The sequence below is a fragment of the Lytechinus variegatus genome, chromosome 15 (genome assembly GCF_018143015.1).
Source record: "Lytechinus variegatus isolate NC3 chromosome 15, Lvar_3.0, whole genome shotgun sequence".
In the NCBI taxonomy this organism is placed as follows: Eukaryota; Metazoa; Echinodermata; class Echinoidea; order Temnopleuroida; family Toxopneustidae; genus Lytechinus; species Lytechinus variegatus.
The window spans coordinates 32108185-32246856 of NC_054754.1; the positions used below are offsets into that span (position 1 = coordinate 32108185).

Below are 138672 nucleotides of genomic sequence, written 5' to 3' on the forward strand. Positions count from 1 at the left end.
CAAGACTTAAGGAACACAAGTCCTGCCAACGACTGGGACAAGCCAGCCATCGTCAAGCATGCACAGCAAGAAGATCACTGCATTGACTGGGCAGACAGCATACTCATCACCAACATCAAGCATTGGCATACCAGGCAAGTGAGAGAAGCCATTGAGATACAATGACATGACACTGTACCCCAGGACTCGGGACTTCACCTTAACAGCACCTGGCACCCAATCCTTCACCCAGGCACCAATCCTTCATCTACTCATGTCACACTTCTGCCGACAACTACACCCGCCTCTCTGCCGACGACCAAGCCCACCACATCACTCACAACTCAAGCCACTGCATTCCCAACACCTGAGATCGCCGCACCGCTGACACAACGATGCCGTTATAATCTCCGCTCACGCCTACCCAACGTACACCAAGGAAGTTCGCAGCCGACCCAGCCTACCACCAATCCCTCCGACGTACGCACTCACACCCACGCAACTTCTCAAACTCACAGAGCCACCATCGACACCCCTGCCGTCAACCCGGCCCACCACGAATTCCTCCGACGTCCGCACTCATGCCCACACAACTCCCAGAGGTCACAGCGCCATCACTGACCACCCGCCACCGACCCAGCTCGCCACCGATTCCTCCGACGTCTGCATTCTCGCCATAAGTATCCCGTGCTTGTTTAGCATCGTTCACTCCAGAAGACGTATAGTCAACCTGCCCGAAAAGCCGAGTAACCTCTATTGACTTCAAACTGCTACTATTCAAATCATTGCTACTCAGGCCATATTCAGCTCATCTTATCTGGTTAACAGTCCATTTCAGGACTTCACTCACTTTAAAAAAGAATACCTTCAATCTCCCTTTTTTTATCTTTTCTCGTCTTTCCATTTCAATTTTCTGCCTGTATTTCCTTTCCCTTCTTCATACTTCACAAGGTGAACCGTAAACCTTCTCTACAATTTAAACTCCTCCATGCAAACCTACAACGATCATCTTGATTACTCTTATTTAGAAGTTTTGTGAACTACATCCATAAACTTATAAAGTTACAATGGAAATTCAACAAATACCCCTAACATGCCCAAAGTTCATTGACCCTAAATGACCTTTGACCTTCCTCAAGTGACCTGAACCTCGGACAGGATATTTAGTAATACTTCACTACCCTTATGTCTAAGTTTCATGAACTAGGTCCTTATACTTCCGAAGTTATGACATTTCAAAAATTTAATCTTAGGTTGAAAGATTTTGATATCGATTCCCCCAACATATATTAAAAGTTCATTGACCCTAAATGACCTTTGACATTAATCATGTGACCTAAAACCAAGGCAGGATATTCAGTAATACTTGATTAGTCTTATGTCCAAGTTTCATGAACTAGGTCCACATCCTTTCTAAGTTGTGATGACATTTCAAAAACTTAACCTTAGGTTGACACAATTCCTTCTAGAATTCTTTCGCATGTAATTTTCCCTTTATACATAAGGGGACGTCGAGGCTATGACTCTCATCTTTCAGAGGGCCAAAGTTTGATTCTAAGTCATGGTGTGTTTTCCTTCTGCAAGAAATTTACCCACATTGTGATGCACTCAACCCGGGTGAGGTGAATTGGTAACCGGTAGGAAGAAATTCCTTGAATGCTTGAGCGCCTTAAGATAGCCTAGTTAAAGCCGGGGTAATAATAATAGCAGGGCCTGCTGGGAGAACATTTTTCGAAACTTAAGTGGTTACCATGTGTAAATATATTGTTATTATTATTACTATTGTTATAGTCTTGTTTGTTATTTCACTGGACTCTTTACAAAATCATTTTGAAATTATCACTACACTGGCAGTTATCTTTAATCTGGATAAAATGTTAAATTCAGCAAAATCTTATTCATGGTTCAGCTAGTTATCCATCTACCCTTGGGCAAGAAGAGGCAAATATGGGATCAATACCTCCCAAACGCTTCTATACCCATTATGCGTAAACGTAATGTTGTCATCAGTCATGCATCATACTCAAAATGCTACGTCAATCGTGATTTCCCCCAAATGAATTAATTTCCCTTGAAAGTCATACATTGAATGTTATTGTTCTTTAGGATTGTAAGACCTGTACGCTCAATTATATGCAGTAAACAATATGAAAATTGAAATGTCAGTTCCCCAACTCTTGTCCCCCTCCCCTCCCTATTTCACCTGCTGGAATGGGGGGGGGTAGGGGAGGGGGATGGGGAAGGGGGAGGGAGAAGGGGGGAGGGGGGAAGCAGGGGGGAGGGGGATCCCAGAACAAAGCCACTGGAAATGAACAATTCACAAGTGAAATGATTAATGGAACGATAGAATTGATCTTTCATCCATGATATGATTTGAGGTAGTATTGTACTTGAATCAAGCTATTTACAAGTCATTCCAAATTTCCCTGTTCATACAAGGTTGCCTCAAGGTCATGAAGGAGTCTCTTTATCAGAGAGCAGGTCATCCAAACAATTCCTGGCTGATAAAAGTTCTGCATCCAGCCAATCAGGTCTCTTAAACATTCCCACATTCAATTCCTTTAATCTTGTGAGGGCGCCCTTTAACATCCCTACAACATCTCGGAGTTGGGCTTCAGCGTCTGAGCAGTGACGTTTAGATTGAGGCTAGAAAAATAAAGGGAAACATAAGTACATACAATATAAAAAATAGAGACAATTATATCAGAATAGAGGAGACATTGCACAGCGGATAAGGATGAATTAAATTTCATTTACATCATATTAAAATAAAGAAATGAGAAATGTGTAAAATTTTGTAGATAATTGAAGCATTTTTTTTGGTCAACAGTACCTGTTCTTGACTTCATTTGAGGAGAGTGATTTGTGACAATTTTTGTTTTTACTATTTTCATGATTTAGTAAATGAAACTGATTTCATCCCAATCAACTTGATATCAATAGAGTTAAAGAAACATTGAAAATCTTAAACATCGTAGAGCCATGTCACTTGGACCATCTCACAGGGTGTGAGGGAGGGGTTACGAGAGAGATCTTGGCCACAGATTGACCGTGCATCGCAAACATTTGCAAAGGGGTAGTGTGCAATGATATCTACATGGATGTATGGTGATTTTATTTTAAAAATATTCAAGATTTTTTTTACATGAATTATGGAAATTTATGCATAAAATAAAAAAAATTTGCTCTATTTAACTAAATACAGACCCAAGACCACTTATTTTCTATTGACAGACACTTTGTTGGATTCCAATCAAAAGTTTTTTTGAAAATTCTGCATCGCAATTTTTTTCTTACGCATTTCATTATTTGTTACAATTTCTTATGTATTTCTTTGTTTTTCAATTTTTTTTTTTTATTGTTTATTATTACTTGTAATTCTGATCATAAACAAGGCAAAATTAATTGATTTCAATCAGTTAAAGGAGGAATAAAGATAAATCTAAGAAATTAGGCTAAAAACACAATTTGCATTGGATTTCTACGTGAATTCACATTTTTGAGCAGTTTTTATCTGACATGCACGCGTACCCGAGCACCAGAAATTTGGTCTAAAATGTAGCGCGAGACTTGAAAATAAAAAAAAATGTCAAGGGGGGGGGGTGGATTCCGCTTACTCTGGGCGATGTGAAATGCAGTTCACAACACATTCTGCATGAACTATTCTTTGTTCTCTTTTAATCAGATCCAAGTTTTTACCATACTTTTTCCCTGTAAATAGGCTAGGTTGGAAAAAAAGGATGCTAAAATTGATCAATATATTTATAGCCCATGGTTATTTGCTTTAGGATCCTTAAACTGTACAACTATGTGAAAGAAAAAAAAACACGAATGTCATGTTGACACTAAAATATACCCAAATATTTATATTTAAAATTATCCCTTCTCCTTCCCTGTCTCATGCAAACACAATGTGGGTGAATTAAAATCCATAAATAATTCTTTATCGCCAATTCTTTTTACTTATTATCCTTCTGAAGTATGATCCATAGATAAGCCGAAGTTTAGATTTCATAAGGATAATTCTTTATGATCAGTGTAAGATAAGTTTTTGGCACATATATAAATTTCATCAAAATTTATCGGTAGAAAAAGGGGCAAAAATGAGCTTTATAAAAAACAAACAAATAGGGAGTAAAGTCCATTTTAACTCCAAAAGGGAGGTTTTTCTATCTGTTTGTCTCTCTCTCCCTCCATGGCAAAGACACCAAGAAATTGATAACTTCCTCACAGCAATATCATAGTGACACCAATACGTGTTATGAACAAACATTGAAACCTCAAGTTAGAGACCCTGAATAACAATGAGCTATCCCTTTATATTATTGGTGGGGAGAAGGAAGGGGAGGTAGGGGGCAGTTTGTAAATAAAAGTGCGGGTAAAGAAGTCTAGAATTTGAAACACAAATTATTGTTGGCTGTATTCTGTGTTAAAGTGTCTTGAATGATGATGTTGAAAATAAAGCTGATTACAGTGATAATGGTGTGGTGGTGGTGATGATAATGATGATGGTGGTAGTGGTGATGATGATGATGTGATGATGATGATGGCAGTGATGATGATGGTGGTAGTGGTCATGGTGATGATGATGTGATGATGATGATGTAATGATGATGAGGATGATGATGATTAGGATGATGATGATGTCTGATGATGATGAAGGTGATGATGATGAAAAAGATGAGGATGATGGTGGTGTTGATGATGATGAAAAAGATAATGAGGAGGAGGGGGATGATATGATGATGATGTTGATCGTGATGATGACAACGATCGATGATGATGACGAGATGATGATGATGGTGATGATGATGGCGGTGATGATTTAATGATGATGATGGTGGTGGTGATGATGTAATGATGATGATGGTGGTGGTGATGGTGATGATGATGAAGATGAAGGTGGTGGTGATGATGACAATGGTGATGATGATGATGACAGTAATGATGTCATGATGATGATGGTGGTGGTGATGATGATGAAGATGATGGTGGTGACAATCATGATGATATGATGATGATAATGGTGGTGGTGATAACGAAAAATGATATAATGGTGATGATGATGATGGTGATGATAATAGTGATGGTGGTAGTATATGGTGATGATTGTGATAAGAACTTTTTGATGACTATGATGACGCATAAGCAATACAACTTCACTAGCAATACATTAACTTGGCAATAAGAAAGCCCCCTCCCATACAAAAAAAAAACAAGAGGGGAAAAAACTACACAAGTATCATTAATTACTATAATGGAAATGACTTGATTATACACAAAAATTTGGGGGCAAACATCAAATGTGCAAATTTCTGTGATGGCTTTCACCAAATTGCCAGAGTAATCGAGTTATAGTTTCGCTTCCAGAACTCATAAACATATGTATGTCATAAAGCCTGACAAAATGCAATTAAGTCCCATAAAAGGCCATATTCATAAGGAAATGCATACACTATCTGTGATACTAACTAAGCATGTAAAATCGTTCAAATACCTAGAAATCATTGTGAATGTTTTCAAAATAGATCAATTCATGGATGAAATTGATGTAATTGAAAAAAATGCTATTCCCTCAACTTTGAAATGAACATTAAAAGCCTGTTTCTACAACAAAAAACAATAATAAAAATAATAATAAAAATAACAATAAGATAATAATAGTAATAGTAAAAATAATAAGTTTCAGGATCTTCAATGTTAGGGAATGAACAAGATCTTAATGAGTATTTTAAGTAAAACTATCCACCTGAATCAAGAATATACAAAACAAGCGTGGGGACATCTCCGAATGAAAGCTAAGTGTTTTAGAGACTAAAATAACATTTTATCTGTATTTTGTTCCCTCCAATAATAATTTATTTACTCTTTAGTGTGGGTTGATTTAGATTACTGTAGTCCATATATGGTTCTCTTTAATAATTCTGAATTGACTCTATAGAGTGGGTTTGGTCTGTGGTTTATGATGCACAATTATATTTTATCATTATTTAATTACATTTGATAGAACATTGAAAGTATTACCTAACACAGTACCACTAAGGGTGAAGGGGAAATCATCGAGTCTCATTTTTATCAGATATGCATATGTTGATACAGCATCCAATTCATTTTTCTTAATACTCCTGCTATGATCTTTAACAGGCCAGTCATACTGACATTCTATTTCTGTCGTATTGCAAAACTAAAAAAAAAAAAGGATGTGAAACTTCAGAGTTTTCCCTGTTAAGGGAAAAATACAAATTGCAAAAAATGAAACTCAATCAGGCATTCACCTTTTAAGGTCATAAAAAACAAGGAAATTCACTTAGAATAATCCATTAGGAAATGATAATTAATAGCTTATCATAAAGTCAATGAGGGGTTTGACTGTCAAAATTGAAAGATTTGATTTATTTCCCAGACAAGGAAATAGAGAATGAAATTGTAGATTTCTGATAATCATAAAAATGGAGTTTTAGCATAAGATACCAACATATCAATAAAGTAATACATGTACTTGTTTATAGGTAATAATAACGCATCTCAGAATAGAATATTTCTAGATAGATGGCGCTATATAAATGCCCATTAGGTGTAGTTCCAGGTACTCCATGATTTTACATCTTATTTTTTTTATTTTTTTACTAAAATATTAATTTCTTAAATCTCAACTAAACAATGACTTTTACTTGTAACAACAATCAGAACTTAAATGGTATCCAACAAAATGAACAGCCAGGTATGAACTTTTAGATGATAGATTAATGTAGAAAATGGGCAATAGCTTAATAATTATAGTAATAGTAATGATAAGGTCCAATTATACAGAACAGTTACTATATGCTTATACTCTACTGCACTTGATACTTGTTATCATATTATTACCCCAGCTGTAGCTGTGCAGCCATTATAGGCGCCGAAGTGTTCAAGGAAGGAATTCTTACCATGTACCCATTCACCTCTCCTGGGTTGAGTGCAGCACAATGTAGATCAATTTCTCAATGAAGGAAAACATGCAATGGCTGGAATTTGAACCCATGACCCTCTGTTTTAACGTCAAGAGAATAATCCACTGGGCCATAATGCTCCATGGCGAAATAAAAATAACTTTTTGTTCTACAGGTCTCTTTCCCAACAACGAGTTTTGTTTGAGAGTTAATACACATACCCACATGTGGTTATCGGTGTCTGATATTTTCGGCTTACTCAGTTTTCAGTTGATTTTCATTTCTTGATTTCTTAAGTTTTTGAGTACAGTAGTGGAAGTTTGATTGTTTGGTATTGTATAGATACCTTATAGAATTGCCCCTTTGTAAATTTCAGAATTAAGTACCCAGCTCAATTTCTTCAATTCATACACAGAAATTACCATATCATTTCAAGAAAACTAGTATTTTTTTCCTCCATAGAAGCAATTCTGGTAAATCATTGATGGTCTACAACCGCTTCATTTGCTTTGCTTTTGGTCTCATCCCACTTGGCCTTGTCCTATTTCATTAACTTCACATTTGGTCTAATTATTCAGCAAGTTAACCGTTTCGCCTAATTTCCAGTTAGGTTAGACCCATTTGTCCACTTCACTTGGTCTAACAACACTCAGTCTAAATGGTTGGATGAACTATTCATGAAACCAAATATTCATTTGAAAAAGTGGAAAATAGTAAGTATACAAAGCACAAATGAGACCAACTGTACATAAGACTACATGAGAATTAGATGAATTGGGAAATTAGACCAAGAAAATTGTAGACCAAATAGGAACTTTTCATACTTTGGCATTTCAGACCTGTATACATTTTCTGTAATTTCGAAAACATTGCAAATTTGATTTAAATATTGTTATTCAGAGCTGCCAACCTGAACAAGAACATTTCAGTATTTTCAAGGATGAAAATCAGTATTTTGGTGAGGAAATTAGTATTTTCACGGGAATACAATAGGACAACACGTAAACTGAAACTTTAGAAATCAGTATTTTGCATGAAACCATCAGTATTCTCTATTTTCAGTACTAAATATGGAAAATCAGTACTACTTGGCAACTCTGGTTATTGTACATGTATCTTTTTATACACCATTCTTAATTTAACGAGCTATGTTTCTCGCTCTTCAGTTTTGACCCTTGGTTTAAATCAGAATTATATCTGCTGTGTATTACTTCTCTTCTTCCCCCGGCTCTTTATCAAGATAGCAGAGACCAAATCAACTTTTGAGTCTCACCTGAAAACCTTTCCATTCCCCACTCCAACATTATCGCAAGAATAACTCAATTGTAGCATTACTGGGACAGTACTTGAACTGAATGATGATCCTAAGCACTGTTTGAAGACATTGAAATTTGTGAGATATTTCCTATTTTTGAGCAAGCGCCATGAGCGCGCAGCTGAGGCGGATACCGGCGCTTTCCAAGAGCCCATCATTTTCTGTCCTTCTTATCTCCACCCATCCCTACTTATCATCCTCATCTCCTACTCTGTTGGATCATCTTTTCTCCTTTCACTATACTCTGGTCATCTTTTCCTTAATCTGCCAGGTTACCAAATGGGTGATATCAAGTTCAGTGTTGACCTTTGGGTGTTGGTGTAAGGTCAATTTCTACACGATTATATCACCAAACATAAAACGAAGATGGTCCTGATAAGTCACACACTAGTACCTGAGATGTCAATAATGTGATCTGAATAAGTTTTGGAGCTAGGGGAAGCAATCCAAATTTTAACACAAACACCAAGGCCAATACCGGACTTGAAATCACCTAATGTGTTTGTCCTTTTATTTGTTAATAGAACATTTATGTTTGATTGCTATATCATTTCATCATTGTATTTCTGTATTTTGTAAATCCAATGCAATTCAACCTAATTGGCAGCAATGTGTGGATATTTTAATAAAACCATATAACTGTAAAATCCAAGACCATATCGATAGCAGACCAGGGGGTGTTTCACAAAGATTTAAGTACGACTTAGGTCGCACTTAAATGTCGACGCGTACATGATATGCAACGCGCAATCTTATTGATCAATACGCAGTAGTGCGCGTCTTCTTGGCATGATCTGACCAATGCTGTCATGCCTTTTATACTGCGCGCAACTAGACATTTAAGTGCGACTCTAAGTCATACTTAAATCTTTGTGAAACACACCCCAGATAGGTTTTGCCCTGGTGGTTAACGACTTTCTGTGTAGTAGACCTAATCTGTGTTAGCTCATGTGACATTACACTATCTGAGAAGTGGACCAAATTAATAGCAGCCCAAATAAGTTTAGCCAATGTGATATTAAGACTATTTGAGAATTAGACCAAGTTGATAATAAACCATATGGGCATAACCCATGTGGTATACGACTTTTGTGGAAATCCAACTGTTTTTAGACCAAATGGCTAAAGCCCAGGGGTAGATCTAGGATTTCCAAGGAGGAAATGAAAAAAATGTCTTCACTTTCAAAAGCGGTGGGGGGGTGCACATTTCAATTTTAACGGCATTTCTACATTATAAATTTTAATTATGTCTCTCAAGGAGGAAAGGGATGCACGGTTGGCTTTGTTCCCCCCCCTCCTGGATCTGCCATTGCCCATGTCATATTAGATTATCTGAGAAGTAAATCAAGGTCATCGAAGACAAGATCAATTTAATCCATGTTGTATTAGACCATCTTAGAACTAGACCAAATGCACATAGGGAAAATGGATATAGCCTGGACATGTTATCTTAGAACTAGACCAACTACATATAGGGAATATGGTTATAGCCTGGCCATTTTTAGAACTAGGCCAAGTAAAGTAGCAATTCTTACCTCCTCTGTTCTACTTGAGCTATTCTCTGCCATGTTTGCACTCTCTCCTCTTAGGCTGATCTCAGAATCTGATGGTAAACTCTGCATGGACACTCTCTCAGCCGCATCTCGCAGTCGTGTCCTTTGACCTTGAAGAAAAATGACCTCTGACCTCTTTGATAGAAGGTCGGCATGTGCTGGAATCTACAGTGAACAAAACAATTCATTGTAGGATATTATCATAATTTATGTCAGTCAGCATTTTTCCTCTTACAAATGGTTTCTGATCCTCTTGCTTCAACAATCCCTCTTTTAACCCTAACTAGGCCAGGCTTTTTTGGCTGTTACGTGGCCGGGGGGGGGGTTGATTCAACCCCCCTGAGATCTCGGCTGCCTATCTCGTGAGCACCGCAAAAATTTGCACGCTGGTAGTGTGCGATGTAATCTACTAGGCTGTATGGTAAAATTTTCCAAAAGAATGAGATTTTATTTCATAATTTGGACTCTAAAGATGCGCGAGACTTCAAAAGTATAAACTCTGTGAGTGGCGCGGTCAAAAAATTTCACGCGGTGGAATGATTGCAGAAAATGTTGAGGGGAGTTGATTCAACCCCCCTGGCCATTTTAGGGTTAATATTTTACGGTCTTGTGTATCCTTCCCATATCTTTCTTTCATATATTTTGCCATATCATGGGCAAATAAATATTGTTGTGACTTATGTTGTAACACTTCAACTTTTTCAAGTTTCTTTGGTCTGTTTGTGTCAATTTTATCCACAACTCTTAAAATATATATCAGGAAAATTTTCACAAAGCTGCTTGTATGATAAATATAACTTTAATCATGACTGGTGACCTGTTTTAGGGGCCAAATGAGACTCAATTATTACATTCCAATCAAGTAAATTTGTAAAACACTATCTTCATAGATCAAAATTCTAGTTTCAAAACAAGCATCTAAAGGCAAATTATATCTTAATTGTCAAAATTTGATTTGAATAATCGTAAATTTACCCTGGTATTTACTAAAAAATTTAGGGGATATTTCATATGGGTTAGAAGCTGGGATTACAAAATCATTTCACCTTTGACCTCTTGGTTATGACTCTCATCTTTCAATAAGAGAGATATGGGTTTGAATCCCAGCCATAGCATATTTCTCTTCAGCAAGAATTTACCCACATCGAGCTGCACTCAACCCAGGTGAGGTGAATGGATACCTGGTAGGAAGAAATTCCTTGACGCTTCAGCACCTATAATGGCAGCTCAGCTACGGCCAGGGTAATAATAGCAATGCTTTGTATCCTCAGGCAAAAAACGCTTAATAAATCCACCTCTTCTCACCTGATTGAGGTAATCTACAACATTCTTCTGGACATCATCCTCTCTGATGCATTCTGGGACTAATGATTCATGAGTAGTTTCCTGAGAACATAGAGAACAAACCTTATAAATCAATCCATTTATTTCATAATACACAGTCAGACTGCCAATGTTCATTATCATAGAGGAGCCTTCATGGGTGTAGCTCACTTCTGTGAGACAAATAAAATAATCTTAAAATTTAGGAATCAAAGAGATATTTTTCTGATATGAAGATCCTAAGTGCAGAGAAGGATTAAATAACTGTTTAACTGTAGCCTTTAAATGAGATTTGTAGTCAATTTGAAAGACTAACCTTAATATGAGCTTTGAAGCTTTGCATGGTGATAAAAGACTGGATGGTGAGGTTTGTGAAAACACTATGTCCTGAAATGAACTGTTCGTTATGCTGCTGTTAACAGTAAAAGAACTGTTATTCCTGACTTTTCAAGCACACAGGCTTTGCTCTTGGTCAGGTTTATATTTTTGGTGATTGCACTTTGTTTTTGTTTTAATTAATAAAAGATCTGATTTAATTATGATTCAAATTTCTATAAATCTGGGGGGTTTTTATCTAAAAACAAAAGGCCAACCCTACTCTAAGACATTGTTTTATCACACTTAATTTTGCATCGCATTCATCTGACATGAAATATTTTTGTTTCGCTTACCTCTGCAAATGAACTGAACGCTTCTAAAGCCTGTTGACGGATGATGAAGTTGGAATCTGACAGAACTTTGCCAAACAGGATAGGAATGTGCTCAAGGATATGTGATTGCTGGCAAACATAAAAAAAAGGGAAAAGAAAAATAAAATCGGGTATATTGGAACATTCCAATAGTAGTGACAACATTTTGCTTAAGCCTTATAGCACTTATATAAAAATGACCAATCCTAGCAATTCACAGATATATCGCTGGTCACACGACATTAGCTCCTGCGACAATTGCTTTGGGCTTTATTTCATCTAAGGGTTAGGGTTGTAATAGGGTGCTATGTTAGGTTTAGGGTAGGGTTTATTGTCACATCCAGGATTAACGTTAGCCATTTGATTAATGTGTGGAATTTATAGCAGAGCAACAAGCCTGTTCACGGTTGTATACTGCGCACGAGCAGAAAAAGGTCATTTGAGATAAACCATGAAGGTGGCTTTCAAATTCACTGACATAGGCATTAGTGATTTGATGATTATTCATGTATTCATTCATTTTATCACATCCAAGCTGAAGAGTAATAAATAGAGCATTCATAATCACTGGTATTTGACAGTAGCCTAAATAATAGTCAAATGTGCCAAAGGCAGACAATGAAACAGATTTCCAAACTTTATCCCTGATGAACTATTCTAGTCACCTGGTCTATACACTACCTTTTGTTCTTAGAATTTGAATACTCTACCGGTAAAGCTTATGTAATACCTACATTTGAAAATGATAGTGTTTATCCCAATAAAAAATCACAAAGGTCATTTGAGAAAAGTTGATCGTGAGCTAACCGTGAAAAATTGTCGCTAGAGCAATTATCGCTAGAGCAAATGTCATGGAACCATACCACTATGCTGGTCAGTGGATTCTGGCTTGCCTGTTTAAATTGCAAACACTATCTCTACTCGCTGGAAAGTATACTAGCAACGAGTACTCACTATCCTAAAACTGCTAAGAAATAAGTTTAAACCAAGATTTAAACTGATACATGTACTAACTCAGGGTTCCCACAGAAATTTTGAAAACAGAATTTCCCTGACTAAATTGCTGCTTTCCATGACTCCTGTGACGTCCCGGGAGTAACGTAGAATTTGGGATATCACAAAACTGGGAGAAATGGAAATCATGAATGCCAATTATAATAGCTGAGTATGATCAGAGTATGAGAGTTGCAAGACACGACAAACTGGAAAGCTGCCATAGCCATGAGGTAAATGCAATTCCATGACTTTTCACAAATTTCCGAAATTCCCTGACTTTCCATGACCAAAATTTTTTCCAGGATTTTCTATGACTGTGGGAACCCTGTCACTTATGGATCATCCACATAGCTAATACTGAATGTAAAGATGTAATGCACATATGCACGAATGATCTGGAGAGCAATTCTCCAGGCAATTGTATGGTTTGAATTGTTCGAGCAGCAAAAATTATGACAAATCAACTGATATCATCAACTTGTTTGGTTCTACATCACACTTGGATGCTAGTAAGGGAATACCTCAGATCTAAACCGTTATTCAAAATATGGTCCACTGATCTTGTTGATGGTGAGACAATATTTGAGCAACCTTTTGCACATATAGGCCCGTATTCTGAAATCAGGTTTAACTTAAACTCAGGTTTAAAGTTGTGGTTTAAGTATGGATAGCCAATTGTTACATACATCACTAACAGTAGAGATATCATATTTCAGCTCATTTGGCTCTTAAATCAGTCATAATTGTCTAGGAAGTATGAATAGATGATTGTCTTCACCATCAATGAATCAGGAAAGAGCACAGTAAATGTAAGAAACATAACTTCATAAAAATTTTGACACTTTTGGCTTTCCATAATTGTAGCACTGAGTTAGACCATGATCTAAGTTAAACCTGACTTCACAATATAGGGCCATAGGGTGTACTTCGCGGCGATTCAATATAGTTTTTATTCTTTACTCGAATTTTCGATGGTCCTCCGTCTTCTCAGGAGTATATACAATGTGTGGTATCAATCAGAGAGCGCATCCTCAGACAGATGTTATTATGATGACTGGCTGAGGATGCGCGCCCTTCACAGAAACATACATAGTAACGCTTGTTTGTAATTATCTAATTGTTACGTAACAGTAAATATTGCGCAATAACATTTCTTGTTACGTAACAATAAGAAATTTAAGAGATGAGATGATAGAACGAAGATCAAATTGGTTAGGAGAAAATGGTTCTCTCGAAAAGTATTAAGTACGAATAGGTATTATTGAGCAATAATAATAATATATTATACAGATATTGACTAATTGGGTGTGTAATATAAACATTCGTTGGAAGCGCGCAGCGCTGAGGGAAAATATGATCACGAGGGAAAATATTAATCCTTTAGGTGGTCCAAAGAATGTTTTTTTTACACATCCCATCAGTCAATATCTGTTATATTAGATAGCCTCTAATGATGAAGATAAAGTTAGGCCTAACGATGCATGCAGCATGTATATGATATTCACAGTGATTGATTGAACTGGTATAGATCTAACGTTAGATCTTGATCTATAGATATCTATAAGTAACGTTAGTCTAACCCTTTTCTATTCAAATCAACTTTGTTTAGGCCTAGCCCTAGATTTAAATCCAAGTTCGAGCCCAGGACCCAAGGCAGCCCGATAATGCATGGTAACATCTAATCCACAAGAGGGAGCCATACACGTAGAAAAATATATTCATGGACCGGTTGGTCAATATATTCATCGAAGGTGGACCGGCTGGGAAAATACATTGATTTTGATCATATCACGTGACGCGTAATGGACCAATCGCGCTCGGCTATCTGTCTTGGCTATCTAATATATATATATATATATATATATATATATATGAAAGTACCAATATATGTAATAAAATAAAGGGAATCAGTCCTGCAAACTATTTTAATACCTAGAGCTTCACATCAAACTTAATGAAGCAGTAAAGAAAAATATTTCTTCCTTATTCATAAATTGATGTTCACTTTAAACTTATTGCATGCTCTAAAATTTATGAAGGATAATAAGTTCCCTTCCTTTTGTTAAAGTCCTTTACCTCTGAACAGGTCGGTATAGTTCTCTTGGCTAATCTACGAAGGAAGTTAATACAAGATAACCGCAAGGTCAGAGGTGAACCTGATTCGATAGAGGAACTTGCCGTCTTCAGCACCTGCACAATAGAAAATATTGGATATTGTGATAGGATAATGAATCCCTACGCCATCACCTCATAATGAAGATATGTTTGAATTCCCCTCCCCCCCCAAAAAAAAAAACCTCCTAGGGCCCTGTCTTATAAGACTTGTTATCAAAACAAATTTGCAATAACAATTTAGAGCTACTGAAATCCTTTGATCTGATTGGCCGATTGTAAACAATGTTATAGAAATTATGCACTTGTAATTAAAGCATGAATTCATGAAACAGGTCCCTATGCTGGCAAATTGCACCCATTTTATCATATTCTTCTGATTTCATACCAAACTAATTTCTAGAACATTTTACCAATGATTAAAACAATTTGTTCTGATAAATGGGGTAGCAAATGGAACTCCAGGGCCCCATTTCAGAAAAGTTGATATGATAGCAAATCTTGCTGGAATGTCAACTACCATGAAAACAGTGAAAATTCTGCTTCCTAATTGGTATTTACAATGAAAGTTAACATTCCATCAAGTTGCCATCATAGCCACTGTTTATGAATTGGGGGCCAGAAAAGTGTGGTCTATGTTAGCCTTGGGTTAAATGTACCACTGCTGTCAGAATACCACCAAAAGAAATTATCTTAGAGTTAGTACTAACCTGTAGAATGTGTCCAGATGTTACATGCTCCAGGGTATGAGCTGATATATCTACAATGCAACCTAATACAGTACCAGTCAGCTTGTCCAATGAAAGACTAGAACACATACATACAAGAGCTTTACCCAGAGGTTTTGTAAGGTCGGCTGTGATTCGCTGGTTGATGTCATTTTGCCCAAACAACTGCTGCACTTGTAAGAGATGTTTTATCTAGAAGCGAAAAGATGATATGATTTGTTAACTTAGGACGTGCAATGATTTTCAATCCAAGGATAATCTTTTTCCTAAATTTGAAAAAGGGAGAAATACTATTTTTGTTTCAAGTGAGGAACAGTTCCTAGTTACTCTTCTTCAGAAATGGTGCCTGGTATGCCCATGGAAAATTGTGATAGTTGCCAGGCCTGGGCCTGTTTCAAAAAGACTTACAATTAAGATAACTTTGATATTATTGTAACTACCATGGAAACCTAGACTGTGATTGGCTGCTGAGCCCTGTTACTAAGGTATTATTACCACAATGGCAAAGTTTCAGTTGTAACTCTTGTATGAAAAAAGTCCCTGGAATAGATCAGAAAACACCAAATTAAAAGATCAGAAAACACCAAATTAAAACAACACTGAGCCATACAACATAAACCAAGAAACTGTGTAAAGAGCCCCCTAATCCTGAATAAAATTACCACATTAAGATTGAATTTGAAAAAAAGACAATCCCCATTTCTTCACTCACAATATTTTGTGCTGAGCCAATGTCTCTTGTCTGCTTAGACTCTGTCCAGTCACTTAATGTGATTGTACAACTCTTGATGATTTCTTCACAGACTGAATCTCTACAGGAGTCTGGTAAAGAGGCTAGTGGAAACCCAGACCACAGGTCTGGATGCCTTTCTACAGGATATGAAGAAAGGAGCTCCAGCTACAGAAAATTTACAAAATAAGAATTTAATTTAATTACCTATTCTTCGAGGCAAATAAGATATTGCAAAATCTAACAGCATAACCTCTTGACATAATAAAACAGTCCTTAGATCCTTCAATACCCAGAATGCATCAATTTGATAATGTAGTCTTCGAACAAGCCCAAATTTGGTGGGAATGAGTCCACGGGATCTAAGATATGTATGACTGGCCTGGTTATAAATGTTATCAGCCAGGCTAATAACACATTTGACTTCAATGGGACTTATGTATTTTATGAGGTCATAGCCGAGGCCCCCATGGACCAATCCCCATCAAATTTGGGTAGTGGGTGTTGCTGGTCTATGGTATAAACATAATGCAAAAGAAAAAGAAAAAAAATTGTGATGTCATCACTTTGGCGCTCTATATGCATCAAGATTCATAAACCAAATGGAATTCAGTCTCATTTTAAAACTTCCTCTCTTTACAACTCCAAGGGCATTCAATTTTGATGAAAGAGTTTTACACGGTTGTTTAAAACGATTACAACTCACCTGATGATCTGGTGCCAGGAGTGGGATTAGTCTACCAAGGAGGAGTGTCAAGTGGATGGATGCCTTGCTCTGATTGGTTGGCAGCGAGGTCAAGAGGTCGCATATTAACCGAACATGATGCAAGCACAAATTTGCAGAGCCGTATCTAATAGAGGTACAAATAAATACTCTGATATTTTCAAAGTTCATCTCACACACAAATCATATTGTGTGCTACTTTATACTAGTTCTTACAAATATGATAGACCAACTCTGGTAAAAAAAAATAAGTTGTTTGTAAGAAGGAAACCTCCAACACAAATGACAGATCAGACACTACTCGTGGAGAGATGGTCAATAAAAAAAATTCAAACAAAAAACATTGTGACATTTCATGAAAAAATTCAAATCTGCAAGTTAAATATGATATCAGGTGATCCCTATTTGCTCCTCCATTTTTCAATATACCACAACATATTAATGAGCTTAATCTAATCAAATTTCTATATTACCTTGCCATGAAGCACCAGACATCAACTGCGACAGTAACAGCAGACCAGTCGCTACCCAGGACATTCTCCAGAAGGCATCTTTCCACATTTAGGAAGAATCTCGCAGGTAAGGACGCAACAAAACCACAGAGATGGGTCACAATGAATTCATAAAGACAGACATCGGTTTGAGGCTTACCATTACACATGATCCCTGGCAGAGTAATGGATTTATGCAGCTCAATATAACCTGAGAGTTTAAGTACATATAGAGTTGGTTAAGCTTTAATATAACATCATATTTACTGCCACTAGACACTTCAGTTTCGAAAATAGTTTTCCCAGTAGGCCCTGCTATTATCATTACACCGGCTTTAGCTGGTCTGCCTAGGTGCTCTAGCATTCAAAGAATTACTTCCTACCAGCTACCTATTCAGCACAATGTAGATAAAATTTCTTGATGAAGGAAAACACAACATGGCTTGGTATCGAACCCATGTCCCTCGGATTGAAAGACGAGTCATAACCACAAGACCATGATTAGAAAGGTTTCCCATTTAGCATGCTGAATAATTCTTTTACTCCCAAAAGGGACAACCGATGAACACGGGCAAGGAGTTAAATGACCTTATTACCAATATTCCATCCAACAGCTACATTTTTCAATACATAACCCTATTAAAAAAAGCATACAGATCAATGAACAATGCTATCTATGGAAGGTTTTGCTTTCTAAGAAACTTAGAGGATCAGACCATTTACTAAAAACGATTCAGTTTAAGATACCAGGGTCCTGTAACACAAAGATTAGCGATTATCTGATAAATGAAATGGCCAATCAAGATCATCCGTGCATGAGTATTTTGCTCAGTAGACTAACTAGGAACCAATCAGGATAGAGAGGGCGCTTTGAGGTGTTACGACGCCTCTTTTCTCTCCTCCGTTCAATTCGAACTTAAATCTTTGGAAATCGACTTTTGCTATTATCATTTTTCTGTCGTATTGAAGGACTTTTACAAAGGAATATCATAGGACATTTACATCGTAAGTATAATTTGGATTATTGTTCCGTTTCCGAGATGTTTGCGGAGAAAGCTACGCCACTCCCTTCATTTCTTCCACAAGGTCCCAAACCCGTATTTCTACGTTCAACCGACATCCGCAACGTAGACAAGAAACCACTTTCGGGAGAGGAACTTTACAAGAGTATCTTAAAGGTCGTTGAACCTGAAAATATCTCAGGTATTCAAGAAATTCGTCACCTATGGAGAATCTACCTAATCTCATCCGAGGATAGGGTTTCATTGATTTCAAACGGCCTTGATCTACGTGGATCTTTTGTTGCTATCCATGACGTCAATCCTTTTACAAAGGCGAGGGATGAGCATCTTACCAGGGTTGTAGTGAAAGATATCCCCCTTTCTTTAAGTGATGATGTCATCAGAGGAGAGATCTTGGCACGAAAGCAAGAAATAAAAGGAAATATTAATCGGTAGAGGTTGCGGGTCAACGGTCAGCTGACCAACTGTTTGAATGGGGATAGGATCATCTTCATCACCCCACCAACCCACCCACTCCCAAGAAAGATGAGCTTCGGCAACTTGTTCACCGGTAGAGTTTACCATGATGGCCAACCACAGCAATTCAGCAGGGGTCAAGTGAAATGCTCAAGATGCTTAGAAGTTGGTCACCATGCATCCACCTGTATTAGTGAAGTAAAGTGCATAAAGTGCAGCAAGTTTGGGCACATGAAAAGTGCTTGCCCTGGCAACGAAAGTATAGATGAGTTACGTAATATCGCGGCATCTAGTGATACCATGGATACAGCGTGTGCTCCCGACCCCGAAGCGGCAACTCAACACAAAGAATCTTCTTCGAGTCATCAAGAAGCGAAACGTCAAACCAGCCTCGCAGATTTCCTGACGAAACCACAGCAAAGCGATCGTAGTGGCGCGAGTACATCTTCACTTCCTCCTCGTAATGCTGCAAATCGTCAGACATCGTACGCATCAGACGGGGCGATCTCCACCAACCGAGAGCAGCGACTACAGAGAAGGCAGTTGAATAAGGACTTAGAAGCACAAGTAAGCAGCAGCGAAAGCGAAGTTGACTCACCTTCAACATCATCTTCATCTGAAGTTCCAAAAGCTGTTTCGAAAGGTAAAAAACCCGCAAAAAGAAGGCGAAAGGGATCAAATAAAATCAAATAAATTTTGAATACGTTCGTGGATAAAGTTGATCTTATCCTCTACTTTAAATGACCGGTGCTTTAGTGCACTTTATATCCTTGAATGTGAGAGGGCTTCGGGATCATCTGAAGCGAAGTAAGATTTTTCTTTGGTTAAATCAACAGAAAAGTGATATCGTGTTTTTACAAGAAACGTACTGGACAAGTGATCTAGAACCTAAAATTAGAAATGAATGGAAAGGTCAATGTTATTTTAATCATGGAACGAACCATTCAAAAGGGGTTGCAGTTCTGATTAAAAATAATCTTCATATTGAAAACATACGTAGCAAAGCTAAAGGAGATGGTAGAATACTAAATTTGTCTTTCACATGTCAAGGTGAATCTTTTAATTGTATTAACATTTATGCACCCACCAAACGATCTGAAAAGGGTTCCTTTTATAAAAATTTTATGAGTTGGATTAAAACCTTTGTAAATCCAAATGAGAAAATGATTTTTGGTGGAGATTGGAATTATGCTCAAAACAAAAAATTAGACACACAAGGAATTTTATATACATATGGTGCAGATGATTATATCTTAAAGTTAAAAAAACAATACTTATTGTTAGATATCTGGAGAAAGTTATATCCAGCATGTAAGCAGTTTACATGGAGACAAATTTCCCTCAATTTATTTTCTCGTTTGGATTATTGGCTAATTTCAAGAGACCTTAGCCAATATGTTCTTTCTACGGATATCAGACCATGTCTCAGTTGTGACCACAATGCTATTTCATTGAAATTAAAACTTTTTAACGACGTACGAGGAAGGGGTTACTGGAAATTTAATAGTGATCTACTTAAAGATGATAGATATAGGTTGAATATTGAAAATGTAATATTTAAATGTAAATTGAAATATGAAAAACTTGATGCTCAAGCAAAGTGGGAAATGTGTAAAGTTGGAATAAAAGAATATACAATTAAGTATGCTATAGATGTACAACGAAAAAAGAGAGAAAAACTTGTTCAATTGGAAAAACAATATTTTTTATTAAACAAAGAAATGGACAGTAGTCCTAATGATAGAAATATCGAAGAAATCAATCAAATAAGGAAGGATATCGATGATTTGTATAATTATAAATGTAAAGGAGCTTACATAAGATCGAGAGAGAAGTGGATGGAGGAAGGTGAAAAATCAACAAAGTACTTTCTTGGCCTTGAAAAAAGAAACGGAAAAAAGAAAGAAGTTGATTGCCTAGAATACAAGGGTAAAACCATCAATGATAAGGTGAAAATATTACAGAGATTACGTGAATATTATGATGATTTATATAAAAACCTTAATTGTAAAAGTGATTTGGATTACGAAAAATATTTATTACATACAAATATACAAATCCTAAATGAAAATGAAGCATCGAGTTGTGAAGGTGATATAACCGAAAAGGAATGTGCTGAGGCTCTGTCTAGAATGCAGAATAATAAATCACCAGGTAGCGACGGCCTCACAGTCGAGTTTTATAAATGCTTTTGGAGCAAGATAAAAGATATGTTAATGAACAGTTTAAATGAAGGACATAGAAAGCAGCAATTGTCTCCAAGTCAAAACATGGCCATGTTGGCGTTATTGTTTAAAAAAGGAAATAAAAACCTTATTCATAACTGGAGACCGATATCAATCCTAAATGTGGATTACAAAATTCTTGCACAAGTTCTTGCCAGACGACTACAAAATGTAATAACAAGCATAGTATCATCCGATCAAAATGGTTTTATTAAGGAAAGGTCTTCAGCCGAAAATATACGTCTGGTGCAAGATATAATTGATTATTATCAGGGCATGAAAGCTCCGGGCATTATAATGTTTTTGGATTTTGAAAAAGCATATGACAATATAAGTCATAATTTTCTATTTTACCTTTTAAAAAGATTAAATTTTGGAAATTCATTCATTCAGTGGATTCAAACAATGTATAACAACGCAAAAGGCCGTGTATTAAATCATGGCTGGATCTCTGAACCTTTTCAAATTAAAAAAGGTGTAAGGCAGGGGTGCCCCCTCTCATCACTACTTTTTATAATTGTGGCAGAAGTTTTGGCGACTAAAATTAAACAGAATCATAAAATTGAAGGTCTCAGTTTACCGATTTCTCAGATGTATGTTGATCAAGTAGATGTAAAAATATCCCAATTTGCGGATGATACAACTATATTTATGAAAAATGAAAATTCTTTTTATACTTTGATGGAAGAACTAAGACTTTTTGGTTCAAATGCTGGGCCAAAGATTAATTTGCAAAAAACAAAACTGCTGAAGTTTAATATTGATATTGTCCCCGGACAAATAGAATGCACTGAAGAACCGATAAAATATTTAGGTATATATGTTGGGAAAAATGAGAAAGTTGTTGAAGATTATAATTGGCAAAATAAACTAGATAAGATACAAAATATTATTAGCGTATGGAAGCTAAGAAATCTAACATTTTTCGGAAAAATTATTATTATCAAAACTTTGTTGGTCTCGCAAATTGTGTATCCTGCAAAAGTAATTAGAGTTCCCCCCAAAATAATCAAATCTCTAAATAAAATGTTATATACTTTTATTTGGAATTCTTCAAAAGAAAAGGTTAAAAGAAATGTTTGTATAAATAAAATAAACGAAGGTGGTCTCGGTATGGTCCACTTAGAATCGAAAATTGAATCACTTAAGATTTCGTGGATAAGCAAGCTGTTAGAGCAAAGCGAACGTAGTTGGAAATTTCTTTTTAATTACTGGTTATCAAAGATTGGTGAAATTCCTTTATGTTTTGAATACAATATTTCAACAAAAGATATGCATTTTCTTTGTACAAAAGCAAATATGCCCAGTTTTTACTATGATTTTTTTTGTAGCTGGTCTAAGTTAAGATATGTTGGTATATTTGGAGTAAAAAACATTGAAAATGAAATTATTTGGAATAACAGCAATATAACTTTTAATAAACGTATGTTGATATTTGAGAAATGGAAGCATGCAGGTATAATTAGGGTAAGAGATGTTATTAGAAATCGTCAGTGGTTATCACCAATTATTTTGAATAAATCTGTCTATTCGTCTCAGCTTTTATTTGATTTAGAATATGTTAAGTTAAAAAAGTCTTTTCCTGTTTATTGGTTAAATAAGTTGTTTAAGGAAAATCGTGTACTAGAATTAAAGAAAAGTGAACGAATTTTAATTTCATTAAAAAGTGGAGTACAAATAACTCTAGATTCTTTACCAACAAGAAAGATATATTCTTTATTATGTTCAGATGTATCGGAAGAACCAGGCATTGTATCTTTTTGGTCTAATCTGTTCTCATTACCAATTTCCTTTAATTGGAGCCATGTATTTTATTTCAAGTTGCATTTAATTGTGGATAACAGAGTTAGACAGTTTAGTTTTAAATTTTTAAACAAGATTTTACCATCAAGAGACAATTTATTTAAGTGGCATGTATTAGAAAGCAACACATGTAACATTTGTGGAGAAGTTGATACCACTTTTCATTTCATACTGTATTGTAAATATGTTCGATTATTTTGGAAAGTTATAGAAAGGTTGGTATTTTATATTTTCAAGATTACTATTTCTATAGATGAAAAAACATTAATTATAGGTTATGATCTGCAAAATGCCAGCAATATTATGTGTAATCTATTTTGTGTTATTGCCCAATTTGTTATTTATCGAAATTACATAAAAAGCATATTCAAAGGAAAAAGATATAATGCGAATTCTTTATGGATTGAATTCAAACTTACTATGATTATTTATTTAGAAAATTTATGTAAACAAAAAAACAAGTTCGGAATTTTGAAAAAATGTGATATCCAAAAAATTATTGCATTATTGAATTGAATTGTTTTTTTTTATTGTTTGTATATAAATGTACATGTTATTGTGAATAAATACCTCGATTAAGAGGATAAGAGAAAAAAAAATAAAAAACTAGGAACCAATCAGAATTGCTCTTTCAAATTAGCGATTAATCACTATTCTCCGTGTTACGGGTCCAGGATTAACAGCAGATTAATGATATACCTACAATTCTTCATAGCAGTGAATATCCCTGAAACAAGATCTTCTCTCGGTTCATCTTCAGGCATCAACACCGGATCTAGCCAGAGGATGCGAGCATCATCCGTTGCCGTGGGCAACAGCTTCAGGATGGTGACCAGGGTGAGTAATGTGGCAAGACTATGGTCAGGTTTACGTTCTGCATTTTAATAAAATAATATCAATAATGGTGATAATTGCATCTATTAATATTGCACAAAATGCACTTAAGAGAGCAATGGAGGAATGTCATGTCTGTAATACCTTAATTTCTATACAACTGTTCAATTAAAATTTCAATAGAAATGTTAAACGTTTCTGTTACGCTCAGCAAAGCGCAATTGGAATACCGTAAAGTGCAAAGCTTTGAGACTGTCTGAAATATCATGTTCACTTTTATAGTGGAATTGCCTACATATGAACCACCAGTCAACGCTCGACTCAATAAATTCATTTTGCCTAGTCAGTTTTTTTTTAAATCAATTAAGCAATATTTCACGACGGAATGAATTCAAACATTGTAACATTGTACATGTCCACAAGGTAGTCAAAAAGAAGTAGAATCACAATTCACAAAAACATGAATAGTTTTTAATTTTACTTATTTATTGGATGTGTAGGTCTGTTTTGCAAAACATTTATCATTTCTGCTGTCAATCTGCCATCACGTTTCAGTATATCTTAAATCGACATAATAATGAATCACACACAAAAAATATTACCTTGATTGACAGCAAGCAGTGAGTCACAGAACCTTCTACTGGTGATAAAGAGTTGAATCAGAGGTTCAATACCCACAAGGACTGATCTCTGAAGATCATTGAGAGCCTTTTCTGAGATGTCTTTGGCTTGGAGACTCGGCGTGGTCACACTAAATAAACAAGAAAAATTATTAATAAAGATAAATCTTCTTTCCACAATGAAAAAATAAGCAAATTACTTCATAAAACTTTTGCCGTCATTATTGATAGTCTGAGAATACAGGATTTTACCTGTAATTTTAACAAAGCATTTTTCCTTATTTTTTTTTCTTTAGACAATATACAACACTCTCCAGGAAATGGCATCAAGAAATTATTATGAGCTTTTTTCAATACCAATCACTTTTTGACAGTAAAGAGTAAAATACATAGCTGTATATAAAATCACAATGAACCAGTAAGACAAGGGTCCAGTTTCATATTGTAATTTTTCAATATGGTAACCTCCAGGGTAACAGGGCTAAGTAGCCAGTCACAATTAAGGTTTCCAAATAAATTACAATAATTGAATGGGAAAGTTACAATAGGAAAATATTTATGAAAATGGCACCTGGACTATAATGATCCATCCCCTTCTATCAATACTTCTGTTTTCTTTGGATTATCCAACTTTACAAGCCATAATTTGATAAGTCTAGTAATAAAAAATGACTATCACACAGGGGCGGATCCAGAATTTTCCAAGAGAGGGGCACATTTTAAGCAGAAAATTTTCACAAGCAAGTTTTTAACCCAAAACTAAGGACATATCGTCAACAAAAAAGTTTGACAAGCAAAAAAAAAAAACAGGTCTTCACTTTCAAAGGGGGGGGGGCATACTTCTATTTTGACGACATATTTACATTACAAATTTTAATTGTTCCTCTCAAAAGGGGCACAGGCCAGCTTTGGCCCCCCCACCCTGGATCCACCAGTATCACCTACCTTTGTAAGACCAACAGGACCTGGCTGACTTGTGGACCACATTCCTCCACACACTCCTCGGGAAACTCCTTGATCAAGTGATGAAGCATCTTGAAGCAGAGACTGCACACCTTCAGAGTCCTGGCAAAGGCCTTCTCATCCGTCCCTTGGGAGCCCTGGGCCTGGACCTCTAGACCAGAGGGCTGAGGGGCTAGGTCCAGGGCATGGCAGTAATGGGATTCCACCTCATTACATAGGGTCTGGACCAATGGAGGTGTCTGTAAGGAGATCATTCACAAAGACAAGGAAACTTGTAAACACCGTGCCAGAAGGTTTGAAAAAGACATATCAGAGGAGTGAATGAGTTCCAAGGTCTAAAGCCGATCACCACAGGACTGCCAAGAGATCTCAACCAGTAGTGTGTAATTTATCATCTGCCATCATTTGATTAAGCATATTTTTTCATTTACACGATCCATCATTTGCTATTGGAGCAATTGAATATATTCCAAAATGGTTGGAATGTGGGAGCAACATGAATCCTGAACTTGGAAGAGCAACATTTCTCAGGCATGCTACATAGATTGCTGCCAACTTGACCAGTTGGTCTTTGCACAAAGGCTATAGAAATAAAAGCATTCTGCTGTGAATAAATCAAAATGGTAAGAACGGTATTGTTTAACGGATAAATCTGCAGGAGTTTCAAGGATTTTGCATATTCTCTCCCTGCCACATGTGATAAAAAGGACTTTATAATAGTGATGCTCATTAGATAATCTCTGTAAAAAAATTGACCCTAATCAAAATGAAATTGTGTGAACCCAAGGCGCAGACACTTGTTCACTGCTACCATCCTGCCTGTGGGGAATCTAGAGGTAGGACTATGGTATGCCAATGTTGTACAGAGCACACACTTCAAAAAATCATTAAAATATCACTTTTGTGACCAAAATTACTAATTTTCATACAGTTGCAATTTATTTTTCATTAGTAACTTGGGAATAATTTTTGTATTCACCAGAGCGCTCAAAAACTTGAATTTTGGGCATATTTTTGTGTACGCCCTCTATTGGTGGAAAGTAATATGGCAAGAAAATTTTCATTTTTTGATCTCTATTCTTAATTAAGAAAAAAATGATTTAAAGAATCAAATTGAAATAAGAGCCAAGTAGTATGAATAATAGGTGTAATGAAAACTGTCAGTGTAAAAAAATCAAGCATTTGCCCCAAAGAAAAAGAGAAAATAAGCCAAACATTGCCACCCTTATTTTGCCACACATGGAGATATAACTGAGAACAAGGTTATATTATAACCTTGTTCATTGAATGAGTGGGCGCAGGTGCTTACAGTGGGTGCCAACCTTAACTGCTTTGCTGCCCTCAATCTTCCCATATTACTGACAGTGGTTCTATGGTGATTTTTTTTTCAACAGAAGAAACGACTTACTGCAAGGTCTGAATGAAGAAGAGGATAGATTGCCATACCTGAAATGATTGTTGGATTGAATCCTTGTGTTTGATGACAAGCTTGACAAGAAACCTCCAGGTACTCACTAGGAGCGTGGTGTCCATGCCGCTAATGATCCTACACAGATCATGGAAACCATCACAGACTACAGAGAACAAATGATAACGAGTCTTGATGAATTCTGATACTTTACCCAAGAATGTATAACCAAATGAAAAAAATTGTAAATCTATTAAACTCACTGGTTATACACTAATGATAATAATATCTGGATAGCACTTTTTGCTCAGTGCATTCAATGAATTGATCCTACCCAGTACCCATTCTCCTTCATTGCAGCACAATGAGGATAATTTCCTGCTGTAGAGAAAACATGCCATGGCATGGCTAATAATAAACTTTTTACATTAATAAAGTCTAGTGCCACTGCCTAGCCTAATTATGGCCCGATGCAATTGGTATTAAATATCATACAAAATTTCTATTAATTGCAAATATCTGGAATGTTTCAAATTAACATCAAAACCAAAACCAAACCTAGATTTAAAGAACCTCTCAGTTTCTCTCTGTCTGTTCATCAGACTCTCTCTCTCTTTCTTCTAAATCCTTACCATTTGATAGACTTTCAGTACTGCTATCTGTTGAATCAGAGACAGCTTCGAGTAGCATCATCAAGGCTTTCTGAAGACTGTAAGCTCTCTTGAAGAGAGTGGAGAGTTGTTCAGAAACAGCCGGGAAGTGATCCCCATAAACCGTGTGACTATCCTACAAAATAAAATTGAAATAGCACAATTTCAATAGCGTTTATAAATGGCTCATATTTTTATCAAGTTATTGTTTGGTAGTGAGAGTTGGAGCTTTGGATTGTTATCTCCTTCATCTGTGTTGAATGAAGTTGAGTACATCCAAAATATCAAATACAGGCAATACTTGTTGAACAAAGTTGGTTCAGAAATGGCTAAAATATGTTAATTTCAATAATCAATTCTTGATGTGGGTCTTGTACAAATTTACTTGCGTTAAGGACCAATGAGACTTCCATTACTACTAAAATATACACTTTCATTGCGGGAAGCAGCCAACAATAATCTTGGGAGTGTTATGTAGCTTCTGACGATTGATTTGTGAAATTTGAATTATACTAAAAAGTCACCCAATTACATATTCTCATGGAAATTAGACAATATTGGACAACTTACATTGGTTTTGGGTCTATCATCCCATGGCTAATATTTTTCAACTTCTCATCATTGCCTTCAAAAGGTTCGAGAAAAAAGGATCCAGATTCTGACAGGTAATGAAAAGCAACCAAAACATCAACACAGACCCAAACACGTCTGATCAAAGAATAAAAAGCTTTTACCTTGCAATGACTGAATGACCTTTGTATAACTGATAGGACATTACAGGGCAATGATTCTATGGTCGTCATGGAAACCATATCCCCTTTAGAAGGCATCATATGCTGAATCACCATCTCAAGAACACTGATCACCTCTACCAACAACTGCGAGACAGAAAGGATAAATTATTAATTAACACACTTATGAATTATTATAATATAAATAATAACAATACAACAATGATAATAATAATAATCATAATAATAACATATTTTTTTAAATAATACATGAGTTTAATATAGCGCACTTTCCATCTTGATTAGATGCTCAAGGCGCTTCAAAGCAGAACAAAAACTATTTACATATACATGTAATACATGTCTGAACAATAAGTCAATGAATTTGCTTTATTTTCATTGGTTCTAAGAAGCAATGCAACTATCAATGAGGAAATAAATAAATGAAAATAATTTTGATAGAGAATATTGCATTTAATGGTTCAAGATGACTAAAAATCCACAGAAAACTGAAAGAAAAAAAAATCAAACATGATTTCCAAGATATGTCTGATGGTTAATTGAATGCACAAAATAAAACTTTGTGATCAGTGATTTTCTGAGAAAAGGGACACTTCATGGAATTCATATAATGTTTAATACCTTGGTCACATTTGCTCTATGGCGGCGTAGGGCTAGTCGAAAACAGTCGTTTTATTCAATTTTATTCGAACCAACTATAGACCAATTTCACAACGTGAGAGGGCAGCAGACTGGTCGCCATGCTGCGGTGGGCGAATCAACTTTTATAGTACACAAGTCAATAGGGTATTTGGTACATTCGTTCGATTTTTTTTTTATTTTGGAACAATTGAGCAGATTTCTTGTAAGATTCACAATGAGCATTAATCGGAGAAGTGCCGGTCGCAGCTGTGCTGGGTTCAATTGCCACAACAATTGGAGACAGCTTCAGGATTGGAAGCAAAGTGAATGTGAAATTCACTCGCCTTGGACTCATGAAGCCTGTTTGTGTGTGAAGCCGTACTCCCTGCATAGGTTTCCAGGCCGTGATGAAGGAATGCGTCGCCAGTGGATAAAAAAACATCAACAGAAGGGACTTAGATGGAAATATCAGTCCCTCTCTCTCTCACACACACACTATCCCTCTCTCTCCCTCTCTCACACACTCTCTCACTAGCCCACCCCCTCTCTCTCTCACTACCCCCCCCCCCTTTCTCACTATTCCTCTCTCCCCTCTCACTATCCCCCTCCTCTCACACATACTCTCCCCCCCCTCCCCTGTCTCATCCTCTCTCCCTCTCTCTCGTTCACTCTCCCGCTACTCTAACACAATTTACTAGCAACAAGATGTGAGCTCCCTGATGAAAACCAACAGCGATTCTTGGTCATCATCAACTCACTTTTACTGACAAAACTAAGGGGAAAAAGTAGCCAAAGTGCAAAAATTCATCATACCTTCATCGGTCAGATATGGCCATTGTCTTACATCGTCTACCCAGGTGTCCATGCTTTATTTTATTGTTTTATGATGAAGTTAATGACACAATATCAGAGCTTATCTGTAATCTTTCATTGAATTTGTACACAGAGCCAATCGCGGTCAGCGCACTTGCACACCGCAGCAATGGCGTCGCCGATAGAGGGCCAAATACATAAACAGGCCGTGAAATTGGTCTATATGTAGCTGGTACAAAAATGTTAAAATGGCTGTTTTTGACTCGCCGTATGGCCGCCGTAGATCAAATGTGACCATGGTATATGCTACTCACATATGACATCATAAATTCTCAATATCTAAAACTCCATAGGTATCTCGTCATTCTTTGATGGATTTAACCAAACCTTCATGAACCTATTTCTTTCAGTTTGTTTTTTTTAAATTAAAACCAACTGGATTTCGCTTGAGGTTCCCCTTCAAATAATAGAATGGTATAGAAGTTGATTAACCAACCTGTAAACTGTGGAGCAGGGAATGGCTGAGATCCTGTGATGAATTTGATTCCTGAAGAGTTGTTATTATTGAGCTACATATACTGCTGAACAATACTCTTGTCTGCAATTAGAAGAGAAAAACTACATTATCAGCTGGAGGTGCTTTCAATGGTATTCTGAATTTTTTATTTCTTCTAACTTGTGTTTTCTTCAGCTGTTTTACATTTCTGTTCTGTCAAGACTTGAGTTCATTTGCATTTCTTTTCAGTACTGCCCTTGCAGTATGAACTTATAGGTTATTTGAGTTTAATGATATTCACTTGTCATTCATTCCTTCATTGAAATTCCTTCCCTCTGATTCTCTTTTGTCATCTTCATTCTTCTCTATTCAGGTGTTCCACTCATTCCATCCCTCACCAGACTCCTTAGTTTCTATTTCCATTATTACATAATCACCCATACATCCTTTATCATCTTCATCTCATTCCTCATTGGTTTATCTGATGAATTGGGTTCTTACATTTTCATTCGATCCTTCCATTCATTTGATTTTGATTGGTTGACTCTACTTGATTTGAATATATGTAAATTATTATGTGATTCAGAGTTTAGTCAAGGAAAAGAGATTAAAACGGTGCACTACAAGACTCCTTCGGTTGCAGTTCTGTTTGGGTCTCTACTTTAATTTCATTATTTCCCATTTGGTTTGATGATGATTGAGTTTGCTGATTTATAATTTCATTTATTTTCTACCCCTGAACTTATAATTTCTCTCGACCTCACATATGTATAATAAGTGTATCAATTGGTATAACTGTTGAAATTAATTGAATTCAGGAGGGGGGGGGGATACATCGTAATTTCTTGTGCGTCAACTAGTCAGACCTGATAACTTTCCTCTATTTTGATTGGTTCTAAGAAGCTATGTATCTATAGTAACTGTATGCTAATACATGTGACACATCCTATCGTGAAACACTCCCCAGCAGAATTTTCATTCAGTACTATTCAAACATGGTGGGACAAATCATCCCGAAAACAATGAAATGAATAGACATGTACAATTTACAAAAAAAATCATGATTCATGACATCAATGCTTATCATATTGCCATGTTTGTCATGATTTTACAAAATTTACAATTCATGTCGCATGATTTATGAGTGTCTATGAAACTCTGAACAAGTTGGACTTGTACTGACAGAAACAGGTTTCTTTAAATTGCCTTTGTCATTTCATCTTCCACTGATTTTCCAGAGCTTTATTGCTGGGCACTGTTGCACCTCAGTGAAGAGGCCTTTGGATGCCATCTCATTCTATCTCGGTAATGACAGCATTCACAAGCCAAATGAAACTATAAAATAGTCCTCTGGTCAGGTAATTTTTAATTCATTTTCTTTATTTTGTTTTCTCAACTTTACATTATTTTTCTTTTTAATTCTATTTTATCATAATAATTTACCAATATGCTTATATAGCGCATATCACTACCAAATGCGTCCCTATGCGCTTAATTGGATATTGGTACTTTGGCTTTAGCCTCGCAGCCTGTTACAGCGCGATAGCATTTCAAGGAATAAATTCCTGCCAGGTACCCATTTACCTCACCTGGGTCGAGTGCAGCACAATGTGGATGAATTTCTTGTCGAAGGAAATAAAGCCATGGCTGGGATTCGAACCCACGACCCTCTGTTTCATAGTCCGAAGACTAATCCACTGGGCCATAACGCTCCATGTTTACCATTATAAACCTTTTTATTTTATTTTTTTGAGGTGACTTTTTTAATTGGCCTTTTATTTGTTTTAAGCCCTTTTGGCTTTGTTTGTTTTGTTTTCAATGGTTTTTGGATGCACATCAGGGGCAGTTTGCCTCAAACCCCAAAGTTTTTCCCTTCTCCAGATATCTCTTAGATCTACAAGAATTCATAAACTTAAAATGTAAATGAACTGATTTATTTACCTGTGACATGACAGGTGCTGAGAATTCTCTCTCCCTTTCATCTGCACCAAGGACCGGTAACAGCGAGACCACCATTGTCTTTAAGATGCTCACTTTCTTTGTCTCTGAAGCTCCATTGCAATACTGAGCTTAAAAATAATGTTAAGGTCATCGATCACTTCCTCTTTCTTTACTGTACAACTTTATCAATCTCCAGCCCCCTTTCTATCTCAGTATCTCTGTGCTCAGAGCTACCAAGTCTCACGCATAATGCGTGAGACTCAAGCATTTTGGACTCTTGTTCATCCCCTCAAATCTCTGTCTCACGCAACTATCACAGCCTATCCCCCTATACATCGTACACAATGTCTGTAATCTCACTCAGATTCATAGAAAATCTCACGCATAGCTGGTCTTTGAACTTGGCATCTCTGTGTGCTCAAAGTAAAAAAATTATAAATTTTCATCTTTTCCTGTCATTCCATATTGCAGTCAAACCAGACCCCTCCCATATGGAAGTGATTTGATGATCATAATCATATTATATCATCACGAAGTGAAGTCAGCAGATGAGCAGGGCCATGTCACATGTAGCTATAAATACACACCTAAGGGAATCGCAACAGTAGAGGCGCACGGCCAATATGGGAGACTCTCTCCTATAAGGGAGACAATCTCCCATATTGGAAACTTGCTTTGCAAAAGAACAAAAGAAACAACACCAACAAAAGTATGATTTTTTCCACCCAAACTTTTGTCCCACCGAGGTCAGAAGCCCATTTGTTTTGTGTGTGGATGACAACAAAAATCCTTATAAAAACAAAAGCAGATGGTGAATTTTTAAAGTAGACGGTGAAAACAAAAAGGGGTAATATTTCATGAGGAATCTGCTTATCACATTTTTATTTGCCGCCAAGGTAATCCTTTTTAAGCAAATGTAAACAAAGAAAATTGGTCTCCAAAACTGGAGACTGTCTCTGAAATTGGATACCAAAATTCTTTATGAAAGTCTCTGATATTGGAGATAATCTCTCTCATGGGAGACAGTCTCCAATATTGGCCGTGCGCCTCTACTGCGCAAGCTGTAGGAAAAGCGCATGAAATAGTTTGTCACATAGTTATAGAACGTGAAGAATGATCACCAGACTATAATCCTTAAAAAATGTTTCAAGAACTTTCATAATGGACAAAAATTCATAAAGAAAAAAAAAATTCAACGCCTCTAAAACAGGGCCATTTTAGAGGCGAAGCCAAGTTTTTCCCGACCACACAGTCTGTCAGACATTCATCTCACTCATTTATTGGGTTTGATTTTCATGATCTAACGTTGGAATCATCTCTTCATTTTTTTCTCTTTCTTGATTTTATTTTGCGAAAGTCAAAATCACAGAATGAAGCTAAAATAAGTATTAGAACATGTAGAAACAATTTTAATTTTCGCAGTGTATACAGCCACACGCGTGTGTCTTTACCATCCAGCCACACGCGTGTGGTTATATCCAGAACACCTATCTGTGGATACCGCCACACGCCGCCAGTAATAACAGTAAAACAGGTATGTAGGTCTGACCGTCTATATCACGATCAAAATAACCTCATTTCTTCATTAAATTCTTACATTCTAAACCCCTTTGATATCCTTAGATCGTTTCAATTTCATTCTCACCGTCTTCTCTCCTTGCTTTTCTTGTCTTGTTACAAACGGTCGTCTGTTTAACAGCAAATTCTCTTTTTCTACTTGTGTCGATTCTGGCTTCCTTCGCGGTGGCAGACCCATACAGCGTTAGCGCAGCGCAGTAGTAGACATACACAGTTTGGGTTTACGTTTGGTTCGTACGTACGCACGTACGCGCACATAGCCTAGAGTCAGTAGAGAATCGACACAAGTAGAAAAAGTGTGGAAATTTGCTATTTAACAGGCGGCCTTTTGTAACAAGACAAGAAAAGCAAGGAAAGAAGACGGTGAGAATGAAATTGAAACGATTTAAAGAAATCAGAGTGGTTTAGAATGTAAGAATTTAATGAAGAAATGAGGTTATTTTGATCGTGATATAGACGGTCAGACCTACATACGCGTTTTACTGTTATTACTGGCGGCGTGTGGCGGTATCCACAGATAGGTGTTCTGGATATAACCACACGCGTGTGGCTGGATACACTGCCTAACTTAAAATGGGTAAAGACACACGCATGTGGCTGTATACACTGCCTTTAATTTTAGTAAATTTTTCTTACTAAGAAATATTACTAAAAAGAAGTTAGCACGCTTGTTATGTCAATCAATTAAGGCCATTTCTTTACAATGCCAATAACACATAGCTCTAGACTGAAAGTAAAACCACAAGTTATGTTTCTTAACTTTATCAATTAACAAAATCAAAACACTGACTTTCAATGTCAATGCAATGGATTTGGTTTTCATTCAATTCAATATTTCGAATGCAAAAAAAAGGATATTATCAGCACTGGCAGTGTTTCATTGAGCTTCAATCTGCAAGTTTCCTGGCTCCACGATGAAATGTCATCAAAACTTGATTCCTGTGACATTGTTTGTATCAAAATCGAAACAAACAAGGTGAAACGAAATCAGATAGGAATTGAGCCAACACACAGGTGGTGGAACGGTGGTGAGATGCTGTCGCCCGGGCTGGCTCGGCGTAACGTTAGACCACCAGTCTGTGTCATCAGGATCGGTGCAATGCTGGCTGCAGTCAAATTCCCCGCGAGCGACGTACACACACGAAGGCGCTGGGCCGATAATTAGATAGTGGTCTACGATTTCCGGGTTATATTAGATTGTACCAAAACTTCATAAGGGGTCATTAAATTGATTAAGGTTATAATCTCAAATGAATCATATTTTTTAATTATAGTGACTCAAAATTATACTCAATTATATTAGTCGATTCTTATGATGTAAGTCAAGTGACTTTTTACTCCAATTTGATATTGGTTCAATTTTATTTTAATCGAATTTCCCCTTCATAAAATGGTCTAGTCTGTTTCGCGCCAAAAATATTCCGCGCGACTTCAATTTGACTGAACAGATGTAAACAATTCACATGTGTGTACTACATAATCATTGCATTGCTGCATCACGCATTAGCGGCAGTTGTGATTGATATCAGAACAGGCAAAATTTGTACGGATTGGAGACTGAGATGTTAGCTTATTTTGTCTGAATTTGATCGCCATATCAGTGTTCACTCCAAAGAAAGCAAGATGCCTTCAAAAACTTTATGCGATCGAGTCATCCCACCTTCCGTGAGAGACAGGTTAGTTGCAATGGTGATGGCAATGAAGGGGTGATGCTGGCAATGAAAATGCAATAATGGTCATGCCAGGCCATGGCAATGAAGGCCAATGCAAAATTGAAAGGGGGAAATGAAGTCGGTGAATGTGCTAATGCAATTTACTGTAACTGAGTGAGATTGAATGTATCTGTGGTGACTAGTTTGTGATTTTTGTCAAGTGTACCATTGCAGAAAGATAAATGTAAAAACATTGAAAAAATAAATGAAGTGCAAGTCCCGACTCCCAGATCTAGAGCCCCTGGGCCTGGCCCTATTCATTTTTAATTGAGTTTACTAGTTTATACTACCGGTACTTACTAGTTTAGTTTACTCTAGCGATGTTATTATAGCCTGTTCATCGATCAAAGAATGTCTTTTGCTGCTCTCCTTCAGACAAAATTAGATGCACTAGCTCTAGTTATGTTGGCAGGGAGGGGTGGCAGAGTTATCGTAGACAGCAAAAATTTCCATAAAAAACAAAAATCACCCAAAATGATAGGCAATCTTCTCCCAATGCTTATCCAGTCTATTCTTAAATGCAATCACTGAACAAGTAGTATCCAATAACCATATCTTCTGGGAGACTGTTCCATGCACATGTCTTTCTAATTTTATTGGCTTGGTTGAAAATAAATTCTTTAAGTTCAAGACAAGTTGTGTTAGACTTTTGATTGAAGTTAAATTAATTTGATTAATACTGTCATAATAAGTTGAGTGGAAACAAAGGCATACATCCACAACATTCTATTTCATTATCAATTTAATTAGGGCCTAGGGGTGGGCATCGAAGCCATCGATTGATTCATCTCATCAGCATGCAGCACTGCTTGCAGTAAACTAAAAAAAAAAATTAAAAAGATTTAAACTTAAAGACGTCAAGGCCATTATCATGGAGTAACAGGCAAAGAATGGAGCTTTACTGTCAATCAAAACTGTTATTTTGCTGAAATCATTGAGCCGTAGTTCAGTCTGGCTGACCAAATTGTCTGCTGAAAAATTTCATGAAACAAATATAACAACATTTCTTGTGTGTACACTTTGTTTTCACTTTTAGGGTCCAAGAGCTTGAAGGAGATCTAAATGATGGCCTCATTACAGAGAAGGTGAGAAGAATCAACAGCAGCCAAAAACTTAGAAGGGGGGGGGGAAGGATTTTTCCACAAAATGTCCAGAATAGCCCCAATTGGTATAATATCACTAAATTGTTAAACTAGGTTACTGGATTCATTACCAAGTATTATTTTGCTGGAATTTTTCAGGAAAACAAACTTATTTAGAAATAGTTTTTGTCCTGATCATCTGTACCACATTTACCTGAAGAGGAGATCTCTTGCTGCCTGATTATGATTGAAAGACAGCAAATCACAGAGTGTTTTTCTAATGCATCTTATATTCTATGTCTGTGGACAGTAGTGTACGCAGGATTTTAAAAGGGGGGGGGGATCATGCTGAATGAAATGTTGACAACCCCCTCTTCCTCCCCCAAGGTCTTCAGCAGAAATTGGAGGTCGTTTCACACAGAAATGGCTTTGAGGGGGGGGGGGTGTTGAACACCTCTAACCCCCAGTGTACATGTGTGCCACCGGGCATGGTAGTTGATGTGGCCAAATTAAAGTCAATGAATTCAACTTTAAGGCAAAGATACTTAGTCAATATTGCAACTTCATTTGCAATATGTATACAAGTACATGTATTTGAAATGTTCAATTTCTGGTGGATTTTCTGTAATTTAACAAGATTTTATTTCAATTCTTATTTTAGGGTTATATCAAGAAGAAGAGCAAGATACTGTTTGAGCATATGTCATCAGACGTACAAACCACGTAAGTAGTTTTTAATGAGGGGGGGAATGTATTTTGTAAAATTTGCATGTTTTAGTCTGCACTTATTAAGCTTTATATGTATTCATTCATAACTAATATATTTATAATAATATTGTCTAGGAAGTTGCGGTAGTTCCTTTTTATTTCAAAGTTAGATACATCGTAGCACATTATGTATACATTGTTTTGATATTTTTGGGATATGTACATGTATGTATATCGTTCTATGTTAATAACCACATGAAGTGAGAAATGAGGCATATTGTCACAGTTATTCATTTAACTATTCCTGCCCCTGGCATTCCAGTGGTTAATTTATATTGTGTATTATTATTCAATTCTTTGTTCTTTGAAATCATTTCGCCAAATAAATTGATAAATAATGATAATAGAAATAATGAATTGTCTCTTATTTAATTAAATCAAATAAGATGGAATATAGATATTGTATATCAATATAATTCAGCTTGTTGGAAAATATCTCACTTGACTTTTCATGTTTTAATACTCATTAATTTATAAACTCCCCTGCTTATTATAATTAACAGAAATGAAGTAGGCCATGAAGTCATCTCTTTAATGAGTTTTAAGAGTAAAACATGATGATGTACAGGGCAAATTGCTCAAATTAATCTGTGAGTAATCATTTTATGGAAAAAAATGTATACTTAAATTATAACATTTTGCTTTATTTCTACTTATAGGCTGAAAGGTCTAGAAGATGAACTGAAGGACGAAGAGTTGACAGAGGTAATTCTGGATCTAATTGTTATTATAATTTGTTTGCCATCACCTGAGCCTGGGAGGCAAAAATCAAACTAAGTCACTATGACCCCAAGGTCTCTCCCGATATAACTGATTGGGGGAGTGCATGTGGACCTTGTACACAAGGGTTTCCCCTACTCTTAATATGAATAGTGCAGTGAGTTCTTAGCATGTATAACTTTACACTACACAGAGCCTCCACTTAACATCCTGTCTAAGGGATGGAGTGTTTTTCCCTGTAACACAGCTTGCATGTATGGAACAGGGGGTGGGGGGCATGTTTGCACACAATGTAGGTTTCAGTCATCTGGTCGGGGTAGACTCGAACCTGTAACTTACCGATTGAGCTAACTTAAAACAAAGGGAATAGTGTCGCCACATTGTGTATGTTTTTAAATTACGAATACAGGAGGAAATTTTGTACAGAATGTAAAGGGCTTTATACTTTATTCACTTGATATTTTTCTCATGGTAAATTTTTCTCTGATGTGATCTATGATGTATAAAATTAAGAAATCTTAAGATCTCTTAAGGTGCATATTTTTGTATATCTTTGATCTCTTCATTTCAGAAAGGGTATTTCAACAAAGTGAAGTCTATCTTGGCCAAGTTTCTTGAAAGCTGCAGCCCCAGCACCAATGGAGATGTGAAAGAAACAGATTCCAAAGAGAAGACTAATGGGGAGGCTCCGCCCACAGTGGATAATGGCTCCAACTCCACCCCTTGTAATGGCTCCATCAAAACCAATGGCCATTCAAATGGCAACCATGTTGAGTCTTCTGTTCCGGAGGAAAATGGGGGGGAAGAGCCAATCGGAGGAGGACATGGAGACTGACACGCCCACTTCTGAAAAACCAAAGAAGAAGAAGAAGGGAAGTCCGAGCAGAGATGGAGGGAAAGGGAGAAAAAGGAAAGTTCTTGGAGACAGCGAAGATGAGGACAAGAAGGGAAGAGGAGAAAAGGAATCGGAGAAAGAGGACGAGGAGGTGGAGGGAGGGAATGGAGAAAAGACAACACCGGACGCAAAGACGCCTAGATCAAGTAAGAGGAAGAGGTCTCCTAAGGTGGATGCCAAGCAGCCCAGCATCATGTCAATGTTTACTAAAAAGTAAGAACTAATAGCTTCCACAATACTTTTATTAAAATATCATCAATTCTTCTCAAACAAACTGGGTATTTTCGTAGATCCATGAACGTATTTACATAGTTACATACTTGTCTTTACCTGCCATTTTTGTGCGTTTCAGAATTTGCTCTGTTCAATATACCTTGATATTTCAAAAGAATTTAATGAAAATGTTGACAGTGATTTTGCAAAATAGAAAACAATATAAGCTCAATATGATATTACACCTAAATTTCTTTGAATTCAGACCAGTAAAGAAGGAAGAAGAGAAGAAAGAAGGGTCGTCATCAATGGAAGCTGATGAGAAACAAACAAAGATGGAGAATGGAGATGATGGAAAGAAGGAAGAGGAGGAGGAGCCAAGTGGACCAGGAGGAAAGAGGATCAAAAAGGAGGAGGAGGTGGAAGAGAAAGCTGAAGAGGATCCAATGTCACCAACGTGAGTTTACAAAAATATATTTTTTCCCATTATTTTTACGTAAGAAATGCATTTTTAACTAAGATGGTGATGATTGTATGTCACCAACGTGAGTTTACAGAAATATATTTTTTCCCATTATTTTTACGTAAGAAATGCATTTTTAACTAAGATGATGATGATTGTATGGTGTTTCTTTTTTGGGGGGAGGGGTAGAGTTGAGAACTGAATCAATGACACGTGAATGTGGGCTTTGAAAAAATGTGTTGACAGAAATAGTATTCTTTCTCAGCTTGATGTGTCATTGACTTTTATGAATCTCTGTATTCAAGTTTTAAAGCGTTGTCATAAAAATTGTTTGATTCAAGTGATAAGTATTTTCTAACAAGTAAATGTTTTTGGTTTTTTTCATGAAGGAGAGATCTCCGACAGAAGTCCAGTAAAGAGACAAATGTAACCACGCAAGAAACCAAGGTAATCAAATTTTATTAAAGGGAAATCAAAACTTAATGTCAAATTATTTTTTATCCTAAACAAGCAAATTCCTTTGGGCCAATCTTCCCTCCGATCTTGCTGTATCATGTTTGTCACCAATGGTGTAATCTACAAATATTTATTTTGTTAATCAATAGAATTTTTCAGCAGCAATATGAAGTAATAACTGACAACTTGATATGATTTTAATCACTAAAAACAAAAAAGATATAAAAAATGGGTCAATAGTAATGAGATGTGTGTCACTGACCCATTATATTGATCAGTATTTCACACAAAACTTGCTTACCAAGTTAAAGGCAGAGTAAATCGAGAAAAAGTCTTGAAATTCTTAGTCATTCAATTAGAAATTCAATTTGTGATAAATGTACTACTGGGAAGAATATCGATCATTCAAAGTTAGTTTTACTAATGTGATTTTCAGAAAGTATAGTTGTACATTGCATTGTTTTCTCTGTTTCCATAGCAACCTCCTCTACGATGCAAGGAATGTCGGCAGCCGTTAGATGATCCCGATCTAAAACTCTTCCCAGGAGATCCTGATGATGCTGTAAGTCATCCTTCTGTAACTTCTTTCAACCTTTCATACCCATTATATGTTGTCAGGTCCTTTTATCGAGGAAAGCTACATGGTTCCATATCTCCCTTTCTTGGGCCTGTTTCATAAAACTTGTTATAATAGCAAATTCGCATTAACAGTTTAAAGTACTGAAATCCTTCACTCTATTGGATGATAGTAAATTTGTAAATAGAAATATAGCATTTTTTATACAAGTCTTAGTAATCCAAGACCCTAGTCTTGTTCTGCTCCTTGCAATGACTTCCATTTACATTTTTCTGTATGTGTTTATACTTGATATGCTACTCTCCTATTCCGGAGTCTTCTCATTTTATCGCGACCCATTTTCTGAACATTCTAAATTGCATTGCTTTCAATTTGTCTTTACATACTAGAATTATGTTTCACATTATGATTAATCGAATTATTGAGTTCAATTATGTTTGTTTTGGTTTTTTTTCTTTTCACATGGAACAGATTATTTGTTCAATTTAATAACTGCTTAAAATCTCTTTAACAATAAAAAAGAGTGGCTGTTTTTTTTTAATAACAGTTACAGGAATGTTTATCACAACTCTGTTATTCTTCATCTCACAAAAAGATATCTAGCACGAGAAACTGTCACATTGTTCAAATGAAAATAAATTGACATCATACCCCCATTAATTTTTTGTTACCCCATTGCCACCTGGAAGTAGATGGTCCCTGTACATAGTATATGTGAATTTAAGAATCCAGTAGCTAACAGGTTAATTGAATATTTCCTTTCTATTGAACAACAGAGGGAGGAATACATCACCTTGACGGACCCCAGGCTCTCTTTATTAACTGGTGACGAGGAAGATACTATGAGCTATGAAGAAAGGCTTCAGTTTAAGATCACTAATTTCAGGTGAGTTTCATTCTTTGTTCTGTCTATCATTAATTGCAAGCCTGCTGGATTTTGTTCAATGGAAGCGTGATAAGCAAAAAAAAAAAAAACGATGGAGGTTATTTTCAAATTGAAACAAATAGAACAATCTTTACATATCTTAATAATAATGATAATTACACTTGCTTATTTAGTGCTTGTCACATAGTTTTTCACCAGTAATGCATTTTACATTGATGCATCATAAATATCCTGGGTTTTGCAAAGCAGCTGTTATGCGCTAAGAGTGCATATTGGTTTTGAGTAGAAATGTTCTCAGTGTAATGATAATTAGCATGATTTATTTTGTTCACGTAGTTGACTACAAGAATCAACAGAAACAAGTTAGGGTTGGTAAGGATAGTTGACCACTCTAGGGAAAGTTTAAAGATAAAATCAAACTCTCAAAATCAAACTCTTTGTAATAAGCGCTATATAAATGTACATTATTATTATCATTATTGTTCTTCATAGCAAACTATTCCTAAAATAGCACACACAAAAATCAGACTACCTAAACTAATCAACATTTTTATCACCACTTTTTCAGTTAAAAAAAGCCAATAGGCTATACTTCAACAAGTCTTTATTCATAGTAAATGTAGGGGTTTGATGCAACTGATATTCAACTTCGTATCTTGAAATGTAATTCAGCCAATTAAAAGTCATGGATCTGATTGTCAGTAGTTCCTAAATGTATTATTTCATTCTGCAGTGTCTACGATAAAAGCACTCATCTCTGCGCATTTGATCGTGGTTTGATTGAGAAGAACAAGGAGCTGTATTTCAGTGGATATGTCAAGCCTATCTATGATGAAAATCCAAGTATCGAAGGTGAGACTATCGTATGTTATTTCATGCTCTTGAATTGAGCAGGGTTTAATTAGCAGAGATGAAGAATTCCCAATCTGTTTAATGTCAGAAAAAGGGCAGAAATGATTTGTATCGTTTATTTGTACCATCTTTTCTTGACCAAGGTTTTCTCCCAGTGTAGTTGAACAATTCCTGAAGAATTTTACTGTTGGAGAAGTGACAGATTTGATGTTCAGACATGTTAGTCCCAAACTTTGTTAGCAGTTTTGAAGCATCATTAGTGCTTACAGAACTGTTCAGCTTGATAGAAATGGATTAATATGATGCATTTGTATCATCAGTTTAATCACAAGGGTTTCAGCTTTCCTGTGTATTTTTGTATGCATGCAATAATTTTTTATTTATTTATGAGCAGATTTACAGAAACTGAATAAAATGTTTATCTTTATGTTCTTTCACCTCCCAAGTTAAATTCTGCTTTACAATGGGCCTCATCTCTTATAAGTACACATATTACCCCATTTGTGCATCCATCAAGCAAAGTTTTTTGTGTATTTGTCTATATTTCTCATTATCTATTCTTAATTGACCTGAAAATATATAAAGTATATTTTTGTATTTTTATGTCACCATACTACAGGTGGAATCCCAACAAAGAGAATGGGTCCAATTAATGAGTGGTATACGACAGGATTTGATGGAGGAGAAAAGGCTCTCATTGGATTTAGCACTGGTAAGATGGTGGGAGAATAAACGTTTTATCCAGAAGTACAGGAAAGGAGGTGTCAGATTTATAGACAGGGGGGGGGGGGCTACAAGGGAAGAGATGGAATGAAGAAGCTTGCAAGAAAGACAAATATCTCACAGTCCAAGAGATTTTTGAAAGGATATTCATGTTTTGCCTCCTATTTCCTGTGTCAGATTTCATTCTTAGTTATTTCTTATTTATTTAGTTTATTTTCAAGAATCTACTATGTGCTCTTTTTAATGGCTTCATGTCAATCTGAGAAAGCAATGTCAATGTCTAGACCACATTTTTATTGGTTATTTTACACTTCAAATTCTTTCTTAAACCTGACAGTTTGTAAACCTGGAGACAATTGGGATGGCTGCAAAATGTCTGCCCTTGAGGCACTATCTGTACGCGTGAGATTCTAATGATCTAAATGTCTCTTGTCTTGAGTTTGGCTGATTTGGCATATGCTAATATTCTCCAAGCAAGCAAGTTGTTTTTGATCTTTTTTATTAATGAGTCTTGTAAATTTTTTAACATAGTATCAACCTTTGTTGATGTCTTCACAGCTTATGCTGAATACATTGTAATGGGCCCGAGTGAGGAATACAAGCCTTTCTGGCAGGCCGTGCAGGAGAAGATCTACATGAGTAAGATACTCATTGAGTTTCTTATAGGTACCCAGGATGCTGTCTATGAAGATCTTCTTGGTCAAATTGAGGTAAATTGTCTAAAGTATTAGAATAAGTCCCCAGGGAGTGGGGAATGTGCATATTTTGTATCAAAGGAAGTCTGATGAGTGGGTAGTGGTAAACATGTTAGTAAATCACATAGAAATATGAATAATAGGTTAAGCCCAGGAAGTAGACCACAGGGAGTGGAAAATGTGCATACATAGTATGATTGAGAAATCTGATGTATGGGTAACTAAACACCTGTAAATTACCTGGATATCAGCCCAGGGAGTGGGAAATATGTATGCATTGCATAATATGGATGTCCAATGAGTGGGTAATATGCCTATAATTCACTTCGATAAATCACTTAGATATACATGTATCAATGATATCTCAAGCCCAGGGAGTGGGGAATGTGCATTCATTGTATGATAGGGATGTCTGATTATTGGGTAGTGATGTATATCCGTAAATCACTCGGATATATCAATATTTTAACCCCAGGGAGTGGGAAATGTGTATGCATTGCACAAGAGGGATGTCCAATGAGTGGGTAATAAACCTGTAAATCATTCAGATATCAATGATATGTTAAGCCCAGGGAGTGGGGAATGTGCATGCATTGTATGACAGCGATGTCAGATGAGAGGGTAATGATGTATGAACAGATGGGTTTTGAGAAGCGCTTTAATTGGCAAAGACAAATGAGATTGTTGTGGGTATGTTTTAAGAGGGGGTTTTTCAATTCAAGATGAATGTTTCCTGGAGGAGGCAATTATCAAAGAAGACGTGGCAGAAGCATATGAATGAGGAAAGTAGGACGGTTGGGCTGATAAGAAGGGGGGATGCCCTGAATCATTTAAAGTGGAAGAAAGCAGGAAAGGTATATGGCGATCCTTGTTTATTAAGACAAAATTGGATTTTCAAATTTGGCTTTTGACAAACTACTGATAAGTGCTTTGCATAAGTAAACATTTATTGTAATTAAGTTTAGGATATTTTTCCCCTGCTGAATTACTTTAAAATGGAAGGAGTTCAGATGTGCTCATTAAACTATTGAGCACCAAATATCACTGATTTTCCCGTATCTTTAGACGACCGTACCACCAGAAGGATGCAATCGCTTCACAGAAGACACCCTCCTCCGCCACGCCCAGTTTGTCGTTGAGCAGGTTGAGAGCTATGATGATGCAGCTGATCAAGATGAGGTTCCTCTCATCACTATGCCTTGCATGAGGGATCTTATTAAGCTGGCTGGTGTCACCCTCGGCAAGAGGCAAGTACATATTCATTTTGTGTTTCGCGAACCAAGAAGTGAAGGCGAGATTCAGGAATTCAAGTGGCGTCTGTCAATCATCACCCATCTTTCGCATGTTTACCTCTAATATTATTTTATGATTCAAAACTTGATCTTAGTAAGCTTGCCCTTCATACCCCTAAGGAAAAAAGTACTTGTTTAATTCTTAACCCATTTTTACCGGAAACACTAAAATAAGCCTAAAAATCAGAGGAAAAATTACGATTTTGCCCCAAAATGCTTAGAGAGCCCAGCAAGATAACTGGCATTTTTTTATGCTATAGTTTTTCAATATGTTATTGTCAGTAGCATAATTTTCTTGCCAGCGTTTTTTAGGACAAAAGTTTTATGCAACACACCCATGGAATCTAAATCAAGGATCCCAGAAAAAAAAAAATCCCTGGTACAATGGTTATTGGAGTACCAATATTCATGTAGATGGAGGAGGTATTCAAGATTTGATAAACATAAAATCACTTATCTTGATGTTCTACAATCTAAATTTCATCTAGTTCATTTGTATTTCTTATGGTCTTCCAGACGTGCTGCTAGGAAAGCTGCAGCGGTTAAGAAAGAGAAGAAACCTGTCTTCACCATGGCAACGGTCACACCCCTTGTTAGTCACATTTTTGATGATATCTTCAAAGATCAAATCGCAGATGAGATGAAAGCAGCTGCGGCGGAGAGGAAGAAACGATGCGGAGTTTGTGAGGTAAAACCCTTGGAATGTTTTAATATTGTGTTGTATTTTCTTTTGCTTAAATTTGATTTTTAATTACATTCAATAAGCCAAGTTGTTGTGTGTCTGGACAAGACGGTACTAATTTAAGGAATTGTGCACAAAATATTTCATAAATTGTTTGAAAGTTATGTCAGACAATATTGCCAAGTACAAACTTTCATAATTATTTGTGTTATTTCATATATGTCAAGAAAACCAAGAGATTTCTTTACATTTATCTCCTCAAGTGACCAGATTGAATCCCCCATCCCACTTTGTTTACTTCATTGCATTTTCTTTAGCTCCTTGTTGATTTCCTTTTCTTTGGCAAGGTGTAATGATAGTAATGTGTCTATTTAAATACAGAACAGTTAGTATATGCATGGTATCATATTACCCATGCTGTAACTGATCTGTCATGTATTTACAATGTTGTTAGGCAATTATTTAATGCGATTTTGACTGATTCATGCACAATATGTCAGTTTTATGATTTAGTCTTTTTTTGCAGGGTACCGAAGATAAAGGGAAATCCTTCTTTGTGTACCAAACTGATAACCTCACAAACAGAATGAACTCCTCTTTCAATAGAGATATTATTGTGAAATTATTTTACACCATACAATCATGATAAATGTGAAATTGATTTCACTAGGTATGTCAAGCACCGGATTGTGGAAAGTGTGCTGCATGCAAGGACATGATTAAATTTGGTGGAAGCGGCAGGGCCAAGCAAGCATGCAAAGAAAGGAGGTATGTCACACCCCTTACATCTAGTTTCCTCTCTTTTTTTTCTGGCTCATGTTGATATAGCCAGACTGAGTGATCAAGATAGTTTAATATTACCTGGGGCCCATCTTCCAAAGAGTCACAATTTGTAAATATCATAACTTTCAGTACAGGAAATGTATACAACATCGCCTTGGAAGAGAGAGGGAACACATTAATTTGCCAAGACAATGACGCCTGTAGAAGTATGCATATTTATTTAGAAAACATGATGAACAGACATGCATTCTAGATGATGATGTTGCTGGCTTTCTGTAGATGTAAATTTTTGTATTAGTCACAACTCTTTTGTAAGAAGGCTGAGATAGACCAAGTGGCTGACTCTGTTTAGCTAATAATTTTGATACTAGTTGCATTAGAGGAATTATTTCTTACTGTGGTACTTGACCTAAAACAATATACATAATAGTATAATTTGCTTGCACCCGAGTCCAGTCTTTGAGATTATATCAGTATCAATCAAATCCGAGTCCAGCTAGGTTGCATTCTGAACTTGGCATGTGATCAGCAATTAGCTTGGGGTGTATATTAAAGTTTGCCCAAGGCTTGTCAGATATAGCAACATGACTGGATTTTATATATATATTATACTTTGTCAATACCATATTTCTTTTATTATTAGCTGTACAGTTAAAAAACCTATGTTGGTAAATGGTTAGGTAGATCCCTTCGTAATATTTGACAATTTAGCATTGGCTTGATGGTTGAAACAAGATTAATAATATTTATTTTCTTTACAACAGGTGTCCCAACATGGCTGTTCAAGAGGCTGATGAGAATGATGTTGATGAGATGGACAATGCTAACAAGAAAGAAAGTGTGGAAGATAAGAAAGCTAAGAAGAGTCGCAAATTAGGATCACCGCTCAAGAAAAAGAAAAGGGTAAAACTCAGTTTCACAATGTTTTTTTCCAAGGAGAATGAGGGTGTTGTGGCATGCGCCTGTAATCCAAGCTGTGGGGAAGTTACAAATTGATGCAGAGGGTCGAGGTTCGAGCCCTGGTCACGTCTTTCGGATGGTGACGTTAAAGGTCGGTCCCAGACGTAAATAATCATATCTGATTGATACACATCTGACAAAACTCAAATACACACACCCAAGGAGAACGAAATCTAATGTAATCTATGTTTTTAACTTTGTGGTCTTTATGTTTGTTTGGTTTTTTTTTGGGGGGGTTAGCGTTTCCTCACACCTATAAAGGCATGTTTTTTTGTTGTTGTTGTGCTTGCTCTTAATATTTCATTAATTTCTCATTTGTAATTAAACTAATCAACAAAGTACAAGTTATGAAAGATTTTGAAGCCCACTAAAGGGAGAAGAGAGATGTTTTTGCATGGAATTGACAGGTAATCCAAATGGAAAAGTCCATTTATTTATTAAAAACCAACTGATTGGGAAATACTGCAGCTTTGCAAAAGGCATAAACGTCAACCTTACAAGGAAACCTGACAAGGAAACAAGATTCTTCATCATCTTAACTTTCATTTGATTTTTTTTTTTATCTTTGGCAACAAACTAATTTATTTCTTTTCATATTTCAAATTCATTTATTTCACATCTCTTAAAAAACAGGGTACAATATAATAGTAATAATATAATAATCTCCATGGTAACAAATCAGTTAATATCTCTTGATATCCCATCAGGCTAAGGTGACATGGATCGGTGAACCCGAAGAGGTGACTGAAGACCGTGCTTACTACAAGGAAGCCATGATTAATGATGAGAAGGTGAGTCTAGCGTTACATGGGGTCTGTGACACAAAACTTAGAAATCAATCAAACACTTGATCTCCACAACTGATTGATTGTAACAAACAATGCAAATCAATTCAAAGAATCAGCCTTACAAGGAAACCCTAAGCCTTGTGTTACCGAACCCCGGTAACACAAGGCTTAAGGCTGCCACACACCTTACAGCTGGTCTGTGACTCTATTCTAAAAAATATGAAGTAGAATTTGATGCTAATATTGAGACATTGAATATCTTTAGTGTTCTAAATCATCATACAAGTAACTTTGTTCAAATTGGTTTGCAAAAATAACAAAGGCTAACTTTTTTGTTCTGATAAATCAGATGATTAAAGTTTTGTGTATGTCATCTGCCAGATTTACATTATAAGACTCGACTGCTAACTTTAATGCTTCTCTTTATCTGGTTGCTGCCCTCTATAGATTGAGAATGGAGATTGTGTATTGATACATCCAGACGATCCAACCAAACCTCTCTTCATCGCTAGGGTGATCTACATGTGGCAAGAGAGGGAGGGAGAAATGATGTTCCATGCTCAGTGGTTTGTGTAAGTTTACATCAACCTTCAAACCTTGTTATAAATCACTATTTCAAGATTATGAAGAGAAAAATAATCTGTTCATCTGGACTTCATGTTATTGAAATGGGGAACAGTTTCACGTCTCATCTGGGACCCTTCAGTTCGTCTGAACTGGCGGGAAATTGTTGCCGTTTGGTGCTGATGCACAATAGATGTTATTGTCTTTGAGACTTCGAGGAATTTCCGGATTACTGGATTGTAAATCTTGGAGAGGTTGTGGCAGAATCCTCCTCCTTTGTTGCGGGAAGGGTTCTCCGCGGTGACGTAGACTGCCTCACTAACTCCCTCTTAAACCATCTAGGATCTTTGCTTTAGAATGATCACATCTTTGTCTTTAAAGTTGTTTAACAACAATATATTTCCTTGTCCAAAGCTTTGTATTGAGAGCCAGAGTTGTGTTGCATGAGTTTATCATTAAATTGACTGATAGTAACCACGGCTGAGCAGCCGATCAAAATCAGAACAATTAAGAAAAGAAAAGTTTGTTTAAAGTCTGCTAATTTAGTCAACAGATTAATTTATATTGGTAATTGAAAGGAATATATCCATGTTCATCAATGATATTTTCTAACAAACATAAATTTATTCTAATACATTGTAAACTAAATGTACCAATCTACTTGTGTCTTTCCAGGTATGGCTCTGAGACCGTTCTAGGAGAGACCTCAGACCCTCTTGAAATCTTCCCCATCGATGAATGCCAAGACACCTACCTAGCCTCCATCAATGACAAGTGCTCAGTCATCTACAAAGCGCCCTCGTCTGATTGGTTCATGCTGGGCGGCATCGATGACCCCGAGACTGACCGCGTCATCAAGGAGGATGATGGGAAGACGTTTTACTACCAGAAGTGGTACGATCCTGAGTTGGCTCGATTTGAGGATTACGAGGTTCTAACGAGACCTGATGATGTCCCTGCTCATCGCTTCTGTAGCTGCTGCCTTAAGCTTGAAAGAATACAGGAGGTGAGAGAAGAATGCTATGTTTGAACACAGGAATTGCAAGGATAGGGGACAGTTGGCCTTGTATTCATTTTAGATGTTGTATCTTAGTCTTTGAGAATAAGTTTTTCTGAGCTATTATTGAGAAAACTACCTCCCAAGTCTCGGAAAACTGCAGTTCTGTTTTTTTTCTTTGCCATGTTTATGTTGTAGTGTTTACATTGTTGATATTGATTGTGTATTTACAGATTCATAACATTTGCATTTTTTGTTTTGTTTTATTTTGTTTTTCTTATTTTAGAAAGAAACACCAAGACCTGGAGCTAAGCTAGAGGATGATGATGACTCCACTAGGACTATGTACAGGTAAGATGAATACAACCACAGAGATGATGTTGACTTAGATGGTGCAGTTTGCGATGATATGATTATTTCCATACTAATTCATATAAGCGCTCATTGTATAAATGGACAGACTTGGTGATTTCGCACACAAACATTGCAGAGGTCTGCAACATACTAAACAAATCGTGTCTGATTTATTGATGCATTCTTTGGAAATAATTACACAACTTCTTCAAACCATGTCAAGGTATGGTTCATAGAATCATGATCCAAGATTCTATTTTATTTTTCAATTTATGAAAAATCCAGATGGTAAATTGTGACATTAATTAGGGAAAAGATTTTAACTGTACACAGTGCGGCACACAGAAATCAAACTCTGCAAAGATTGATACCACATCATTGATGCAGGTGAATACAGTGATTTTATCATTCAAGTTGCCATATATCTTTTTTTTTATTCTTTGGTTTCCTAGTTCCTGTAACTTCAAAGGTAATGAATTCAAACTTGGTGATGGTGTCTACCTCCTACCAGAAGCATTCTCATTCAACATCAAACAGAAACCTATTACCAAGAAACCATTATCAAAGAAAGATGTGGTAAGTTTGATTATCTTTAATAATCTTGTCTAATTGAAATAATTGAAATACGGCACAACATAAATGCTGTGGATCATCATCTTCACATGTTATTTTTCATTATGTACCGATGTGTTGGCTCAGTTGGAAGAGTGTCCGTCACACAACAGGGAGGTCGGGGGTTCAAACCCCGGCCGCGTCAGACCAAAAGACGTTAAAAGATGGGAGTTGCTGCTACCCTGTTTGGCGTTCAACAATTAAAGGGATAGAGCCTCGTCGATCTGGCGCTGCACGGTGGCTGCCGGGCCCACGATCAATTGGGCAAAGCAAATTTTCGGAGTATTTCATTTCATGTCTATTTCGAACAATATATTATGGATTTTTTTTTATCATGAAATGGGCCACCACTCCTTCAACTTTTACATGGTATTTATGGGATGTTATCTGAGGACTCTTGGCACTTAATGAATTTTAATATCCAAATGTAAAAACAGTGGTCTTTGGGTGAAGACATGCAAGACTCATTTTCCAAGTGCGTTAAAAACGGTATTGTAATGGTGATGGCATGGAGTGACCTATTAATCATTTTCAGTGATATTTCTAGTTTAAGTCAAAACTATTTCTGTGTCCCCATGAGACTGGATTATATCTGTGTTTGAATCTTTTTAACAAGTTTTTGTTTGTCTATAAATGATATTTGATTACAAGAGAAATAATGTACTTGAGAGCACTGGTGCTTTGATTTGGTTACAAACATATATCACTGAAATAAGAAATCCCCTGTCACCCTACTGAGTTATCTCTTTTCCTAATTTGGCTCTTTTTTCTGTGATTTTCGTCATCAACCCTTGTGATATAGGATGAGGACCTGTACCCTGAGAACTACCGTAAATCATCTGAGTATGTCAAAGGCAGCAATCTAGAATGTCCGGAGCCTTTCAGGATCGGTAAGATCATTGCCATCTACACCAACACCAAGAACAACTCAACGGTCAAACTACGGGTCAGTAAGATGTATCGTCCAGAGGATACGCACAAAGGAAGGACAGCAGCTTACCAGGCTGATCTTAATATCCTGTACTGGAGTGAAGAAGGTAGGTTGATCAGTTCATGTGTAGCGCAAGGCTATTTTGATAACTCTGATGTGGATGTAGCATCCGTCACTAATTTCCATGTCGACCTGATTGAAAGCCAATGAAAATCCAAGGTTTTCCATGGAACTTAAAAAGCTTCCCTGATTGTACATGTTAAGCAAATGGGAACTGGTATAGGTGGTTTACACTTTAGAGAAGTGTCCAGTACTAGTACTCCGCTTTTGCAACATCTTTAGGGTTGGTCTTTGGTTTCTATCAAAGAATAAGTCTTGTATAACTCTGCAATCTGCTTTCAAATCAACGGAATGCCTAGTCTATGTTTTTTTATTTGCCACTTTAATTTTGCAATAGTCTACTCATTCACTTACCTCATCGCCTAATTCAAAGACTCCAAAGTATACAAAATTCAGCAGTATGACTCGTTACTCGTACAAAGAAACTTGATAACATATCCCCTGTCATACAGCTTTTAAATTTGGTTACAAGTCCATTTTTTAATCCAATTTAAGATTTTGATATTAGTATATCAATGTTTCTATGGACTTCCTCCTTCATACCTAAATGATTTAGTTACTGTCTATAAGCCAGCATGTCATCTTCGTTTACAAAGTAAGAATTTATTTATTGTTCCTCCAATATCAACAGAAACATATGGTGAATGTTCATTTGCTCATGCAACCGCTGTTTGATGAAACAAACTCCTAAATTCCCTGAAAAACTGATTCAGTTGACAGCCCTACTTATTATTAAAACCACTTTTACTACTGATTTTTCCCATCCCTGTAGATGCCTATTACAATTTCTTTCTCTTGTAATCAGCATATTGAATAACATTTTATAATATTTTCATTTAATATCCACAGAGGCTGTAGTAGAACTAGGTGATGTACAGGGTAAATGTTCAGTGGTCTGTGCTGAAGATCTCAATGAAAGCGTTGACGAGTACAGTGCAGGAGGCCCTCATAAGTTCTATTTTAGAGAGGTTAGTAAACTAGATGTGTATTGATTGAATTAGAAGATTCAAAGTTCCCTTTCATTTATGTGAAATTTTTTGACCAAATAACTACTAAATGTGCAAATTATTATTTGTTTGGCGTCACCTGTGCCTGGTAGGCGAAAAGCGAACTGAATCACTATGACCCGCAGGTCTCTCCTCCCGATATAACTGATTTGGGGGAATGCAGGTGGACCACTACACTGGGGTTTCCCCTACTCTTATACGAATAGTGCAGTGGGTTCTTAATGTGCAAAGGTGGTGTCTTTCCTCTACACGGGGCCTACATTTAACGTCCTATCTGAGGGATGGAGTGTTTTCCATTGTAACATAGCCTGCATCTATGAAACATGGGAGAGACGTTAACACACAACGCACTGGCTTCAGTCATCTGCCCAGGGTGGACTCGAACCCACGATCTTTGGTTCGACGGGCAGACGCGTTACCGACTGAGCCAACGCCGCAAATTTCTATACGTTCATGACATGGTTTCTGTAAATGAATGAAATAGAAATTTTTACATACCCGATACACAAATGATGAGTTTCACTTACCCATATACATCAATCAATTTTCATTTTCTTTCTCTACGAAATCTAGACTTATGAATAAGATTTCATTTCATATCAAAATCCATATATGACGTAAAGAAAAGGGATCATACGTAATGCTTTTATCTTGAATGTTATCTTTTAAATCTGTTTCTAATCCTGCTTCTTAACTAATTGTAATATCCTTTTACTGAATGTCAAAAGCATTATCAGTCCCACTAACTGACTTATATGTACTGTTTTTATACCTCTCAGGCCTACGACAGCAAGAGCAAGGAGTTTGAAGACCCTCCTAGTAAATCACGTAGTAATAGGATGAAAGGCAAGGTGAGGACTCTTAGCCATTAGTCACAAATTAAAGGGATTACTCAAAATCAAAAGTAGAAAAGTTTTAATGCTGGAGTGAGATATATACTTTACATATGTGTAATAATAAATGATAATAATAGTGTAGATTTGTAGAGCACAAAACTTGCCACGTTTCCTGCTCAGCAGCAGCTCTCATGTATATAAAGAAGCTACAAAATATGATATAAACCTAAAAATTACACTATACAGTGCACCCAATAAAAAGGAAGCCTGTTTTCAGAGATAGATTTCACAATTATTAATTTTTTTTACTATAGATTTGGTACTCATGGCAAGATTAGAATCTATTTTTATGTCTCTCTGAAATGAAATTGTTTGTAATGGTATCTTTACAGGGCAAAGGGAAAGGAAAAGGCAAGGCGAAAGGGAAGACAGAGAAAGAGGAAGAAAAAGAATCAACAGAGATTCCCTTCCAGAAACTGAAGTGTCTTGATGTATTTGCTGGCTGCGGAGGTGAGAAAACATTGAAATTTTATGATTTATTGAGCAAGTGAAGAAAATGGAGTTGAGATTGCGAAAAAAGGAACTTGTAAATATGATTTACTCAGTACTATGGTTTGCATCATTTATGTTATAAGAAGCTTGTAGATGTTCTCCAATAATTGTATCAATTCTGTGAATTTTTTTTACAAACCGTCACTTTCTAATCTGAAGTAAGGCATGCATTTTCCAGCAACATTGTGTAAATATGTGACAGATTGTGGGAGTATATGAATGTTCCATCCAGATAAATTCTGCTCATTACCATCACCATTATCTTTGAGAGTGCGGGATAATAAGCTAGTTCGTAGTTCTTTTCTGCTCATGATCAAAAGATGCTACGCATGATCAGAAGAAGGTCATTTGTACTAAAGTGACATGGTGCTTTAAAATCTAATGAGATAAGCACCAACTTTGATGTCTTGATTATTCATATATTCTTTTGAATTGTCATTTTCATTTACATCCACAAAAAGCAAAAATGCTTCCACGAACGACTGGTATTTCACAGTTTGTCAAGCACATTGTGCAACATGCTAAGATATGCATTCAAAGTAGGAATGCAACAAATACCTTCATTAAGTGTTCATTGGTGTGCTATTCTAGTCACCTGGTCTATTCAATTTCTTCATCCTGCTATGTTAGGCAAGCTTACATTATATCTTGCTTTGAAAACTGCCTATCATGATGAAAGAAATGAAAGGTCATTTGACCAAAATTGCCCATGAAGTAACTACGAACTGGTCTATTACATTGGATGTAGCAGTGCAGTTGCTGTATGCTTGACATTTCAAATAAACTTCATAAAGCAAAGATCACTCATTGCCTTGATGCCATGATGTCAGTAGTGAAATATGTTTGAATGATGATTACTGACTGGGAAATTGCATAATATATGCATATCTGATCCCCTATATGCAGGTCCTTCTGAAATTATTTGTCTTTGCTTTCAAATAACAAGCATTTGATACAGAGAGTAAATTAAGAATGGAGTGGGATGTCCAAAGGTACATGTAGATTAGTTCATGTGATTGCTCTTCTGACGATACTGACTTGATTTCTCTATTCTGATAGGTTTATCAGAGGGATTCCATCAAGCTGGAATATGCGAGTCTAGCTGGGCTATAGAGAAGGAGGAACCAGCAGCTCAGGCTTTCAGACTCAATAACCCAGGCTCAACGGTCTTCAGCGATGACTGTAATGAATTACTCAGACTAGTTATGCAGGTACTGTAATAGATCCATTTTAATTGTGAACTTACATCAGCTAACAGTATACTTGGAGAAAAAGAGTGGGGAGGGGTCAGCTTCGAATGGAATTGGGGAAAAACCTTTGAAAAAGAATACCTTGGTCACTCGTTATCCTAGTACTGTGGAAGTGTATTGCATGTTGTTTCATTAGAATTATGCTCTCAGAAATAGACACAAACAAATGTTCAGAACTAGTTTTTGCTTCCTATACCAAGCAGAAATGTTAGTCCACACTTTTATGGAATGCTGGTGTCGATCTTACTACTTCATGTAATCAAGAGTGAGATAATGTACCAAATAATTGATTGGAATTTGATCTATACATATTGTTTTCTTCCAATTTCATGAAAATAAATAAAAATTTGGACAGCCTTTGACTGTGGAATGGAAATCTAATAACTGGAGGTTCACCAAACCATTGCGATGAAAACCAATAGAGTACCAAGTCTTGGGCTTCTTTTTAAGTTTTTTTTTAGCATTGTATTTAACTAAAACAAAGGCTTGTTTCTAATAAACTCTCTGTAGGGTTCATATTCAATGAGCTGTAACTTGTATTTTTGTTTTAATTATAATTAATCACTATTCAGGGTGAGAAGACAAGTCGTACAGGTCAGAAGCTACCTCAGAAGGGAGATGTAGAATTACTATGTGGTGGACCACCCTGTCAGGGATTCAGTGGAATGAATAGATTCAACTCTAGAGAATATTCCAAATTCAAGGTAAGCCATTCCTCTCAGTATCAATCACTCTTCTCATTGCAGTGTTTTGATGAAATGGAAGCTCTCACAGAACAATGTCTTTGTTTATCGTGGTCTTGAATCTGAGCCACAGCGTATTTTCTGTCAACAAGAAATATATCCAGATTGTCCAGCAATCAACCCAGGTAAAATGAATGGTTATCTTGGTAGAATGAATGTTATCCAGGTTAAATGAATGGTTATCAAAGTTAAATGAATGGTTACCAAGGTTAAATGAATGGTTATCAAAGTTAAATGAATGGTTACCAAGGTAAAATGAATGGTTATCAAGGTTAAATGAATGTTTATCAAAGTTAAATGAATGGTTACCAAGGTTAAATGAATGGTTATCAAGGTTAAATGAATGGTTACCAAGGTTAAATGAATGGTTATCAAGGTTAAATGAATGTTTATCAAGGTTAAATGAATGGTTACCAAGGTTAAATGAATGGTTATCAAGGTTAAATGAATGGTTATCAAGGTTAAATGAATGGTTATCAAGGTTAAATGAATGGTTACCAATGTTAAATGAATGGTTATCAAGGTTAAATGAATGGTTATCAAGGTTAAATGAATGGTTACCAAGGTTAAATGAATGGTTACCAAGGTTAAATGAATGGTTATCAAGGTTAAATGAATGGTGATCAAGGTTAAATGAATGGTTACCAAGGTTAAATGAATGGTTATCAAGGTTAAATGAATGGTTATCAAGGTTAAATGAATGGTTATCAAGGTTAAATGAATAGTTATCAAGGTTAAAGGAATGGTTATCAAGGTTAGATGAATGGTTATCAAGGTTAAATGAATGGTTACCAAGGTTAAATGAATAGTTATCAAGGTTAAAGGAATGGTTATCAAGGTTAAATGAATGGTTACCAAGGTTAAATGAATAGTTATCAAGGTTAAAGGAATGGTTATCAAGGTTAGATGAATGGTTATCAAGGTTAAATGAATGGTTATCCAGGTTAAATGAATGGTTACCAAGGTTAAATGAATAGTTATCAAGGTTAAAGGAATGGTTATCAAGGTTAGATGAATGGTTATCAAGGTTAAATGAATGGTTATCAAGGTTAAATGAATGGTTATCAAGGTTAAAGGAATGGTTATCAAGGTTAGATTAATGGTTATCAAGGTTAAATGAATGGTTATCAAGGTTAAACGAATAACCATTCATTAAATGAATGGTTATCAAGGTTAAATGAATGGTTATCAAGGTTAAATGAATGGTTATCAAGGTTAAATGAATGGTTATCAAGGTTAAATGAATGGTTACCAAGGTTAAATGAATGGTTATCCAGCAGGATCATTGGATGCACCAAGCACTTGAAGCACCAGCTGGAGCTAAAGCTAGGGTAATGAAAAGTTTGATAGTACGGTAGATGTCAATCATCATGGTAGCTTGAATCGGAGTAAGAGAAAATCTGTTGTCTCACGATGCGGCAGAGATAATCTGTTGCCGCATCGTGAGACAACAGATTATCTCTTACTCTGATGAAAATTTTGCTTAAGAATATTTAAGCCAAATGGAGGTTAGTACTTAAGTCATTTCAGATGGCATTAATAAATTAAGGGATAGAGCAACATTGATCTGGTGTTGCATGGTGACTGTCTGGTCCACCATCAATTGGGCAAAAAGAATTTTCTGAGTATTTATATTTCAGATCTCGAAGAGATTTCAGATTTCGAACAATAAAATAGGATTTTTTAAAATATGTTTCTGTTAATTTCTTTGTATTTCTACAGAACTCCCTTATATCATCGTACCTGAGCTACTGTGACTACTATCGCCCTCGCTTCTTCCTCCTGGAGAATGTCCGAAACTTTGTATCTTACAAGAAGAACATGGTCTTGAAACTTGCTCTTCGCTGCCTTATACGCATGGGCTATCAGGTATGTGCTTATACTCCGCTTGTTTATCATAGGGATCAGCGAAATATGATTCTGTGTTTCTCCACACAAGTATACATTTGTACATAGTTTGACTTAGACTAAATAGTTCGCCTTGACAATTGTATGTATCTTCTGTGTAACAGGGCCTTTGTATAAGAATCCGATAAAAAAAATTAGATGGGAAAAGTTTTCACAACCATTTCCGAATGTGTGATAGTATAGTAACTAATATAGAAGTATAGCAACTAATCATTATTTTCTTATCGTTTATGAAACAGGGCATGAACATATAATATATTTTCACATCTGATTTTGCTAATACATTTTCTTAATTGCATGCAGTCAGTATTCCATAATTTTCCATTCTCTTGATATCTCTTTTCTCTAAAGTGTACATTTGGCATCCTCCAAGCTGGTCAATATGGTGTCCCACAGACTAGACGAAGGGCTATCATCTTAGCTGCGGCACCGGGAGAGAAGCTTCCCTTCTACCCTGAACCCCTCCATGTCTTCGCCCCTCGTGCCTGCTCCCTCAGCGTGATGATCGGCGATAAGAAGATAGAATCCAACAACCAGTGGTGTCTCTCAGCTCCGTATCGTACCATCTCGGTGAGGGACAGTATGTCCGATCTACCGACGATCAGGAACGGTGCTCAGAAGCTGGAGATATCCTACGATGGTGAACCGCAATCGGACTTCCAGAAGAAGGTGAATTTCACCAATATTTGTGAATTAACTGTTCAGGGGGTGTTTTATAAGGATTTCAGTCTGATTACAAGTCGTGTCAAGTGGCAACATGTAGATGATATTAAAAGCATAATCTCAATTAATATGTGTAACAAATGCCTTGATGCATTATATATATATGAGATGCAGTTGGGAATTTAAGTATGATTTTTAGTTTTTTTTCTGACTTCATTTGTTGTCAAGACCCTCGTGTTCATCCCTAAGAAGGAAAAGAAAACTCAATTGCATGAAATCTGTTAAACTTGTTTAATCACACTTCTATAACAGAAATGAAATCGAGTGAATGTTCGAGTTGAGGAAGCAATGCTGAGGAAAGGCTGCTAAATCAAGATTACCCCTGAAGTAATAAGTATTGTTCATATTATTGTTCTTTCCCTACCATTTCAAACAATTTTCCCATAGATCCGAGGGAACCAGTACCAACCAATCCTGCGTGATCATATCTGTAAAGACATGAGCGCCCTCGTTGCTGCCCGTATGAAGCACATCCCATTGGCACCAGGGTCAGATTGGCGTGACCTACCCAACATTCCTGTTGCACTCAAAGATGGAACCACATGCAAGAAATTGTAAGCTTTCTCTTGATGCATTATCTTATGGAATTCTCGTTAACAATATGAGAAAGGATGAAAACGATGGACTTTAATGGTTATGATATAATTCAGAAATAATGAATTATCTGTCTAATCAACAAAGTGCTTATTTATTTAATTCAGAGTAGTACAGTTTGGTCAGCAAGCAGTATCAATATTTCATCTGGTCCGCTTCATAAAGAATTATAACTATGGTAATTTTGATATGGTAACCATAGAATTGATATGATTGGCTGCTGAGCACTGTTACCATGGTATTTGTCATCATGGCAATAGTGAAAATTTAGGTGTCATCTGTTTACATAAATTTGGCCAAATTATACCTCAGGGAATTCTGGGGGTGCTCTTGATGATATTAATTGATCCACAAAGGTCTATTACTTGAAAGGTCAAATGAAATAGAAGAAGACCCGTCTTGACTTCTTCATTTCAGGCGTTATACTCACAAGGACAAGAAGAATGGGAAGTCATCGACCGGTGCCTTGAGAGGGGTGTGTTCCTGCGCAGAAGGGGACGCCTGTGACCCATCAGATCGTCAGTTCAATACCCTTATCCCCTGGTGTCTACCTCATACCGGTAATAGACACAATCATTGGGCAGGACTCTATGGAAGGTTGGAATGGGATGGATTCTTCAGTACTACTGTTACCAATCCTGAACCTATGGGCAAACAGGTAGGTCAAGAGATTTTAAAGTACTTTAATTCTCTAATTTATTCATTTGGTTTTTGTGTAATATAGGTTTATATATTTTATTATTGGCATGACTCATGCAGTCATAGCCCCTATGGACTTATTCTCACTAAATTTGTGTTGATGATTTTCAGCATGCCCAGCCAAGGTGTGGTATAAACAATGCTGATATATATATTTTTTTTAAAAAGGTTGTGCCTTGCCATATTTCTTGAAAGGTACTTAATTATTATCTATCATGGTAACGTTTTCAATTTTATTCCGCTCCATATACTGATATACGTATGTCGTACATGTCATTTATGGGGAAGATATGAATTAGAAACTATGCTTTTCAAACGTTTCCCTTCATGTTTCACTGTTCTAGTTTTTTGTAAGCTGCTTCCATGTTCCAATGAATGTGTATCTGAATTAATGGTGTGCACACTTTAGACAGCTCAGTTTCTTTTTTTTTTCTTTTCTTTTTTTGCTCTGTGTCTATCGGGATTGTTATGATTATTTTGTATTTGTTTTTTGTCAAAAGGGGCGTGTCCTTCATCCAGAGCAGCACCGTGTGGTTAGCGTTCGAGAGTGTGCGCGCTCACAAGGATTCCCTGATACCTATCGTTTCTTTGGAACCATCTTGGATAAACACAGACAGGTATGTTAACCCTTAGCTTTCTAGAACCGGAGAATCCCTGTATAATGTATATTGGAATTACAAAATTCAGAAGTCAGTAGATTTATTGTACAACTTCCAAACAGACAGGGGTACATAGAAACAATTCCCCTATCCCTTCCTATGTGACCCATTCCACAAAAATATACCAAGGCGCCTTACAGGAGTAAATACTTTGGAGAAAATTTTCTAACTGGCAATAGTATTGTAAGCTGTATTTTGATGTCAGCCATTCCATTTAAGCATGCTTACAGTATAGGTACTATGGCCCGTGTCTTAAATAAAATCTTTCAAGAAATTATCATGGTGCTCATTCATGAATTCAATCATTATAACCTTTTAACCAGAACAACTTCATTTTACACCATACAACTATTTCAGGCAAGAAATTTATCCATAGTTTTCAACTCTGTATTGTATATTTGTTCTTTCAATCCAAAATATTGTGTTTTTTCTCAGGTTGGCAACGCAGTACCCCCTCCCATGGCGGCAGCCATCGGTATGGAGATCAAACAATGTCTTCAAGCTAAGGTAAAGAGAGACCAGGAGAGAGAAGCCCTTGAACCCATCAAAGAAGAGACCGTAGAGAGGATGGATTAAATTATAAGTACACCTGTTGCATAAAAGTTACTATTATAGTAACTTTGCCATGCAATGGTAACTACCATGGTAACAATGCTGATCATCCAATCAGAATCAAGGATTTCAGGGAAGTTACCATTGGATAGCGATGTAACTTTAATAGTATTGTTTGTGAAATGGGACCTGGGAGTGTTTCATGAAAGAAATGGTCATTTTCACTGACTGTATTGTTATAAGCTACTGCTAATCATTGCATATGATTGACTGATAGCAAATTAGGCAATGAGAAATCAGTGCCAAACCTTTTCATGAAATGCTCCTCTGATAATACCAAGTTGATGTAGAGCATTTCTTGAACCATGAGGGCACAAGGAAGCTGAATCATCATTGACACTTTACTCCACAATGGGATAAGAAAACATATGACAAATGTTATATTTTCTGTCAATCCAATACTATGATTGCTTGCCTAACATGTGGCTTGGCATAAAAAGTTTTGCTTATATGGAGAGCATGCTAGATGAAATTTATAAGTATACATTGCTCATGCCTTATAACCCACCATTTGGTCAGTAATGAAAATTTTGGTAAATTAATTCCGTGCCATTTATTAGCTGATCGGTCGTTTATTCATTACAACTTTTTTCGACTCCATAGCCTTGATGAATTCAGACCTTGCATCATTGTAATTTAATATAAATCTGTTAATATTTATAAATGCATTGTATTTATATTGCTTTTCATTGTTCAAAAAGCTGTTTTTACCTATGAATAAAAAGGATAAATTTATAAAAATGTACTCTGATTGCATTTCTCTTTTATCCAAATAAGCTTTAATATTCCATATTTCGTATGAATTTGAAATTTAATTATCTGAATGTGTACATAAGGTATACTGTGTTGTCTGAATAAGAGTTCTTGCTTTCATAAATATCAATTTTTACTTGTATGTTGAGATGTCTGTTTCGATATTACTGCATTCAACTGAAACCAAGATTGAAATATAATAAAACTGTTAAAAATGTAATAACTAATTCAAACCAGGATTTAAATAAGTGTACAAAAGCCAATGAAACTGTTGAACGTGTTCTGGTAATCAATTTTCATAGAAAATTTGAATGTGAATGTCATCTTTATTTTGTAGTCAATTACAGATTAAACCAATGGGGGAGGGGTAGGGAATAGTATAGGACTCTACGAATTCATAGTGTATTTAATATGCAAGTATAAACTGTGTTTTGTAAATCTGTGATATTTGAATCCTTGTTAATGGTGCAACAACTGCTATTGCCATTATACAATGCCCTGTTTCTGTGATGTACTTTTATGCATATTAGATGGCAGGGGACTGCGGATGAAGACTAATCGCAAAACCTGGCAAAGAATATCACACACGACTCATTCACCCTGACCAAGCTCTCATTGATGTCTAGTCTCCCCTCTCAGTCCCTGTACAGCATGGAACGTACTAGTATCATAGCCCCATGTACAGGGTCTTGTCAAAGACTACAACATTTAGGTAGCTTTGCAATCAATAGAAAGACATTTACAATTGTACGTTTAGGCCCCCTAATCAATCACAAATCTTGCAAGTAATTGCTGGTCTATTTCATGCAAACATACATTACAGAGTTGATTTGATTCTGTTCAAGTTAATCTCTATTACTTGTAGATTTGATGGTGATATTTGCAATCAATCACACAAAATATCTTGCAACTATCCCTCAGAATTACCTCTAATGAAATGTTTGTATTACGTGTTTGTCATTAATATCAAATTTGTACCCTGGGTTGTTTGCATGATAATTAAACCATAATGTTGCTGTAAGTGATGGTATTTGAACACCCATACAGTATGTAGTTCGTCATATTATGCTAAGTATATATGTCTATACGTGTATATAGAGATGGTCAAGTACATTTTTTTTTCTAATTAAACAAAACAAAAATGCTTTCATATTGCATTGACAACTGACCATTTTACTCAAATGAAAAATGTGTTTGCTGCCCTCTCTTGGAATTTAAGGAATCATATTTTTGCTTTTGATGTGATATAAATATAGAGTCTTTTGAATGTATTTGTACCTCATTGTGCATTCCCTATTTTGGCCAATTGTTGAAGTATTGTACAATAAATTTACATTTATATAACAATTTGAGTTAAGGTTCATTTGTTTGTTCATGTGTATTGTTGGTAGTGTATAAAGGATTGAATGGTTGCACTAAAAATATTGAGGAGAAAATATTAAAGGAATGGTCCAGGCTGGAAATATTTATCTCAATAAAGAGAGTAAAATTCACAGAACAAAATGCTGAAAATTTGATAGAAAATCGGATAACGAATAATAAAGTTATTGAATTTTAAAGATTTGCATTCTGGTGAAACAGTTCTGGGCATGTCTTTATGAATATTCATTAGGTGGGCTGATGATATATCCCCACTTGTTCTTTTGTATTTCATTTTTATGAAATTAGGTTTATTCAAAAAAAAAATTCTGCCAAGAACTTAAACAATTGGATTGACAATTGATTGAGTGCATTATTTATTTATTGCCACAACTTATTTCATTATGATGGAGACAGATTTACACATGTATGAAAAAATGAAACAATTATGATTTCATGTAATAACATAAGAAAAAGGAAAGTGGAGATGTTACATCATCAGCCAACCTAATGAATATTCATGACGATGTGCATATAACTGTTTTCACAAAATATTTATAAACTTTAAAATTCAATAACTTTGTTATCCGATTTTGATGAAATTTTTATCGTTTGCTCTGTGAATTTTACTCTATTTATTGATGTATAAATATTTTCAGCACGGACCATCCCTTTAAGGGGAAACTTGTTTGAAATACGTTCATAGTTCCTTATTCTGAATATCATTATCAACCTTGTACAGCTGGGGGACTTGGGGGCCATGAACCCCCAAAATTGTTCATGACGAAGAAAAAAAGGAAAAACGATGAAATGTTATTTTCTTGATATGACGAAAAATTTGAGCTTTGTACAAAAAAATGTCTAAATTTTTGCTTGCTCACTAGCAGCTATTTATAAATTTTTCCTGTTGCACCATATTACACCAGTTTTTAGACATGATTTAAAGAAAATAGCATTTTATCCTTCTCTTTCTTTTTTTTTTTGGCTCATTAATTATGCCATTGAGTATCAAAGAGAGAGAAAGAGGAAGGGTTTAGGAGAATGGTTTCGTGAACAAAAAAACCAATATATATATATATATATTATGGACATCCATTTGATAAGAGTTTTAGCTATGGTAAATTTGCCAAATAGCATTGGTCATATGTATGGAAACGGGGCTCAGCTTTAGTCTTACCATACTTCCCCATAGTTGTATAACTCTTTTTAAAACTGAACTTTTACTTAATTCATATACAGGAGGTATCTGCTTTGAAATGACATTTTGATTTCAGAACTTCTTATTAGAAATTGTGATCTCAGCACAACAAAGGATTTTTTTATACTTTTAATGCATCAAATCCTAATGTAATATTAAGTAATTTTATATACATGCACAAGTAAAAAGTTATCTCACTTTAACCAAAAAGTAATGAACAGAATATGCGATTATAGCTCATTTGACAAAATGACAAAAGTGTTGAAGCGGGGGCTGGTATACTACAGAGTGTAGCAGGTGCATGAATGTTTGTACAGTGACTCATGAACAGAATGTGTATCTCATTATAGAGGCAATGGAATATTTATTTTGGGATTAGATCCATAGGCCTATGGTTGTTTTATTTATCCTTTTCCCACATTTTATTATTTTATTTTCCTTTTCTCCATCTTCCTTTTCTAATTTCCTCTCCTTGTCAACGTTTACTTTGAGTGTTGCTGCCCTCTACCGTTCGTTGGTATAGCCGTGTATTCGTTACCGTTTGTTAATTGTTGGAGTAAAGTCAATATGTAGGCAGATGTTTCGATTGTAATATTTGGAGTAAAACCCAGCTAAGGTCAGTAGATCTTTGATCGTTTTGCCCATCATATTTTTTAATTCGGATATCAAGAAAATCTAGATATAACTGACCACGCAGATGTTTTGTTCATGGCCCTTACTCGATACCGGCCGCGGTTCACTAGACCACCCACTTGCGGAGCCCGACCAGACTCCGTGCTTCGCGACATCGTTCATGCTAGGCTTTGCCTCGGGCTGCTGTGGATTTTGATCCAATACAAAGGACTCTGGTGGAGACTTTGGTATGAACGTATATACAGGTTTATTATACAGGCCAGCTAGGCAGGTCAATCAACAGGCATGGTATCCATGTTGCGGGAGGTGTATGGAGTGCTTAGATATCCATACTGATATCGTAACATCCTTCTTCTGATAAGATTGAGAATGTCAAATTTCAATGATATTGTTTTAAAACAATACTTTTGGTAGTCTGCAAATTTTGGTAATTTGGCTTAGTTATGATTTATCAGATATAATAATATAGAAATTGTTTGGTTTGTGAGAATAATACCAATTTATGATAAACTGTATGCATCTTCAATTTTACGTAACTTCAATCTTGTGCAAAACTGAAAATAATTTGGATAACCGGATTGATCCTGAAATCAATATTTCCAAACAATAAGTTTTGGTTATAGTGTCTTTTTGATAATTTCGTAAACACTATCTTGACATACCAAAAATAATGTACAATGTTTATACATGCATATAATAAACTTAAAACTACACTAATGTCTTCAGTGTTGTCTTCTTTCTTCTCTTTCTCTTCTTTGTTTGAGAGTTTAGAGTGTTCATAATGTTCAATCTTCAAACATGAATCTCTCTGGTTTGCGAATAGTGCGTCCAGACCTCGTGGTTTGTGAGTGTGTCTGTTGAGATTGATTAGAGTTAGAGTTGGACATTGGTGTTCGTTGGACGTTGTCTTCCTCTGGTTGAGTTTCTGTGGAATGGTCTTCTTCGTCGAACCTCACACGCTTCGGAGTTGGGTTGGTGGATGGAATTTCCCTCAAGTGAGATCTATTTCTCCTCAAGATTCCTCCATTCGGCGTTGAAACTTCGTAGGATCGAGGTTCTTCACAGACTTTGGATACTTTGGCTGGTATCCAAGTGTTGTCTCTTGGATGCAGAACTCTCACTGGCTGTCCTACATGCAGTGGTGGCAGATCAGAACTTGCATGTCGATCATGCACTTCCTTCATTTTGTCTTGCCTATTCAAGAGAAACTCGGTAGCAGCAGAATCTCTCGAAAGATAGTGACTTGGCAATGTGGTTCGGATGGGTCTTCCAAACAACATCTCTGCTGGTGATCTCAAGTTATTGTCAACTGGTGTTGCTCTCAGGTGCATCATGGCTAGTTGACTGTCTTGGCTAGTTTGAGAACACTTCGTCAACAGATTCTTGATTGTACGAACCATTCTCTCAGCTAATCCGTTGGATCTTGGATAGTGCGGTGAAGAAGTGATGTGCTTGATATTCCACTTCTTGCACATGTCTTGGAATGGTTTCCCGACAAATTGTGGACCGTTGTCGGACACAATCTCTTCTGGTGGACCGAACAGACTGAAGATTCCCGTCATCTGTCTTGCTATAGCTGCACTGGATGTATCGGTTAGCTTAGCAATGATCGGATACTTGGAATAGTAATCAGTAACGAGTAGATACTCTTGTCTATTGAGCATGAACAAGTCAGTTCCCAGTCTGGTCCATGGTGCTGGTGGTACATCATGGGGATGCAGTGGCTCTTTCTGCTGTCTTGCTTGGTGTTTCTGGCATGTTTCACACTGCTTTATCAACTGATCAATGTCCTTGTTGATGTTTGGCCAGAACACTGTCTCACGAGCAAGTCGCCTCGTGCTTTCGATTCCCATGTGTCCTAGATGAAGCTGTCTAAGGATGTCATTCCTTAGTGTCTTCGGTATGATGACTTGACTTCCCTTGAAGAGTACTCCGTGTGATACTCCGATTTCATCTCTGTAAGACCAAAATTGACGAAGGGATGTCGGCAATTCTTGGATGGTCTCAGGCCATCCCTGAGTGACTATTTGCCATAGTGATCTGAGAACAGGATCATTAGCCGTTTCTCTCTGAAGCTCTGTTCTCTTGTGTTGTCCGAAGTATATCAAGTCAATCTGGTGCAAATCTTCGGCTTCAGAGCAGATGGATTCCACTCTGACATCTAGCGGAACATCGCGTGCTTCCTTGGGATTAGGAAGTCGGCTCAAGGTATCGGAAAGAATCATGTCTTTTCCTGGTCGATACTTGACTTGACATCGGTATCCTTGGACTTTGATAAGCAATCTCTGTAGACGTGGTGGTGCACTTCTAAGAGGTTTCTTCCATATCATCTCCAATGGTCTGTGATCTGTTATGACGGTGAATTCCTTCCCGAACAGATATGTATGGAAGCGGTTGATACCAAACACTAGGGCTAAGGTTTCCCTCTCTATGTTGGAATAGTTGGACTGTGCAGTGGAAAGACTTTTGGATGCAAATGCAACTGGTTTGCCTTGCTGGAGCAGGCATGCTCCTAGCCCTTTCATCGATGCATCTACCTCAAGAGTTGTCTCTTTCTTTGGGTCATAGAATTGTAGACATGCACCTGACGATACTGCACTTTTCAGGCTGTTCAAGGAATGTTCATGATCATCGTCCCAGATGAATGGTACTTCCTTGTGTAGAAGTTCTCGAAGTGGCGCTGACTTCTCTGAGAAGTTAGGAATGTATGCTGCTAGGTATGTGAATAATCCTAGGCATCTCTGAACATCTTCTTTGTCCTTGGGTGATGGCATTGATGTGATAGCTTCTACCTTGCTCGGATCTGGGTAGATACCTGATCTAGTGTACTTGGAACCGAAGAAGTTGATGGCTTCCTTCTTGATAGTACATTTGGAGCTGTTGAACACTAAGCCTTCTTGCTTTGCCGTCTCCATGAGTAAGTAGAGATTCCTATCGTGTTCCTCCTCCGTTCTTCCTACGATCGCTATGTCATCTGCGATGCATATGCAGCCTGGCACATTTTGGACAATCCTATCCATATGCTGCTGGAAGATATCCTGACTAGTACATAACCCAAATGGTAGTCTTTGGAAGCAGTACCTTCCAAATGGTGTACGGAATGTGGTGAGATCCTGGCACTCCTCTGCTAGGTGAACCGACCAGTAACCAGCCTTCGCGTCTAACTTAGAGAAGTACTGAGCTCCTGCGAAGACAGGTTGGACCTCTTCCAAGGTTGGTACCTTGTGTGGGCATCTCTTCAAGGCATCATTTAACCTCCTGGGGTCAAGACAAATCCTGATGGATCCATCTTTCTTCACAACAGTGGTCATGGAGCTGCACCAATCGGTGTGGTACTCAATTTTTCTGATGACTCCTTGCTGCTCCATATTGTCCAGTTCCGCCTTGATTTTGTCTTTCAAGTGTACGCTGCACTTGCGGGGTGCGTCTATGGTAGGTTTAGCATCATCCTTGACATGAAGCATTGCCTTCCCTCGGAAACTACCAATAGCGTCAAACTGATTCGGATATGCTTGTTTGAGATCCCTTACACTTGTGATGGGTGTTTGTTTAGGTTTAGGATTGGTTGTAGGTGTTTCGTTGTGCATTGTGTGAATTGTGATAATTCCAAGGTCAGTGCAACCTAACAACCCTAGGATCGCTGGACCCTTGACGTCTGCTACATGGAATGTATGTGTTGACCATTTTGTACTCTTGTATCTACACTTTATGTCCAGTGTACCCTTACATGGAATCTGTGTCTCTCCGTAAGCTATAAGTTTTATTGTTGTTTGTTTCACTACTGATTCCCATTTTGGACCGTAAATTGCTTTGGCGGTACGTACTGTGATAGTGTTAGCACTTGCCCCTGAGTCCACTTTTAGGTAAAGCTTATGTTGACCTACTCTCTGTGGGCATATTATGTCAATGTTAGCAAATGCTACAGTACCTTCTGGATTTACAACTGTGTGTGGTCCATTAGTGTGTATGGTGTCGAATTGTGCTACGTTGAATGGACTATCTGTAGATTGATAATGATCATGATCTGTGGTAGTATCATGTGTTATGTCCATTTCGCTTATTGGTTTACTCTTTCGACTTTTCGACTTTGATCGTGATTTGTTTTGTCTTGGTTTCTGATCATCAGATACCTTGTCTGATCTTTGGTCATCTGATCTACGATTCTGTTTACGACTACGATCATTTTTCGATTTACGACAGAATTTGGCCCAATGGCCCTTGGTGCCACAGGCAGGGCACTCATCGTCATACGCAGGGCACTGATGAGGTTTGTGGAAACGTCCGCAGTTACCACATGCTTTTCGTCCCTTGTTACGCTTGAACGAATCGATATTCTGTTTATGGTCTAGTGTCTCAAGACATTGTCGGCTCGCAGCAAATGCCTCGTATTTACGACCTTCTACCAAAATTTGTTCGACCTTGTAACCTTTCGGTTGATCTAGCAATGACTTTTGGAATTCGAGACTTGGAGTTGACGCAATCACTAGCTCCATGATTCGCTCATTTAACTCGGCTTCCTCGAAATCGCAATTTTTGGCTTTGTCCCTACACCTGGTAACGAATTCATCGATCGTTTCATCTGGTTTCTGCCTGTACCGCATTAGCTCTAAGCGGTGTATGCGAAAATTGATATTGACCTTTAACTGTGCCTCTAATAGTCTCCATAGCTCTTGCGGTTTTTCTTTATCGGTCTCTGATAGCCCCGATGCATTGATTCGACGCAAGCCTTCATTGCCTACAGCAATCTTGATTTTTATAGCCACTTTTCTCTGATCAGTTATGTCTTGGTCTGCTAGAATCAGCTCCATTCTTTGTCTGAAAAGCTGGAACTCTTCTGGTAGGTCTGTTGCCTCCCAGTTCATTTCTGGATATTTTCCACTACTCATTGTGTATGTTCGCTGTACGTATATTAGGTATTTAAATGAATGAGTGTAGATATTGTCTGATTATATCCACGTGTGAACGCTCCTTGCAGTCACAGGTCGACTGGTGATGATACCTGTAACGCACTCACAGCCCTGTGTGAATGTCATTAGGTGTTTCATGCAGTGAAAATGCTGGTCACTCCCACTCACTTCTCACACTCCAGATTTACAATTAATATTAGGAAAATATTAATTCATTGTTCACACTCTAGTCCAGAAAATTAAGTAATTTAGGTTTTATCAACTTTTAGTGTATGTTGATCTTATGATGCAGACCTCTGTGCCAGTGATTGAACACAGTTATAACTTATTCAGGCTATATTTGATTGTTTACAGTTACCGTTTAATAGCATCTCGCTCCTTCTCACAACACTGTGTGATTTGCTGTGACAGTGCATTGGGTATGCACAGTACGGTACATGAGCGATGCGATAGCCGGGGCTAGCGGGCGGCGACTCGCGGGCGCCCGTTGGGTTAGTAGATTATGAAACATGCGAATTTCGGTAAAAAAAGACATGCAGTTTACTTCCCAACAATACAGTAACTGGTTACTTGATCCTTGTCATTTCAAAGGCGATCACTGGTTTCAGCTGCCACCATGATCCAATACAAAGGACTCTGGTGGAGACTTTGGTATGAACGTATATACAGGTTTATTATACAGGCCAGCTAGGCAGGTCAATCAACAGGCATGGTATCCATGTTGCGGGAGGTGTATGGAGTGCTTAGATATCCATACTGATATCGTAACAGATTTGTCAGTTACAGCTACACTTAAGATAAATTACAGTTAAACTACGGTACCCCAGGGGCGGTATTCTGAAAATTGTGTTAACTTTGGTGTTTAGTATTGTGTTATCTCTCTGATTTAACACCCCCGGCTAAAGTAAAGGCCTAACCCCAAAATCGGTATTCTGAAAACCATGTTTATCTCAATCTCATTTTGACTTTTTGTGTTAGCCTATCTGAGCTGACTTCAGCTCTTGAGATCCTCCCACTCACTCTGCATCTATTCATCCAATGTCAAATGGGCTGTTTAAGTGTGTGTGTGTGTATTTGAGTTTTGTCAGACGTGTATCAATCAGATATGATTAGTTCTGGGACCGACCTTTAACATCACCATCCGAAAGACGTGACCAGGGCTCAAACCTCTGCTGTTTAAGAAAAGATTGCGCAGAATTTTAGGAAAAAAAAAGATGGAGCTAGATCGTAGAGATGTGGGGAGGGGTGATTGTGGCAATTAAGAATGGATTATTTCAGACAGCATAATGAGTATGCCTATGAAATTATAACAGAAGACGGGCCTCAATCGATTGTAGAATAAGCAGGGGGCGTCACCCCATGGAAATACGGGGGACAGATATAACTTTGTTCGGAGGATGAATGTTTGCCCCAATGGTTTTTTAATTTGAAAAAAAAATATGCATCGCAAATTCTAAAATCATGAAAAGCACTTTTAATATGGCAAGTTCCCCCAAAGTTAGACAGCTGGCAGCCGTCTGTTTCGAGGAGTTTTTTAACATTTTTTTTTTTATTTCTCCTCGTACACAGACGGCTCGCTATCGTGCAGCCACCATTAGGGGACTTGCAATGCAAAATCCCCCCATCGGGGCTTTTCAATTTTTGTCTTTAATGAATAAAAATTTAGAAAATTATAGTGACCAGAGTGCAAATTTATATTCCCTCTTGGCATCAATTGCCAAAAAACGGAGAAAAATCAAGTTAAAAGGAACAAAAACAGTGACTTACCTCGGCTGTCGCGCAAATTCACTTCCCCGTTTTATCCGATCTTAAGTACATAAACATATGGCCATTGAGTCCCCTGTACAGATCGCGCTAGAACTTCGGTCTCTGTATTTGGTGAGTGAAGCCAACGAAGTTCAGCTGAACAACCAACAAAACAGAGACCGAAGCTTTTGGTCTACCCCAAAGTCTGCGCAGTCCCCCTTGTCTGCGCACACGCGTATCTGCGAGATTCTAGTAAAAGAAGATACGCAGCGAGCACGAACTTTAAACATGCAATACATGACGGGTATTCATAAAAAAAAATCCGACTCAAAATGATGGAAAAATTATGAATTTAGGGCATTTCATGTAACGGCCTCAAAATGCAGCCTTTCTCATCAAAATCCCTGAATCGTGTGCAAAGTGAATGAGTGCGCAGACATGGGGTACCATTTTTTTTTTCATTCTGAAAATGACTGCTCGAGGTTTTTTTCAAGAAAATCCTATATTTTTCATTTTTAATGAGAAATTTGGTACACTTGCTCTTAATAATATAAGGAACATTATTAACTGAAAAATTTTGTGAAATAAGAAGAAATTCATGAATGTTAAATCTTAATTTAAATTGTTAGGTGCGCAGACTTGGGTCCACCATCATAAAAACTAAACTTGACAGAATCATCAAACATACTAAATTGTACTTTTCGGTGAGCTCTGCACGCAAAATTATTTATTTTGATTTGGTATGCAGAGGGATTACCCAAATTTTTTTATACTTTCGTTTTCACTTTTCCCCCCACCCATCCTGGCAGCAGGAGAAATAGATTAAGGATAACCTAAAAGCATTGAGAGCCCGGTGGGGTCACTCAATATGACTTGGGGACCGCATGACCGTTACCAAAATCGCGGGAAAAGTGGTCAATTTCACGGAACGTCCGCGGACAGAACACTCCTCGAAGTAGTGAAAATAGGGGTGCTCATTGTCCTCGATCTGATGGAAATAGGGGTCAGGAAAAAAGGGGAGAACGATCACGGGAAGTAAAATCTGTCGCCGAGTCACCAGCCGCAGAGGGCGTGCTCATCATACTCTGTATCTTTATGTGGACAACTCTACATTTATTTTTACAAAGAATTCCTACTTTTCTTATTTTTCAAGAAAAATAAAGTTCTTTTGGATTATTGTATCAGTATGACATGGCTCTTGGTCATCTTTAAGGACTGAGCACTCTGTCGCATGTGTTGCAATTTCCTCTAATGAGGAAAGGGTATAAATGCCCTGTCCTTGAAATATGGTAAATAGGGGTAAGTTTGCGAAATGGGCAAAAGTGTCCTTACAAGCTTATAATTAGGGTGTTTCAAGGTACCATTTTACCGCAATTTTGTCCTTGTTTTGCGTGATAATAGGGGGTAAATTTCTCAAAATGTCCTTGAAATTGACTGCAATAGGGGGTTACTTGCATTTGTGGTAACGGTCATACGCGTCCCCCTCTGCGGGTGAGTGACCCCACCGGGATTGAGAGTTGAAAATTCTGATCGTTCACACTACATGTATATTAGTATTGAAAAGGGGGAAAAATATTCGAATATGATATAGTTCCTCAATCCCATGTTCATAACAATCCATTCTTTTTAATACCTGTTTATATTTTTTATGCTGTCTTTAATTTTGTTCCTCTCCTTTTTGTCCTGTTTACGATACAGCAAAAAGTAATCAAATCATTCATGAGCATATGATTCTTACCATAAGCCAAGTTAAAGATGAATATGAAGAGTATTTTCACAGGTAGCACATAGCACCCCCAAATTAAAAAAGAAATTATGCACTTACCTCAATGGATGAAGGTCTATCTAAACACAGAATCCTGACATCGAGGCACAAACTGGACCCTCAATAAAAGGAAAAGTTATGTCGCGCTTGTTCTCTCGCTTTCAAAATTGAAAACAAAATGGCATGCCGAATTTGGCCAAGTCTATGAATATTCATGAACAATATGAGTCATGCCAGTCTGTGTGATTAAGATAGAGAAGGTAATAGGTAAAATAGAAAAAGAGTTGCTGCCCTTCAAATTAAGGGATGAGCAAAGCAAGATCCTAGGTCTAAGTTGTCAAGGAAAGAGAAAGCATATCCTAGGAATTCTCCCCACAGGTTTTGGAAAAAGTGAATGTTTCACACTTCATCATGTGATGAAAAGAAAGGTAAACAGTTATAGCTAATATTGAGTTGGGTTTTTCGGGGGGGAGCAGTGCCTCACATGTTTTTATTGTATTGATGTTTTTTCTTGTATTGATTATGAATATTGATGTCTTTTTGAATTTGGAATATGAATGGATGAAATGAAATCATAATGTTTTTTAGGTTTCATATTTTTTTTTTTTACATATAGGCCTAAATATATTTTTGTAAAACAGCATATCAATTACTAGCAGTGATAAGGCTACCCTGCTGTCCAGGGAACAAAGTCACTGAAATATGGTGCTACAGGAATCCTGGGGTGGAACACTGTTTTGTCATTTCTCTCCGAGATGTGACACTGCTATGATTGTCACAAATCGGTATTCTGAACATTTTCTTTTCCCTGTCATATCTCTCAAGTTCCTGCACATCTTTTTGGAAACAAACCAATCAATATCATTGTTAGTTCCCAGTGGGAGCCCTTCTAGCCAATAGGAAGGCCCAGTGGCAGGTAGGGCGTATCCCCAATGCAGTTGCTGGTATTGCGCGACTACGTGTTTATTGATGCACTTGATTAGAAAGACAGACGGAACTTTGAAGGATTTTAGAGGAGAAGTAGAAAAAGAAGGAAAACAAAGAAATAGTAGGAATTATACTGTAGGGCCTAACTAATTGTGGCATAAAAAATAATTTTGAAAATTGTGACGGATAATGAGTGAAACCAATACCACAATCTAATCTAAATAATATCATTATTTGCTTGATATTCAGTCAGCAGGGTATTGGGATATTTGGTACAGTACTAAAAGATATGACAAAATTTGTGACTGCTACGGCTACCCCCCCCCCCCCCTGTCATTACTTTTGTCATATCTTTTGCTTGCACACTTAAAGAGGCGTATTTTTGGTGCGCATTAAAGAGAAGAGAGAAAATTTATGACAATTTTTGTGACAATTTAAGTTATGACATCCACCAGAATACCAATTTGTCATATCTCTGAGAAAAGATAAAATATAGAGAAAAGACGATGTTTAGAATAGTACAGTATACTGAAGATTTCATCAAAACAGTTTACTTTGCAATTATTGATTCTTATTGTATACTTTTCTTTTTTTTTCTATAAAAGCATCTTTTTTATTTTCACATTTGTTATGTCTATCATGTACATGTATGTTAATTTTGACAGGGCTCCCTTTTAAAGCAGGTCATTTGGCTTGAATGTGACATTAGATCAACAACAACATCTTGAATACTTTAAATGAAGGATCCTCATACTTCCTTGTACATGTACTGATATTTATAGAAAATTGTGTTGAGTTTAATCCCCTTGAGTATTTACCTTTATTGATGATGCAACAATAGAAATCTTCTTGAAACTCATGATTAAACCCACTCACTATTCATTGATTTAACAATAAACTTTTCAAAAGAAGCCCCTACTGAGTATACACAAAAGATATCAAAGCAACTTGGGTAGTTGTGTAGGTGAGCTGGGCATGATTTGAAAAATGCCTTTTATAAATGAGGTTTTTATTGAAAAGAGCTGTAGAAAACAAGCTTCTTTATAATTTATAGACCATACACTGTAGATACTTGTAGGACCTGGGCTATATGCTTTCATGTTCATTTTAGCAACTCTAATTTGGTTGACAGGGACTTGACCTGTTAATTTAGATTGTAATGAATATTTTGTTACTATGGATTTAATGTAATAATTGTCCTATTTATTTTCATTGGCAGAGTTTTATTAGTCATTTCAATAGAAAATAGAAATAATTTCATTTTTTACAGATGTGACAATAAGGGCAAACTTGACTGAACCATATAGTATCTGACAATGCTAATTCCACATGTTCAGGTAGGAATCAATCGTTGTTTCTCTTGACAATGATGAGAAAAATAGAATATTTCATGTAATAAAATACACAAGAAATAGTGAGTGGATGACGTCATCAGTCTCCTCTTATACCCACCACGATGTGCTTATAACTGTTTCATAAAATTAAGCGAAGCTTTAAGATATAACTTTCTTATTTTACATTCGATTTTGATGAAATTTTCAGTATTTTGCTTGTTGGATTTCTCTCTTAAATTATTAAAATCAACTTTTTGTTCAGTGGACTTGTCCTTTAAAGGACAAGTCCACCCCAACAAAAACTTGATTTGAATAAAAAGAGAAAAATTCAACAAGCACAACACTGAAAATTTCATCAAAATCGGATGTAAAATAAGAAAGTTATGGTATTTTAAAGTTTCGCTTATTTTCAACAAAATAGTTATATGAACGAGCCAGTTACATCCAAATGAGAGAGTTGATGACATCACTCACTCACTATTTCTTTTGTATTTTATTATATGAAATATGAAATATTTTGATTTTCTCATCATTGTCATGTTAAATGAAGTTTCATTCCTCCCTAAACACGTCGAACCAAATATTTTAACATTTTGTGCTTCAGGCAAGGAGATCCTAATTGTCAAATTCGTAAAAATTGAAATATTGTATAATTCAAACAATAAAAAACAAAAGAAATAGTGAGTGAGTGACATCATCGACTCTCTCATTTGGATGTAACTGGCTCGTTCATATAACTATTTTGTTGAAAATAAGCGAAACTTTGAAATGTCATAACTTTCTTATTTTACATCCGATTTTGATGAAATTTTCAGCATTGTGCTTGTCTGATTTTTCTCTATTGATTCAAATCAACATTTTTCTGAGGTGGACTTGACCTTTAACAGCAATTTTTTTCTCCAGATTTAGAAAAAAAATGTTGAAGTGGCCAGCCACATTGGTAATCTGCACTAAAGAGAGCCGTTGGTTTCATAATTCATTAGCGATTAATCCTACACTTGATTTTACGATTTATTGTATATTGTAGTCAGTGCAATCCATCATAAAAGTACGTTCAACAATCATTGCTATAAGCTTTGTGTTACAGATCCCTGGAGTGCCATTAACAATCTGTTTAATGATTAATCCTGTTTTTAATGAGTTTGCCTTGTGAAAACAAAGGATGAGGTCTAATTTTGAGCCTCTTTCTCCAGCACACCTAATGATGATAAAAACAAACATCAAGTTTGCTACCCATGCTTTAATTACAAGTAATTTGTTCAGAAGATCATCCTGTGCATGTTAGTTCTAACTCTATAAAGTAGGGCTGCCTAAGTAGACAGAAGGTGGTTTCAGACCGTCTCGAATTTCGTCAGTTCAGGTATTCTCTGATCGGGAAATTTACCCGATCAGAAAATACAAGGTATTTTGGTAATTAATGTGAAAGCAAACTACATATAATTTCCCCGAAAGAAAATACCAACTAAATAGTAGGTACTTGACGAAATTACAAGAACTTTTGCGGGGATTTTTCCAAGGTCGCAGATATTTTGGCAATGTGAAAGCAGTTTACGGGAACTTTTAGCCCAGCGTGTCGTTGAGCGCAGCATGTCGTTGAGCGCAGGTGCCATGGGTGGCTGCTGGGCTAGTGATTTTGAATCTCTTGCCTGCTGATCAGACCATACTGTGCATGCTCGTAACTTCAGGAACTTCTCCCGAAGGGTACATGTATGTTTCGGGGCGTTGTGAATGCAGGAATAATTAATGGGTAATTTCTAGCTTAAAAAAGTTCTCGTAATTTAACGGGGATTCTTAGATTGAGGCGGTTTGAAACCACCTACTGTGTACAATATAACATACATGTCAAATCGAATGAACTATAAACAGGATGTTTTGGAAGCACAAAGAAAGTCAACTTCCATTCTTGAAGTTGAACACCATGAAAATGTTCAACCTTTTGTACAAAGTTTCTGGGCTTGTATGTGGAGCGTTGTGGCCCAGTGAATTAGTCTTCGGACTTTGAAACAGAGGATCGTGGGTTCGAATCACAGCCATGGCGTGATTTCCTTGAAATTATCCACATTGTGCTACACATACCCAGGTGAGGTTGGCCACTGCGCCAGGGTAATGATATCAAATTAAGTGCAGTGACGCATTTGGTAGCGATATGCGCTACATGTATATAAGCATGTTGGTATTATTATTTAATACCCTTTTTACACAGGATTTTCTTAACCCCGGACTATCGCTAACCCCGTACTATCCTTAACCCCGTTCTATTTTTTTTCCTTTTCACACATGCCAAATTGTTATTGCCAACCCCGGATAAGGAATTCTTGCTTTTTACACACGAAACTCGCTAACCCCGAACGAGTGGTTTTGTCGATTATTCGTAGTACAAGTACTTCACTCGTACACTTTTTACACATGCTAAAATTTCCTTAACCCCGTACTATAGGTGGGGCTAAATTGCTATTTAGCCCCACCTATAGTACGGGGTTAAGCTTAGCCCACTTTCGTTTTACACTAGCGATCTTAACCCCGTACTATCGCTCTTAGCACCACAATTGCTCGGATAACCCTGCTTTTTTGCAGGGCCAAATAATCCCGTACTAAAGGTGGGGTTAGCCCACTTTGCAAAAATGCTGTGTAAAAAGAAAGTGGGCTAAGCTTAACCCCGTACTATAGGTGGGGCTAAATGGCAATTTAGCCCCACCTATAGTACGGGGTTAAGGAAATTTTAGCCTGTGTAAAAAGGGTATAAGTTGATGAAATTAAACTGTAACAATGTAAGTATTTTACTCAGTATTTGTCATCTGCCTACCTGGCTTAAACTTAAAGTTAAAGGTTACATGTAATTCCACCCCAGAAATTTTTTTGATAATATCAATAGAATAAAATCAAACAACGCTGAAAATTTTGTCAAAATCGGATGAAAAATAGAAAGTTATGACAGATAAAGTTTTGTTCATTTTTCACAAAATAGTTATGCACAAATCAGTGACATGCAAATGGTCGAGTCTATGATTGATGTCCCTCGCTATTTGAGGTTTTTTTTATTGTTTTTTTTTTTTATTGAATTGAATTGAATTATAAAATATTTCAATTTTTACATATTTGACAATTAGGACCCACTTGAATGAACCATTAAATGTAATACAATGTTGATTCCACATGTTTAGGGAGGAATAAAACTTTGTTTCACATGACAACAAGGAGAAAATTAGAAAATGTCATAATTCATGTAATAAAATACAAAAGAAATAGTAAGTAGGTGATGTCATCTGTCCCCTCATTTGCATACCGACCAGGATATATTGCAACTGTTTTAAGAAATTAAGCAGAACTTTAAAAGGTCATAACTTTCTTATACCTGTATTTTACATCTGAATTTGAATAAATTTTCAGTGTAATGCTTGTTGGATTGTACAATTTACAAATGAACATACAAGAATTTTACCATTCTGCACATACATGTAGATCTACTCATTCATTGCACATTGTTTGGCTTACATGTATTTCATGACATCACAATGGTTATAAAGTATTTTGCTAGAAGTTGACTTGATATTTAAAAGTAAAATGCTTAGAACTACATGTAGCAGTGATATGCATTTTCTTTAATAGCCAAGGAAAATTCTATGTATTACATATAATTTACTCTCTCAATCAGTACTTTGAATTGAATCCCTATTTTTATAAAGAATATAAAAACCAAAATGTGATTTTATGTTTATGTTCAGCTAAAGTTAAGCCCCACCCCCACTTTTAAAAAAAATTGTTCCACACGTGTGTACAGCTTTAAAGAGTGTGAATACAGCACTCCTCAAGAGGTCCCATATGGCACACAGTAACCTTTGGGAATTACCGCCATGTCATTAGGAATCAGCATCCTCTGTATAATAATAACACTCCTAATTACTTCAGAAAAATCATGATTTATTGTCAATGTTCAATCCCCCCCATTTTAGATTGTGATGGCCTAGATGTACATATATGTAGCTTTCAGGAGTTTCAGAATAGACCAGTTCGTAATTACTTCATGGGCAATTTTGGTCAAATGACCTTTCATTTCTTTCATCATGATAGGCAGATTTCAAAGCACGATATTACATAAGCTTGCCTTACATAGCAGGATGAAGGAATTGAATAGACCAGGTGACCAGAATAGCACACCAATGAATGCTTAATGAAGGTATTTGTTGCATTCCTACATTGAATGCATATCTTAGCATGTTGCACAATGTACTTGACAAACTGTGAAATACTAGTCGTTCGTGGAAGCATTGTTGTTTTTGTGGATGTAAATGAAAACGACAATTCAAAAGAATATATGAATAATCAAGACATCAAAGTTGGTGCTTATCTCATTAGATTTTAAAGCACCATGTCAATTTAGTGCAAATGACCTTCCTCTGATCATGCGTAGAATCTTTTGATCATGCGCAGAAATGAACTACGAACTGGCTTATATGAAGAGTGTGAATGCTGCGCTCCTCAAGAGGTGCATACAGTAGGCCTACAGTATGGTGTGGATCAGAATAAGATCCATACCATATGGGACACATAACCCCCATGTCATCAGCAAACTAGCGACCTCAGTATACATGGAGCAAAGCCAGCAATATTACTACAAGATGATTGAAGCGAGCAGCGTTGTTGCATGCAGCTGATCATACAGATGCTGCTGTGGCAAATACGTCATGGTGTTACTAAAATAGTCACTTCATGCAGATATGATATTTATCATCTTAATAGTTTGACTTCCTAAAGGCATGACCTGTGCCTTGAGAGATGCTGTACAATGGATATTGGAAAGTAAAATGAAGTACATCACATGTATGTGGGCCTCTGTTTTGAGGAAGACATCAAGGTTAATTAAAGGGGAAGTTCACCCTGACAAAAAGTTTATTGTAAAAATAGCAGAAAAAATAATAAAAAATATTGACGAAGGTTTGAGAAAAATTCATCAAATAATTAAAAAGTTATTAGAATTTCAATTATTTGATTTGTGACGTCATATGCGAGCAGCATTCCTACATAGCGAATGGTAAAAAATCAATGAAATGTCATTTTCTCAGAAAATTAAAAATGGTTTTCACCGTACCTATTGTATATCAATAGACAAATCATTTCAAACCCGATCATGAATAGAAAACATAATTAAGTCATCAGGAACCATAAAACAATTTGAAATTCATGCATTTTATATTACATAACACATGAAGCAGCTGCTCGTTTATGACGTCACAAATCCAAAACTTTGAACTCCAATAACTTTCTTATTCTTTAACGGATTTTCCTCAAACCTTCACCAATATTTTTTACTATTTTTTCTGCTATTTTTACAACAAAGTTTTCTTCAGGGTGAACTTCCCCTTTAATTAGGTTATGATATTAAATATTTCAGTTGCCAAATGTATATTTCAGTGAAATATTTGAAATATTTATGTGCATGTACAGTGTACAAGTCAAAATTGTTTAAAGGGACAGTTATTTTTATATATATTTTGGATGTAGATATATTGTTTTTGTAGTTTTGATTATATCCATATTTTCATTGTACAGGTACATGTCGTTTTTGTGATTATAGATGTCTATCAGATATGGTCAAATGTTCACTGTTGTTTTATTGAGCATGAAAACAATGATAGTGATTTGGTCTTTATGAAACATTCAAAATATTCCATGTAGCCTAAAGCTAAATTACAAATATGATTGCTGAATATAACAATTATTATTTCATGATTATACAGTATAGTATCATGTGTTTATTTTTATAGGTCTTTAGATTTAGAATAATGACTTTGATTACTATATTATTATCTTATTGTTTTTCTTGTGGACTATAAAATGATGTACTAGTACTTGATTGCTATGAAACTTAATTGTACAATATAAGACAAATATGTAGAGAGGATTATATTACTTGAGTGTAATCAAAACATGTATCTTTGATCAGGATGCATACAGGTAATCTAATCTGTTGTTGAAATAATGCTGGTATATTCTCACATTGGAGCAAGCAAGAGATTACATATAGAAAAGAAAAAAAATCAAAAAGACCACCACAGAAACATGTGCAGATACAATTTGTAAACATCTAATAGAAACATTAATGTCTTTATTATAGAAGGTTTGGGATACAAGTATACAAGACAACATACATAAAATCTTTTGTCACATTGTGTTTTAGTAAAATCTTTGATTTTACAACTTAATGATGTTTCTTACTAATATTTGTGTATTTCTGCAGAGTGACTGAGTTTGACCACGAGCCAAATGAACAAAGAATGAAGAACAAAACCAAATCAGGCTGACTTCCACGATGTCTTCCATCCCAGCCCAGACAAAGAAAGATGGATGGGGAAAAGAATTGCCTTGTAACATCCACTGACAGAGATGTCTTCTGCCATGTAAGTTGCATTGTAACCACTCAATGAAGGCACGTATGCTAGTTCATATTGGATCTGTGCTCTCAAATTGCTCTTGATCAAATTACACTATGCAATATAATGCAATTATCTATCCTTCTTCTCAAAGCATGTCAACCTACATGTAATGCACAGGGAGAAAGCAAGGCTTTTTACATTATCACAAACGTTGATGAAAGACAAAAGAGGAAAGAAATCTACATAAACTTTGGATTATGCTTTGATAGTTGCTACACAATGGTACTGAAGAAGGTCTTTATTGCAAATGCATGCATTGTAAAATTCATAATATTGTACATTATGACTTGACATGGCCAAGCATCAGGAAAAACTACCAGCTTGTCTATAGTTTGTAGTTTGAAGGATGGAGGGTTTGCATCTTGAAATTAAAGTGTTGAATAAAAAAAAAAAGAAATTCATCCCCCCCCCATTTTACAAAACTATTCAAACCGTAAAAGACTAAGCTAACTTTGACACCTATAGAACTTAGAGCATTTGCAAGTACATCGTAGCTTGTCAAGGAGACCATAAAAATGTGTTTTTGGAAATAAATTTTCTATTTCCATTGAGGAATTAAATTTGATTTGATATTGATCATTTTTGCTCATTTCATGCCTAATAATGTTTATGCTACAAAGTTTTGAAAAGAGTTGACTTGTCCCCCCCCCCCCCCCATCATATGTGACTCGGCATACCGAAATGAGAGAGAAGTTGCAAATCAAAATTCCTAGAAATTTGACAAACTAATAAAGAAGTCAAAATTTTGAAGATTTTTTTTCTTCATTTTTAGATTCTTCCATGTTTCATAATTACTGTGTGAAAAAAATGAGTGAATTTGATGACGGGAAAGTGATAAAAAAACAGTTTTTCTGCGAGTGTTTTTTTTCGGTCAGTTCGAATTTTTTTGATACTTGGCACGCTCGACTTCATCGAATTTCGCTTCATACTAAGCCCCGCCCCTAGCAACATAACGCCATTGTTCATTGGCTATTCATTTAAAGTCAAGTACAGCTGGCGGCGTCCGCCGACCGTCCGCTTGATCGATCGGTTCCATAAGCCTCAAAAGAAAGATCAAAAGCATCACTTTCAATAGCTATTCTGAAATTGAAAAGGGGGCTTCTTGACAAAAGTTAATAAACGGGATTCAACTTCTAAAGGGCTATTTTTTGTAATAATGGTAGTTGGTACTAGGCGGGGGCGTTAGCGATAGATTGATAGGCCTACCTGATTTAGAGTGTATAGCTTGTCTCGCGAAAAAGGTCATGCGTAAACGCAAAGTGTTTATATAACACGGTTTGTTGGCGAGGATTAATTTCATAAAACATAACATGGACATGTTGAAGATTCTCTTTATTATTTGCAAATGATCAGGATGTTTCGAAGAGAAAACTTTAATTTCAAAATAAGGGTTTAAAATACATAAAAGTGTTGTATGTTCACGCATGTGGGTTAATTGATCTGCAGTATCATTAACAAAAGAAAAAAAGTTCATCATGAAAGCTTTGTGGGCTTTATTATTTCCAATTATTTTTGCCTTCAATTTTTTTATCATGTTTGAATGAACGATAGAGAAAGAAATAACTGTCAGAAATGACAGGAAGTCAGAGACAGTAGAATATTAACTTCGACAACTGAGGCACTGACAGATCCAGGGGATGGCACGTCCCCCCCCCCCCCCGAGAAGAAAAAAACAAAATTTGTAATGTAAAAATGCCATTGATGCCGAGATGCACCCCGGGATGTACCCCTTTTTGAAATCGAAGACTTCTATTCTTTTTTTTTTTTTTGCTTGTCAGTTTTTTGGCGGGTACGAAGTATCTATAATTAATGTTTGAAATCCTTTTTTGGAAAATCCTGCATGGATCCGCCCCTGACTTGACCAATGCAATATGGGACCATGCAGTAGGCCTGCATTTTTTTTTTTTGCTAATGGTATACGGGTATTACGATATTGATTGAAAATATTAGTCATTTCAAATAGACCTATTGAAATTATCATTTCCTAAAAGTCATTATGCCCCCCCCCCCCTTTGCCAAAAGCTGGATCCGCCTATGAAAAAGTAAGAAAAACATACAAAGCGGGAAAGTAAGGAAAGAACATGTGAGAAAGAACAAATCATTCCATTAGGCTAGCGTGATTAGTCAGAAAGGGAAATAAACGACAAAGATGCACAAAATAGCAAACAATTAACGGCGGGAAATTAAGGTAGAATGGAATGAGTCAAAAGTTCGATTTGAAAATTAACAAAACGGACAAAGAAAACAGAGAACTATAAACACAACTGGGCTGTCTTTTTTAATGTTTGAATCATACTTGCAATTAGATTTAAAATGGCGGCTAGTTTTAAGGTTTAAAATGGAACTTGATGATTTTGTTATTTATTTTGAATCTATTTATTATTATTATTATGTTTTTTTCTCTCTTTTAGGGGGTCTCTCTCCTCCAAAATAAATCACTCAATCTTACAAAGGCTTTTGCATGTTCTCATTCTTTATCTGTTACTGTGTTAGAATAAAATATTGGTTGTGCTTGATATCGATCCGAATCAGCATTCATGTAGGAGGTGCCATGACCGAGCTGTGTCTGGCTATACATGGAGAGCGCGGTCAGGCGCCGATACCCGCGGCTACGACATTTTTGCTCTTATACCCTGCATTCAGATACATGGAAATCCTTTACGCATTATTTGTAACTTGGTGTGCACTTGTTTGTTTAAAAAAGTAAAAGCGTATCTTCCCTAATCTATCCTCTATTTGAAATTATGATGGGACTTAATTACTCATGGTACCTCCTCGCTCTTTTTGTTGTAGAATTAAGGCGTTTATGTCAAGGTTTTTTTTTCTCTGCATCACTTTTAGAATCACTTTAACCTTTTTTCATAATACCTTTCTGTATTTTGTTCTAATTTTGAATCATTTCCATGCTGTATACCCCCCCATATGATCGGTACGATATTGAAGTCATTTATTGAAGCAATTATTCGCATTTTTACTCACACTGTCTCAATCTAACTTAAATAGTAATAAAACATGAGCACATAAGCCATTAGTAAAGGTGAGGTACGAATTATTTTGAAGGCCCATCTTACCATTTTACAACGGATATTTTTTAGAACATGCGGTTAAAGTTCAGGTCATAATGACTCGCTTGATAGACTACATGTCAGGAGTCCGGGTGAGAGTAAACGCCATCGATATTCAAACAAGCCGATGGCACAATGAAAATCATTGGAATACTCCCTCCTCCATGGTTTTAGGTCCAACCTTTTAACCCCGCCTTTTATTTCATTAATAAGGGAGATCATGGCATTCTTTTTTTCTTTCACGAAGATTATTATAAAACCCCGGTTTAACCAAGGATGTGTACGTAGAAGATAATTCGTGGAACGTTGTTTCGTCTTGCAGTCGCGCGTGACTTGCAAGTTGACTATTGTTCTCAATGCAGCCTCCTCATTGGTTAATCGTTTCGCCTTTTTTGGCATGCGGTTACTAGGGCCTTTCGGTTAGCTCGGCGGTGGCAAAATATATTTTTTCATGGAGCAGGGTCAAAACGGAAGTCAAACTTCGAAGGCGTTTTTCTCTTGATTTTTATTTTCAAGAGCCCAATTCTTCCTGCATTCTAAGGCTAATATCTCCACTAATATTTACTCCTAAGAGTCGAGTGATATATCAAATTAAAGGTAAAGACACGGGGAATAATAATCACTAAAAAGGTTGGATTTGAAAAATTCCGACTTGTCTCTCATTTCGGTATGACGAGTCACATATTAGGATTAAAGTTGTAATCCATATTTTTCATACTGTAGTGGAGAAAAATTACTCTTCTGATTGTACAAACTTTTGCTTTGAAAACCATATACAACATGTTATTCTTAATGTAATAGCATACATATGTACCAAGATGTACATGTAGTGTATGATTTTAAAAGCAAGTGTAAAAACTGCATTTGACAATTGAAATACAGTTTAATACCCCACGTGATATTTTCTTTTGAAGTGTCTAAAAGGTTATTTTTTTCTTCTCTTTTTAAATAGATCACTGTTATGAAAATAAGAAGATGAATCAGACAGTATGGCTGGGTCAGGAGGGTCATTTGATGATCTTGATATAGACTTTGACCTTGATGATGGTAAGAATTCTCATTTTGATTTACTGTGCATTTAAAGAATAATAATTTTCCAGATAAATTCACATTTGAAGTGAATTCCAAGCCGAATAGAAAGTTGTTAAGACAAGAAAATCAAAAGACCATAAATATATGTGAAAATTTGAACATAATAAAAAGTTACAACTTACATTGAAGGGTATAGAGTGGCAAGCATTGTTCCCTTAAGGGATATCATGTATTAAGTTCAACATTCAAAGTTTTGTCCAAGGGATGTGGGGGGACCTGCATACATGTACTTGTATGTTTTATGTTGCTTGTAAATAGTATTTACATGTATGCCCCTTCAAAGACAGGGGAAACAAGGCCTATAGATAGATGTACAGCTGTCAAAGAGATAACAAGGGTACATGTAGCTTTGGTGTATGTGACTTAGATGTTAGTTTGTTGCTAGGTAACTGTTACCTAGCAACAAAATCTTGCCATAAATCAGAACAAAGTCTTGCCATAAATCAGAGGAAGCCATATTTCTGTGGTTACTGAGTGAGAGGCTTCATTATACAGAGGATGCTATAATTATTATCCCGTCCTTCATAGCAGTACTTGTAATTTGATACATGTGCCAGTATATTTGCTAAAATACAGTGCAATGGTACGTGTACACACTTCAAGTAAAATCTATGCGTTTTCGATTTTCATTGAAAAATGTAACAATTTATGAAATATCAAGAAAGTACATTCATTGTAATATTTCTGCATTTATTGGTCACCTACCTGTATGCAGAACCAACTTGAATTAAGGTACTGTTGCATCTCTCTTTCATCAGACAGGATTTAGTGATGGTTCAAAAGTACAATTTGTTTTTGTTTTTTTAATGTGCATGGACAATGTACCTCAGAGAGGTCTTTAAAATCATGAAAGATGAAAACAAGGTATTTTTATTAGACCGAGGTTTTATTGAATCCACAAAGCATTTACTATCATATTTTCAATTGGGAAAAAAATGATGTTGGATAATATGCTTTCTATAAAAACCTTTGTTTTCCTCCAATATTTTATAGAAAATACCTGGTTTGGGTCATTCCTATTTGCTCCAAATTGCTTTCAACATTTCCCTCCTCCATTTTTACTAATAATGAAATTCCATGATACACTAACCTTTAATATCAAGGTCATTGACATGCTGACTCCAAGAATCAAGTAGAATCCCAGTGAATTCTGTATCTTTGTCATTTACATCACTCAATTCAAAGCACATGCATCATGTAATTCAGTAAACACAAGAAGCTGGTGAGTGAGAGCAGGATTAAAGTAAGAAGGAAATTTAGACGGTAAGTCTCTGTACTGCTCAAGTGTCTTCCTCCCTCTCATACCAAGTTTGCTTCTTAATACACTCTACCATAGGGACTCTTCGTTGTTGGGATAGTTTTACATGTTGGTGGTCTGTGGTGGGATTTGGAACAGTATTACAGGTTTTAAACTTTCAACATTTTCATTACTTGGTCTTTGGTCTTTTGCTTGATACTGTTTGCAGTTCTTGATTGCAGTTTTTGATTGATTCTCTCGGCAGATCAGGGTAGCAGATACACCAGTGCTTCCTTCAGCAGCAGTCCAGGCATCGAGGACGAGTATGGAGGGGAAGTTTTCTCACCTGAGCCTGAGGGTGAGAATAACTACTCCATGTCCCATTGTAAGGATGGCATCCAAAGGAGAAAAGAGTCACAGGAAATAGAGGAATATGGTGATATTGGACCGTTGACTCCCAGAGGTAAGATCATTGGAAATGGATTTGACCGGCCGATCCATCGTCAGTCGCTGCAAGAGTTTGAGCATCTTGAGCAAATCCTCAAAGACCAGTCTCAAGATACTGCAGAAGATGTCCACATGGATGATCAGTTGCTGAATGGAAAGCTGAGTGGAGGGTACGAAGCTGATCGCAGGAGTTCTGGAGATATGGATTACGAGTCTGATCATGACTATGATATCAATGGAAGTGACAGACCGGAAGGAGAAGAGAATGTGCAGATTGGAAGTGATGACATGATGAAGTACATGCAGGCAACACCTAGAAGTACCCAGGAGTTTCCTCCAGGTGAAGATCATAGACTCTCAAGGCTGATGGAAAACTCCTATGACAATGATTCCCTGGATGACGGTGAAGGTCAGGTCAATCAGCAGTTTGTTCCATCTCCTCAACAAGACTTTTTCAGCCTGAGTCAAGAGCAGCTGCCTGAAGGACCATCTCATCTGGATTCAGAAGACGGTTCTGATTTATTTGCCAATAGTGGAAACAACACTCTCCAGGACAAAGAAAGCCTCTCAACAGTCATTCAAGCAGCTGCTGCAAATGTTGAGACCTTCGGGACTGGGGACAGTCCGGAGAGTAAGAAGGATTCCAGCGGAGGAGATGTGGAGCACTTCAAACCTATCTCTACCTCTTATAGACGGCCAAGCAAACCTCAAACTGCTGCACAACTGAAAAATAAGACAATCTCTGATCAGAGTTCAGCCGGTGATCAAAACTCACAGCAAAGTATTGAAGGTCGAAGGAGAACAAGTAGTGTCAAATCATTTAGAACTAGATCTTCCAGGGCGTCAACGCCCCAATCAGTATTATCACGTAGTAGGAGAAGTAGTATGAGAAGCATTGATGATCAAAGTGAATACAGTATTCAAGAGAGCATAGGACAGGTGAGTCCTAGATCAAGCACACCAGGACATAATTCAACTCTCATTCATCAAGGAGATGAGTTTAGTCCATCCCCTGTGAAGCATAACAAGGAGAGTCCTCAAGCAGTCATACCCAGGTTACGCTTGGACAACATGTCTGCACGTAGTGACCAAAGTAGCATTGTCTCAGACATACATCACTTGGACAAGAGCGCAAGATCACGACTGGTTAGTGATGAGTTTGTTGATCAATTACAGAAGGAATATGATGATCTCCTTCAGAAGTATGCCCAAGCTGAGAACACCATTGATTCTCTGCGTCTAGGTGCAAGGGTCAATCTGCACTATGAGGGTTCTCCTGTAGGCCAGCCAGGTAATGTAGGAATTTCCCCTGCTAAACACAGTCAGGATATAACATTACCTAAAGGACAGAAAGGAATGCTATCTTCTAGTCAAAATAGGTAAGTGCCACAGTTTGTGTTTTAATGTTTTTCTATGTGGAGTGATTTTTTTAATTCTTACAAAAAATAGGAGATAGAGGAAAGAAGTCCTCAAATGCCAAACACTGAATTTCATCAAGACCCAGTCTTAATACAAAGAGTTGTGATTAATACGATCAACCACAACTACATGTAGGGAAAGTTGCAACATCAACATACTGTATGAAATGCATGTTTTTTCACAATATTTTGTAGGTATATTCATACATTTATGGTTTACTTGACAATACGGTATGTTCTTTGTTTACAGCATATTCTTTAGGAAAACTTATGACATTGATAGATTTGTATGTGGTTGAGGTTGATCGGATCAATTGCTAAGCATTGTGTTACAGGGCTCAGGCCTTATTAAATGGATCTTAGCTTTAATCTCTCAGTTATCTAAAGACAAAGAATACTGTTCTCAAAATTAGAATTAGGTGAACTCTGCCTGTATGACTTGAATATGATTTTTGTTTATTTTTTGTTTTGCACAGTTATTTGATACTGGATTTTGCACGCTTGTTGTAAAGAATTGCCTCTAAATCTTAAGTGAACATTTCTACTTTTCTTTTACCCCTTTTGCCTTCATATTCTTTTATAAGAAATTTGTGTTTTCAGCCAAAACAAGAAATCAATAATGATCTGTTGGTTATGTTTTGTAACAAATCAGTTTTTGTTTCTTTTTGTTACATTTGCACTACTTTCAATTGTTATGATGCACCAATACACCTTTTTTTCGATTCGTTTCTCCCATTTTCCTATGGATTTTAGTAAACAATGAAAGGATTGAAATACAGTACATATATTATGAATAGTGTTGTACTCTTTGTCCATCTTCATTTATGAAATAATAGGAAGCGTAGATAACTTTTGGTTGAAATATCAATGTCCAATCCCTTGTCAGCATTTTTAAGAACAATAATGGAATTGAGTATAGAGACTCTCAAGAGACAAGGATGTATTTGATATTAAACTGTGCCTACATGTATTAAAGTTCAACACAACTTCATGCCCAACTGCTGACATGTTTTTAATTTGTTTAACAAATTTTCGGCATTACTCCTATTTGTTTTTAAGATCAGTACGCTCGATCTGTAATGAAAATCATAAGATCAGTATGCTCGATCTGTATGAAAATCATAAATTATAAGTCAGAAAAAATTGGAACCAGTGGGATTCGAACCTGCCATCTACTGCTTTCCGGGCAGCGACTCAACCACCAGGCTATTCTGGTTCACGGTTAAATTGGTTCCAATTTTTTCTGACTTATAATTTATGATTTTCATACAGATCGAGCATACTGATCTTATGATTTTCATTACAGATCGAGCATACTGATCTTAAAAACAAATAGGAGTAATGCCAAAAATTTGTTAAACAAATTATAATCTCCTATAAAAGCCTCTTAATTTACTGACATGTTTTTGTTCTAAAATAAAACTTTTCGAGTTTGAGTGAATTTCTTTTAATCCTACTACTGAAATTTTGGAAATTTTACAAATTATAAATTTTGAATTCATATGCTTTTGTCAGCAACAAGAATTTAGTAAACAACTTATATGATTTTAACTTTATCTGATGGGAATCACAAATTTTTTTTAGATCTATAATTCAATTTGGCATACAAGTCATGCTTAATGTCATTAACTTTCATGTATAGAAGAAAATATATTGTCCCTTCTCACTAATCATCCTCACTCTCCTTATTCTTATCATCCTGTAGTCTTGTACACCCCCCAGGAGTGAATAGTGTGATCCACGTGCACTCATCCAATATAAACATGGGTGCTTCCACTTCTAGAAAGGGGGAGACTCAGAAGGCCTTGCCAGATACATCTGAAGGGAAGTTATTGGCCTTACAGTTCCAGACTGAAGGTCATAAAGAGAAGGTATGTCTAATAGGGGGAGGGGGTGATATATGGGTGCTGTAGGTGATTTACCCCCCCCCCCCCATGAATGAATGCATGAAAGAATGAATGAAAAGTCATTAAAACTCGTCTCTTTTGTACTTTGTAGTTTTTGAAATATTAGATTTACAGAGATGCCAACCCTCCCGATTTCATCGGGAGGCTCCCAAAAATTCATCCCAACTCCCGCCCTTACGATTACCATCCTTATCCTCCCGAAATTACGATTTTTTTGCATTGATCAAATTGGATTGGAAGTACATGTATCGTCTGCTAACTTTAGCATGTATTAACTCCATTACGTTCGCTGCTACTAAATTCTGTGTGAAAGGTAGACAAATAAGGAGCAGCAAAAAGCTGGTGCATGTGATATACCCAACGGGAATCCACTGTGCACCAGGCCGGTAGGCCCGGCTAGCTTCGTGAGCCGTGTGCGCTCGCGGCCGCTGGATTTGTCGAGTCATGCGGTGGAATATCAGTGTGTGATTTTGGCGTGTTGATGGGTTGATATTGACATGAAATGGTGGAAAATCAACCAAAGAAGACCAAGAAATTGTCTCAGAAGTATAAGACTGAGTACAGTCTCTAGTACCTGTGTGTTCGGAAGTCGGAAAGAGGAATTTACCATGCATTTTGCACAATTTGCAGCGTAGACATTTCAGTTGAGCACGGAGGTCGTGATGCTATTCGGAAGCACTTTGAAAGCAAACGGCATAACATACGGACATTGCAAAGACAAGATCTTTACAGGTAGACGTTACTCGCGCTGAGCTTTTCTTTACTGGATTTATAGTGGAACATAATGCCTACATGTATATCTGATAATTCCTCATTATTATTGTTGAATGGGTGCTTTTCTTCTATTGTCCCCTCATTTTTTTACGTGTAAAAATGCATAGGCCTATTTGATATTTTTTATGTTAAAAAATTGGGAACAATGATTTTTTTAAAAACATGTGAAATGCTCCAAAATAAGGGTCAGATTGCACCAGAGAGTATCTAGAAACCCAGAGCTGGACCCCGGCCGCAAGGGTCGAGCACTCTGCGCGAGCACTCTGCGCTCGAGATGTGCGCTACGCGCACATAATTTGATGTCGGTTGCGAATCCTTCCTAATTCTGATTTCCAAAAGTTGGCATCTCTGGATTTAATTAATTCATTCATTGTAAGCACCTTAAGCCTAATGGGAAAAGCAAAGTACAAATAATAAGTAATAATAGTAATAATAATAATAATGATTATAATAATGATTATAATAATGAATGAATAAATGGATGGATGGATGAATGAAATGAAATGAATAAATAACCATATAAATGAATGAATCAAGAAATAAAGAAATGAATTAATAAATAAATAAATGATATATATAAATAAATAAATATATATATATAAATGAATAAATGTATAAATGAATATATAAATAAATGAATAGATAAATAAATAATGGGGTACAGATCATCATCAGATCACTAATGGCATTTTTGTGATGTCATACATGGTACTGTATCACTAAAGATACAAAATTAAAAATGGAATGATTTGAATGTTTCTACCAGTATGATTTTTATGTAATTTTCAAGCTTGTACTTATTTTGTTTCACTCTGTTTTCATTCAAATCTCACATTCTACATTGAGTATGAAATAAAAGTGGATATACATGTAATGTCCCCTCAACAATTTTTAAAACTGTTTTGATAAAGTAGATACAGATCTTCGTTCAGCAACAATGACATGAGATACATATAAAGGAGACAGGCATATTTGAATATCACCCCATCACTTCTAAAGAACTCTTCTCCACCCAAGTTTAAATCCACTTTGAAGACATATTTATTCAAAAAGACTTTTAAATGAGTTAGTGCCACAATTTCCAGCAAATTCATCATCTTTTCTTTACCTTTTCTGTCTCCTTCAAAAGCGCATAGGGACGCATTTGGCAGTGATATGCGCTATATAAGCATGTTGGTATTATTATTAGTAGTAGTAGTGAATGCATGTTAATCCCGGGTGGTCACTTACATTGACGAGTGGATACTACGCGCGACCATGGGGTATCGAAAAACACCCTAAACAAGTATTTTTCATGTTCTGAAAATGCACCCCTTAACAATTATTGGCTTGTGAAACCCTACACTTAACAAGTATTGGAAACAAAATGGTACCCTTGATAAATATTCCTGGAGTTGACCCCCTGAACAAGTACAACGATATCTTAATTGTTAAGTCACTGACGTGATCATGGAGGTCAACTTTACCTTTATTTTCATTGGGTCCAGTGCCATAACCCAAATCGGACCCTAAACATGTAGTGTTCGGGCAAAAAGTACATCCTTTATAAAGTATTTTAGTCTTTTTATACCCTTGATCGATAATTAGACCGTAAACACATAGTTTTCCTAGCGATATATATACCCTTTTTTCATTATTTTAGTGTTTTTTACACCCTTATTACTTTACATATTTAACATGCCCAATTTTGATAAAGAAATCCTTTTTACGTGTGTTTTTGGTCTCGTATGGTGCCTTCCCCCTCCCCACCCCCTGGGATGTTAATGCTACATAATAAATCACATCATTGTCTTAAAATCGTATATCTGTAGGTGGATTCATTTGAGATTCTATTACAAGAAAACCACCTGGACCCAGCGGACCAACAGAGGGGGCTAGAGGGTTTAAAATCTGGTCAGGCCAAGCTAGAAGCAGACTACATGCAGGCCAAGGAAGAGCACAGTATGAAGGTCAGACTAGGGTCAGCAAGAGGTCAAGAAGCGACCTTTGACCCTGAGAAGTTGGTTGAAGGTCAGTTGTTTCAGCTTGGGATGAGACTAGAGGACATCCAAGAAAAAGTCCAGGTGAATGTGACATAGATATCAACATCTGTCTGTACGACACAAGAAAAGCAGAAAAAGAGAGTTTTGATGAGTGTAATAGACATTGTGCCAAGAAACGGTAAATCTGGTCAGCAAGAGGTTTAATCACGTAAATTATATTTCATTCTAGTATTCTGATGAAATGCATGACATCAAGGCAATTTAATACATATTCAATCTGACAGTAAATTTGTTTGGTAAATGCCTCAGTGGTATTAAAGCATACATGTAAAAAGGTCTTTTTGCAGTACTTTGTGCCAATCTTTTTTATACAAGGACCGGGGTGGAGTGGATGTGAATGTAATGGTTTGAGCCAAGTGATAGGAATTGTGAAAATGGGATGTTTTTAATTGTATTTATATTGAATGAACTCAAATTTATACTGATTTTAATCTCTTTCATGGGAGAATTTACGTAATAACCTGCAAGAACTCCCTGCAGGTTTACTCATATTGAATGAACTCAAATTATTGGTATCAATTTCATTCCATAGGAGAATCTACGTAATAACCCACCAGAGCTACCCGCCACACCCCAGAGGAAGCCATCGGATGCTGACCTAGCAATGAGAGATCCTCATGGTCTGGTTCCATCAAGAAGAACCAGCTCACATTCACCTGAGGAGGATTATGCCTTGCTGATTCACAAGTTAGTGGCTGATTTACTTCATTTTCTTTCTTAATTTTTATTTTACATTGATTATATTCTGTTTTGCATCAATTAACCTTCACCAACTGTCCATTACTTGCTCCTCCTTTTGATTTTAGCGTGTAGTAAATAACCTTGAAATCCCATAGGCGGAGACAATAAGGAGGACTGATGATAGCAATGATGTTGATTATTTTTATTTGACATTTTTTTTTCTTCAGTAGATGGCTAACTGTCTATTAGTTGTAGAGTGATTATGAAGAGAAGTGAAAGATGTGTTGATTGAATTAAACTGTGGAACATAAACCTTCAGATCAGATAGAAAGTCAAATTTTCACCCCAATAGCATTTTAATTTTTTTTTACCCCTCCCCATTCCCTTTCCATCACAGCCCCTCTGCCTCGGGGGAGGGAGGAGGGTAATCTCCCAAGTATACTATCAGGATTTTTCACACAAAGTTTCCTGAACCTCTTCATTACTATTCTGCTTTGTAATGTCTATGTTTGTGAATCTTTTATTCTTATTAATGATGTTCTTTATGTAGGTATAATGAACTGAAGCAGTTGCCACCCCACCCTGAGAGAGACAAAGAAATACAGAAGCTCGTCAAGGTAATTTCCTCTGTAGAAACAGTTCAACAAAAACAAATGGGTTTCTTGAAAATATATGTATTAACTGTTTAATCTTTTTAATGTTTTTAATACTCTGATTTTAAAATAAAGCATTGTTGAGATATGGTGTATGTTTCAGTTTTCAGCCATGATCAAACAAAAAGCCTGACTGACATATTTTGGTAAATGCATATTACACGCATCAAGTCTCAGATTAAAGAGAAATTTGCTCAGACAAGGCATGACTTTTTTACATTGTTTTAATTAATGTTACGAGGACTCAGTGATATTGTTTGAGTGAAATAATGTATGATATGGGATTTAAATGCTTTTATTCTTTTGCATGGAAGTTATCTATTGAGGATACTGACAAGGTCCAATGTCCGCTGTGTGCTTTATCTGGAAAAGGACCATTGAATTGATACATCAATTCCTAAGAAAATATTTTCAAATGTAACAACTGTGTGCCTCAGAAAAGGGTATTTCTAGATAGACAGCATTATGTGTAGTATTGTCTTCTTCTGGAAACAGTAGGGGAAGGCGGGGTAAGTTGTGACAGTTTTTGCTTTTTGCATGTTAGAATTGATATGATTAATAATCTTGTCGAAATAAGTACCTTGCCTTGAAATTTCATTCTTCCGAAATATTTTCCACCTATATATAACTTTCTACCCCAACACTGACCTTTGAAAAAAACGATGTCAAATGGCTCAACTTGCCCCATATATGGGGTAAGTTTGAGCCACCTTCTGGGGTAAGTTGAGCCACAAAAACTATGTACAAAATGTATGGGGGGACAACCAGCATGTCACTTTTTTGTTTAAAGTCTTTTCACTTGCTAATTCTCTATAAATACTAACATCCTGTAAAAGGAAAAGAGCAGTCATGTATATTTGCTCCTTTCAGCCTGCATTTCAATCTATTTTTATGGTTTGTTTGTTTTTTAAGATACATTGCCATAGGAATTACCATGGCTCAACTTGCCCCATGCTGTTTGGCTCAACTTACCCCAGTCCGAACTTAGTGCGATAATTTTGTATCCACAAATTTATTATGCATCCATCATATAAAAGACTATGACAAGAATTAAGATCCATACCTGGACTAATAATATTGTTATCATGTCTTTATTATATTTAAAGACGTGTGTGTTTATAAAGCACTTATCTATTTCACACTCTTTTTTACTTTTTTGGCTGAAATTCATATTTTTCCCTCTAAAAAACTACTTTTTGTTTCAAAGTTGGAAACAATGTGGTGTGGTTAGGGGTTATGCTATGGGTCATCAATACATGGCACCACCACAATGTCTGACTCATTCATTATTGGCCTGGGGCTGGTGGCTCAACTTGCCCCTATGCTCAACTTACCCCGCCTTCCCCTACAGTCCACCGTCTGGTGTATTGTCGTACTGGACGTGGTTTTTCAAAAGAATTGTTGTTATTGATTGTAGGTTATATTGTGATTGATGAATTCTATTTAATACAGAGTCTGCAGGACATGCCACAATTTGCTCTAAATCAACCAGACCATGAAGATGTAGCTGGTTACCATGGTAATGATGTTGAGATGCAGGAGGAGGAAGATGAGATTGATTTTATTGCTGATGTTGAGGATCATGATGGAGATGATGATGGGTCTTCTAATCATTCATCTCCGTTCAGAGAAACTATGTCACCTGATGTCTTCAGACCGAAAGGTAAAACAGCGATCCTCTTAATTACCACATGAAATCACAATAGAGTGAAAGCCAGTTCACAAAGACGACATATTTTATCAACCAGTTTGATACGTGTAACCTGGGGTGTGTTTCATAGAGCTGTTCGCAAGATTCGAGTGACTTTAGGCACAACTGGTGATCCTTTCTTGTGCTATGTGATATCCCTTTGTAATTGATTTATGACCTAAGAACATGTTCCAGTTATGCGTAAAAGTGTGTAACTTTACGAACAGCTTTATGAAACACCCTTTAGGCATTGTACAGTCCTTTGTAACAAACCATTGGACAAAATTAATTTTGTGTAACAGTTTAACGAAATTCACTGCAAATTTGAATGTTATACCAGAAAAAAGTATTCACTGATAATTTTTCCGTACAGTTGCTCCAAAAATTCAATGCTTGCTTAGTTGCTTGGGCTCATGTTATTGTTTAAGATCATGTGAATTTTATTTAATGTGATCAAGAGAACAGTCCTTATACTCTCATAATACGTAGGAAAATAGAAATGCACGATTTAAACTATACATGAACAAAAAAGTGAGGTTGTGACATCAATGTCTTTAATATTTGATGATATTTCCTTTCGGTAATAATCAATTCCTGCACAAAAGGAATGTTAGTTTCTTCTGTTTATTGATATTTCATCGTGTTTCATTCTAGGATCAAGACATGATAAACTTCCAAAATGGCAGCCCCCTGTAGACGGGAGTAACTCCTCTTTAGGATCACCTGATCATGATCCACCATCATCAGTACATTCTAGGAAGAAAAGCATCCCAGGAAAGGTTAGTTGTATTCATCTTTCTATTGTCCAGGGGTGTGAGGGTTCATCTACGTAGCTGATTTCAGCATTTTGTGCCCTGAATTTTCAACATGATTTCAGCTTAGTTTAGCTTTCCTTTGTCCAAAAGTATAGGGCTCTTCAATTTCAGCCTTGGAATAGTTCACTAGATACACATTGTTTATTATTAAATATCGCTATGCTATGATTTCAGTCTGGAAGCAAGCATACCCCACCACGCCCAAACTCCACCCACCAATCATCCAACCCGAGGGGTAATGGAGGAGGTGATACCAGGAAACCAAGGGGTAATAAAACCACCTTGGGTGCCCATCTAGAACCAGAGGGAGACAGTGGGTTCCTTGGATCAGAGAGTAGTCGGCAATCCCTGCAGGTCAGAGGCTCGGATACCAGCACAAGGAACAGAGCACAGAGGTGTGTTCTTTATATAATGATGATGATATTCATAATAATAGTGATAAGCAACCTATTTATAGTGCTTATTAGTACAGCATAATAATGATAAATCCACACTGTAGAGTCCTCAAGGTGCGAAAAAAATTAAGAATGAAATAAAAAAAAGGTTAAGAAAAGAATTGCAAAATACTCCACTTGAGATACAAGTTGAGATGTCTTCAGGAAGGCTGTTCTACTGGCTAGCATGGATACCCTGATCAGGCGCTCAAGCATTCAAAGAATTCCTTCCTACAGGTTTCCATAACTACACCTGCCTGGAGAGTAGCAAATGTAGATAACCGCTTTTCCAAAGAATCGTTAGGCTGCGGTGGGATTGAATCCCAGACCTTTTTATTTGAAGTCCAGAGACTTATCCATTGAGTCACAACATCTACACTTACAAGTATAAGAAGAAACTGTTTCATGTCCAATCCTGGAAACTTTTCAGCTCTCCTGAGTTGCAATAAGGAAAAGGTTGTTGCTGATTTAGCGACTGACATTGTACAGTCAATAATAATAGTGACTGAATATCATATCATTACTATAGAACAGGGTTTATGTTTATAGAATTATCTTGCCATCCAAGTAATATTTGAACCACATTTCGTAGTCACTTATACCTTGGTCACATTTGTTCTACGGCGGCCGTATGGCGAGTCAAGAACAGCCGTTTTAACATATTTTTGTCCAACTATATATAGGTGGTTTGAATTAAAATTAATAAAACGGTGGTTTTTGACTCGCTGTACGGCCGCCGTAGAGCAAATGTGACCAAGGTATAAAAAACGGTGTTAAAGAGCGTAATCTCAAGCTTACCATTTTCTTTTTTTTTTAATACAGATTACCACCGCATTCTGAGAATCCTAAATCCCACCTTACAAGACATTCCATGATACCTGTAAAGGGATCTCAGATGGGGAGGCTGAAAACACCCCTTAGAAACAATGGTTCAGTCCCTCTTAGGCAAGAGCCTTTGGCTGAGGAAGAAGATTCCATGTATTCTGGAGGGGTCAAACGAGCAAGAGAACTGAAGCAAGATGTTCGTCCACATGGTATGCAAGATTCTCAGAAAGCGGCCGGGAATAGGACAAAAGAAAGACGTCCTCAAACAGTGACACCTCGTGAAAAGCAGAGAAGAGGTAAATGTCCAAATTAAAACATTGTTATCCCATTATCATCTTTTTCATATTTTCACTCAACATATAGCTCAATTTAATTTAAGAATTTTCAGGAACATTGATTCAAATTTAGCTTATGTCTGCCCAAAAGGAATAACCCTATGCTCTTAGGATAATTGTTATGTTATAGCTGGGGGTATTGGTTTTGAAGGAATGGTATCCTCAGCCTTCACAAGAACTTTCAGTGACAGTAGTATTTCAGCTCACGTTAGAAGGTAATTCTTCTCAAAAGGTTTTGAAGCATAGCATTAATATATTAATTTGTTTGAGTGTTTGCTGTTGATAATCAATTATATCAAAATTTTCTTCAGGAAATACAGAAAGCATTGGGCATTTTATGGATATAAATTTTAAGCATGTGGAGGGGGGGGGGTTGTTGGTGATTTTTTTTTATTTCTTTGGTTAACAAAGATAGTCTGTTTATAATTCTTTTTCCTGTTTCAGACCCTAGGTCAGAAGTTCACCAGCCCCATAGAATGTCCATGAAACAGACAAATAGGCAAGGATATGCTCCACCTCCTCCTGCACAGCAAAGAACATATCCCCAAACTGAACAGGGCACTCCTCTTGGTACCCAGTACCTGAGCCAAAGCAGAGGTAATAATCAGCGGACGAACACAACGCCAGCACCTCAAAGAGTCTCCCGCCAAAGGATGGAGTCAACAAGGAGGCCGGTGGAGTCACCACCAAAGCAACATCAAGAATTTGATAGAAGGTCTGATGTGACTAGGAGTAGTGTTAGGAGTGAAGCACTACAAGCCCTTCAGGATGAAGTCAATCAGTTGAAAGCAAAGATGGCCAATGCAAGACAAGATCCTATTCCAGAAGAGACCGGGTATTCAAGGATACGCAACCTGGGGGATGAGGATGACGAGATGCTCTCTTCAAGGAGCTCAAAAAGTGAGATGCTTCACATGCTACAAGAAGAGATTGAAGATTTGAAAGATCAGCTTGCAGACAGGGATGCCACTCCCAGCAGAATGCCCTATGCCTCTTCAACCCCACTAAGGGACACCATACGTGATGTCCTCAGCGAGAGGTATATCCCAGGGAGAAATCCTTCTTTCAATGCTTCACCAATCCCCAAGAAATATCATTCTGGAACCAAGCATTATAATGGATCTACAATAAGAACACCATCTCGGCCGGTCAATCCAAGTTTTTCAAGTCAGACAGGTGTCAAGTACTCCCCTACGAGCCCTCCAAGGGTTTCCAGGACACCAGGAGTGTTTCAGGCACCCAGTGGGCAGTACCAAACTGAGACATTGCCATGTCCAATGTGTGGAGGGACTGGGTCTCATACCCACAGTGAGTACACTCACCCACCTCCATCAAACCCTGCCCCACCAGCTCAGACTTATGTTCCCTCATACAGTTCACCAGCACAATCAATGAGGTACCTTCCACAGACATCTTATACACAACCAAGTCCTACAGTTGCACCTCAAACAATGTCAGCGGTACCGCAGCAGAATCCGTCAATACCAATTTATCAAGGACAATCCTATGTGCTCCCACAGCCTGCTACCTTGACACCACAGGCCACCCAGCAGGTACCCGGTAATGTTTCCCAGGTGATGGGAGCGGTACCGACTGCAGTACCTGTTACACCAACACTGAACCAGACTAGTGCACATGGAACTCCTAGTCATTTGTAAGTGTACCGTGTTATTTACATATTCCACATATTCATTTTCATGAACATGTACTGTTATGTATTTATGCATTTAATTACAGGTATCCTGGTAGAATTAGAAATTAAGATTTTATGGTATTTGAATGCAAGCTTAGTAAATAACATAAATTATGCTTTTCAAATTCATCATATTCTCAAATCTCAAATGTACCTATTCTGTTTGTATAATTTATTTGTGGCACTTAAACCAGATTTTAAGTTTACATGTTTGTGAATATTTAGGAAACAAATGGGAAATTCCATAGAACATAATCGTCTGACTTCCTATTTGTAAATCCTTCCTGAAGATATTTGTTGCTGTCTTTTAGTCTTAAAGGGGAAGTTCACCCTGACAAAAAGTTTATTGTAAAAATAGCAGAAGAAATAATAACAAATATTGCCGAAGGTTTGAGAAAAATTCATCAAATAATTAAAAAGTTATTAGAATTTCAATTATTTGATTTGTGACGTCATATGCGAGCAGCATTCCTACATAGCGAATGGTAAAAAATCAATGAAATGTCATTTTCTCAGAAAATTGAAAATGGTTTTCACTGTAACTTTTGTATATCAATAGACAAATTGTTTCACACCCGATCATAAGAAAGCAAAATTAAGTCTTCAGGAACCATACAAAATTTGAAATTCATACATTTTATATTACATAACACATGGGGCAGCTGCCTGTTTATGACGTCACAAATCAAAAACTTTGAACTCTAATAACTTTCTTACTCTTTAACGGATTTTCCTCAAACCTTCACCAATATTTTTTACAATTTTTTCTGCTATTTTTACAACAAAGTTTTCTTCAGGGTGAATTTCCCCTTTAAAGAAAATAATGAAGTGCTTCCAAAGCATCATGGCATTGGGTGTTTGTGAAGTGTAGTAATAATGAAAAAAATAAGGGCCAGATGTACAATAAGTGCTATTCTGTTATGGAATCGCCCAAATACATGCTTGTATCAATGTACAGTTTGCAAATATTACTGATTTCATTTCAATAAACTCTTTATAATAATATAAATGCCAGGATTTTGACCAATACAATATCACAATTTTAGTGGCCTCTAACGGTCTCATGACTCATTAAAGCTATTCTATTCTCCAGTGACTATGACTGATTGCAATTCGTTGTTCTCTTTGCCAAGGCGTCCTGATGCTCGGCCAGTCTACCTAATACCCTCTAAAAATAGAGGGCGCTATTACATCAGGGAAGATGAGGAGGAGGGATCCAGTGCAGAAGGAGAGGAAGAATTTTATTACAGGAGAACACCAAAATCCAGCAGGAGCAGCAGGAGACACACCTCAAGGACTGTCAAACAAAAGAAGGTGAGTAGTCTTGACTCGGGCCTTTCAAGCAGAGGATCATGGATTCCTATCCCAAACATGTCGTCCTAGAGCACAGACTCAATTTTTTTTAAAGAATTATACCATGTCTAGAATTTTTTTAGTTGGGCAAAATAGTAAATATTGATTCATCGTAGTGATCATTGGGCCAGCACGTATAAATAACTTTGTTCTTTTCTCTGTATGTCTCTTTCTTCTTTCATACCATCACCTTCTTTTTCTTCTACATCTTTTTCTTTTAATACACTCTGTTCTTCTCCAGGTCAGTGAAGTTCCTTTTGAACTGGAACTTTCCCTTGATGATGCTCTGCACATGGCACAAAGGCTGAAAAGAACAACCCGTCAGATGGTGTCCTCTGTAAGAAGAGATGTACGCTTAGCTGAATCATTTAACTGAGGACATCTGCTTGGTCAAAGACTCAAGAGAACAACCCATTAGCTTATGTCCTCTCTAAGAATAACTTCTGTTTGGCAGAATCCTCTAACCGAAGAAGACGGTGACTACTTTGGTTTCATTCTGGATAAATTCCTTTTCATGGCCCAGAGACTCTCCAAATAAACCCAATCAGATGGTGGCTTAGTAAGAAGCGACTACAGTCTGCCAAATCCCTGTTCTGGTGACTATGAACAATGTTCAGAGCATTTATGAATGACATAAAGTTCACCTTTTTGCTCCACCAAATTTGTCTCTCTAAAGTGGGACAGACTTGTATTTGTATTTCTTAGCAGATGTATGATATGAATTTGATAATCTATCCTGTTTTCATTGTATAAAGACATTCATTTTCCATGTGGTGCTACAATGTGCTCTGAATAACCTTTTGCCTAAAAGCAAAGATGTATAAAAATGATTTATTATGGAGGATATCACCTTTTAATCCAGTAATGCTTGAAGTATTATTTTCAACATAGATGAACATTTTTTGAAGATATTCATCATCGCGGTGAACTCAAGCTAAGCGGTTGAACTGTAGAGTGAAGAGTAGATTTACATTGTTACAAATTTTGTACAAAATTTTCTTGTATTCAACATTACATGCAGGCATGGTTATTATTATTTTTTATAAAGAAATGGCATTGCAGATTGTACTTGATGAATTAAATATCATAGACACTTTTCCATTCTTGATGAAATATATACATTATGTACCTCTGAACAAATGATAGCCCTAAATCTTGTAAAGTATTAACTGTTTTCAAGCAAAACATACACTTTCTTGAAGGACATTTCCTTTCTCTTTCAATGAATATGCTTCATAATAAGTTTGTACTGCCATATGATAACTCTACTGTTAGTGCCATGGTTTTTAATGATTTCTACTTTTTGGTCTACAAGAAGTTGATCTCCTTCTCAGGTAGTCTGATACCACATAGGTATAACCAATTTGGTCTAATTGCTTTTTGGTCTACACTGAAGTTCTACACTCGGTCTAGTACCATTTTGCTATAGTTATTGTTAGTTTTATTCCAAGTTGGTCTAATTTCCAGTTGTTCTAGCCATTATGTTTAATTTGTCAGTTACAGTTTGGTTCATAAACAGTTCATCTTACCGTATATACTAAGTGGCATTAAACAAAATGGATGGAGCCCAAATGGAAATTAGATGAAATGGTTCATAGTGTAAGTGGCAATTAGATTGACAGGTTATTAGACGAAACAGGTGTAGAAAAAATGGGATTAAACTTTCAGGATTCAACCTTTCCAAAATTTACCATTCCAATTATGGTGTAAAATTGGAACCTAAATTTAATGTTTATTCACATATTTATTTACATACTCAAGTAAGGTTTGCTATGGATGGAATGATTAATTCTGCTTTCAACTTTCCGTGCGAGAACTTGCTCATTTTCTTTGATATGCACCTTAGGGAATGCAAGAAAATATTTGCAATGAATTGCAAATTTCTGATGCAACCTTCCAATTTTTATGTACTTGTCGTATTTAGAGCAAATTGATTTTTACTGTTTGAGAAGCACACAAGCAATCAAATTTATTGCAGATATGTGATTGATTTTATGACAATTGATCGCAAGTTTCTTGCATTTCCCCTTTATTGATTTTTCAATTCAGTTCAGTTTAGTTTCAATTCAGTTTCAATATATCACTTGTTAGTACTAAACTTCTTTAGAAATAAAATGTAACATCACACTATCCGTAATTTATTCTGTACTAGGTAATCATTGAAATAATGTATTTAGTGTAATGATATGTCATCATGTTGTACCCCATGTTGAAATTTATTCAGAGGTGCATAACGAACAACTTTTAATGATGATTTTATACCAAGAACAAACAGAGGCTTTATTTGTAAAGAATTTTTAACGAGACATGAATTTTTAGAATTTTTATTGTATAGTGTTTTTATACATGCATGTATAATATATTTTGTAGAGTTGATTGTGATTTGTACTTTGGTGTGAATTGTTATACATATAGCTAGAGTGAGTCAGGTAAGATTCATAATAATATACATGTACGTTCACATCAGTTTTGTTTGATACCCCACATAACTTTGTAAATCATTATCAGGGCTTAAAAAATTTACAAAAGTGCCAAATATGATTTTTGCAGCTGTAGCAACCTTCCTTTTAAAGGGGAGTTCCACCCCAACAAAAAAGCTGATTGTATAAAAAGAGACAAATCAGAATCACCTAACATTGATAATTGTATCACTATTGGATGTAAAGTAAGAAAGTTATGACAAATCAAAATTTCACCCTTTTTTTTCTCAAAACAGTTAGATGCATGACACATTTATATGAAGTCAAGCAAAGCTTGAATATGTTATAACTTTTTCTTATTCGACATCAGAATTTGATGAGATTTTCAGCGGTTAGCTTGTTTAATTCTTCTCTTTTCATTCAAATCACTGTTTTGTCAAAGTGGACTTCCCCTTAAAATGATAAAGTGATGTTCTATTTCATTTATTTTACTCTTCAGTATTCTTCAATATAATCAGCATTTTCAACGCAGTTTATTTCCACCTTGATAATTGTTAACCACCAATCAGACTCATGAACATGAAGATGAATTTGTGTTTCAGAATACATGCATGCAAGTTGCGCCCTAATTGTGCTGTCAATCATACCTGTTCAAACCTGAGAGATTAGTCAACAAGATTGTACTTCACACCATTACATACCATTATTAAACACTACCTGGGATGTCACTCCAGTCTCTACTGATTATTCCCTATTGGTTCCTGTGCTACGGATATTTCTTTAATATTTCTTAATTCTTGTTTGTGGGCTGCGCTTTCTTTTATGTCGTAGGAAAAACTTGTCGACCAACAAGTCTCTCATAATGAATATTTGTGGCACATGTTTTATGGAACACACATATTGATCATTGATTTTCAAAGAAAGTACACATAGGCCTGTACATTAAGTTCCATATATTCAGTAACATAAAGTATCTTTGTTATTTATGTTCAGTATTGATAAAATACCTCTTCTTTTATATTTTTTGCAAGTTCACTTGGATGATTTGAATTAAAAAAAAAATATTTTTTGTCATCTGCTTTGTTTGATTTCATATCAATCACAATTATATCTGTACAGTTGATTGGTCCAAGCAAATCATGTGATTCAATACACTGGTCTTTTCTCTAATGCAAATGAGCAAAGGTTTGCAATGGAAGGTCACATCTGGAGCCAGTTTCACAGCACTTGTTACAATAACAGTTATAAGCTACTGAAAACATTCAATTTGATTGGCTGATAGTAAACTTGAGATGTTTGCTGTTTGTTATGATAACAAGTTTTTGTGAAATGGGGTCCTGATATAACTGTGAAAAGTGTGCCAGGGCATAATATAGTTTATAAAATGGTTTGATATGTTTTGGAGTTTGAGTACATGTATTTGTTTGTTCTGTTTATTTTACTTATTATTTTGACTATAGCATTCGCAGCATATTTTAACCATTACCACAAACTTAGCATACCCAGCATTGATGTGTGATACACTTTATATTCACTTTGATTTTATTTTCTTGTAAATATTGTAATTTTCAGTATTTTGAATGATAATGTTATGTTTTGCCAGATTCCTGTATTCCTTGATTTTATGCTTTTATTAATGATAATCAATTTTAGTCGGGTTTTTAAAGTATGTATTCATTTATATGACCAAATTATTAGATGAATTGTTCTCAATTTTATAATTTCTCTATTTTCAATTTCCTTTTCAAAATCAAATTAATTATCTTCAACAAATTTATGTAAATGTAAAATATATTGGTGTGAAGTTCTCATATAATTTGCTTTCTCATATTTAGTTATTTTTTATCCGAATTACCATATTTTAGCACTTTTTATTTTTTTATGTTCTATAGAATGATCTTTCAAACATTTTGTTTGTAACTTTCATTTTGGTCATCAAACACAATTTACTTTGGTAATGTGGTTGCAATTTGTTTCCGTATAACCCCCACCACCCCTTGTAAAATAATATGTCTATAATATATATTTTTAGTACTTAGTATACTGAAATAAAAATAATGTTTGTCTCCAAAAATAAACTTGATTAATGCTGTGAATATGAAAGGGAATACAAATTCCCCAGTTGATTTGGACAATATTTTATATTTGTTGGAATTCTAAACAAAATAAACTGCCTTGAGCAAGAAAATGCCAAAGTAATCGAAGATCTTTACCCCCCCCCCCCCATCACTGCACTTTCATATTGAATTATTGGAGATCTATTTATTCCTTTTAGGGCATGAAATGATTTAATAAGTATTCAACTATAGATTCAGAAGTTATATGTTATTCCTTCATTTTAATTAGAAACATTCCAGCACCTTGAAATATTGTTTATTCTTTTTATGTTCTTGTACATAAGGGAGTATAAATGTATGTAATGTAGAAAACTCTCACTCTTCAACAACAAGAAAAATGAATATAATCATTGCCAAGATGGGTACACAAACAGGTATAAGCAGACGTCTCTTTTTTAAATGATTTTTCTCAGTGTTTAAAAGTGTTCGATTTTGTAGCACACTATTTTCATTGTATTGGCGTATATTTTGTGTGTTTGGTTAATTTGTTTTCTTTGCAATGTAATGTGTGTTTTTTCGTGCTTGCCTAATATGGATCCTGCAATCTGAATAAACAAAAATGACCTTGAAAACCATAACTATTGCTTTTTGAGTAATCAATTTCTTTTTTTCATTTCTTTATGTTAAAGGAGGATTTCCCTTTGGCCTTAGCTCTAAACATTCAGGGGTGGTATTTTGTAACATTGTTATAACTTTTGTCATATATTTTGTCATTTCTCTCCGAGATGTGACACCGCTATGATTGTCACAAATCGGTATTCTGAACATTGTCTTTTCCCTGACATATCTCTAATAGTTCCTGCCCATCTTTTCATCTAGTTCCAAATTGTGATAAGTCATGCATGAAGGGTTATGAATCATATGCAATAAAGCATATTTTCAAACTTTACTGTGATCATCGAGAATAAAACTGTTTCAATGGTCATTACCAATTTCTTACTTGTTTCCATAAGATGAGATTATCATGTGCTGTCATTTGATATAAAATTCTTATTATTTCAATGGGTATTACTCAGTTCAACTGCTGATGCCTCATTGACCTTTGTACAGGGGTGCAATTGGACTAATATTTCATATTGATTTTCTATCAAAATATAAATCAACAAAAAGTATCAAAATTTTATAATAAATGAAACGTCTTATCTCTGTGCAAGGATCATTCCAGTCTGAGGGGGATGATATTGATTTTGAATAGTTTGTCTTATCAGTATTTTTTGTAAAGAGTTTAACAATGGCAGAGGGTAATTTGTTTTTGTTTTTTTTAGATTGCTGAAGCATAATCATTAAAAGACAAGTCCACCCCAACAAAAAGTTGATTTGAATAAAAGGAGAAAAATCCAACAATCATAACACTGAAAATTTCATCAAAATCAGATGTGAAATAAGAAAGTTATTACATTTTAAAGTTTCGCTTAATTTCACAAATTAGTTATATGCACATCCTGGCCAGTATGCAAATGAGGGAACTGATGACATTATACACTCACTATTTCTTTTGTATTTTATTATCTGAAGTATTCTGATTTTTTCACACATGTCATTTGAAATCAAGCTTTATTCCTCCCTGGCTGAATTTGTGGAATTAACATTGTTTAACATTATGTAGTTCAGTCAAGTTTTACATTATTGTCAATTCTGTGTAAATTGAAATATTGTATAATTCAAACAATAAAAACAAAAGAAATAGTGAGAGATGGACATCATAGACTCTCTCGCATTTGCATATCAATGAGTTGTGCATATAACTATTTTGAGAAAAATATGCGAAACTTTAAAATGTCATAACTTTCTTATTTTACATTCGATTTTGATGAAGTTTTCAGTGTTGTGCTTGTTAGATTTTTCTCTATTTATTCAAATCTACATTTTTCTGGGGTGGACTTGACCTTTAAAATAAATGACAAGATATGCTAAAACTTTATCTATAAATGTTTTCAGTGAACATTTTAAAGTGAATTTATATCACGCAATCTGACTGAAGCATGATGTGACAGATCAAGTTTATATTTTTCATTCTGCTCAACAATTATAGATTCATTAATATAATTGCAGTGAGCTGTTTGTTATGATGAAGTACATGCAAATACTACAAAGTTCTATCTGACTACGAGTACATATAGAAAGGTGAGGGTCAACCAACTATTGAATTGACAATGCAGCTAGGGTTTGTCCAATATCCCAGGTAAAAATCAAACAAAGTATTTCCAGCTCTTCAGCTTGAGGAAAAATCAGACTTTGACCCCCTTGATACCAATTCAAAGATCATATTCCAATTGGTGTATTATATGTCCTCAAAAGCTCTTATTCAGAAAAGGAATCCAGCTTATGTGTGTTGTATGAAGTTCAGATTAACTGTGACTGTTGAAACCCATTCAAGGTTGATACTCAAGGCTGCCACAGTATTCGCTAGTGTTAGAGGATCTGTGTTGTTGAACCTGAACATTTTCTTAATAGTTCAACAAATTAGAGCTGTAAGCACAAGTATCAAACACTTCATTCAAGAGAAGAGATAATAAAGTTCATCATGTCTGCTGGATTTGACCCAAGTGCGGAGTTGACACTCTTTGCTACCTATGCTACCATGGTATTACTCAAGATGCTCCTGATGGCACCAATGACGGCTTACCATAGATTAACCAAAAACGTGAGTGGGATATATAGCCAAAATAAATGTATGATTACAGCGACCAAATCATCTATTTTATGTGTTCAATTGCAACATTTGTTTATTCTTTCTATTCTGTTTGTACTTTCCCCTTATTCTGACCCCCCCCCCCCCCCGTAATTGCTCATTGATTGAGGAAAGGGGGGGGGGGGAGTTGCACTTATGTGGTATAGCCCGATATAGTACTCAGGGATTGATATGGGGGGTGGGTGGGGCTGAATGTGCTTTTTTCTGGCTGAATTTTTATGTTGCCACTTTTTGCTTTTATATTGGTGACCCTTGACCTATATTTCCCTTGACAGCTAGAACCCACGTACCCCTGGTAGATGTAGTAGAGGTATCACATTAGAAGCAGCACAGAAATGTTATAAGTAGTATGATACAAGTTAGTATTACAGGTACCTTTGCCTAAGTCAATCTCTTGGGACAAGAGAAATCTGTTTGACTTAGGAGAAGTATATAACACATGTAATCTGGTCTAAAAATTGCTTTGACTTAAGTGATTATTTAAATTACACATTGTCGACTAACGCAGAGTTACCTCAGTGTATATATATTTCTAGTAATTGTCTTCCAATTATTTGCTATCTTGTTAAATTTACAGGTGTTTGCCAATCCCGAGGATGCGACTGGCCACAATCAGAAAGACAAGAAACCAATCTTTAATGATCCTGATGTTGAAAGAGTACGAAGGTAAAAGAAAGTGAACCAAGCAGTGACCCTCCCCCCCAAAAAAAAAAAATCATGCAACACAATTCTTCCTTTATTTTTTCCTTGTGGGGGTCCATAATAGAATAATCAAATTTCATCCGCTTGAGAATGAATCGGCAAAGTGGTCATGTAGACCCCTTTCCCATTTTTAAGATTTGAGAATGAAAGTTACGCGTACGGTAAAATATTTTACTTTTTAAATAAAAATTGATTGATTACGGTATAACGCATTAAATTCTTTAGGGGGCTCTTTTATAGGGGGTGTGGAATGAAAAGTAAATTTAATATCCTCAATGATGACCTCTATTCTTTGTGTGATTTTGTGAACGAGTCAGAATTTTTTTAATTTTGGCAATGAGAGAACAAAAAATCACCCCTGGAGAGTCAAGTTGATTAACCTCCTCCCCTTGAAAATTGCTCCCTTCATAATGTGTATTGCGCGTTAGAGGTGAGACCACAAGAATACACTTGTTGAAACATTGAGTTTGGGTGTCCTTTCCAGGACCAATCGCTACACTCTAATGTTAACTTTTTATTCTTTTATCTTTTAAGAATCATAAAGAAATTTCATTCCAATTTCAGATGCCATTTGAACGACCTTGAGAACATTGTACCCTTCTTTGGCCTTGGTCTCCTGTATGCTCTAGTATCCGGGGCTTCATTGACCACCATCACCTGGCATTACCGTGTGTTCGTCATCTCTCGTATTCTCCACACCGTGGCTTACATCGGCGCACTGCCCCAGCCAAGTCGTGGCCTCTGCTTTTTAATTGGTATGCTGGTCAATGTTTCGATGGCGGTACAGATATTGAGAAACGCCGCCCAGTTTTAATCCGGAACATCCGACGTTTGCCTTCTTTTCATACTTCCTTCTATAAAACAGCATTCAAACCACTAATGAAGATACCCTGTATAATAAATGAGTCATCAAAAGAACTCTTGAAATTAAAATGCTTTTTTTGAGGGAGGTAATTCTCAATTCATCCTGATTTTTATATAAATGGGATAGTTATTAAGCTATTATATTCTCCTCTGTACTTCAAATATACTATATGTTTAAATTTCCAGCAAAGTCACAATGTTGATATAGTCTACTATGATCGGGAAGTGACATGATGAGGCAATAATAATGAGAGTGCACAACACGGCATATGGGGAAGTTTACAAAAGTCCCATGTTTGGCCTTTTTAAATGAATTTTGTAATAGATTTTGACCTAGTAATTGAAAAGTTGTTATATTTTTCAACATGTTCCTCTGCTTTTCTACTGAAGTTTTTTGTCTATGTTTGTTGAGAGACAGTGCCACCATCCTCCCGAAGGAATAGATGTATTTATACATTTATATATTTATCTACTAACTGCTGATTGCCTGGTTGCATCATGTTGGTGGTTTTGATTTATTTACCATTTCATTTTCAATAATAATACGTTGCTTGTATAGTGCATATCACAGCCCATGGGCGTGTTTATGCGCTTTAATAGGAAAATAGACAAAGAAAGAGAGAGGATTAAAGTTAATATGTAGACAGTCTCAATCAAAAAACATAAGTTTTGAGGTGACTTTTGTATGCAGAGCATGTAGATGCCTCCTTAATGGAAGAAGGGATCGTATTCCAAAGTTTAGGGGCACAATGACAAAATGATCTCTCCCCATAGAACTTGGTCTGAACAACTGGACACTTCAGCAGATATCTCTGAAGATCTCAGATTACGTAAAGGGACATATCTTATTGATTTCTCACTGAGATATTCTGGGGACATTGATAGGTATAAAATAACTTGTAATGAATGCATTTTATTCCATTTGCCCACTTGATTGTTTTCTTGAACTGATTCAATATCTTTTGTGTGTGTTTTTTGTGTATTATTCTGCATTCATCCATTATATCATTGTAATATTGATAATGCTCATTTTCTTAATCCTTTAACCTTCAAACATGTACAATAAAGTCTTTATAATTCAACTGAAACTTTAAATATCAATAAATCAAAATGAAGACCTCATGAATGACTGTCTACTGTATTCATTTTTCAGGGTTACGCAACATATAGAGAATTTGAATAAAAATTACATCAAAATCATTTTTTTTGTCTGATAAATACTGATGTTGAATTTGAATCCGATCCAAATAGAAAGATATTTCAAATCAGGCAAAGGATAAGAAAGTTAATGATTTTGAAAAGTTGTTTAGCTGTGGTCAATATTCTAAGAGAATTTCAAATTGGTCAGAGACAAAGGTCATTTCACTTGTTCTACTACAAAATATAATGTCATTAAAAAAGAATTGTTATTCTGTGTGGTAATTTCTTAATGATGACAAATACTTGAATTTCATTATTGCTCAGGTGGGGGGGGGGAATAAGAAGAGAATAACAATTCCTACAAATTTATAACATAAAAAAAGTAGTCTCTATAACTTTTCAAAGTCTATTATTTATTAATAAGCCAAGTTGAAATTAACGTCGTCTAAGGGAGTGTTGCAATATTTGTGATCAATTGAAAATTTCATTTGCAATTTACAAGTGATAGATCAATATTAACTAAATCAAATCAATTTGTATTTGTTGATACAGGCAGCAGAAAGAGATCAATTGCACATTTGCAATTGATTTCAAGACTTATGATTGATTTTGGGACCTACAATCAACTTTAAGTTTCTTGCAACACCCCATTAGTAGTCCTATCAGGGTTTTTTTCATATTCCTTGTCTTATTTCTTTCTAACTTTCAACACTCTGTTATTTCTATGCTTTCACATAAATAATTTTATTACTAAAGCTTTGATTTCACTTTTATAAGTCAAGTAATCTCCATGTGAATAAAGAATTCCATGGAATAAAGTTTTTTTTTTCTTTTGATAAAGGCTTACATTATAAACTTCAATAAGAATGCTTGATATATACTGGTTTTATTTCAACTTTTTAATTATCTCTTGGCGTTGATTTCTTGTGTATGCCTGCAATATTAACAAACAGATACTTTCTCACATACAGGCAAACTTTGGAAGCATGCAGTATTAAACTCCAGCAATTCATAATCACCATAAACTTTCATAAATTCATATACATGTAAGTTTAACTTAGAATATAAATTAAAGCATATCAATGCTTACTCTCAATACGTTTTACATGCAATACAATTGTAAAGCATTTTACAATGTTTTCATTAACAAAATCAAATGCAGTTTCTGAGTATAGATTATTCAAAATCTAGCCATCATCAACAAGTCTTAAAGATAATAGATGAATACTACAACACCACCTAGTCAGTAGAATACGAAGAAGATTCTTATGAACACTGAAAATAGGAAGGTTGAAAAAATATGGAGAAAAAAGTGAAAATGGGAGAAAAAAAATGAAATAATTTTGACGACTTTAAACACATCTCTGCCTATAGTCTGAATAAGATAAATGCAAAAAAACTAAAAGGGCAATTTATCTTAATCTCAAAAGAGATCAAATCATTGCAAACTTTGTCCGTTGTATATGCCTACCTATGTCAAAGAGCTCAAATACTATGTTATAAATCAAATAGACTGCATTACATCATGATAAGTTACAAATATATAATTACATGTTCAGGACCAAAATCATTTTATCATAACTTTGAAATTCCCACCATTTGACCCTAGAAAGACTGCTATTTCTTTTTTTACATCTAAGAAGAATGGGGCCCCTAATGCCTTGGCTGTTGACTATCATGGTAATATCTAACTCATGTTGGCTGTGATGTAATCTCCAAGAATGGACTATTTTTTCACAAAACGATCTTGTTTTTAGAATTATGCTTTCCGTATTACATTTATGCATGGGATTTTTGCTCTGACAAATAAATGGCAAACTTTTCAGCTTACAGAAAAACCATCATGACCCAAGCGAAAAAAATGTTAAAACCTTGTATTTTTAAGATTTCAATATGAATGTTATTGAAGGTAATGGGCAAACTATCACTTACGAGGCAAGCTGGATGTAGCTTTCTTTCTGAAGTGAAGCTGAGGGAAGATAGAGAGTACAGACAGCTTGCAGAGAAAGTGATAGCTTCCCTGTCACCTGAAAATCAATAGGTAATTATATGCTTTATATTCTGCATCGGGAACCACTATAAATGAAGAAACATATCAATATGTCTCAATAAGAAAAATTTTGATTTGAAAAAAAACAATCAAGGTTTCCTTTGAAAACAAAATCCATCGAGATGATTATGCTTCTTTTCATGCTAGCGCACCTGTAAACTGTGTGTAAGCATCCAAGATCTTGCTCCAGCAAGATTAATTGTGACCTCACAAATGAATTTTACCGTCACAACAAAACAATCGAGGGGCAATGCACTTTTATTTTGTGCAAGGTTTTACTGATAGCGCATATGTACACTGTGCGATGATCTAGATCTTGCGCAATCATCACTGCAGGTAATGGTCAATGATGTAACAAAAGATCGAGTGGCAATGACCTCTTCATTTCATGCGTACTCAAGCTAATTCATAACGCGTTATGACTCTATGGCCTGAAAAGGATCAGCGAAACAAAAAAGGTCCATCACCGTGAGCGATGATTGATGGGGGAAACTTCCCTTTATCACATGACCGACTTCTGACCAATCCTATAGCAAGATTCTTAGTATGCGGAATATAATACATGTACGTTATCAATCATTATGATAAGCATGAGACTAGTTACATTTCCTCAAAGAGTATTATAATAAAAACAAATTGAGATCATATTAAAAAGGTTGAAACATGCAGTGCAAATGAACAAATACTAATAGTTATAATGGCAGACAGGGACAAGCCAATACATGAATATGATCTTACAATTATATGCCATTACCTAGCAATATTATAACTTACACATTTGTTTAACATCTTTTCTGCTTAAATCGAAATAACTTAGGTTGTGCAAATCTCTTTTTTACAGGGCAGTTCATGAAAATCTTGAATTTGTAATATCACATTTAGAAATGGGCGTTGTAAAAATATGACCCACTAACCTAAAACAAATCATAAGTTGCACCCATCAAATTTTGAGAAAATATATGAAAATTGTAATATTGGTCAGATAAGACAAATACCAAAACTGACAAGTCAACAGCATAAGTACAGGTAAATAAGACAGAATGAATATAACCAAATATATTGCAAAGATAGTAGTATATGATAATGACATTACACAATATTCATTAGAGTGCTAGTAATGGCAGATGTATTTTCATATGTTAAATACTTTACATAAACTAATAAAATCCTATCATTTAAGATATCAGAGCAAAATAATGAATGAGGAAGGATAATATCCATAGTAGGAGAATCAACTGAATATAGCCCCATGTGTGCATAACTGAGTTGGTGATATGTAGTTGACGTTCACAAATAATAACAATATTCCACTTTCACATAGCACTTCATACAACAAACCAACAACTCGGAACACTTTACACATACATTATTATCTCGTTCATTGAATTCTGGCTTGCCTGCACGCAACAAATACACTTTGTCCACTCCCCAGGGAACAGTCAAGCAAGAGCTGTTCTACTGAAGTGATAGGCATACTACATAGGCTTGAGCATCTTACCTGGTGGGTGTTTCATAAAGCTGTTTGTAAGTTAAGAGCGACTTTAAGAACGATCGGTGATCACTTTTTGCGGTAAGTTGTATATTGAATTGGCGACGGTTTAGCGCGTAAGAAAGGATCATCAGTCATTCTTAAAGTTGCTCTTAACTTATGAACAGCTTTATGAAACGGCACCCGGGTACCCATTAACACCTGGTTAGAGAATGGTAAAGTGCAGATTGATGCTCTTCAAAAAGTCGCTAGGCCACGGTGGGATAAGAACACACAACCTTCTGATTACAAGGCGAGTGTCTGAACCACAATGATTCACCATTCATGTAAACAAGAATACAACATATGTTAAAACATTCATATTATGTTACAATTGTCAGCTTCTCTTCCAAAGCAAGCCAACCATCTAAGGGTCCCGTTCATAAAACTTGTTAGAATAACAAATATGCAAATAACAGTTAAAAGCTACTGAATCCTTCAATCTGATTGGCTGGTAGTAAAGTTGTTATAGAAAATGTGCATTTGTTATAATAACAAGTATTTATGAAACCAGACCCTGGACTAGATCCTCACATACACTCACATTCATACTCGTAACATTTCATTTACTTATGGGTCAGTCACACATGAATGTTTTAGCCAGCATATGCTGAAATACATAGGCCATGATAAGATGTTTTCTTCATAATAATAATCCACTTTTATATAGCGCTTAATACATCGAAATGTCTCTCAGCACCTTACACGTACATATTACCTCGGTCATCAGGTCCTGACATGCCCGCATACAACATACATAAATGCACTTTCTCCACACCCTGGGGAGCATTCCAACAAGAGTTCAAAGACTCCATCGCTAGGCACACTACATAGGATTTCACACCCTACCAGGTACCCATTGGAGAGAGACAAATTGTGGATTGACGCCTTGCCAAAGGACACAAGGCCATGATGGTATTCGAACAAACGACCCTCTGATTACAAGGTGCGAGTCAAGACCGCTACACTACAAGGCTTCGTAAACAACACAATTGATTCTTCATATAACGGCTTTGAATTCTTGATATTCAGTGTTGTTAGCAACATGGCATTCCTTATATAAAGGATGGATACTAAGATATGGGATTACCGGTAAAGGTAAAGAAGAAAAACGGCTGACCACATGTACAGTATGCTGGCATACACTCGCTTAACCCTAAACAGGCCAGGGGGGGGTTGAATAATCCCCCCTCAACATTTTCTGCAATCATTTTGCTGCGCAAATTTTTTTGACCACGCCACTCACAGAGTTTATACTTTTAAGTCTCAAGCATCTTTTGAGACCAAAGTTACGACGCCCGGGTATGCGGTTCCGAAATTACGCAACATTTCGTAAGTGCATGTCAGACCAACAATTGTTCCAAAACTTGATTTTGTGTAAAAAGTCAATGCAAATTGAGTTTTCTCATCTTATTCATAAAGATATGATTATTTTTACTTTAAACAGCTAAAATCAATTGATTTTAGCATAATTATGTTAGTATAAAGTATATATTAGTTCATATAAAATAAAATCTCATTATTTTGGAAAATTTTACCATACAGCCTTGTAGATTACATCGCACACTAACAGTGTGCAAATTTTTGCAGCAATCGCACAATTGTAGGCCGAGATCTCAGGGGGGTGTTGAATCAACCCCCCCCTCCGCCACAGAACAGCCAAAAAAAAGCCTGGCCTAGTTAGGGTTAGGCATTCTGGTTACGAGTGACTTTAGGAATGACTTGTGACTCCTTTCTTAGGGACTAAATCAACACCAATTGAAATCTTGTGTTATCATTTACCACAAGATCTGGATCACAAGTTACTCTAGCAACTTTACGAACAGCTTTATGAAAGATTCACCTGGTGGGTGTTTCATAAAGTTGTTCGTAAGGTAAGAGCAACTGGTAAACTTTTCTTATGTGTTTAACCATCACCAGTGAATATACCATTTACCACAAGAAAGTATCACCAGTCGTTCTTTTAAGTTGCTCTTAACTTACAAACAGCTTTATGTAACAGACCCCAAGGTCCCGCAAGGTCCCATAAAACAAAGGTTAGCTCCATCTTTACGATTGATTGTACACTGTAGTCTATGGATGAATCGCAGAAAAATGTTCTACGATCATTGCTTACGGGCGTCTTGTGTTACGAGCTCCTTCACATTCAAAATGCAACAATAGCGACCATATAACACGTCAGTTCACAAGTTCAGCATTGATTCCAAAACAAATTCAAATGGAGTCTAGTCTCTGTATTGCTGCGACAGTCTGATAGCAATCTGTGCAAAGTAGGTCACACGTGACCAAGTATCAGGTCTTGCAACGAGGTCTTCTAGCTTCTTCAGCCCGCCCTCGCTCACCAACAAACGAGAATACTTCTCTCCTGGGATAATGGAATGGAAATAAAGAGAAAGACATAACTCATTTTGTTTTGTTTTTTTAGGTTTTGGCACCAAAAGCTACAGAATACATCTATTGTATTAACCCCAATAATCCTGATGGAGGCATTATGCCCCCTTCCCCAACATTTTCCTGATAATTTTTTCAACCGCACTCCTTGCAGAATATTTTAGTCTCAAGTCTTGTGCAATAAAAACCAATTGGGGGAACCCAAATTTGATGAAAGAGAGAAACCCTCAAATAAGTTGATGTCCAGATGGAAGCGACTCAAAGGTCAGTAGTGATTAATTCACTTTCTCTTTGCAATTCTTGACAGTTTGATGAATATTACATGGATTTTGACTAGGAAAGCGATTTAGCACTCATCCTTATCTAGACTCACAGTCTATGGCACACTTACTGTGGCTTAACTATTTACATTCAATTCCACAAAATGTACTGTTACAAAGCAACTTCCTTTAGTGACTATGTATATTAACCAATCAATCTACAATATTAACAACCTGATATACTTACTTGAGACTGTACAGAGATTGGCCAGGGCCCATGTTGCCCACAGTTGAACTTGAGGAGTGTGATAGGTATTCAGTAATCTAAGAATTGGTTCAAATGACCTGGAAAACGATATAGGAAAACATGTCCACTGAGTAATATAGCCAGTCGTCCCAATAATATTATCAATATTACATGTATGTCTAGTAGCAGTATAATTATCATCATTATTTCAAAGACCCACACTCGGTAAGGAAATCGATGCACTAATGTGACATAAGGATGAGTGGAACCAGAATTTTGTGATAAATTATACAAGATTGTATGTGAACAATGTTTGAGGGGATATATTGTGATACTACAAATATCAGGGCTCCACACTAACCCATTTTTACTACTGGTCCAACCTATTCATGTCGGACCAGTAGTTTTTCAAATTTTTACTGGTCCGAACCTAAAATCTACTGGTCCCAAAAAGTAAAGAAAACATTAAAAAAAAGGTGCAAGTTTATTTTTCTAGCCTTTCGTGACCCCCCCCCCCCCCGGAAAACGAAGGAATGAAGGACAAAAAGAAAGCAAGACAGAAACGAAGAGAGTAAGAAAGAAAGAAAGAAGGAAAGAAGGAAGGAAAGGAGGAAGGAAGGAAAGTCAGAAAGAAAGGATGGAAGGAAAGAAGGAAGGAAGGAAAGAAGTAAGGAAAGTAAGAAAGAAAGGATGGAAGGAAGGAAGGAAGGAGGGAGGAAGGAAGGGAGGAAAGAAGGAAGGAAAGTAAGAAAGGATGGAAGGAAAGAAGGGAGGAAAGAAGGGAGGAAAGAAGGAAGGAAAGAAGGAAGGAAAGTAAGAAAGGATGGAAGGAAAGAAGGAAGGAAAGAAGGGAGGAAAGAAGGGAGGAAGGAAAGAAGGAAAGAAAGAAGGAAGGAAAGAAGGAAGGAAAGAAGGGAGGAAAGGAGGAAGGAAGGAAGGAAAGAAGGAAAGAAGGAAGGAAAGAAGGAAGGAAGGAAAGAAGGAAGGAAAGAAGGAAGGAAAGAAGGAAGGAAAGAAGGAAGGAAAGAAGGAAGGAAAGAAGGAAGGAAAGAAGGAAGGAAAGTAAGAAAGAAAGAAAGGAAAGAAGGAAGGAAAGAAGGAAGGAAAGAAGGGAGGAAAGGAGGAAGGAAGGAAAGAAAGAAGGAAAGAAGGAAGGAAAGAAGGAAGGAAAGAAGGAGGAAAGAAGGAAGGAAGGAAAAAAATAGAGAAAAAATAAATAAAAGAAAGATTGAAAAGAAAGAAGGAAAGAAAACAGGAAGAAAACAGAGGAAGAAAGCTAAAACTATTATCATAAATAATTTATGTTTCTTTTTTGGCTCAATTAAAATAGCTACGAAAGAAAGTCAGAAACCAAGTGTATCAACACACACATAAATGCATATGTGGGGCTAATATGTATTCAGACGATACCACCCGAAACCCGATCTGTTTGAACCAAACAGAAGTGAAAATTTACCCTTTTACTGCTTACAGATGACAGAGTTACTCCAATTTTTAGGAAATATGGACATTATAAGAGCCTTTCATGAGTATGAACCGTGAATTTTGACAGTTCTGTGAGAGATTTCTGCCAGAGTTTAGCCAGGCTTCGTTCGTGCGGCCAGTGGAGAATTCACCATGTGGATTGTGTGGCTGACTACATGTACACTGTATGCATGCTGTATAGTACTCTAGTAACACGTGCGATTCATTCTGTGTGTATTCTGTGTGTGAATGGCAGAATTTAACGGGGGGAAATGGTTTGCTGTGAATTTGACCATTTCTGGAAAAGTTATTGGCCCAACAATGGTTTTTATTACTGGTCATGTCGGACCCTTAAATCTTGCTATTTTTGGAAAAATTACTGGCCCGACAATGATATTTTTTACTGGTCATGTCGGACCAGTAAATCTTCCAATTTCTGAAAATCTACTGGCCCAACAGCGATTTTTACCGGTCTGGGACCGTCGGACCGCAGCTAGTGTCGAGCCCTGCAAATAACAAAGCCAAGTAGAACATAATAACGACAATAGCATCAACAATGAATTCTTATATAGCACAGATGTCAGTCATATATGACACTCCTGACACATCACAAATACTACCACAGCTTTAGCAAAGCTGCAAATTAAGGCACTAAAACATTTACAGGAATAAATTTTCACCGAGTACCATTTTACCTCACCAAGGCTGAGTGGGAGAATTGTAGATCAATGTCAAAGGACAGAAGTAGATTGAGTGCCTCACCAGAGAAAGCCATGCTGAAGCAAGGGAATAGCTGGGGTAGTCCTATGCAGCACTTAGAAACACTGTCCTAAATATTGCACAAATTATTATAACCAACCCCACTACACCACAACGGCTTCTCAGATCATTCATCAATGATCTAGTTACACTGACCTGTAGTTAATGTTCCTCTGTTCGTCAAGCTGCCAAGATTCAATAGCATCAGCCATCTTATTCAAGACCTCATCCCGACGGGTACTAGCCTTCCATACATCCTCACCATCAGACGCCATGTGAGCGAGGGCGCCAGCCGCGTTGTAACTCACCTCAATACCATCAGTTCTATCCTGGAGGAGAGATCTGCACATTCCAATGACAGAAATTTAAGAAAAGCATTTACAAAGAGCTATTGTTACCATGGTCTTTAAAAATAAAGTTAAATTGTTACAATATTATTTTCAGCCTGTATTCTCTGATATCATGGTATTTCTAAAATACAACTCATGTTTATATCACTTAAAGGTCAAGTCCACCTCAGAAAAATGTTGATTTGAATCAATAGAGAAAAATCAGACAAGCACAATGCTGAAAATTTCATCAAAATCGGATGTAAAATAAGAAAGTTATGACATTACAGTTTCATGACATTAAGTTTCGCTTATGTTTCACAAAATAGTTTTATGAACGAGCCAGTTACATCCAAATGAGAGAGTCGATGGTGTCTTTCACTCAATATTTTTTTTGTTTTTTATTGTTTGAATGATACAATATTTCAATTTTTACAAATGTGATGATTAGGACCTCCTTGCCTGAAGCACAAAATGTTAAAATAATGGAATTCCATGTGTTCAGGGAGGAATTAAACTTCATTTCACATGACAATGACGAGAAAATAAAAATATTTCATATTTCATATAATAAAATACAAAAGAAATAGTGAGTGATGTCATCAACTCTCTCATTTGGATGTAACTGGCTCGTTCATATAACTATTTTGTTGAAAATAAGCGAAACTTTAAAATGCCATAACTTTCTTATTTTACATCCGATTTTGATGAAATTTTCAGTGTTATGCTTGTTGAATTTTTTTCTTTTTATTCAAATCAAGTTTTTGTTGGGGTGGACTTGTCCTTTAAATTTCAGGTAGCATAATGGTATTTTGAAACTAGGACTCATGTGTTAATATAATTTTCAGGTGTAAAAGGGGCATTTCTAAACTGCAAACCATATATTTATAACATTTTTCACAAATAAGAATATTTTTCAAATCTTTGAATGTTAACCGCTCACTTTCACTGCAGCCACAATCACAAAAACAGTAGTTTGACAAAAAAAAAACAGTGAGTTATTCATAAGCAGTAAACTGAGACAAACTAATGACTAATTAAGAGATAACTATGAATCTTAAAGGACAAGTCCACCCCAACAGAAATTGATTTTAATAAAAAGAGAAAAATTCAACAAGCATAACACTGAAAATTTCATCTAAATTGGATGTAAAATAAGAAAGTTATGGCATTTTAAAGTTTCGCTTATTTTCAACAAAATGTTTATATGAACGAGCAAGTTACATCCAAATGAGAGAGTTGATGACATCACTCACTCACTATTTCTTTTGTAATTCATTATATGATATATGAAATATTTTTATTTTCTCATCATTGTCATGTGAAATGAAGTTTCATTCCTCACTGAACACATGGAATTCCATTATTTTAACATTTTGTGCTTCAGGCAAGGAGGTCCTGATCGTCAAATTCGTAAAAATTGAAATATTGTCTAATTCAAACAATAAAAAACAAAAGAAATAGTGAGTGAATTACATCATCGACTCTCTCATTTGGATGTAACTGGCTCGTTCATATAACTATTTTGTTAAAAATAAGTGAAACTTTGAAATGTCATAACTTTCTTATTTTACATCCGATTTTGATGAAATTTTCAGCATTGTGCTTGTCTGATTTTTCTCTATTGATTCAAATCAACATTGTTCTGGGGTGGACTTGACCTTTAATTTTTTAAATATTAATGTTGACAATGATCAAATAGCAGCTAAAAATGCACATTTGTGCATCACTACACACAACATATAATATGAAAGACTTACGCGAATACAGGTACATGAGGAATGAGTTGCGGTCTCAGTGCTTTGACCTCTGCCACATTACCCATAAGCCCCATCATGTTTCGGAGTAGCTCTGGTCTTGACCGGAAAGTCTATAATACAGGAATCAAATATTTGAATGTTTCGATTATAAACTGAAATTTAAGATTCACCAACACAGTTCAAACTTTACTGATGTCATCAATCTGCAGATGCCAATTTGAAAGACATTTTCAATTTTCTTTTTTTTTGGGGGGGGGCCTGGTATTATCATGAAAGGTGATCCTAAAGTAAGAAACAAACTATGATTAAAATAACCCAGATTAATTATGATTCTTACTAGAAAAAAAAATAAAGTGACTAATTTTAGGAAATCTAAATAAAGTATTCTTTGGTTGAATTTTAGACATGGATGAATGGTCATAAATCCAAGGTTATTGAGAATACCAATTCGCAATCCTAATTCAAATATAAAAAACATGACTGTTTACCAAAAACTGTACTGAAGTAAGCATTAATAAGCGCATGCAACAAATATACGTAATCAATGAAAAATGTATTTTGATCAGATTCTTTGCAACATATGAGTAAACCAAGCAGCCCATGCTCTCAAAATCTTTAGAAATATAACCTCACGCAACATCAATAAACTTCAGTATGCTCAGAATACAGCTGCCAGGGTTTTAACTGGTGCTTCAAAATATGAACACATTTCACCAATTCTCCAGAAGTTACATTAGTTGCCAATCCGGAAGCATATAGAACTTAAAATATTTCTTCTCACTTTGAAAGTGTTAAATTGTATGGCACCAAAATATCTACAAGACCTTGTCATGCCTTACACACCAGCTCGTAGCCTAAGATCATCACACCAGCAACTTCTTAAGACTCCCAAAACGAGTGTAGCATATAGTGTGCGAGCTTTCTCTGCCTCAGCACCTTCTCTCTGGAATAATTTGCCATTGAATCTAAGAATTATATCATCACTGGAGACCTTCAAATCTAAACTGAAGTCTTATCTTTTCTAACAGTATTAGTTATTGGCACTTTGACACTCATCCAAACTTTCTCATTCTTTTGTTTCTTGAGCTAGATAGCATGGCGCTATATAAATGCCTATTATCATCATTATTATTATATTAAACCAGTCAATGAAATAATTTATGCTTACTTCTTTACATCTGAGGAAGAGTTGCATGCCATCACCATGTAGAAAGAGTTCACAGTTGTGTGCGGTTTCATCTGAAAAGCATCAAATGAAAAATGAAATAAAATGAATTATAACAATAAAATAAAAAATAATAACAATGAAAAAATAAATGAAATAAAATAAATCACAACAACAATGAAATGAATAAATCAGTAGAATAGTTCATACTACATCGGGATGTACGTCAATAGAAAGGGTTTCTTATTGGGTTTTCATGTTGTTACCATGGCAACACATTTTAATATGTCCTACAAGTATTCACCCAAAGACTAACGAGTGTGCCAAGTAAGGGAGTAAACTGAATCACATGATTAGCTAAGGACCAACTGACACCCCAAATGTTCACTGATTCTTGCAGACTTCCTTCACACTTTGTTTGCCAAGGGTAAAACAAGGTTTATTTGTATAAATTTTTACAAACCTGTTACATTCCATAGAGTACTCCATGCTGTCTCCATTACTTCATCACATATCTTACGATCCAAACGATCTTTGATCAGCTTCAACATACACTGAGAAAAAAATAGATACAGTTATGTGTCATCAATATCAAGTTGTTTATGTTTTGGATGACGGACGCTCTTATGAGGGATTACAACACAGAATAGTCCTCAGATGTTACAAAATTACCACATTGCAGGGACATGTAGGAAAATATTTATATTTTGTAAATCATTACCATGACTTACTAACTCATTTCCTCAATTTTTTTAATCGTCCTCAAAACTTATCACTCATTCTCCCCACTTACTTGTTCCCTGGGCTTAACAGCAGATTAAAAACCAACAGAGCAAGGCAGTGAGTCAACGGAATGACATATTATACCATGGCAATGGATAAAAGGAAAAAAATATTCTTTGTCACATTAGTGTCTCAGCACATTTAAACTTATTATCAAGAATCAACAATTTATAATTGCTTTTGTAAAATAATCTTTTCTAATTTTCCAACTAGCTGTTGAATGAAGGAATTCAAATTACAAAATCTTTTTTTTTTAAAATAAATTCTTAACATCGGAATCATTATATCAACATTCATTCAATCTAAAATTAAAGGGGATCAATTCGATCCATAAAATTAACAGCAAAAATCTGTTCTGACATTTTGTGTGATGTCCAGAATTTAAGATCAATCACAATTGTTTTCCTATATCAAAGATTAGAATCTAAACTTCCACAGGAACTCACTGTGATGATGCCCAATTTGCCGACCAATAGCTTCTGTCTGCCTTCGACATGACAGACAATGGAATTGCACATGTGAACATAAACTCGTTGAAGGAGGCCCTCTCTGTCCTCGGTCAGTGCCAGTTTAACAAGGTTCTTGACAACACGTTCAAACTGGAACTGAAAGTCTTCAGGGATGGAGAAATTGAAGAGTGTCAAGCCACAGTTCCGTAGGAGAGTCACGCTATCTACCACCTCTATGGCATCTAGAAGACAGCTGATTACCGCTCTGAATAATATAGTAAACACATTATCATCATTATCATTACTATCATTATCATCATCATCCACATAAATAACATTTTCATTATCATCATCATCTTCATTATCATCATCATCTTCATCATCATCACCATCACCATCAACATCATCATCTTCATCTTCATCATCATCATCAACAACATTGTAAACCTAAGACTGTAGTGGATCAACGTTAGAGAAAACAATGGCTTTATTCTGTTAGAAAAGAGGGCAGATGATTGAAGGGCTGACACAATTCTATGTGGGGGTATTTTGAACAATTGGAGAGAATAATTGCCAATATCATTTGATTTAATATAATTCATTATTATTACAATCATTAGCATTTAATATTTTCATGAAAGTGGCAAAGTGTTGCATCCAAAATAAGCAGTACTATATACAGGATGATTGCATCCAATAACAACATCAACTCATGAATTGTTCTCTCTTAGCTTAAAATCTGACAAATGTTGACTCAAGTTTAACTAATAAAAGTATCAACTTACTGTCTCCATGTTTTTGTGAGATGTTTCTTGTAATTTCCTCTTGTGAGATGAAATAATGATGCACTGAAATCAAACAGATCAGAGAAAAATAACACATAAAAAAATACCAAATAATAGATGGTCTAATATTCCATTGGTCTAGACGTAATTTAGTCTAAAGCCAAGATGGTCTCATACTCAATTGGTCTAAATGTCATTTAGTCTAAAGCCAAGATGGTCTAATTTTCACTTTGTCTACTTGCTTTCGCACTTTGTCACTTGATTATTTGTTTAATAAAAAGTTTATCTAATCATATAGACCAAGTAGCATTTGACAAAGTGTATATTAGACATAATGGCTCATACTCGGGGATTAATTAAAACTCAGGTTTTAAGTTTTGGTTTAACTATGGAAAGCCAGTTGTTACATAAATCTATAACAGTAGAGGTTCAATGTATCAGCTCATTTGACTTCAAAAACATTATTAACTGCCTGGGAAGGATAAGTATGACAGTCTGCACCATTTAAGAATTAGTAAAGAGCAGTTAACATGAGAAGCATTCACTATAAACAAAGCTTTGAAATATTTGGCTTTCCATAATTTTAGCACAGAGTTAGACTATGGTCTAAGCTGAACCCGACTTCAGAATACAGGCTAATGGTAAAGCTTAACTGGAAATTAGACAAATGGTACAGCATCAATTAGACCAAATGCTTAGTAGAATGGTTGTCTACTAATAAGGATAATTACATCATGTGAGATGAGACCAAATGGAAATTAGACAAAGTGGTTGTAGCACAGGGATGTCACTTAGAATTGCTTACGGTGAAAAGTTTGAAAATCACCTCGAATGAGGCATTTCTCACACAAGCGTTTTCTATGGCTGAAAAAAAAGAGCTGATAAATTCAGACTTTAGTATGAAAAGTCACATCCCAGGGTCCCATCTTACAAAGAGTTATGATTAATCCAATCAATCGTAACTCTATTGAAATTCATCAGTTTCATAATTTTTTTCTACAGGAAATTTGCAAAATGTTCTATGTAAACAAAGGAAAACACACCAATTTGTCAAGAAATCAGTGACTTTATAGATATACATTCATATCAAGAAAATTTCTTGAATAAACATGCATTTCCTATGTTGACTTTGCTGGCTTTCCATAGTTGCGATTGATCGGATCAATATCAACTTTTTGTAAGATGGGCCCCTGTTGTTGACCAAACTGAAATAGTTTACATACCTTCCTGATATTTGTATTTGGCTATCACTGGGATACCTCTTCATAGCATTTATTATACCCTAGACATGAAAACAAAAGCAAACAATTCATAATAATGATAATAAAAGCTGGATTCATAAAGCGTGTTTTGCTTGAGGACACAAAGCGCCGCTCTTACTACCCCAAGCTTTAGCTGCACTGCCAATACAATTGCTCAAGCATTCAAGGAATTTCTTCCTACTGAGTACTGATTCATCTCACCTGGGTTGAGTGCAGCACAATGTGGGTAAATTTCTTGCTGAAGGAAAACATGTCACAGCTGGGAATCAAACCCATGTCTCTCAGATTGACCATTATGAGATGTCAACAGAATTATTTTTAGAATCAAAATGTGTTTAATTCTCTTATGGAGCAGGCTTACTTTCAGATTGTAACCCTTAAAATTAGAAAATAACATTTGAAAATGATCAAACCCTGATGAGATTATATGGCCAAGACCTAAGTATTTTGAATTCAAGTAATGTGAATTCATTATGACCATCCACCCAAAAACCAACAATAAGTTGCCAAAATCAATTTTGAGATTTTTTTTTAGTTTGAAAAATCCTAAGCTTATAGTGATATCAACAATACGTCACTCAAATACTTGATGGAATGCAGAGAAAACGAAGTGAGAGCTTCAGAATACAAGGAGAAAACAATATTTGAAGTCTTTGTTCTCTCAGGCATCAGATGTGCACACTGTGTATTTTTAATGAAACTTCCAAGCAGTCCGCACAAAATTGTGTCAAAGAAACTCTTGTATCTTGTTTTCTATTCAACTTTACAACTCGAAATGTTTACAGTATAAAGATGAAGAATTACTCCTTCAGACAAGCAAAGCATTGAAGTTTGGCTTTTTGAAGCAAGTTTACTATTTTGGCTATTAACAAAGAACCTATTGTGGGGGTTTAGGGTGGTTGGTCACATTTATTCAAGACATACATACTACGATGATCTATTAATGAATGAATTTTATATCTTGATTTTGTTTTAAGCAAAGAGACTTGATTGGATTAGAACAATGTGAAATATAAGTATAAAATATACAACATTAATTTCCAAAATTAACTTCAAGAAACAAAATAATTCATGAATGTATGGAACAGAAATGATTGATCAGAAGCAGCAATATCAAGTTTGAACAAAAAAATGACAAAGAAAAAATATTTCAAAAATATTTTTCTTAGTAATTTGATGACTGATCTCTTTAGCTATTCTCATTTTGCCATATTTTTCCTACCTCTGTTATCAAACATGTAGGCTATTATGTTTATACATGTATATGACTAGTCTGCCCTACTTTTACACAAGGAAGCAAGTAACTGAAGTGTTATTTCCTGGAAAATAACAAAATGTCTCTGTCATTTACATCCATGCATATATTATGGCTGACCAGCCATGAATGATGAAACTTGACTAGGAAGAAGAATAAACTTAATTTCTACTTTTATGTCACTTGCTTCCTTTTGTCGAAGCAGAGCAGAATTATTACCTGTACAGCTCTCAGAGGCGATTGGCAATTGATAACTCTGAGAATATCAAAATAGGCGTTAAGTCCTTTCAGCAGGAAACCTCTCCTTTCAAGATACATCTCTATGGTGACTAGGATCTGATCTTCATTAGCAACACCAGCAACCTGATAAAAACAAGAAGGAAAATGCTTCAATAGCGCTAAAAGTATTATTGCTTCACATGTTGGCGAGGTGAAGAGGTTTGAGAATGCACTATGGGGATTATCCTGGAAAAGGGCTCCTTTGTAATATTTCAGTAAAAGTTCTTCATAAACCGTTTTCCCCAGAACTTTTACCAAAGATAACTAAAAAAACCTTTTAGGTACTACTTTATCCACAAGGTTATTCTTCTTATTCTTTCCTTGGTTGGCAACCAGTCAGGATTGACAATTTTTGCCACAGCTTTTGTTCATTTTCAATAGCTTATTATTTTTTTTTCCTTTTCCATTCCTTTTTTCTTTCTTCTCTCTCTTTTTTTTTCTTTTTCCTTCCTTTTCTTTTCTTTTCTTTTTCTTTTTTTTATATTTTTTCTTATTCCTTCCTTTTCTTTTATTTTCTTTTTCTCTTTCCCCTTCTTTTGTCCTTTTCTTTTCTTGTTATCTTTCTTTTCTTTGGTTTTCTTTTCTTCTTTTATCCTTATTTTCCCTCTTATTTTTGTATTTTCTATTCTTTTTTTAATTTCTCTTCACTTTTTTCTTTTTATTGCTTTTTTACTTTTTCTATTTTGTATGTGTTCTGTTTTTTGCAGCATGTGTGATTTTCTTCTGCTACAGGAAGCTGCAACAGAGAAAACAAAAGTAAACTGGATTTGTGGCCTAATAAAACTTCAGGTTTCGGGACACCGAAAACTAAAGTATGGGATAAAAGTGCAAAAACAAAACAAAAACAAAACTTGAAAACAAAACCAAACAAACCAACAAATAAACAACAAAACTTCTCTCTTTGTCCTTATCTCCTTCACAAACCTGTTCACCTAGTCTTACCAACATGCAAAACTTCAAAGCTTCACTATTGTCTTTAATGAATCCATTTCACGACTATCAATGGATATTTGATGCCAGTAGTGCAGTGTCAGAGCATGCTATGTTCCATGGATTATTTGAAATGACCAATGTTTATAGAACACCGGTATCTGTATTCTCCTGTATGGGATTAACATTCTAGAATATAAATTTCCCCCCAGAAGTGCAATTATTGGAGAGTAATAACGTCTGAGAATTATTCAACATGAATTCAGGGGAAAACTTGTCTGAATGAAATGCCACTTTATGCCCTCGAACAGTGATTTAGTTCTAATAATTGCATTGTCATTTTTTTAGTTTGTACTAATTACCTCAGGTTACCTGACAATGAAATTTATCTTTATTCACCTTGATAGCTGGTATATGTTCCGCTTCACACTCATCCATTCCAACAAGTCCTAGAAAATGAAGCTTATGTCTTAATCCTTTCAGTCCATCAATACTACTAATAATGTCCTCCTCCTCCTCCTCCTCGTTAGTTTTCCTACCCTCCATCCTACTAATCCCAACGTTCACATCACCATCGTGGTCGTCGACGTCCATTGGTTTCTCAGCCTGATCAGGCCTACTGTCTGCTACATCCCTTCCAGCTGCACCACTAGCACCACCATTAGCATCATCCTCCTCCTCTTCATACTCGGAGTCCAGCTCCTCCGCTCTGTCTTCCAATGACGATGATGACGATGAATCATCCTCATCGTCCACTATTATTCCTTGAGCAAGATCTTGAAGTTCTACTTGATTTCCATTATCGACCATTCTTGCATCTCCACTATTAAAAAAAAAGCTGCATCAGTAAACATGTGATAAACCTTCACTTTCTCTCCAATGCATGAATTTATTACTTCATAATTTTCTATTTTTAGCCTTCAAGCTTCACTTAATTTAATTCTAATAAATATTTATATTCTATTTCAATTCTATCATATATTTTTCATTATAACAATGTAATTTATTTCACATAATTATCTTATTCCAAAGGGAGAAAAATCAATGTACATTTGTTTTGAAACCTGTTTTAAAGCTTGTAGGAATACAAAAGTGCCTACTGACCAAGTAGAATAGAAGAGCCATTAGCTTTGTGGTCAAAACATTTTGAATTTAAATATCACTTAGAAAAATGTCCACACAAAATGTTCATAACTAGACCATAGAGTACGTACTCCATTTGACGTAACAGACACATTCAAGACATGAAAATATCAAATATAACATCATTACAACAGTTTGTTGTAATATTACTTACTCATTGTTTTCATTTCTTGTGTGATTTGTAATGTCGTTACCAGAAAGGTCAAGAGAGAGAAGCGAAGAGAGACTTTTCACAAGGCACTTTAACATGGCCGTTGTCAGAGGAAGCTTGTAACCCTCATTGTTGACAGAAATATCCAAATGCCTAGAAATAATAGGAATTTTTGAGCGAAAGGTTTTAGATTCTTTTCATTTGTCTGAAATACATTGATTAAAAAGATAATAAAAAGGGAAATTCATAAGTCTAAAATAAAATTAAAATCTGAAGAAAAAAATACTGCTGTTTTAATTATTACAGTACAAATACTCATGTTTAAGACTCAAACATAATGCCCAATAAAGTAGGTAGACATGTATGTATCTATCATGCTATTATTTCTATGAACTCAACCAACATATCAGACAGAGAGTTGGTAAGAAAAATGTAGAAATTTTCTTAAGATATATACTTCTGCACAACTTTATTTTTTTGTTGTTGACTTACACACACATCCCTAATGATGCATTATGCACCTTCTTGCTTCCAAGAGCTCTATTTTATTCAAACTTCATACCTTTCTTAATGCTACATGTATAGGAACATAAATCTGCTGTGTTGCTCTAAAAAGTTTTTAAAGCCATTTGAGCGCTGCATAACAGCAGAATACTAATGAAACTAAAAGGAAATTGTCTTTTGAACATGAGGTGTATTACCTGAGTTGTGGTAAGGTACATACATACTCCAAACTGCTCTTAACAAGAACGCAATCATGAAGCACTAAAGACCTAAGCTGATGCCTGACAGGATCAAGGAAAGAAAGATTTCCATTCTTCACCACCTTTGAGACATCCAATACAGTCAGGTTCCTTAGCTCTTGGACAAGACAATGCAGTTGTACCCCACTCAAGTCTGTATACCCAATGTTCAGAATCCGTAAATTCTTCAAAGGAAAGTCAAATAACGGAAGTCCGTACTTCTCCAGGGCATCTCTACACCTGTGGAGGTTCAATAGCTGAAGGGATGTGAACTTGAGCAAGGACGGCAAGCAGTCTTTACTAAGATTCTCACATTCCGAGATGTCTAACTCGATAAGTTTGTGGCTGGACAGCTTCTCCAGGCTTTCATCAGAAAGGGCTGTCCGACTTAGATTGATTTTTTTAAGCTGGACTCTGTTCCTGTCACACAGAGCTTGTAGTTTGCTATCATCCAGGGTGCCTCTCCTTGCCAGAGAGTTGATAATCCTATCGCTGATAACGCTGGGGAGGTATGCATCCTCACGAAGGGAAACAACCTTTCCATTGGTGTCCACCACACAAACAGTTCTTAGATCATTCAGTGTGTATTCTATCATCAACTCCTGTAGAGTTGGAGGACTTGGGTCCCCCGTTCCTGCCCCCAAAGCCATGGCTTGATTCTACAAAATTGAGTAGAAAATATACCTCATGAGCTAGAGATCACCTCACTGTAGAACGAAAAAAAAAGAAATAGAATATATAATTTTTTTAGAACACCAAATTTACCTGTTAACAATAAAAGCAACACTTAAGGCCCATATTCCCAACTCTGGTTTAACTCAAACTAAGCCCTAAGGCCTATGTTTCAGTTTGAGTAAGGAAAACCATTTGCAACAAAAATCTACTCTAGCAATTGATTAAATCATCATGATTTCATTTGACAATCAAATAAATCATAGATGATTGAGAATAATTACTCAAATTTGTTAACTATTTCAGCATGAAGAAAGGCCATAGAATTAAAACACGATATAGGAAAAAGACAAATTCAGATGGTTGGTTTCCTAATATTCCACTTCCATTCACAATCACACTATTCAGACTCGGTTTCACTCTCACAACACTACTCTCAGAATCATCAGACAAGCCAAAATATCACAATAAAACCTACATTTATTCATTCACGAATATCAAGGAAGAAAATTCAAGAATAGTCAAGTAAATTACTCAAGATATAGTCAAGCCAGATTAGTTTACATGACGGCACACAATGCATGTGCCATGGCCATGCCAAGCTCTAGAGGTATAGCTCCCGTGATATTCGAACTACGGAATCACGGGGTCATGATATCTCAATTGGTTTTGTGTCTATAAGAATCGCACACACCCACAAAGCAAAAGTTTGGTTCTAGGACTTTGTGTTGAAAGTCGTAAGAGATGTGAGATTGCATTCATTACACATGACAAAACTGTAAGTTTTCCTCCTAAAATTACATAAGCATTTACCGAATACAGTACCTTAATTGCAATAAGCAGTATCGTCCACAATGAATGAAATTCCCACGAATAACCCGTCAATTTCCACGTAATTCGCCAATCACGTCATCACGTCAGCTGTGGGGCTATGACTAAAGTGCAAAACATTAATGGGATTTCCCAATAAAGTGAACCTATACCTTAATCGATATGGGTCGAGAAAATTCCCTGAGAACATTTTTATAAAGATGTTTCCTGGGATGTTTCTTGATGGAAGCCCCGTTGGTAGCCCCAATAATAGGGGGAATGAAAGGAAAGGGGGAAGAAAAATAAGGGGAAGAATTGACAACAAAAAAGTAAAAAGAAAAATGATTAAAGAAAAAATATTAAGAAAGAAAAAAAGAAAGAAAGAAAGATCTCTTAAAAGGAAATGAATGAAGATAAAAAAATAGAGATAGATATGATATAGATAGATAGATAGATAGATAGGTAGATAATTTTTTTCCTGCATCCCTCAAAATATCAAAATTCAGCTGGACCTCCCATGAATGTATTGTGGTCCCCCTAAAATTTAGCTTGATAACCTTTTTTTTTCATTTTGCTATTTTGGTGGTCCATCATAAAATTTTGGTTGATAACTATTTTGTTTACCTGTCTCCATATCCAAAATTTCAGGTGCACCGGGTACAGATGCGGGCGCGAAGCCGATCGAAAAAAAAGAAGAGATTTCGGACTCAAAACGGGACACTTAATTAATGTTTTGTGAATCATGAAAAGGATGGTTAATTTTTTCATCTTCCAACATAACATTAATAATGCGAGTGCGGAATGCGGGCAGAAAATTTTTGATATTCTCATCTGAAACTGGATAATATTCAAGCCAGTGGCGTAGCTACGGGGGCCTGGGGTTTTGGTGTGCCCCCCAGGTGCCCCCCCCCCCAGAAAAAAATCTTGGCAGAGCAAAAAAAAAGAAAAGAAAAATGGAGAAAGAAGAAAGAAAAAAGAAAAAGGAAAAGAAGAACTTCGAAAGACAGAAGAAAAAAGAAGAGGAAAATAAGGGGAGAAAGGCAAGTGAATGAAATAATGTGAGGGGAAGACTTGCAATAAAAAAAATCTTTTCATGTTGCTATATAACATTTTTGCTGGCGCTTCGCGCCATAATCGCCTGTTCGATGGGATTCATATCTTGCTCAATAGGCTGATGTGGAGCAAGTTTTGAAGTCAATATGCAAAACATATTTTTGCTCGGACATCGAGCTTTCATTTTTTTTTTCATTTACAAATTTAAGTGCTCTGTAAAATGTCTGTTTTATGGTCTACATATCAGCATTTTAAGCTCACGCTGCGTGGTCACATTGTTTGATTTGCCAAGTTCATATTGTCTACGTGTATTCCATAATGTTCCACTAAACAAATGTATTCAGAATGCCCAGATTTTAGGTCTAAATATAAAACATGCGCGATAGCGTGCATGTAAAATGTACTTCCAGTTTTACATCAGAATATAAATAATTGTCTGTTCACGCTTCTCGATCGCATTATTAATGATACCCAAAGTTGACTATATCCTATTTATGACTTACAAAATATGAATAGGGTGTCCCGCTTTTAGGTCTAAAAACTCATCTCGCGCTTCGCGCTCGCATCAATTGTTTAGTTACATACCTATCCCATTAATTAATACAAAAAGTGCTTAGAATGACCTTTTTTTTTTGCTCGGAATGTCAAAAAATTTGCTCGCGCTTCGCGCTCGCATTATTGAAATATATACCATCTTCGTGGGTAACTGTAAGCAGTCCTTAACAGGTCCCTTTTCGACAATGCTAGAACAGTTGATAAAAATTTCTGTTCGCGCTTGGGGGTACATACGAATCTTGTCCAGGATCACACATAACATTGCCCAGAAAATTAAATTTCAGGAAAAAATACATTAAAGTAAAAAAAAAATCGCTCGCCCTTCGCGATCGCACTTTTTATAATGAGATTATTTTATGTTTATGTTGTTTTATAAGAATAAAACGAACAAGTGGCTGATATAATTTCGGGCCCCGTCCCCTATTGGCGAAAGTCGGATCCGCCCTTGTGGACACATCCGGAAAAATGGCCGGTTCCCCCCCCCCCCTGAAAAAGCAAGGACCCCCCAGTGCCCCCCCCCCCCGGGAAAAAAATCCTAGCTACGCCACTGATTCAAGCATGTTTTAAATAAAAACAAAAACAAGCTGCGTATCTCAATGTGTGCACATGTTTTAGATTTAGACCAAGAATCTGGGCACTCTTAAGTTTTTTTATCTTTAAAATCAATAATGCGAACTCGAAGTGCGAGCTGAAATTATTTTTTTTCCGATCGGAAAAGGGGTCAATTAAAGTTCTATTTCAAGCAATGTGGAGGAATTTTGTGAATGTGAGCGAGGAAGCGCAAACCGATATTTTGACACAGGACCGAGACATTCTAAGGACATTAAATTAGGCCCTACCAAAGGACATGATGACCATCTTCCTATTCTATATAACCGCGAGATGAAACTTATCGATTTTCCATTCTGAAAAAGGAGACAATTCAGTGATTAGAATAATTAATTCATGAAAATGTTGAAGCCTATAATGAGTGCGCGGAATTTGTTAAATCCTGAAAACTTGACATATCAAGGACTTTTATAATTATGAATATGAGACATGGGCAAAGCGCTATCCGAATTTTTTGATAAACTGTCATGAAATTACAGAGGTAAATACGAGCGCGCTGCTCTATTTATGATGGTACGTTGCAATCATACTTGAAAAGGGCTATCTTTAAAACTTTATTATGGCATAGTTGCAAATCGAATAATGCAAGCGCGCGGTGCGAGGGAAAATGTTGCTATTCAGACAATATCCTCATTTTCCACTCGCACTGATAAAACGGACAGAGCACTTTTTAAAAATGAATTTGTTATTCAAACCAAATAGTGAAAGCTCGATGTCCGAACTGAAATATGCTTTGTATATTGACTTATAAATTTCATAAAGTGTCATATGAAAGAATTTTTTTATTTTTGAAGTCTTCCCCTCACCCTATTTTATTCACTCGTCTTCCTCCTCTTATTTTTTCTCTCCCTTTTTCCTCCTCTCTTTCCACTTCTTTTTTCTTGGATTTTTTTGCTCCGCCAAGGGAGGGGGCGGGCCTCTCGCCCCACCCCCGGATCCGCCTATGGGGCTCTGGGAACTTTTTTTTTTACTGGGGGTGCTGATGTGTATCAGTTTAAAAAGCCAAAAAAAAAAGAAAGAAAAAAAAAACGTTTTCACTTCTTTTTGGCGGAAGAAAAAAAAGGGGAAGGTTTTATTGTAAAATGAAGGTCATTTGGGTTAAATTTTTCAATTTTTACACAAATTGAATTGAAATGAAAAAAAAGAAAAACATGCACCTTTCATAATATACCTGGGGGAAGGGCTGGGGTGCTAATGACCCCTCTGATGGGCAGTTCGGTGAATTCACAAAAAAGGTTTTTATTGATTTACTCGAAATGAAAGGTCATGATAAATTGACCATCACTCATTTATTTCCACTGCCACAGATATGAAAATGTAGGCCTACCCCGGAGGCCTACTCCCGGAAAATATTACATATCTAGGCTATACATCACATAAAACTGACCGGTCACGTTGGTGCATGCAGTTCAATAGATTCCTTTTTGTTTTACATCCCATCATTTGAAATTTAGCATTAATCGTGATGCCCCCAAAGACCCATATAGAAGTCAGGAAAGCACCATCCGTAGACAACTTAAAAAAAAAAACTCAAAACTCATCTTTGATAGCGCAGTAGAATTAAACTATTTACTGAATAGCCTACTAATTTCTGTGCAGTCTCACTATTATTTTATTTACCAATATAAAAAATAATACATATAAAATTACAACAAAATATAATACATGATAAAATAACATTGGATGAATCGCCATCAGCCGAGCCATTACAGCACAATTACTGTTCTGCCGAGGGGTCCAGCTATATTAAATAAGCAACATGAAATTCATATTACAAAAATAAATTCATTAACAAATTTGTGTAACATGAAGGCAATATCAGCTAAAGTGATAAAGAACAGCGACCCCACCCCATCCCACCCTTTATATATTAAAGGTTAAATCCATGGCCAGAAAAATGTTAATTTTAATCAATAAAGAAAAATCAAACAAGCATAACGCTGAAAATTTCATCAAGAAAGTTACGACAGTAAAAAAATTCGCTTGTTTTTTTTTAAACAGTTATATGCTCAACTCAGTGACATATGCAAATGAGACAGTCGATGATGTCACTCTCTCACCATTTCTTTTGTTTTTTATTGTTTGAATTATACAATATTTCATTTTTACAGATTTATATGGACCAACTGGAATGAACCATAAATGTTAAAACAATAATACCATGCACATGTTCAGGGAGAAATAAAACTTTCATATAGGCAAATGGAGAAATTGGAATATTTCATTTAATAAAATACAAAAGAAGTGAGTGAGTGATGTCATCAGTCTCCTCATTGGCATTCCAACCAGGATTTGAATATAAATGTTTTGTGAAATCAAGCGACATTAAAAA

General features: G+C 36.1%; 5 protein-coding genes across 7 annotated transcripts; 3 read left to right on the forward strand and 2 right to left on the reverse strand.

Moving 5' to 3' along the window:
* Positions 1 to 2248: 2248 nt before the first annotated feature.
* On the reverse strand, positions 2249 to 34929 carry LOC121428774 (uncharacterized protein C1orf112 homolog). 2 transcript variants are annotated; one of them, XM_041625595.1, is made up of 18 exons: positions 34610 to 34929; positions 32174 to 32302; positions 30233 to 30334; positions 28285 to 28428; positions 27533 to 27686; positions 26939 to 27066; positions 25475 to 25731; positions 24512 to 24660; positions 23779 to 23949; positions 17552 to 17780; positions 17061 to 17205; positions 16337 to 16522; positions 15607 to 15816; positions 14861 to 14974; positions 11771 to 11878; positions 11082 to 11162; positions 9759 to 9941; positions 2249 to 2625 (listed from the first exon to the last, which is right to left on the reverse strand). In XM_041625595.1, exons 1-18 carry the CDS (start codon positions 34697 to 34699, stop codon positions 2431 to 2433), a joined length of 2775 nt encoding a protein of 924 aa, XP_041481529.1. In that variant the 5' UTR covers positions 34700 to 34929; the 3' UTR covers positions 2249 to 2430. The 2 variants fall into 2 exon arrangements, with proteins under 2 accessions (XP_041481529.1, XP_041481530.1); XM_041625596.1 differs by lacking the exon at positions 16337 to 16522.
* Positions 34930 to 35191: 262 nt separating this feature from the next.
* On the forward strand, positions 35192 to 63564 carry LOC121428773 (DNA (cytosine-5)-methyltransferase PliMCI-like). Its single transcript, XM_041625594.1, is given in 34 exon segments — positions 35192 to 35427; positions 36500 to 36548; positions 37207 to 37268; positions 37973 to 38018; positions 38605 to 38829; positions 38831 to 39141; positions 39407 to 39598; positions 39994 to 40051; positions 40539 to 40622; positions 41414 to 41523; positions 42257 to 42375; positions 42995 to 43087; positions 43657 to 43808; positions 44859 to 45040; positions 45602 to 45773; positions 46438 to 46535; positions 47315 to 47453; positions 48218 to 48301; positions 48746 to 48870; positions 49538 to 49868; positions 50146 to 50210; positions 50666 to 50789; positions 51628 to 51862; positions 52726 to 52844; positions 53663 to 53734; positions 54112 to 54229; positions 55331 to 55482; positions 56094 to 56225; positions 57987 to 58133; positions 58524 to 58841; positions 59283 to 59449; positions 59907 to 60147; positions 60689 to 60805; positions 61283 to 63564. Coding segments are annotated over 34 exon segments (4833 nt in total). The 5' UTR covers positions 35192 to 35374; the 3' UTR covers positions 61424 to 63564.
* A 1712-nt stretch (positions 63565 to 65276) lies between these two features.
* LOC121428675 (microtubule organization protein AKNA-like) lies at positions 65277 to 108069 on the forward strand. Of its 2 annotated transcripts, none has more exons than XM_041625471.1 (15): positions 65277 to 65385; positions 82317 to 82476; positions 86530 to 86624; positions 88169 to 89732; positions 91477 to 91642; positions 94264 to 94515; positions 95027 to 95181; positions 95726 to 95792; positions 97281 to 97491; positions 98173 to 98297; positions 98508 to 98728; positions 99590 to 99888; positions 100372 to 101581; positions 102754 to 102934; positions 103215 to 108069. In XM_041625471.1, exons 3-15 carry the CDS (start codon positions 86567 to 86569, stop codon positions 103347 to 103349), a joined length of 4644 nt encoding a protein of 1547 aa, XP_041481405.1. In that variant the 5' UTR covers positions 65277 to 65385; positions 82317 to 82476; positions 86530 to 86566; the 3' UTR covers positions 103350 to 108069. The 2 variants fall into 2 exon arrangements, with proteins under 2 accessions (XP_041481405.1, XP_041481406.1); XM_041625472.1 differs by having other exon boundaries at positions 65278 to 65385; positions 88172 to 89732.
* A 1666-nt stretch (positions 108070 to 109735) lies between these two features.
* LOC121429306 (microsomal glutathione S-transferase 1-like) lies at positions 109736 to 112890 on the forward strand. The gene is made up of 3 exons (XM_041626311.1): positions 109736 to 110154; positions 110780 to 110868; positions 111469 to 112890. Exons 1-3 carry the CDS (start codon positions 110035 to 110037, stop codon positions 111716 to 111718), a joined length of 459 nt encoding a protein of 152 aa, XP_041482245.1. The 5' UTR covers positions 109736 to 110034; the 3' UTR covers positions 111719 to 112890.
* A 5714-nt stretch (positions 112891 to 118604) lies between these two features.
* Positions 118605 to 134263, reverse strand: LOC121428829 (protein zer-1 homolog). The gene is made up of 14 exons (XM_041625695.1): positions 134139 to 134263; positions 132600 to 133348; positions 131902 to 132051; positions 131004 to 131427; positions 129615 to 129758; positions 128102 to 128160; positions 126879 to 126941; positions 126091 to 126358; positions 125325 to 125415; positions 124865 to 124935; positions 123697 to 123806; positions 121764 to 121949; positions 119385 to 119482; positions 118605 to 118851 (listed from the first exon to the last, which is right to left on the reverse strand). Exons 2-14 carry the CDS (start codon positions 133289 to 133291, stop codon positions 118712 to 118714), a joined length of 2496 nt encoding a protein of 831 aa, XP_041481629.1. The 5' UTR covers positions 133292 to 133348; positions 134139 to 134263; the 3' UTR covers positions 118605 to 118711.
* Positions 134264 to 138672: the final 4409 nt, after the last annotated feature.

What these genes read in the sequence shown, in the direction of transcription:
- LOC121428774 (XM_041625595.1), bottom strand. Translation starts at nt 34,699, where the DNA reads ATGTCACAGGAATCAAGTTTTGATGACATTTCATCGTGGAGCCAGGAA. An exon ending in TTGTAGATTACCTCAATCAG is followed by an intron (nt 9,942 to 11,081) that starts GTGAGAAGAGGT and finishes TGTTCACTGTAG; the next exon opens with ATTCCAGCACATGCCGACCT. An exon ending in GCTCAAGTAGAACAGAGGAG is followed by an intron (nt 2,626 to 9,758) that starts GTAAGAATTGCT and finishes TTATTTTTCTAG; the next exon opens with CCTCAATCTAAACGTCACTG.
- LOC121428675 (XM_041625471.1), top strand. Translation starts at nt 86,567, where the DNA reads ATGGCTGGGTCAGGAGGGTCATTTGATGATCTTGATATAGACTTTGAC. An exon ending in AGACTTTGACCTTGATGATG is followed by an intron (nt 86,625 to 88,168) that starts GTAAGAATTCTC and finishes TGATTCTCTCGG; the next exon opens with CAGATCAGGGTAGCAGATAC. An exon ending in CATGGAACTCCTAGTCATTT is followed by an intron (nt 101,582 to 102,753) that starts GTAAGTGTACCG and finishes CTCTTTGCCAAG; the next exon opens with GCGTCCTGATGCTCGGCCAG.
- LOC121429306 (XM_041626311.1), top strand. Translation starts at nt 110,035, where the DNA reads ATGTCTGCTGGATTTGACCCAAGTGCGGAGTTGACACTCTTTGCTACC. An exon ending in ACCATAGATTAACCAAAAAC is followed by an intron (nt 110,155 to 110,779) that starts GTGAGTGGGATA and finishes TTAAATTTACAG; the next exon opens with GTGTTTGCCAATCCCGAGGA. An exon ending in GATGTTGAAAGAGTACGAAG is followed by an intron (nt 110,869 to 111,468) that starts GTAAAAGAAAGT and finishes TTCCAATTTCAG; the next exon opens with ATGCCATTTGAACGACCTTG.
- LOC121428829 (XM_041625695.1), bottom strand. Translation starts at nt 133,291, where the DNA reads ATGGCTTTGGGGGCAGGAACGGGGGACCCAAGTCCTCCAACTCTACAG. An exon ending in TGTACCTTACCACAACTCAG is followed by an intron (nt 132,052 to 132,599) that starts GTAATACACCTC and finishes TATTATTTCTAG; the next exon opens with GCATTTGGATATTTCTGTCA. An exon ending in CAAATACAAATATCAGGAAG is followed by an intron (nt 126,942 to 128,101) that starts GTATGTAAACTA and finishes GTTTGATTTCAG; the next exon opens with TGCATCATTATTTCATCTCA.